This window comes from Bubalus kerabau, chromosome 1 (genome assembly GCF_029407905.1).
Source record: "Bubalus kerabau isolate K-KA32 ecotype Philippines breed swamp buffalo chromosome 1, PCC_UOA_SB_1v2, whole genome shotgun sequence".
Taxonomy (NCBI): domain Eukaryota; kingdom Metazoa; phylum Chordata; class Mammalia; order Artiodactyla; family Bovidae; genus Bubalus; species Bubalus kerabau.
The window spans coordinates 278,045,058-278,189,236 of NC_073624.1; the positions used below are offsets into that span (position 1 = coordinate 278,045,058).

The following is a 144,179-nucleotide window of genomic DNA, read 5'->3' on the forward strand; positions in this document are numbered from 1 at the left end:
GCCAACTTACGGGCGCTTCTTACTTTCCTTGCACAGACTTGGCTTGCACTAGGTCGGCCTGGCCAAACGCAAGGTCCCATGCCCTCCGGAGAGTGACCCCCTGGGACCCTGACGCTCCCAGAGCAAGGAGCGCCTTAGAGCTGGGGTCTGTGAGCCGTACTTGCTCGGGGGGAGGTCACTTGGTGGAGGTCATTAGCCAAAGGACACTGAATACCATCCTGCAGGAAGCTGGGAAGGTGGAAAGGAAACGTAAGCGGTGTGCAAAGTGAGGAAGGGCTGTTCACTATGAAAAATACCTGGGTTCTGCACGGAGTGTCCGAGAAGCTCCACGCTGTGAAATCAGGGAAGTGTTCACTGAACTAGGGCCAGTGGAAAACAATTTCCCAGGTCAACCAATAATAGATCTTTTCATCTCCACATTTTGCTTTTCTTTCATCTTTATCGGTAACATTCTCCTCTTTGGACACATCAGTGAAAAATATTTTCCTTCTCCTTCCTATAGGAGTTCTGATTGATTAAGCCTACCGTGGCCATTTCTAGGGCTGTATTTGATAGGGAAAACCCTGTCTTCATGAGAGTTAGTGCAAGGTGGTTCCTGAAAGCCAGGAGGGGGGTGGTTTGGACAGGCCATTCCTCAGGTAACGTGGCCTCCTGGGGAGCTGCCAACTGGCCTTGACCCCACCAGCTCATAGCATCTGGATCCAACAGTCAGCAATTCACACTTACGCAAGAACAATGGAGTGGATGTCTTATAATTTTTTAACCTAGAATTTCTTTTGCCACCCACCACCTAAACATGACAGACCACATCTTCTGAAGAGTTTTCAACACCCACAGCCTGGCAACTTGGAATAGGAAAAAAATCATGTACAATATACACTTTAAAAGTATTTTTAGTTTCTTCTGTGAATTGACATTTTATCTTATTCTTCTTAAAAACATTTAACTGTCAGCAATGGCTCATGTCTGCTAAACTCTGCAACTTCTCTAAACAACCTGATTAATTCTTCAAGACAATGGACAGCTTTATCGTAACTTGTTTGCCCAAGTTATAGCAGGCACAGAGCCATTTGGTGTGATTGTGAAACAGTGGAGATTTACCAAGGGGAGTGACAGGATCTGCACTCCCAAAACCAAGAAGGCCCAAGTCCTGCTCTAGAATAGGATACATTCAGATCTATCTGGCATGGTATCAGTGTCCTTGGGGAAGAAATGGCAGATACAGAGTGGATACTTTGAGCGTTTTTTGTTTTTTTTTTTAATGGACTGCTCCCAACAGTGTGGGCAGGGTGATGGGAGCCAGTAGAGACATTTGCAGGACCAGCAAGAGCAGGGAGGCACTCCTAGGCCTTAGATGGATGCAGCAGTCACAGGGCCCCAGAAGGAGCAGCTGTACAGGAAGAACTTCCTAGTCCAGACCTCACTGCCTTTCCTCCAGTGGCTCCCGTCTGCTAAACTCATCAGAAGCCAGATGACAAGGGACCCGGTTGGTTTAGCCTCCTAGATCTCAAGCTGGAGAAAGATGGACAAGAGATTCCAGGGCAAATGAAAGAAATGCAGGAAATGGGGATCAGAGAGGCAGAGGTGACCAACCAAAGGCTCTGGTTTCTCTCTGTTCACTCTCTCGTTCATCAGGCATGCATTGTTAAGCACCTTCTATCGATTCCCGAGCACCCGGCAACAATGGTGAAGAGTGATAAATACTTCCTTCTCTCAGGGAGCTCAGCTCCAAGCAGTAACATTGAAAAGAGTTAGAGGAGGGATGGTCAGCAGGGGCCCTGAGGGAAGGGTGTGGGTGGGAGGATAAGAAGGCTTTAATAGGCCTTCTCCAGTAGTCAGATGTGAGAATTGGACCAAAAAGAAGGCTGAGTGCTGAAGAACTGATGCTCTGGAATTGTGGTGTTGGAGAAAACTCTTGAGAGTCCCTTGGACTGCAAGGAGATCCAACCAGTCCATTCTAAAGGAGATCGGTCCTGGGTGTTCATTGGAAGGACTGATCCTGAAGCTAAAACTCCAATACTTTGGCCACCTGATGTGAAGAGCTGACTCCCTGGAAAAGACCCTGATGCTGGGAAAGACTGAAGGCGGGAGGAGAAGGAGATGACAGGATGAGACGGTTGGATGGCATCACCGACTCAACGGACATGGGTTTGAGCAAGCCCTGGGATATAGTGAGGGACACAGGAACCTGGTGGGCTGCAGTCCATGGGGCCGCAAAGAGTAGGACACGACTAAGTGACTGAACAACACCAGGACTTGGGCTGGGCAAGGGAGGGGGTAGTCCTGAAGCCCTCAGTCTCCACTTCAGCACCTTGGGAGTAGCATCTCAGTGAGTCCCGGGACTATGTAAAACTAAATCCATATACTGCTCATTGGATACTTGTACTGGGTCAGGCATTTTACATATAATATCTCACTGAAGGCTTATGATGGCATTGTTGAGATGGATGTTATTTTCCACACTTTATGGATGATGATAAATGAAACTCCAAGAGGTAGCGTGTCCTAAGATAACACATCTGATGCCAGAGAAGCTGGGATTCAAAGCCAAGTGTTTCTGACATCAGACTCTAAGCTGCTAACCCTAAATACTCATGACAGAAAAGGATTTGGCAATGGTGTCTGACCTGGGTTTAAACATTTCTCTTGCTAACACCCCCGGGTGTTCTCAGATGACTAGCAGCTAGAACCGCTCCCGTTTTCAGAAGCTGCTTGACTTGGAGAACAGTATGAGCTGCCTGTGTCTCTTGCACTCACACGCGGAGGCACTGTCTGTGCGGCGCCTGGTGAAAGCCCTCTGGCGCCGCGTCTCTGTGCTTGGAGCTCACGCCACGTGCTGTGCAGGTGCTGGTTCGGCCTCTCCCGTGGCTGCCTGGGCCCCTGACCAGCCGCCCTTTCCTCGCCCTGCTCCAGCCACGGTGGCGTTCCTTCTGGTCTTTGAGTCATTTATGCAATCCCTGCCATGGCTGCTGTTCTAAACGTTCCGTCTGTCTAGAATCCTTGCCCCACAAGTCCTCACAAACAAGTTTCTCTACTTACTCAGATTCAACAGAAATGTCCAAAAGTCCTTTCTGACCATGTCCTGTAACGGCCCCCAATCAATCTCTGAAACAACACCCTTCTCCTAGAGTAATGGAAATAAAAGCAAAAATAAACAAATGAGACCCAATAAACTCAAAAGCTTTTGCACAGGAAAGGAAACCATAAACAGAATGAAAAGACAACCCACAGAATGGGAGGAAATATTTGAAAATAATGCCAGCAACAAAGGATTACTCTCCAAAGTAACAAACAACTCATGTGACTCAGTATCGAATAAACAATTGAAAAATGGGCAGAAGACTTAAATAGACATTTCTCCAAAGAACAGACATATGGCCAGGGGGCACATGAAAAGATGCTCAGCATCGCTAATTATTTAGAGAAATGAAAAGAAAGTGAAATGAAATCAAACCATACCAGTCGGAATGGCCATCATCAAAAAGTTTACAAACAACAAATGCTGGAGATGGTGTGGAGAAGAGGGAGCCAGGTGACCCTCTTACGCTGTTTGTAGGAACGTAAACTGGAACAGCCGCTGTGGAGTGCAGTGCAGAAGCTCTTTAAACACTAAAGGCAGAGCTGCGGGGTGATGCGGCAACACCCCTCCCGGGCACACATCTGGAGGAAACCAAGGCTAAAAGGTACCGGCAGCCCAGTGTTCCCTGCAGCGCTGGTTACGACAGCTAAGGCACGGGCGCGTCCTAACGTCCACGGACAGAAGAGCAGGTACAGGACGTGGTGCGGACACACAGCGGAATACTACTCAGCCATTAAAAAGGATGCAACGGTGCCATTCGCAGAAACACGGATGGATCTAGAGATTATCACAACAAGTGAAGTCAGTCAGATAGAGACAAATATTTGACATCATTTATTTGCAGACTCTTTAAAAAATACAAATGAACTTATTTACAAAGCAGAAACAGACTCACAGACTTAGAAAACAAGCATATGTTTACCAAATGGGAAAGGTAAGGAGGGGGGCATAAGTTAGGAGTTTGAGATTAACATACATACACAACTACATTTAAAATAGATAACAAGGACCTACTCTATAGCACGGGGCACTTACTCAGTACTCTGTAATAACCTAAATATCTGTATCTGAAAAAGAATCTGTAAAAGAACAGACATATGTATAACTAAATCAGTTTATTGTACATCTGAAACCAACACAACATTGTTAATCAACTACGCTCCAATGTAAAATGCACGCATGCTCAGTTGCTCAGTCGTGTCTGACTCTTTGTGACTCCGTGGACTGTGGCCCAGCAGGCTCCTCTATCCATAGGATTCTCCAGGCAGGAATACTGCAGTGGGTGGCCATGCCCAACTCCAGGGAATTTTCCTGACCCAGGGATCGAACCCATGTCTCCTGCACTGTAGGCAGATTCTTTACTGCTGAGCCACCAGGGATATAAATTTTAAAAAGAAACCTCTGCAATATTTTTAAAAATTTTTTAAAATAAATAAAACTTAACCTTACCTTACATAACACTCATCAGTACACATCGTTTCCTGTCTATTTACTCTCCACCCTCATGAGGGCTACAAACTTTCGGCATCTTATGCAATGCTATTAATAAACCACCCGCACCATGGATAGCCCTGGGCACCTTAAATGTTTGCCAAATAAATCATTGAATGAATTCATGGTGATGAACCGTGACTGAGAAAGAAAAATAATCAGCATGGTGCATTTCTTTATCCTTTAACAGTCACCTATCTTTCAGGTATTATTTCTCCTTAAATTTCAAGATGAGAAGAGTAGGCTTTAGGGATGCCCAAGACTTGCCAGCCACAGAGCAGGACCACACAGAGCCCTTCTGACTCCAAGCCCACTGAGCTTTCAAACCACCACCGCTGCTTGTCTGAGTTAGGCTCCAGGTGTGAGGCCCCAGAGGGCAGTGAAAACTGGTTTTTCTCCACGTTCTTATAGAACTCAGTGTGAAGTGAAGGGGCTGGTGAAGACAAGCTGCGGAGGTGCGGAGGTGCGGTCCACCCTCGGCAGAGCTGCAGGAGAGGTGCGCCGGCAGTGGCTGCTGGGGGGTGTCCGCTCAGCTCTGGGGGAGCCCGGGAACCGAGAGGAAGAAGGGAGAGCTAGATGCAGGGGGTGATAAGCAGACTTCTGGGCCTTAGACAGATCATGGTAGACAGAGATGAGTATCATTTCCCTTTTACTTATGGAGAAACTGGGGCTTAAAGAGGTCAGAGATCACACCGTCAGCCAGCAAAAGGGCAGGACTCACAACAAGATTCCATTTTACTTCCCTCTTGGACATTTTTGTCTGCCTGTCTCTCGCCTTCTCTCTCAGTTCAGTTTAGTCACTCAGTCGTGCTTGACTCTTTGCGACCCCATGGACTGCAGCATGCCAGGCCTCCCTGTCCATCACCAACTCCTGGAGTTCACTCAAACTCATGTCCATTGCGTTGGTGATGCCATCCAGCCATCTCATCCTCTGTCATCCCCTTTTCCTTCCGCCTTCAATCTTTCCCAGCATCAGGGTCTTTTCCAGTGAGTCAGTTCTTTGCATCAGGTGGCCAAAGTATTGGAGTTTCAGCTTCAGCATCAGTCCTTCCAATGAATATTCAGGACTGATTTCCTTATTGACTGGTTGGATCTCCTTGCAGTCCAAGGGACTCTCAAGAGTCTTCTCCAACACTACAGTTCAAAAGCATCAATTCTTTGGCGCTCAGCTTTCTTTACAGTCCAACTCTCACATCCATGCATGACTACTGGAAAAACCATAGCTTTCGCTAGACAGACCTTTGCTGGCAAAGTAATGTCTCTGCTTTTTAATATGCTGTCTAGGTTGGTCATAACTTTTCTTCCAAGGAGTAAGCGTCTTTTAATATCATGGCTGCAGTCACCATCTGCAGTGATTTTAGAGCCCCCCAAAAGTAAAGTCTGTCACTATTTCTACTGTTTCTCCATCTATTTGCCATGAAGTGATGGGACCAGATACCATGACCTTAGTTTTCTGAATGTTGAGTTTGAAGCCAACTTTTTCACTCTCCTTTTTCACTTTCATCAAGAAGCTCTTTAGTTCTTCACTTTCTGCCATAAGGGTGGTGTCATCTGCATATCTGAGGTTATTGATATTTCTCCTGGCAATCTTGATTCCAGCTTGTGCTTCATCCAGTCTGGCATTTAGCATGATGTACTCTGCATATAAGTTAAATAAGCAAGGTGACAATATACAGCCTTGATGTACTTCTTTTCCTATCTGGAACCAGTCTGTTGTTCCATGTCCAGTTCTAACTGCATAGGCAGGTCAGGTGGTCTGGTATTCCCATCTCTAAGAATTTTCCACAGTTTGCTGTGATCCACACAGTCAAAGGCTTTGGCATAGTCAATAAAGCAGAAGTAGATGTTTTTCTGAAACTCTCTTGCTTTATCGATGATCCAACGGATGCTGGCAATTTGATCTTTGGTTCCTCTGCCTTTTCTACATCTAAATCTCTCTCTCACGTGAGCACACCCACACCCAGAGCTCAGTGTCCCATGCTTAAATGAGATGTGTCTGTTTTCACACTTGGAATGTCCTGCAGCTTTTGTCTCTTAGAAAGACCTCCACCAATAAGGAAGGAAGAGAGCTGAGTGGGGGCCCGGGACCCTGTGCAGACTCTGACAGCAAAGCCTGCCTTCTGGAGAAGCGGTCCCTGGGCACAGTGTGCACTGATGAGCCAAGACCCGGCTCCCAGTGGAGGGGCTGCGTGTGCACCAGGAGCTCTGTTAGAACAAGAGACAGGGGCCCTGGTTCCTGAGCAACAGTAGCAAACAGGCCACCAGCAGGCACGGGACCACACGTCCTTGTGGACTGGGGTAACCCCTGTGCACAGCTGCTGTCCTGGTGTCTACATTAAAAGCACCCCTCTCATTAATGCCCCAGTTTGGATAAATCACGGGCTTTCCTGGAGGCTTAGATGGTAAAAATCCCCCTGCAATGCAGGAGACCCAGGTTTAATCCTTGGGTCCGGAAGATCCTCTACCGGGAATCACTACCCTCTCCACTATTCTTGCCTGGAGAATCCCATGGACAGAGGAGCCTGGTGGGCTACAGTCCATGGGGTCACAAAAAGTTGGACATGACAGAGCATTAAGATTTCAGATAAATTATATAGTCACCGTACCAGTAGCCCTACTTTACCATGGGTACTCAGCTTTAGTGTCGGGGGAGAAACCACGAACAGCTAACACACAGGAGAGATACTTAATATGAGCCCTACAGTTAATGGCCATGGTTACGTCCCAATAAGAAATGGATCAACTGTTCACATTAACAGTGATTCCATGCTACTGGATAAATCCAAACAATCTACTTATAAAGGTTAATTTTATAGTTCCTTCTTAGATTAATTACTGAACAGAGTAAAAATGTCTTGGAGGATATTTTATGCTGTAGAATCGTTCATGATTGAAAGGTCTAGGAGCAGAAACATGCATAGTTACAAATTACTGAAACCACACAGGACTTTATGAAACTCTGTCTAGGAGAGGCATTCAATAAATAATCCAGGATTCATCTATTTCATGTCCATGCCCTTTGGTTTCAGTGACATTCCCATTTTTCAAAACAATATTGAGTTACATGGCACATGGAGTTGCAGAAAAGTTCTTCCCAGTTAATCAAAATTTACTCAGTTTGTAGCACAATTTTATTCCCCAGAGGCCATCATTGACACTCCATATCTATGAACCTGAACAAAAAATCCTAGCAGGAGAGTTGCAGAATGACAGTTCTCAAGGAACTCTGTGACTTGGAATCAGACAGATGTAAAGATCAAGACATAAAAGCAGCTTCTGCTTCGTGAGGTTAGAATGAAATGCAGGATATGTTCATAATCTAAGGATAACAAATAAGAGAAAGAAAACAGCAATTTAAAATGAACTCACATAAAACAGGGACCAACATTTCACAATAAATGACGCAAACAAAGCAAGTTCCCACAGGATTCAGGGAAATTAAGAACCGTGCAGATTTGGGTATAACTTCCCAACAAAACTGTACTTTAGCATACGTATTTCATTTGATTCTTGATTTTTCACAGTATCAGTGCATTGAGGATCATTTAACAAAAATGTGTTAAATGGCCTCTCTGAGGGTTCCTTACACTCATTCACATCCAAATGTTTACCTGGGGGCTTATTAGCCAGTCAGCCTTCTTGGGCTTCCTTGCCTCTCAGCTGTCAATCAGTCTGACTCCAACAGACGTCATTTATCAAGTCTTGTTAGCACACGTGACTGAGCAATTCTCACTTCTATCAACCTCCTGAAATCCTGCATCTTTCACAAGATGTACATTTTCACTTTGCAACCTATGTGGACTGTATTAACAGCACATTGTTGGATGTCCTGTATCCTGGAGTTGGAAAAACAGACATTTATATGATTGGTGGGAACCAACATTAAATGTAGCAGAGTGTTTGAATGGGGATTTTCTGGTCAGGTTCAGAGATATGGAGAGTCAGTGATGACCTCTGGGGAGTAAAACTGTTGTGCTACCAGTTGAGTAAATTTTGATTAACTGGGAAGAACTTCTCTGAAACTCCATGTTGAGCGGAGAGTGACTTTATGGCTATCAGGCCCATTAGGCAATAGTTCTCTTTTAAGCCCCCACACCCACTGGGCATCATCAGGGCCTTAGATAACGAGCTTGGGCATGGCCGGACTCCCTAGAATTTCAGGCTCAGGTCCTGAGTCCATCAGCTTGTGCTATGGTCTTGGGCAAGTCATTTTATTTCAATGACCCTCCAAGCTCAAGAAACCCAGCTCCACTTTTGGGGATCCCAGGAGTCCTGCACACATGTTCTAATGTGCATGTTCTCAGGGGGTCTGCTCAGATGTTTCCCCCAAAACAGTCAAACCATCAGTTGTGAGGTTTCTTGCATGATCTCCAAAGCTGCTTCCAGCACTCACAACCTCTGATTTCTGACTTTCTCTGGGCCAAACTATCTGTAAGGAATACAACTAAGCCAGAAGGTGGAGGTATCAAGGGGACCTGTTATCTGTAATTAGTACTGAAATGTGGGTAGCTAATCCATCTCTTCCAACCAATCTACCTCCCAGCAATGTCTGGAAAGTTGTTTTGAGAAGCTAAATATTTTCAAGTTTGCTGTTTCAGGAGAGGCAGAATGCTGTATAGATTTAATGATGCTTGTACAAGTCATCAGAGAAATGCTGGGCACTCAGCTGAGTCTATTTCTAAGGATTTGAAACATCATTAATAACTGTCTTCGTGTATTACTAATTATGACTAAAATCACTGCAAATACCAGAACCAGAAAGATAGAAAATGACACATAACATCTGATGTGGACAGAGCAAGTAAGTTTTCTGAACTGGCCTTTAATACAGTTATTCCAAGCCTTGACATCATCACAGCTAAACCTTTGTTACTTACTAAGTGCTAATTTTATTTTTAAAACTCTATAAAGATGATCTCAACATGATATTCCTGTAACAGCAAATACAAGGGGAAACCAGGAAACTGCTTTGACGACATCAGTTTCACTTTTAAAGCTCTTTACAGTCTCCTTTGCTGGACTCAAAGAATCTGTGTCTCACTTATTTATCTATTCATCAGAAATAAAAGGGACTCAGGATGGGGAAATTTGGTATGACACTCCTGAAACATTGTAAGCTTGAACTCATAAAATCTTACATGATAATACTCAACGGTGGATGGGGTAAGGCCCAGGATTGTAGGAAAACAGCTTATATATTTTTATTTAGTATCCATAAGCAAATAGAGTCTATCTCACTGTAAGAGATGGCAATGGCAACCCACTCCAGTACTCTTGCCTGGAAAATCCCACGGATGGAGGAGCCTGGTAGGCTATAGTCCAAGGAGTGGCAAAGAGTCAGACACAACTGAGCAACTTCACTTTCACTTTTTACTTTCCTGCATTGGAGAAGGAAATGGCAACCCACTCCAGTGTTCTTGCCTGGAGAATCCCAGGGATGGCAGAGCCTGGTTGGCTGCCGTCTATGGGATTGCACAGAGTTGGACACGACTGAAGCGACTTAGCAGCAGCAGCATTGTAAGAAAAATTTATGAGACACCTGAAAGAGGTTATAGGGACTGAGTCAGTTATAATGAGAGGCCAGGACACAGAAACTGTGAAATCGATTACCATCTACTTTCTCAGCCATAGAAAAATTCCCATTTTTAAAGGGCTCTGGGAAAACAAATATGTTGGTGTTCAAACCAAACCATGCTTCCTAACAGATATGAAAATACATATGAACAAAACGATTGAATGTGTACGGGGGAACAAAGCATTGCTAACTAATTCAAGTGTATGCCAGGATTTATACTCAAACTGAATAGAAATATCGGGAAACTGACAATAGGAAGGAATTATTTTTCCACCGCCAAACTGCCAAGAGCTTATTCAGATCACCGATTTTCAAACATTGCACGATGGTGAAAGTAAATCAAGAGTTTCAGAGGAGATGTGTAGGTTCTATGGCCACATGCGCATGTGGCGTGCTAAGGGGACCTTTCAGACATCCGTCTCCCTGTTACCTCCCCTTCTTCCTTGCGCTCGCCTCTCCCCACTCCAGTCTGCGCAGCTCCGCCAGGGCGCTCAGACCCCGGATCAGGCCTGGCCAGTTCCAGCACCACGTCCTTCAGGCCACAGTGATGGGAAGAGTAACAGGAATGACCAAGCTGGCTGCAGTAATATCGAACCTCGGGGCTGTGGGGAGGCTACTGAAGAGACCTCTCCTGATTCTGACAAAATACAGGAGGTGGCTGCGGTAGCAACTGTGTCAGGCACCGCCTGGAGGAGCCAGAGGGTGACACGCCCCATCCCCCCGCAGACCACAGTCTGAACCGCACGCGGCATCCAGCGATCCTGGCTCCGAGACCCTGTCTAGCCTGGATCCGTTTCTCCAGACCTCACTCTGAACCGCACACAGAATTCCGTGATCCTGTCTCTGAGACCCTGTCTAGTCTGGACCCGTTCCCCTGTCTTTCTTTGACTTTCCTGACCTTGAATCTTTGCAAGGTGACAGGTCAGCTGTCTTTGGAGGGTTCTCAACTTGGGTTTTCCTGATGTTGCCTTGTAGTTGGGTTCGCGTTGTGCGTTTTCAGTCGGGCTTATCACAGCAGTTCTTCTGAAGGCCTCTTATCAGGTGGCACAGATCGCAACTGGTCTCCTGATGGATGGTGTCTGTTCATTTTGGCCCGTGGATGAGGTGGTATCTGCCAGATGTTTCCACTGCAAAGTCACTGTTCTCCCTTCTGCAGTAAGCGTTTTATGGATAAGTACTCTGAAATTGTGTAATTATACTATTTTTAATCAAACTCTCACTTCTTTGTTTCCTGATTGATAGTTTCCAGTTTCCTTTAATGCGTTACAGTCTTTCACCAGCGTTACTTATTCTGATGCACAAATCATCCTCCATCTGCCAGTGGGAGCCACTTTTTGCATCTTTGTGACCATCAATCTCTGATCACTATCACTTCCTTTTCCGACTCAAGGTGTTTCAGGCTCATCTTGTCCTTTCCCTATCCCAGCGCTGAAATAAGCCATTTCTCCAGTAAGCCCTGGTCTCTTTTAGTGGCAGGTGGCTTTTCGAGACCAAGATCTGGGTATCAGGATCATCATTGCTTCTGGCATCTCATTGGACAAAGGCAGGCGATGTATGTGTGTATGCACGCACACATGAATGTACTGCCATCTGTATTTCTGCATCTGTGTATACGGAAAACCATGATTCCCACTGACATACCCAAACCCAATCAGCACCAGAGAGCTGATTCTACCTTTCTTCCTCTCCCCTCTTGCAACTCCCTCCCAAGGGGAAGAAAGTCTGGATATCATTGGTATATGCAGCTATCAGCCTCCCTGGATGCAAGAAACCACTGGTTTCTGCAGCACCAGGGACACCCTGCCCTCTCTTTGGGGGCTCTGCTCCGACACAGGGCTGCCCCAGCGCGGACACCCTCGTAACCCAGCTTGGCCCGGCGCTCCCGGGCAGACACCCCTCAACCTGGGCTTGGACGGCCCTCCTCTGCAGGGCCCCCTCTGCTCCTGCGGCCCCGCCCTGGGGTTTGGCGCACCTGGCTCAGCGCCGAGATGCCCCCCGCCAACTCCTGCAGCCCCCCGCCCTGGTTTGGTGTTGGGGGCCAGAGGCACTCTGCCTGTGGCAAAGGTCATGAGGAAGGAGGCTCGATATATGCAAAGGCGGGATCGAACCTCAGGAGTCCCCCTGGAAATCCTTGAGCATCTACCCCCATAACCAGAGCCTGCCTACTTTACTACTTTGTGCTCCCACCTACACCTCTGACTTTACGGGGGGCTGTCCCCCACCACCTCTTTCAGAGAAGGAGTTAACCTAGAGCTCCAGTTAATAAAAACTCCTGGGCATGACAAGAGTGTTTTAACCTACAAACTCCTCTGAAGGTTCTCTAGCCTGCCTGACAGGCTTGTCCGGCCACATGTGATTGCTCACAGCCTCCCAACCGTGAGAGGCACTAGATGCTTTAAACCTTCTAAAAACAGGTTCCTTAGAAGTTAGAAAACCATTAGTATAAGTATAGTGGGCTGATTAGAAATTGTATTGATGAAGGGTGTTTCGTGTGTTGAGCCAATGTTTGTTGCTAAGTCTCCACATCCCCTGCCCTTACACACATTAATGAATATATAGAAGAAATAAGTATTAACCTTTGATATAAATCACATTAGACCTTAGGCTAAGTAAATTCTTTCCTTAACTAAAACCCACTACACCCTCACCCTATAGGAACGTAACTTTATTTGGGTGGCGTCTGTTTTAAGAATAATCACCCCTGGAGAAATAAGTGTCCTGGTTGACTGACCACTGTCACAAGGAGAGGGTCATAAATTGTCAGCAGGCCCCCTGGCCAGAAGATGATGTAACACCCCTAAGACCTCTGTATACATTTGTATGAAGCACCTGACTTTGATAAAAGTCAGGACTGCTGACCCTGCGTGACTTTTGCATAACATCTCAGTGTATAAAAACAGACTCTGGAAAATAAAGAATTGGGATCAGTTCCTCGAAACACTGGTCTCCCATGTCTCTCTCTCTCTCAAACTCTGGCTGAGTCTCCATCTGGAGCGCGGAGCCCGCCATGCTTACTAATTATGCCTGAGCTTCTAAGATCCGACCGGGGAGGCCTCAGTGTCTCCTCTCCTTCAGGAGAACGGAAGGACACCTGCGGCCTACGTAAGTGGTGCAAGCTTCTTGTCTTGAAGTTTTATTGGTCTCCCACGTAAACCAAGCTACTCAGCCTCTTTTCTCCACTGAATTTTCCTACTGAGCTATCCTTATTCTATTACTCTTTACATCTTTAATTAATATCTAATTGAAGCTATTGTATCCTGATCCTCGCCTACGCTGTCCCCACTTCGAACTCCCTGGATCAGCCGAGGCTGGACCCCAGCAGTGTGGCACACCTGCCTGAGCTGGAAATGCCCCCCCTACTCCTGGGGGCCTCCACCCTGGGGTTTGGTGCACCGGGCTCAGCACTGAGATGCACCCCCCCACTCCTGGGGGCCCCCGCCCTGGTCTGGCACAACACGCTTAGCCGGAGATGCCCCCCACTCCTCGGACGCCACACCCACGTGGGCCTCAGGGGCCCCCACCCCGGCTCCCGGGCCTTCCTCATTCTGCACAAACTGCAGTGCAGGGAGGAAAAAGGAAGGCGGGAGCTTTTGATTTTTTAAAGGAAACTTTTTGTGCTTTAAACAATCGCTTTCATACTGAAAAGTGAACCATTCTTTTTGATTGGAAAGAAAGAAAGAGAAGGAAGTTTTGAGGGTTTCCAGTAGTGGTCTGGTCCTCTCTTAAGCTTCTCACTGAAGGTAATGGATGAAGGGATGACGCATGGCTTTAAAGAAGCAATACATACATAGAGACACAAGAGACATGACGGGTTCAGTCCCTGGGTCGGGAAGATCCCCTGGAGAAGGAAATGGCAACCCACTCCAGTATTCTTGCCTGGGAAATCCCATAGACAGAGGAGCCTGGTGGGCTACAGTCCAATAGGCAGTGAAGACTCAGACATGGCTGAGCATGCATTCTTAAAGAATCAGATCCCAGCATAAAGTGTTTTTCCCCTTAACGGGCAAGGGAGACAACAGGCCTAGGCAACGACCAGCACTGGCCCAGCCTTGGGGGAGCCTCAGCCTGGTTCTTCAATTAACTGTACCTCACAGACGAGCCTGCAGAGGGCCTCCCGGGCCAGGGCTCTGGCTTTCTTGGCTGCCCTGGCAACTGGACCCTCAAACATATTTTTCCTTTGCTACAGGAGAGATCATGGTCTGGGAGGCTTCATAATTTATCTTCAAAGCTCTGAAAATAAATTTGGGCCTTGTATTCAGCGTGCTACTTAATGGAACCCCTACTATTTAGGCTGCTGCTGCGTCGCTTCAGTCGTGTCCGACTCTGTGCAACCCCATAGACGGCAGCCCACCAGGCTCCCCCGTCCCTGGGATTCTCCAGGCAAGAACACTGGAGTGGGTTGCCATTTCCTTCTCCAATGCATGAAAGTGAAAAGTGAAAGTGAAGTCGCTCAGTCGTGTCCGACTCTTTGCGACCCCATGGACTGCAGCCCAGCAGGCTCCTCCGTCCATGGGATTTTCCAGGCAAGAGTACTGGAGTGGGGTGCCATTGCCTTCTCTGGCTGTTTAGGAGAGTGGGTTATTAGTGATTTGATTAATATTCATGAATTCTGTGAAAATCCAGGTGATCATTTTATCCTGGACAGGAATTACAGATGATTATAAAGGAAAGCATGAGTGTTTTGAATAGCTCACACACACAGGCAGTGAGGGACGCTTGCATCCACGCACTGGGGGCTGTGGTTTAGCAGGACTAGGGGCCTGCTGCCACCACGCGCTCGGCTGGACCCCAGGCTGCTCCACAAGTGGACATCATGGAGCCCACCCAAGAAACAGTGGTGAGGAGGGGTTCACGCGAGAGCCCCGAATCCCCAGGAAAGGCCTCGCTGGTCTTAGAAAACATGCTTTCTCATGTTTTACGTTCCCGGAAAAGACTGGGGCAATTCTTGCCCCTGTGGAAGACACCTTCCCATTCTGAGCTGGAACACTGGCGTGACGGGGCAGCACCTGCGGCTCTCAGCTCCTGCCCTGAGGGAAAGTCGCTCTTTGGGTGAGTCTCTGCAGGGCGAGAGCGTGCCCCTCGCCAGAGGAGCTCCTCCGGGGGCTCCCTGCGGGATGGGGGGGCAGCAGAGAACGACTGCATCCTTGGTCTGAGGCCTGGAAGCCGTGGGCTCACGACTGCGTACTTCTGGGCACGGTAGCGAAATAAGGAACACTGAGACCGCTTGGCCAGCCCTAGGGCTCCGGAGTCTCACGCTTGGCATTTTCTCGAGATCAGGAATCAAAGTAAGCTGCATCCTCAGCGGGCAGTCCTAACTTCAGAAGGCAGGCCTCGAAGCGGGGGAGAGCACACAGCAGTCCCGTGACAGGACGGCGTGTGCAGAAGGCAACGTTCCAGGGAAAAGTATCAAAGTATAGATGAAAATTTCCAAAGAAAGGTCTGGGGATGACAACACTCTGTTCACTGAGTCTTTACACACACACACACTTGCACGGCATAATTCCAGGGGATTCATTTTGCTTTAAGAGATAATACAGATCACAGAAGTCCCTGTGTGCTTTTCCTTGAGGGTTTTTGCCTAAAAAATCATTTTGCTCTAAACTTCAGTGAGTATGAGGACCACCCAGGAATTTGCTTACAATGCAAATTCCATAGCTCCGTCCCCAAAGGCTGTTGTAAATGATACAAAAAGCATACTTTAAGAAACAACAAATTAGAGACAAAAGAGCTAGGGTGTCACAGGAGACAAGGCTGCTTGCTGTGACTCAGGCATGACTCAGCCGTGACTCAGCCATGACTCAGGCTGCAGATTGCTGGGAGAAAAGGCAATGGCTGAGCCTCCCTTGGAAAGAAAGCACTTATTAAATTATATTAAAGCAACATTGCTGCAGTACATTTGGTTTTTCAAAAGGCAATAAGAAATATAATAATCCAATTACTCTAACATATTATTTATTATCACTTTATTCCCATTCTCTTTTCCGATCCAAATTTTCCTCAGGTATTACCATAAAATGCACTATAAAATAGTGTTGCCTCCTCTCCTCTCTATTTTATTTCACAGAAGTCTTATTCCATGTCTCCAGCTGGCCTCCCTAACATAAGGGCAAAGTGCTCCATCTTGGTTTATTAATCAGTTTAATGATGATTTACTTTATCATGTCCTTCTTATATTCAGCGAACATGTAGTTTGCTTCCAATTTTGCTATGTTGAATACCTTTATTCCTATAACCCTTGACATTTTGAATTAATGCCCTTCTTTCTGGGCGTCTTGATTTTTAACCTGTGAATACACCTCTCCCGTCATCTTCCCCTCAGGTCAGGGCCCAGGCACAGGTTCAGCCTGTGGGCCTTCAGAGCATAGCAGCTGAGGGCTAGGAAGCCAAGAACTTTCAAAATCTACTAAAGGACATTAAGAAGGAAGGGGGTTTCTTTCTGTGCTATTGTCCAAGTCTCTGGAATAATCATAAAAACAAAACAAAAAAATTCCAGGCATCTTGCAGGGCTCAGAGAAGAGCTTATAAGCTTTGGGAATGGAAAGGAAGGAGAAAAATGAAACATAAAGTGCAACCTGAGGAGGTGGCTCAAGATGGCAACTCAGCAAGATCCTGAACTCACCTCCTCCCACGGCCATACCGGATCTACAGCCACGCGTGGAACAATCTCCTCTGAAAAAGGTCTGAAAACTACCTGAGCAACTCCTACACGTGTGGAAAATGAGAAAAAGGCCACACTGAAGTGGGTCAGAGAGGCTGAGACAACAAACTCACCAGGAGGTGAGACATGCCAGAACGCCTGCTCTGGGGCCAGCGGGGTAAACCGCTGACCAGGAGGTGAGACGCGCCAGAACGCCTGCTCTGGGGCCAGCGGGGTAAACCGCTGACCAGGAGGCGAGACGTGCCAGAACGCCTGCCCTGGTGCCAGCGGGGTAAACCGCTGACCAGGAGGTGAGACGCGCCAGAACGCCTGCCCTGGGGCCAGCGGGGTAAACCGCTGACCAGGAGGCGAGACGCGCCAGAACGCCTGCCCTGGTGCCAGCGGGGTAAACCGCTGACCAGGAGGTGAGACGCGCCAGAACGCCTGCTCTGGGGCCAGCGGGGTAAACCGCTGACCAGGAGGCGAGACGTGCCAGAACGCCTGCTCTGGGGCCAGCGGGGTAAACCGCTGCAGCGCCACAGGACCCACATTTGCATAGTGTATTTCATACTTTCAAGTTGCCGCCTGAAGGTGTGGCATCCAATCAGCCTGAATCCAGGTGCTGTGATTCCACCTCTCGGGACCCTAACAGGGCTTGGAACACCCTCAAAAACCGAGAGCTAGTAAAAAGTAAAATAGGCTACTTGGACAATCTCAAAGTTTCAAGGGACATACAAGAGCTAGGACAAGGGTGAATAAGGTTCATCTCTGACACAAGGCCACTCCTTCATGACTGGGAAAGGTGGCGGTTTCATCTACTACATAGAAACAAACACAGCCAAGAGAAATGAGAAAACACAGGAATGTGTTCCAAAGGAAGACTAAGATAAAATCTCAGGAAAAAAAAAAAAATTAAAAGGAGACAAACAATCTGCCTGATAAAGAGTCCTAAGTCATGGTCATAAAGTTGTTCACTAAACCTGTAAGAAGAATGGATGAGCACAGTGAGAACTTCAACTGAGAGACAGAAAATATACGAAAGTACCAGACAGACATCACAGAGTGAAGAATACAATGACTGGGCTCAGAGACACAGTAGAGAGGGGTCCAACAGAAGACTAGATGGAGCAGAATAAAGGATCAGTCAACCTGAAGACAGGGCAATGGAACTCACCCAACCACAACAGCAAAGAATTTTTTTAAAGTGAAGATAACTTAAGGGATTTATGGAACAACATCAAGCAGATGCTGTTGGAACAACATCAAACATTTGCTTTATAGGACTCCCAGTAAGAGAAGAGAAAGTAGTGAAGTCGCTCAGTCATGTCCAACTCTGTGACACCATGGACTGTAGCCTACCAGGCTCCTCAGTGCATGCAATTTTCCAGGCAAGAGTACTGGAGTGGGTTGCCATTTCCTTAATCACCTGAAGAAATAGTGGCTGAAAAGCTCCCTAATCTGGGGAAGGAAACAGACATCCAGATCCAGAAAGCCTAAAGACCCAAATAAGATGAACCCAACAAGGCCCAAGATACATTATAACATGTCAAAGGTTAAAGACAAAAAGAGAACCTAAAAGCTTCAAGAGGAAAGCAACTTGTTATGCACAAGGGAACTCCCATAAGACTGTTAGCAGATTTTTCAGCAGCAACTTTGCAGGCCAGAGGCATAATATTAATATATTTAAAGGGCTAAAAGGAAAACAGTTCTAACTGAGAATATTCTGTCTCACAAAGTTAATATTCAGAACTGAAGAACAGATAAAGGGTTTCAGACAAACAAAAGTTCATCATCACTAAACTGACCTTAAAAGAAATGTTAAAGTACTTCTCTAAGCTGAGAAGAAATAAATAACAAGAAAACGTGTGAGAGTATAAATCTGACCGGAAAGAGTAAATATATACTGAAGGTAGTATATAAATCACTTATAAAGCTAGTATAAAAATTAAAAGACAAAGCAACAAAAATAACTAAAACTATGGCTTCCCTGGTGGCTCAGCAATAAAGAATCCACCTGCAATGCAGGAGCTGCAGGTTCAATCCCTGGGTCGGGAAGATGCCCTGGAGGAGGGCATGGCAACTCACTCCAGTATTTCTGCCTGGAGAATCCCATGGACAGAGGAGCCTGTTGGGGTGTAGGCCATAGGGTCACAAAGAGTTGGACACGACTGAAGTGATAGCATACATGCACACAGTAGTTATTTAAGGGATATACAAAATGATAAAAATTTGACATCAAAAATACAAAGTGGGGTAGGGGAGGAGAACAATGTAGGGCTTTAGAATATGTTCAAACTTAAGTGGTTACCAACTTAAAATATTCCGTTATAAATACAGGTTGTTATATGTAAGTCTCATGGTAACCACAAAGCAAAAATATATAGTAAATGCACAAAACCTAATGAGAAAGGAGGCTGAGCACAGCACTAAAGAGAGTCATCAAACCAAAGCGGTAGCGAGCAAGAGAAGAAGAAAGCGCCAGAGAGCAACGGCAGAACAACCAGAAAACAATTTTAAACCTGGCTAAGTGTGTATCTGTCATAAGGGTGGTGTCATCTGCATATCTGAGGTTACTGAGATTTCTCCCGGCAATCTTGATTCCAGCTTGTGCTTCTTCCAGCCCAGCGTTTCTCATGATGTACTCTGCATAGAAGTTAAATAAGCAGGGTGACAATATACAGCCTTGATGTACTCCTTTTCCTATTTGGAACCAGTCTGTTGTTCCATGTCCAGTTCTAACTGTTACTTCCTGACCCGCATATAGGTTTCTCATGAGGCAGGTTAGGTGGTCTGGTATTCCCATCTCTTTCAGAATTTTCCACAGTTTATTGTGATCCATGGGCACTGGAGGGCCTAGAGGAGCTACTCCATGTTCAAGGTCAGGAGGGGCGGCGGTGAGGAGATACCTCTCGTCCAAGGTAAGGAGCAGCGGCTGTGCTTTGCTGCAGCAGCCATGAAGAGATACCCCACATCCAAGGTAAGAGAAACCCAAGTAAGATGGTAGGTGTTGCAAGAGGGAATCAGAGGGCAGACACACTGAAACCATAATCACAGGAAACTAGTCAAACTAATCACACGGACCACAGCCTTGTCTAACTCAATGAAACTAAGCCATGCTGTGTGGGGCCACCCAAGACGGGTGGGTCATGGTGGAGAGGTCTGACAGACTGTGGTCCACTGGAGAAGGGAATGGTAAACCACTTCAGTATTCTTGCCTTGAGAACCCTATGAACAGTATGAAAAGGCACAAAGATAGGATACTGAAAGAGGAACTCCCCAGGTCAGTAGGTGCCCAACATGCTACTGGAGATCAGTGGAGAAATAACTCCAGAAAGAATGAAGGGATGGAGCCAAAGCAAAAACAATACCCAGCTGTGGATGTGACTGGTGATGGAAGCAAGGCCCAATGCTGTAAAGAGCAATACTGCATAGGAACCTGGAATGTTAGGTCCATGACTCAAGGCAAATTGGAAGTGGTCAAATAGGAGATGGCAAGAGTGAATGTCGACATTCTAGGAATCAGCGAACTAAAATGGACTGGAATGGGTAAATTTAACTCAGATGACCATTATATCTACTACTGTGGGCAGGAATCCCTCAGAAGAAATGGAGTAGCCATCATGGTCAACAAGAGTCCAAAATGCAGTACTTGGATGCAATCTCAAAAACGACAGAATGATCTCTGTTCATTTCCAAGGCAAACCATTCAATATCACAGTAATCCAAGTCTATGCCCCAACCAGCAATGCTGAAGAAGCTGAAGTTGAACGGTTCTATGAAGACCTACAAGACCTTTTAGAACTAACACCCAAAAAAGATGTCCTTTTCATTACAGGGGACTGGAATGCAAAAGTAGGAAGTCAAGAAACACCTGGAGTAACAGGCAAATTTGGCCTTGGAACACGGAATGAAGCAAGGCAAAGGCTAATAGAGTTTTGCCAAGAGAACGCACTGGTTATAGCAAACACCCTCTTCCAACAACACAAGAGAAAACTCTACACATGGACATCACCATATGGTCAACACCAAAATCAGACTGATTATATTCTTTGCAGCCAAAGATGGAGAAGCTGTATACAGTCAACAAAAACAAGACGGGAGCTGACTGTGGCTCAGATCATGAGCTCCTTATTGCCAAATTCAGACTTAAATTGAAAAAAGTAGGGAAAACCACTAGACCATACAGGTATGACCTAAATCGAATCCCTTATGATTATACAGTGGAAGTGAGAAATAGATATAGGGGTCTAGATCTGATAGACAGAGTGCCTGATGAACTATGGAATGAGGTTTGTGACATTGTACAGGAGACAGGGATCAAGACCATCCCCATAGAAAATAAATGCAAAAAAGAAAAATGGCTGTCTGGGGAGGCCTTACAAATAGCTGTGAAAAGAAGAGAAGTGAAAAGCAAAGGAGAAAAGGAAAGATTAAGCATCTGAATGCAGAGTTCCAAAGAATAGCAAGAAAAGATAAGAAAGCCTTCCTCAGCGATTGATGCAAAGAAATAGAGGAAAACAACAGAATGGGAAAGACTAGAGATCTCTTCAAGAAAATTAGAGACACCAAGGGAACATTCCATACAAAGATGACCTCGATAAAGGACAGAAATGGTATGGACCTAACAGAAGCAGAAGATATTAAGAAGAGGTGGCAAGAATACACAGAAGAACTGAACAAAAAAGATCTTCACGACCAAGATAATTACGATGGTATGATCACTCACATAGAGCCAGACATCCTGGAATGTGAAGTCAAGTGGGCCTTAGAAAGCATCACTACAAACAAAGCTAGTGGAGGTGATGGAATTCCAGTTGAGCTATTTCAAATCCTGAAAGATGATGCTGTGAAAGTGCTGCACTCAATATGCCAGCAAATTTGGAAAACTCAGCAGTGGCCACAGGACTGGAAAAGGTCAGTTTTCATTCCAATGCCAAAGAATACTCAAAGCACCACACAATTGCACTCATCTCACACGCTAGTAAAGTTCTGCTCAAAATTCTCCAGGCCAGGCTTCAGCAATACATGTACCATGAACTTCCAGATGTTCAAGTTGGTTTTAGAAAAGGCAGAGGAACCAGAGATCAAATTGCCAACATCTGCTGGATCATCAAAAAAGCAACAGAGTTCCAGAAAAACATCTATTTCTGCTTTATTGACTATGCCAAAGCCTTTGACTGTGTGGATCACAATAAACTGTGGAAAATTCTTCGAGAGATGGGAATACCAGACCACCTAACCTGCCTCATGAGAAACCTATATGCAGGTCAGGAAGCAAGAGTTAGAACTGGACATGGAACAACAGACTGGTTCCAAATAGGAAAAGGAGTACGTCAAGGCTGTATATTGTCACCCTGCTTATTTAACTTCTATGCAGAATACATCATGAGAAACGCTGGGCTGGAAGAAGCACAAGCTGGAATCAAGATTGCCGGGAGAAATCTCAGTAACCTCAGATATGCAGATGACACCACCCTTATGGCAGAAAGTGAAGCAGAACTAAAAGGCCTCTTGATGAAAGTGAAAGAGGAGAGTAAAAAGGTTGGCTTAAAGCTCAACATTCAGAAAACGAAGTTCATGGCATCTGGTCCCATCACTTCATGGGAAATAGATGGGGAAACAGTGTCAGACTTTATTTTTGGGGGGCTCCAAAATCACTGCAGATGGTGACTGCAGCCATGAAATTAAAAGATGCTTACTCCTTGGAAGAAAAGTTATGAACAACCTAGATAGCATATTGAAAAGCAGAGACATTACTTTGCCAACAAAGGTCCGTCTAGTCAAGGCTATGGTTTTTCCAGTGGTCATGTATGGATGTGAGAGTTGGACTGTGAAGAAGGCTGAGCGCCGAAGAATTGATGCTTTTGAACTGTGATGTTGGAGAAGACTCTTGAGAGTCCCTTGGACTGCAAGGAGATCCAACCAGTCCATTCTAAAGGAGATCAGCCCTGGGTATCCTTTGGAAGGAATGATGCTAAAGCTGAAACTCCAGTACTTTGGCCACCTCATGCGAAGAGTTGACTCATTGGAAAATACTCTGATGCTGGGGGGGATTAGGAGCAGGAGGAAAAGGCGACGATAGAGGATGAGATGCTTGGATGGCATCACCAACTCGACGGATGTGAGTTTGAGTGAACTCCGGGAGTTGGTGACGGGCAGGGAGGCCTGGCGTGCTGCGATTCATGGGGTCGCAAAGAGTCGGACGTGACTGAGCAACTGAATTGAACTGAACTGAAGTGTGTATCTATCAATAATTACATTTTAAAATGCATTACATTCTGCAATCAAAAGACATAGACTGGCTGCATGGATTTAAAAGATAAAACCCATCTATATGTTGCCTATAAGAGACTCATATCACACGTAAGGACATACACAGACAAAGTGAAGAGACAGAAAAAGATATTCCATGAAAATGGAAATCAACAGAAAGCTGAGTTGGCATACTTATATTTAACAAAATAGACTTTAAAACAAAGTCTGTAATCACAGACAAAGGTGGGCATTACATATTATAAAGGGGTTAAGCCAACAATGATTGACATTTGAAAATATTTATGCCTCCAACATAGGAGAGCTTAAATATATAAAGCAAATATTAATAGAGCTAAGGGAGAAATAGACAGCAATCCAATAATAGTAAGGGACTTTAATACCCCACTTACATCAATGAGTAGGTATCAGCCTTAAATGACACAGTAGACATAATAGATATATACAGAACATTTCATCCAAAAGAAGCAGAACACACAGTCTTCTCAAGTGCACAGGAGACTTTCTCCAGGACAGAGCATATGTTTGGTCACAAAACAAATCCTAATATATTTAAAGAGACTAAAATCATAACAAACATCTTTTCTGATCAAAATGATATGAAACCAGAAATCAATTACAAGACAAAACTGGAAATTCCACAAACACGTGGAGATAAAACAACATGATAGTGAGCAACTAGTGCGTCAATGGAGAAATCAAAAGAGAAACCAAAAAACACCTTCAGAAAAAGGAAAACAGAAACACAACATATCAAAATTTATGGGATGCAGCAAAAGCAGTTCCAAAAGAGTTCATACTGGTAAGTATGCACCTCAAAAATAAAAATAATCTCAAACAAACTTCACATCTCAAGTAACCAGGAAAAAGACAAAAAAGAACAAAATAGTAGAAGGAAGGAAATAACAGTGAAAATGAATGAAATAGGGACTAAAAAGAGAAGAGAAAAGATGAATTAAATTAAGAACTGGTTCTTTGAAAGATAAAAAATTTTAGCTGGACTCATAAAAAAAAAGGATTCAATAAAGTCATATATGAAACAAGAGATGTTACAACAGACACCACAGATAAACAAAGTATCACAAAGAGATATCTACAAATAATTATATGCCAACAGATTTGACAACATAGAAGAAATGGACAACTTCCCAGAAACATGTAATCTTCCAAACTGAATTATGAAAAAATGGAAAACCTAAACAGACTAATTCAGTTCAGTCGCTCAGTCGTGTCCGACTCTTGTGACCCCAGGGACTGCAGCACGCCAGGCCTCTCTGTCCATCACCAACTCCCGGAGCTTACTCAAACTCATGTCCGTCAAGTCGGTGATGCCATCCAACCATCTCATCCTCTGACATCTCCTTCTCCTCCTGCCTTCAATCTTTCCCAGCATCAGGGTCTTTTCAAATCAATCAGTTATTTGCATCAGGTGACCAAAGTATCGGAGCTTCAGGTTCAGCATCAGTACTTCCAATGAATATTCAACTGATTTCCTTTAGGATGGACTGGTTGGATGTCCTTGCAGTCCAAGGGACTCTCAACAGCCTTCTCCAACATCACAGTTCAAAAGCATCAATTCTTTGGCACTCAGCTTTCTTTATGGTCCAACTCTCACATCTATGCATGACTACTGGAAAAACCATAGCTTTGACTAGACAGACCTTTGTTGGCAAAGTAATGTCTCTGTTTTTTAATATGCTGTCTACATTGGTCATAACTTTTCTTCCAAGGAGCAAGCATCTTAATTTCATGGCTGCAGTCTGCAGTGATTGTGGAGCCCAAAGAAATAAAGTCTCTCACTGTTTCTATTGTTTCCCCATCTATTTGCCATGATGTAATCAACCAGATACCATGATCTTAGTGTTTTGAATGCTGAATTTTAAAACAGCTTTTTCACTCTCTTCTTTCACCTTCTTCAATGCCGAGGTCCAGCCCTGGCTGATCCAGGGAGTTTGAAGGGGAGACGGCTTCAGCGAGTTCACTGGATACAACAGCTTTATTTAAATATTCATCAAAGATATAAAGAGTAATAGAATGAGGATAGCTCAGTAGAAAAATTCAGCGGAGAAAAGAGGCTGAGTAGCTTGGTTTACACGGAAAATCAATATAACCTGTGACATCAGGTTAGCTCTGACCACGGAGGCCGCAGGCGCCCTGTCGAATAGCGGAAGGTGCCCCACCTTAGGCAGCTTCTTGAGTGGGTCTTAGAAGCCCAGGCAAATAAATGGTCACAGAGGACCTCCGTGGTCCAGATGGAGACTCAGCCAGAAATTGAGAAAAAGAATGACATGGGGAGACCAAGCTTCGGTGAGCAAGGCCCATAGCTTTATTTTCAACAGGGGCTTTTATACCCTAAGTTGCACATAGAGGATAACAGGGGATGTGAAATCATGCAAAGTCAGTAGTCTTTGATCCTTATCGAAACCAGGGTTTCTTTCCTGCAAATTTATCGTATACAAATGGTTTAGGTGATTTACATCATCTTCTGGCCAGAAGGCCTATGAACATTTTATGACTCTTGACAAAGGTCTGTCAACAGTAAGACTTATTTTCTCTAAGAGTAATTATTGTAAGGTCTGGCGCCATCCTCCGAAGGTGTTAGATAAAAGTTGCATTCCTATAGGGCAAAGGTGCAGTGGGTTTACAACAAAGGAAAGAATTTATTACCTTAAGGGTCTAAAGTTGTTAACACCAAGGCAACTACTTATTTTTTCTACATACCAACTATATTAATTAATACACATTCAAGGATACAATACAGGGGATGTGGAAACTTGGCAGCAAGCATTGGCTCATCAATGAAATCTTTTACTAGTTTTATTCTGACAGTTTCTAACTCTCTGAGAGGCTCTAAGCTATTTGAATATCTTAAGCTTCCTGTGCCTCTCGAGGCTGAGAGACTGTAAACAATAGTATGCATAGCTGTAGGAGTCCGGGTAAACTTGTCAGGCCAGTTAGAGAGCTATCTGAGAGGTTTGGATTTAAATACTCCTAATGCCCAGGAACTTATTAACTGGAGCTGTAAGTTAACTCTTTATCAGAGAAAGCGAGATGGTGGCGGGGTACAGCCCCCAGTAAAGTCAGAGGTGAGAGCACAAAGCAGTAAAGTAGGCAGACTCTGGTTTTTCGGGGTAGATGCTCGAGAATATCCAGAGGGACTCCTGAGGCTCGATCCCGCCTTTGCGTATGCCGAGCCTCCTTCCTCATGACCTTTGCCACGGGCGGAGCTCCTCACGCTGGCTCCTGGCACTTCAAGATCTTTAGTTCCTCTTCACTTTCTGCCATAAGGGTGGTGTCATCTGCTATCTGAGGTTATTGATATTTCTCCCTGCAATCTTGATTCCAGCTTGTGCTTCATCCAGCCCAGCGTTTCTCATGATGTACTCTGCATATAAGTTAAATAAGCAGGGTGACAATATACAACCTTGACGTACTCCTTTCCTGATTTGGAACCAGTCCAATGTTTCAAGTCTGGTTGTAACTGTTGCTTCTTGACCTGCAAACAGATTGCTCAGGAGGCAGGTCAGGTGGTCTGGTATTTCCATCTCTTGAAGAATTTTCCACAGTTTATTGTGATCCACACAGTCAAAGGCTTTAGCAAATTCAATGAAGCAGATGTTTTTCTGGAATTCCCTTGCTTTTTCTATGATCCAGTGCATGTTGGCAATTTCATCTCTAGTTCCTCTGCCTTTACTAAACCCAGCTTGAACATCTAGAAGTTCTTGGTTCACGAACTGTTGAAGCCTGACTTGGAGAATTTTGAGCATTACTTTGCTAGCGTGTGAGATGAGTGCAAGTGTGCAGTAGTTTGAACATTCTTTGGCATTGCATTTTTTTGGGGTTGGAATGAAAACTGACCTTTTCCAGTCCTGTGGCCACTGCTGAGTTTTCCATATTTGCTGGCATATTGAATGTAGCACTTTCACAGCATCTTTTTGGACTTGAAATAGTTTAGCTGGAATTCTATCACCTCCACTAGCTTTGTTTGTAGTGATGCTTCCTAAGGCCCACTTGACTTCATACTCCAGTATGTCTGGCTCTAGGTGAGAGATCACACCATCATGGTTATCTGGGTCATTAGGACCTTTTTTGTATAGTTCTTCTGTGTATTCCTTTCACTTCTTATTAGTATCTTCTGCTTCTGTTAGGTTCATACCCTTTATGTCCTTTATTGTGCCCAGTTTTGAGTTAAATGTTCCCCTGGTATCTCTAATTTTCTTGAAGAGATCGCCAGTCTTTCCCATTCTACTGTTTCCCTCTATTTCTTTGCACTGATCACTGAGGAACGCTTTCTTATCTCTCCTTGCTATTCTTTGGAACTCTGCATTCAAATAGGTATATCTCTCCTTTCCTCCTTTACCTTTCACTTCTCTTCTTTTCTCAGCTATTTGTAAGGCCTCCTAAGACAAGCATTTTAACTTTTTGAATTTCTTATTCTTGGGGATGGTTTTGATCACTGCCTCCAGTTCAATGTTACAAACCTCCATCCATAGTTCTTCAGGCACTGTATCATATCTAATCCCTTGAATCTATTTGTTACTTCCACTGTATAACCATAAGGGATTTGATTTAATGGTCTCATGGTTTTCCCTACTTTCTTCAATTTAAGTCTGAATTTGGTAATAAAGAGTTCATGATCTGAGCCACAGTCAGCTCCTGGCCTTGTTTTTGCTGACTGTGTACAGCGTCTCCATCTTTGACTGCAAAGCATATAATCAGTCTGATTTCAGTATTTACCATCTGGTGATGTCCATGTATAGAGTTCTCTTGTGCTGTTGGAAGACAGTGTTTGCTATGACCAGTGCATTCTCTTGCCAAAACTCCATTAGCCTTTGCCCTGCTTCATTCTGTACTCCAAGGCCAAATTTGCCTATTATTCCAGGTATTTGTAAGATCATGGCATCTGGTCCCATCACTTCATGACAAATAGATGGGGAAACAGTGGAAACAGTGTCAGACTTTATTTTTCTGGACTCCAAAATCACTGCAGGTGGTGATTGCAGCCATGAAATTAAAAGACACTTACTCCTTGGAAGGAAAGTTATGACCAACCTAGATAGCATATTGAAAAGCAGAGACATTACTTTGTCAACAAAGGTCCGTCTAGTCAAGGCTATGGTTTTCCCAGTGGTCATGTATGGATGTTAGAGTTGGACTATAAAGAAAGCTGAGTGCTGAAGAATTGATGCTTTTTAACTGTGATGTTGGAGAAGACTCTTGAGAGTCCCTTGGACTGCAAGGAGATCCAACCAGTCCATCCTAAAGGAAATCAGTCTTGAATATTCATTGGAAGGACTGATGCTGAAGCTGAAACTCTAATACTTTGGCCACCTGATGCGGAGAGCTGACTCATTTGAAAGACCCTGATGCTGGGAAAGATTGAGGGCAGGAGGAGAAGGGGACGACAGAGGATGAGATGGTTGGACGGCATTACTGACTCAATGGACATGGGTTTGGGTGGGCTCTGGGAGTTGGTGATGGACAAGGGAGGCCTGGTGTGCTGTAGTTCATGGGGTCACAAAGAGTCAGACACGACTGAGCGACTGAACTGAAATGAACTGAACCAGTTATTTCTTGACTTCCTACTTTTGCATTCCAGTCCCCTATGATGAAAAGGACATCTTTTTGGGGGTGTTAGTTCTAGAAGGTCTTATAGGTTTTCATAGAACCATTCAACTTCAGCTTCTTCAGCATTACTGGTATGGGCATAGACTTGGATTACCGTGATATTGAATGGTTTGCCTTGGAAACAAACAGAGATCATTCTGTTGCTTCTGAGATTGCACCTAAGTACTGCAGTTTGGACTCTTTTTTTTGACTATGATGGCTACTCTATTTCTTCTAAGGGATTCATGCCCACAGTAGTAGATATAATGGTCATTGGAGTTAAATTCACCCATTCCAGTCCATTTTACTTCACTGATTCCCAAAACATCCATGGTCACTCTTGCCATCTCCTGTTTGACCACTTCCAATGTGCCTTGATTCATGGACCTAATATTCCAGGTTCTTATTCAATATTGTTCTTTACAGCATCAGACTTTACTTCCATCAGCGGTCACATCCACAAGTGGGCATTGTTTTTGTTTTGGCTCAGCCTCTTCATCCTTTCTGTAGCTGTTTCTCCATTCTTCTTTAGTAGCATATTGGGCACCTACCGACCTGTGGAGTTCATCTTTCCGTGATGAACAAAATAATTACTAGCAACAAAATTGAATTGATAATTGAAAACTGTCCAATAAACCAAAGTGCAGAGGCTGATGGCTTCACTGGAGACTTCTACCAAACATTCATAGAATGAATACCAATCCTTCTGAAATTCTTTCAAGAAGCAGACAAACAACAACAGCAAAAAAGAAAACACTTTCAAACTCATTGAATAACACCAGCATTAGCCTGACACCAAAACCAGAAAAGAGAAAATTATTGCCAATATCACTAATGAACATAGATTAAAATATTCTCAACAAAATATTAACAAGTTAAATTCAACAATCCATTAAAAGAGTCATACACCATGATCAAATGATATTTATTCCAGGGATAGAAGGATGATGCAACATTGATAAATCAATCAACATGATAAACCATATTAACAAAATGAAGTATAAAAATCCATATCATCATCTCAGAACATGCAGAAAAAGCATGTGACAACGTTCAGTATTGACTTATGATAAAAAAAACTCAACAAAGTGGGTATAGAAGGAATGTGTCTCAACATAATAAAGGCCATAAATGACAAGTCCATAGCTAACATCATAGTCAGTGTTGAAAACCTGCAAGCTTTTCCTCTAAGATCTGAAATAAGACAAGGATGCCCTAGCCAGAGCATTTAGGCAAAAGTAAATAAATAAATAAATAAAGGCATCCAAATCAGAAAGGAAAAATTAAAACTGTCATTATTGGTAGATTACATGATAATATATATAGAAAACCCTATTAGACCTCTATATATAGAAAACCCTATTAGACCAAAAAAACTGCTTGAACTAAGTCAATGAATATAGTACAGTTGAAGGATATAAAATCAATATACAAAAATCTTCTGTGATTCTATAATCAAATAATAAACTATCAGAAAGAAAAATAGAGGAAATAATCCCATCTAGAATTGCATCAAAAAGAATAAAATACCTAGAAATAAATTTAACCATGGAGGTGAGAGGTCTGTACACTAAAAAGTATAAGACATTGATGAAAAAAATTGAAGAAGACACAAATAAATGAAAAGACATCTATGCTCATAAGAATTACAATGTTAAATGTCCATGCTACTCAAAGAAATCTAGAGATCCAATGCAACTTCTATGAATATTCCAATGACATTTTTCATAGAAGTAGAACAAACAATACTAAAATTTGTATGGAACCACAAAAGACCCTTAATAGCTAAAATAAATCTTAAGGAGAGTGAAGGAGGCAGCATATGCTCTCTAATTTCACGCCATATTACAAAGCTGTAGTAATCAAAATAGTATTTGGGGCATCCCTGGAGGCTCAGTGGTAAAGAATCTGCCTGTCTGTGCAGGAGACGTGGGTTCAATCCTGGGTTCGGGAAGATCCCACATGTGATGGAACAACTAAATGTGTGCAGCCCAACTCCCGAGCCTGTGCTCTAGAGCCCAGGGCCACGATTACTCAGCCCACGTGCTGCAGCTACTGAAGACCAGGAGCCCTAGAGCCCACGCTCCACAACCAGAGAAGCCCCTGCATTGAGGAGCTCACGCACGGCAGCTAGAGAGCAGCCCCCGCTTGCCTCAATGAGAGAAAAACCTGCAGGCAGCAACAAAGGCCCAGCACAGCCATAAGTAAATAAAACAAAATAAAAACTGTATCTGATAGGCATACAAGCACATAAATAGGTCGATGGAACAGAATAGAGCCCAGAAACAAAACCACGCGTATATGGTCAATAAATTCACGAAAGAAGAGTCAAACAGATACAGTCGGGAAAGGACAGTCTCTTCAGTGAATGGTGTTGGGAACACAGGACAGGCACACACAAAAGGGTGAAACTGGACCATCAGCTGACACCACGTATGTGTGCGTGCTAAGGCAGTTCAGTCATGTCTGACTCTGCGGGCCCATGGGCTGTAGCCTGCCAGGCTCCTCTGTCCATGGGATTCTCCAAGGCAGGACTACTGAAGTGCATTGCCATTGCCTTCTCCAGGGGATCTTTCCAACCCCGGGATCAAATCCACGCCTCTTACTTCACCTGCAATGGCAGCGGGTTCTTTACCACTAGCGCCACCTTCACTATACACAAAAATTAACTCAAAATGGGTTTAAAGACTTGAGTGTAAGAACTGAAACCATAAAACTCTTAGAAGAAACATAAGCAGTAAGCTCCTCCACTCAGTTTTAGCCATGATGTTTTTGGATCTGACTCCAAAAGTAGAAATAGACAAATGAGATTACATCAAATCCCAAATCCTCTGCACAACAAAGGAAATCATCAACAAAATAAAAAGACAATGTACTGAATGGGAGAAAATATTTGCAAACCTTAACAGTTCTCATCATAAGGAATAAACTTTGCAACTACGTATGATGATGGATGCTAACTAGACTTACAGTGGTGATCACTTTGGGACATATACCCACAGTGAGTCCTTATCTTGCATACCTGAAACTAACATGATGTTACATGTCAATTATACCTCAACGGCTAAAAAAAATGTAACCTGAAAGCTTATAAAGTGATAATCTTTAACCTTTGTTGTTGTTTTTAGTCACTCTGTATGTTCAGCTCTTTGCGACCCAAAGGGGGGACTGTAGCCCCCCAGGCTCCTCTGTGCACGGGGTTTCCCAGGCAAGGATACTGGAGTGGGTTGCTGTGCCCTCCTCCAGGGGATCTTCCCGACCCAGGGATTGAACCTGCAACTCCTGCATTGGCAGGCGGATTCTCAGAGCCATCAGGGAAGCCACTAACTAACTTAGAATGCTTACTACTGGGGGCTTTGAAAGTGTTTGAATAAATAGCACCCGTATTCCCTGATCAAATTCTAAAGAAACCGAGGAATAAGACAGAAGGGTGGCAGATAGTGGTCAAAACAGCACCTTTGTGACTAATAAAGGTAAGATGGGAGAATGGCTTTATTCTTTGAGCAAATGCGTTTCTCCAAGGCATTTCCTAAGGTGTGAAGAGCTCTGAAAATACCTTTGTTGGGCCCTTGTCTATATAAATAACTGATTAAAAAATACATTATAAAACTCAAGGGCCCGTGTGAGGTATTGTGATTCATCAATCAAGATTTAGCACCAATAATGAGAAAAGGTGGTGTACTTACGTATTTGTTTATGATCCATCAGCACCTGTGAAGGAACCATTTCTTCCCGTCCAGGTCCAGAAACCCTTTATTCATGTTCTTTACTATCATATGCAATGCTCCTGGCTAATTTCATGTTTCCCACTGTGAGGAAATGTTAGCAGCAGCGTGATTCACGACGCCACAGCTATCAGAACCGGCTTGCACTGAGGTAGCACAGGTCTTCTTGCCTCTGCAGGCTGCTCCTCCGGTTTGCTGAACGCTGGTCACAGCATCACTTCTGGCGTGGGCTGGATGCCAGCTTCCCATGGCTCCATCCAAGGTTGCTACTGTGCTTCACGGGTGACGATCACACCCGCAGGTCCTACCCAGAGTAGGCGGGAAAATGTAAACAAAAACTCATCCTCTACATATGTGAGATGTCCTGTTCTGAATTTTATGGCATAAACAGAACAGTGCATCTCCCAACGGCATCCTCTCTAGAACTCCTGAGGCTGCAATTACTTCATTCCTAGAACTGATCTCTTTCCATAGGGACCACACCCCTGCCTTCCACACACCGTCATCAGGGAGAAGGGATGGTGGTGGATGGAGGAAGCAGTTCCTTTGGTACCAGAAACTCTGACCCCCTGTCCAGCACGGTTTAAGACCAACCTGTGAGAGACCATATCACCGTGACTGGAGGCAGGAGAGGACGTGGATGCAAAGGGCCTGCGGGTGCAGTGGGGCAGGGGTCTCAGGGTCCTCAGAGAAGACGGCAAGCCACCCTGGCGATGACCCGCTAGAGCTGGCTGACCGCCATGGCTGCCAGCGGTGGGCATGGAACAGGGAAAGGACACCCGCGGGTGCTGGCTGAGGGCCACAGGCTGAGTGGCTCCAGGGACACCCGCCCACACTCGCAGCTCCACCGGCTCCGTCTGGTGTGGGTCAGAGGTGCCCCACGTTAGCGTGATTCTGGGGCCTAATCTTGTCTACTTTTCCAAAAGAAACATCCTGTCGGTCAGCAGGAGAGACTCACAGCCAAGCCATCCTCCTGGAACCAGAGCCGGGGGTAGGGCCGCAGACCGACCTGCACACGTGAGGGCCGGGATCTCCGTGCACCTCCATGGGCCCACGGTCAGGACGATCAAAGCAGCTGAGGCTGCACCCAAGGACAGACGCCGGGTCCAGGGCGCACACTGACCCGGCTCAGAGGGTCCGTCTGTCCAGCCACACGTCTCCACGGGCCCACTGTCGGGGTGGTAAGAGATGAGGACTCAACCCTGGGATACAGATGAGGCGTGGAGGTCCAGCAGGCCGCTCGCGGTCTCACAGCTGATAAATGCGTGGGTTTGAGTTTAAACTGAGTCAGTCCGGCTGATGAAGGAGAGAAGTAAAGGCGGGGAGGAGAGGAGGGAAGGAGGGAGAGATGGGGAGAAACGGCCGGTGCCTCTTACTTCTGCAGTCACCAGGATTGAGGGCATTTTTCTTCCTTTCTAATTTGGAGTGTGTAGGTGTTGCCTCAGCTTCCCAGTTCCAAGACTCAAGAAACTCTGAACAAAACAACCTTAAGTCTGTATATACAAACTTAAGGTTGAAAAGAAAAAGATGCTCTCCTTGGGTGCAGTGAAGCCTACCCTCCCTTTTGGGGACATCTTACTTTCAACAGATCACTAGAGAAGGCCATTACTCAATTTACAAGACAAAGCATTCCCTTCAAATGTGATTTTTTTAAGCCAGCAGGTTCCCTCCTTCAGGACCATGAAGCAATCACCATCTCCCAGAGATGATTAATCAGTGTTATCCTTAAAAAGCTCAAAAATTCCACCCAGTACTTTCATTTTCCTAAAGGGCCTGTTGTAAAAAGCAAGCTCTCGGAAATGCAAAAGCAGGTAAAGCTCCAGTCCGGAAGAAACGAAGTACATCTCACCTCCTGCCTGGAGCTCAAGAAACAAGTTTCCCACGAGGCCTTCCTCAGAGTTTCCAGGCAGGAACCACAGGGTAAAATGGGCCCAGGGTGAGAGGTAGAATTTTCTGCAGAGGGAGTCCAACCAGGGGAGGAGAAACGAGCTCCTTTAGGACACGAATTGCAGAGTGTCTTCCTGAACCAGAGTGGCTCAGCATTTACAGTGACCGGAGGCAGAGTACCCCAACAGCAGGGTCTGGACGCCTGGGCAAGGGGGCTTGCACAGCGCTGTGCTCACTGTGGACCAGCCCGCAGCAGACACAGGGCTGGGGGGTGGGCGCGGGCTGGGTGGGTGGAGGCGGGACGTGGCCCTGGCTGGTGGCCCTACACTGAGGGCGGAAGGGCCTTCCTGCCCTGTCCCCCGGATCCTAGATTCAGCGCCCCTCCTTCCAGCCTGCACGGCTCAGACTCAAGGTCAAGTTGGGCAAAGCCTATTTCTGACCCTTGCTGGTGGGAGACCCATGCAGTTTCAGGGGGGCCTGTGAGAGTAGGCCCTCAGGTAGGGGAGGACGAAACCAAAACAATTGTACTCGGGACACGGCCCTTTCTGAGGAACAGGGATCCCTGTTATGCACAAACATACACATGAGCATTCTTTTGTCAATGTGGTAAAATGTGTAGTTACCAAGTCCACTGCAGACAGATAACTGGCATACATCATATACATGCTGTATGGCCTTTAATTTCTCAGCTACCTTTTGAAATGTTATGAAAATGTCTCGATACTCATGACATGTATTTTAGAACTCTTCAGAAGTTTAGCGTTTGTGCTGCAAGAGCACCAAACACCTACTTAGAAATTCCTCAGGTTCTAGACCCACTGACGCTGCTTTTCTGTCCTGTCTCATTCTAGCTCCTTTCTCTGCCACTTCATTCTACCGCTTCACCCCAAGCCTTTCCTAACTCAAAATGGGCCCAGAATTGAAGAATAAACATAGGAATTCATAAGCAAAATCTTGATCTGCTTATCTGTCATTATTTCCCTACTTGGCCTGCAGGCAGCTGAGGACCCGGGCACAAAGCAGCTTTAGAGGCAAACGCGACCTATATCTGCTCTACGCTTGCTGCTGCCCTGACTCACCGGAGGATGACCCTGGGCAAGAAAGCAGAAGCAGAATCTTGGGCATGGTCAGAAAACCTCCTCTGAGGTCTTGGCTCCAGCATTCTGCTTGTATGATCATGGGCAAGCCACGGCCTCCTCCTTAGGTGACGTAATATATTTGTAATTTAATTGTTCATTTTTCATTGATCCAAGTACGAAGCAGTCTATGGATAGGAAAGGCACCTCCGGCCAAGTCGCTTGGGCAGTGCTCTCCCAGCCTCCTGTTTCTGAAGACGATGAGGCCGCGGGTATTCATTAACCGAAGGGCTGGCTATCTGGGGCAGTCACTAGTTAGAACAGAGGAGACCATGTACTCAGGGCGAGAGACAGCAGGGGCCTGACATGCAGCCCCATTCAATCACAACCCGCTTTTCACCCTGGCCTGATCAGTGTGCAAACAGCAGGCTTCCTCTGGCCACAGTATTGCTCTTGCTTACTCAGAGAGGTGGATACTGGCCAGTGGTACTGCGGGAACCACAGGGAATGACGAGAGATCGGTGGACGCACAATTCCGCCTGCAGTGGATTGGAAAGTAACATAAATGTCTGCATCTGCTGAGATATTTTTCTCAGGTTCAGTTCAGCTCAGTTGCTCAGTCGTGTCTGACTCTTTGTGACCCCATGGACTGTGGCACGCCAGGCCTCCCAGAGTTTACCCAAACTCATGTCCATTGAGTTTGTGATGCCATCCAACCATCTCATCCTCTGTCGTCCCCTTCTCCTCCTGCCTTCAATCTTTCCCAGCATCAGGGTCTTTTTAAATGAGTCAGTTCTTCCCATCAGGTGGCCAAAGGATTGGACTTTCAGCTTCTGCATCAACCCTTCCAATGAGTATTCAGGACTTACTTCCTTTAGGATGGACTGGTTGGATCTCTTTAGAACTCAGTCCAAGGGACTCTCAAGAGTCTTCTCCAACACCACAGTTCAAAAGCATCAGTTCTTCAGTGCTCAGCCTTCTTTATGGACCAACTCTCACATCCATACATGACCACTGGAAAACCATACCCTTGACTAGATGGACCTTTGTTGACAAAGTAATGTCTCTGCTTTTTAATATGCTGTCTAGGTTGGTCATAACTTTTCTTCCAAGAAGCAAGCATCTTTTAATTTCATGGCTGCAGTCATCATCTGTAGTGATTTTGGAGCCCCCCAAACTAAAGTCAGCCATTGTTTCCACTGTTTCACCATCTATTTGCCATGAAGTGACAGGACTGGATGCCATGATCTTAGTTTTCTGAATGCTGAGTTTTAAGCCAACTTTTCCCCTCTCCTCTTTCACTTTCATCAAGAGGCTTTTTAGTTCTTCCTCACTTTCTACCATAAGGGTGGTGTCATCTGCATATCTGAGGTTATTGATATTTCTCCCGGCAATCTTGATGCCTGCCAGCTTGTGCTTCATCCAGCCCAGCATTTCTCATGATGTACTCTGCATATAAGTTAAATAAGCAGGGTGACAACATACAGCCTTGATGTACTCCTTCCCCGATTTGGAACCAGTCTGTTGTTCCATGTTCAGTTCTGACTGTTGCTTCCTGACCTGCACACAGATTTCTCAAGAGGCAGGTCAGGTGGTCTGGTATGCCCATCTCTTTCAGAATTTTCCACAGTTTATTGTGATCCACACAGTCAAAGGCTTTGGCATAGTCAATAAAGCAGAAATAGATGTTTTCTAGAACTCTCTTGCTTTTTTGATGATCCAACTGATGTTGGCAATTTCATCTCTGGTTCCTCTGCCTTTTCTAAATCCAGCTTGAACATCTAGAAGTTCATGGTTCACATACTGTTGAAGTCTGGCTTGGATAATCTTGAGCATTACTTTGCTAGTGTGTGAGATGAGTGAAATTGTGCAGTAGTTTGAACATTCTTTGGCACTGCCTTTCTATGGGATTGGAATGAAAACTGACCTTTTCCAGTCCTGTGGCCACTGATGAGTTTTCCAAATTTGCTGGCATATTGAGTGCAGCACTTTCACAGCATCACCTTTCAGGATTTGAAATAGCTCAACTGGAATTCCATCACCTCCACTAGCTTTGTTCATAGTGATGCTTCCTAAGGCCCACTTGACTTTGCATTCCAGGATGTCTGGCTCTAGGTCAGTGATCACACCATTGTGATTATCTGGGTCATGAAAATATTTTTTGTATAGTTCTTCTGTGTATTCTTGCCACCTCTTCTTAATATCTTCTGCTTCTGTTAGGTCCATACCATTTCTGTCCTTTATTGAGCCCATCTTTGCATGAAATGTTCCCTTGGTATCTCTAATTTTCTTGAAGAGATCTCTAGTCTTTCCCATTCTATTGTTTTCCTCTATTTCTCTGCACTGGTCACTGAGTAAGGCTTTCTTATCTCTCCTTGCTGTTCTTTGGAACTCTGCATTCAAATGGGTCTATCTTTCCTTTTCTCCTTTGCCTTTTGCTTCTCTTCTTTTCATAGCTATTTGTAAGGCCTCCTGAGACAGCCATTTTGCTTTTTTGCATTTCTTTTTCTTGAGGGTGGTCTTGATCCTTGCCTCCTGTACAATGTCATGAACCTCTGTCCATAGTTCATCAGGCACTCTGTCTATTAGATCTAGTCCCTTAAATATATTTCCCACTTTCACTGTATAATCGTAAGGGATTTGATTTAGGTCATACCTGAGTGGTCTAGTGGTTTTCCCTACTTACTTCAAGTCTGAATTTGGCAATAAGAAATTCATGATCTGAGCCACAGTCAGCTCCTGGTCTTGTTTTTGCTGACTGTATAGAGTTTCTCCATCTTTGACTGCCAAGAATATAATCAATCTGATTTTGGTACTGACCATCTAGTGATGTTTGCTATGACTAGTGCATTCTCTTGGCAAAACTCTGTGAGGCTTTGCCCTGCTTCATTCCGTAGTCCAAGGCCAAATTTGCCTGTTACTCCAGGTGTTTCTTGACTTCCCACTTTTGCATTCTAGTCCCCTATAATGAAAAGGGCATCTTTTTTTGGGTGTTATTTCTATAAGGTCTTGTAGGTCTTCATAGAACCGTTCAACTTCAGCTTCTTCAGCATTACTGATTGGGGCGTAGACTTGGATTACTGTGATATTGAATGGTTTGCCTTGGAAACGAACAGAGATCATTCTGTCGTTTCTGTCGTTTTTGAGATTGCATCCAAGTACTGCATTTTGGACTCTTATTGACCATGATGGCTACTCCATTTCTCATAAGGGATCCCTGCCCACAGTAGTAGATATAATGGTCATCTGAGTTAAATTCACCCATTCCAGTCCATCTTAGTTCGCCGATTCCTAGAATGTCGACGTTCACTCTTGGCATCTCGTTTGACCACTTTCAATTTGCCTTGATTGATGGACCTGACATTCCAGGTTTCTATGCAATATTGCTCTTTACAGCATCCGGCCTTGCTTCCATCACCAGTCACATCCACAACTGGGTGTTGTGTTTGCTTTGGCTCCATCCCTTCATTCTTTCTGGAGTTATTTCTCCACCGATCTCCAGTAGCATATTGGGCACCTACCGACCTGGGGAGTTCCCCTTTCAGTATCCTTTCCTTTTGCCTTTTCATACTGTTCAGGGGTTCTCAAGGCAAGAACACTGACGTGGTTTGCCATCCCCTTCTCCAGTGGACGTTTTGTCAGGACTCTCCACCATGAGCCGTCCGTCTTGGGTGGCCCTAAGTGGCGTGGCTCCTAGTTTCATTGAGTTAGACAAGGCTGTGGTCCATGTGATCAGATTGGTTTGTTTTCTATGATTGTGGTTTTCAGTCTGTCTGCCCTCTGATGGAGAAGGGTAAGAGGCTTATGGAAGGTTCCTGATAGGAGAGACTGAGGGGGTAACTGGGTCTTGTTCTGGGCCATGCTCAGTAAATCTTAATCCAATATTCTGTTGATGGGCAGGTCTGTGTTCCCTCCCTGTTGTTTGACCTGAGACCAAACTAAGGTGGAGGTAATGAAGATGGTGGCGACCTCCTTCAAAAGGTCCCATGCACACACTGCTGCTCTGAGTGCCCCAGCCCTGCAGCAGGCCACCACCACCCATGTGTCTGCCAGAGGCTCCTGGACACGCATGGACAAGTCTGGGTCAGTCTCTTGTGGGGTCGCTGCTCCTTTCTCCTGGGTCCTGCTGCACACCAGGCTTTGTCTGTGCCCTCCTGGAGTCTGTTTCCCCAGCCCTGTGGAAGTTCTGGTGGCTCTGTGGTGGGGTTAATGGCAATCTCCTCCAAGAGGGCTTATGCCAGACCCATGTCTGCTGCACCCAGAGCCCCTGCCCCTGTGGCAGAACACTGCTGACCCGCATCTCCTCAGGAGACACTCAGAGACAGTTCTGTCTCTGTCTCTGTGGGGTGCACAAGGTATGTTTGAGCCCTCTGAGCATCTCTGGCAGGAATGGGGTTTGATTCTAAACATGATTTCACTTCTCCTACTGTTTTAGGTAGCAGACTATAAATCGATTTAATATGTTTAGGCTCCTCTCCTTAGCCTCTTTGGGCTTATTCTCTGTAATTATTAATAACGATAATTACCAACTTGAGTAGTTTTTTTCCTCCGAATGCTAGGTTAGGCTATTGAACTGGCAGGTTAGTCTATTCAGAGTCTAAGGGACTTTAATACCCTCCTTACATCAGCTGAAATTTACTTCCTTTATGCTCACCTTGAGTGTTAACTCGCTGACCTGTGCAGGAAGCAGCAGAACAAGGCACCGAGAAGCACTGGGCTGGAATCCCGACTCGCTCCCTCACCAGCCATGTGACCCTCAGCCGCTACTTAACCTTTCGATGCCTTTGGAGATTTAAGTCTACATCTTAACAATTTTTGGTCCTGCAGCATCGTGACCAAAACTTACACAGTATTTTGTACCCGAGGTTACTCAGCCAGCAGGAAGCCGGTGACTCAGAATTGCCTTTCTGTTCCATTTTCTAGGGAAAAACAAACTGGATGCCTATGTGTAAATGCCCCCGAGCACAGGGAGTAGAAGAAGGTAATACAACACAGCATGGGGAAAGGTGAGACAGTCATGCTTTGCTTCTATTTCAGCCAGCCCTATCTCTGGAGAAACTCTTTTCCCAGCTTCCTGGATTGTGAGATATCATGACCTTTTGGAGGCCATCGGGCATATAACCTCCTAAAAGATCTTCAACGTATAAACACAGTAACAGAGCTACAAGTCATTGGGGAATGAAAGGAGCTGCTGGGAGCTGGGCACCTTGCAGGGCTCAGCACGTGTTAAGTCTCTCTCCCTGCTTTGGTTGTTTCTCACTTGGATAATCATGGAGAAGCCCTATGAGCCAGGCACACCCCAGGCCAAGATGAACCCCTTCCCATACGGTGCATTTGGCTGCTTTGGGAAAAACACGTTGTCGAGTCTCCCCAGCACGAGACACTTGAGGCGGCCGGGGAGGCTGCGATCCTGCTCACAGCAGTGCTAGAGGAGGCACCTGGTAAACATCCATTCAACAGCCAGCAGGACAAGATACAGAGTTCATTTGTTGGATTTGATGAAATTGTTTCCACAGGTTCAGGGAGGTTGCCAGGCTATGTCTAATGTATTATTTTTATAAGGCAACTAATTTTTACTAAAACACTTAAACATCTCCTTTCAGGTGCTATTTACTCAAGTAGCTGTGGGCTGTAATCACAGTTCACTTGTGATTCACCATCCAATCTAGGCTAGAGCTTGCTTTCCAGACAAGGTGGATTTTGTAAGCTCCCCATTTCTATCCTCATCTGCCTGAAATGTGAATTTAAACTCAAATGAAAACTCTGACAGTCTTTCGTGGCTCCAAACCGAAGGCACTGCAATACCGGGAATGAAGGCTCCTTGGTCCAGACCAAGAGGTACTTGTGGAGCCCAAAGGCCAATCAGCACGATGGTACGTTGGGAGGCTCCTTATAACAGGTGTAACCTCTGAGGTCTTTTAACAAGAAAACGGGAATAAAATAGGAGAACTAGGGCACAGATTAAATACCTGGAAAGAATTTAAAATATCACTTTAGGACTAAAATCAGAAGGAAACCCTGTGTCATATGTTTGTTCCTACTGACTGCAAATGTGGGGGCAAATAAATGCCCACGGCTTCTGAGGCAAGGACTCCAGAGGCCTGGAAAGAGCAGGGCTTGTCACTTATACGCAGATGTCTGCACCAGTGAGGTTTCACTGGTTGAAGAGACAAGAAGATGCTACATACCTCGTGGGCTAGAGACAGCCTCCACAGGACAACTTAAGGATTCCTCCAAATTAGGCAAAGGGAGGAAGTTCTCATAGATTTTAACCGTGACTAAGAAACTTCACTAACTAGGACATTACGACTTTGGTCAGCAGCACCTTACTTAAGGCAAACATGTCTCTCTGTAACAATTTAGCAAAGTAATATGAAAAGGAAAAACTAACCAAGTATTTTCCAGAATTTTAAACAGGCCTCCTTCCCCATTTTGAAAACTCAGACATCATTTCAAACAACCTGGTTAAATACTCACACCGATCACACTGTTCCTACCCAGAAAGGTGGCGTGAACCACCCAGAACCCTGGGGTTTCTGCTTTGGAACCAGGACTCAATTTTTTCATTTGTGAAAGTTGTGACAACATAAACTACTCTGCAGACTCATTATGAAGATTAGCTAAAACAGAGAGCCTAAAACAATGTCTAATATTTAATACTTCATAAATTGGAACTATTCTTAGAATGTAAAAATGCACTTTTCTCAATTAATCTGAAGAATTGTTTTATAATCAAAGAAAAAGAAATCATTGTGGCTTACTGAATGTCTCTGACAGTGAAGGGCTAAAATGCAGTATTTTTCCCTGCATTAGACCTCCTCCAATATTCACTAAAGAACTGCATATGGTCATAAATTAAAAAGAAAATGGAATAAATTGCCATATCCAGGCATGTTCAGTTCAGTTCAGCCGCTCAGTCATGTCCAACTCTTTGCGACCCCAGATCTAGGCATGTAGCCTTTTAGTAAAACTGACATTAATTTTCTTTCTTTTGATTTAATAAAGTTCCCATGTCAAACTCTTTCAGCTCCTAAGAAGTGATTAAGATGCTTTTAAGATTTTTAGCTAAAATGTTCATCAATCCTAAAAGGCAGTGCTAACATCAATCAATGATAGAAAGCAACTGTACTCCCCCCTCCCTCTGCACATCAACAAAGAACATTTTTTTCAAACTTTTACCCATGCACAAACAGTAGTACTGAACCTTTAATTCAGAGTCCTTGCTTTATAGAGAAAACAGAAGCAGAGTGATTAAGTGACTTGTTAAGGTCACGTTAATTCAAGTATCATTAATTTTTGAAAGAAAAAAGGTAGATTCCAAAAATTAAAAAAAATTAGGTTGACACTGGTCACTTACCAAATTTCTAGAGAAGGTTAACAGATGGCATGTGAGCAGTTAGAAAGGAGGTAGCATGCTTTCACTAAGAGTGAAGCATTTCCAGGTAACTTCATTTGCTTTCCTGATTTAATTTACTAGCAAGATTAGGCTACTTCCATAGTGCTTGTCAACCAAACAGGACAATATTTCTTATTCTTCCAGAGTCCTTTCAGGAAACGTAGGCATCTAAGTGACTAGCAGTTGCTTCAACAACTGTACCCAAAGCACTGACTGGTGGGCCAAGGTAATCTAGAGGCTGTCTACAGTGGCGTTCTCAGGAGGGCCTGTATTTCACCGTGATTTGTCCAGTATTTATCAGTAACCTGGAGAAAGCCTCTAAACACCAAAGGCATGCTTCATCAAAATTGGGACTGACACAGGCTGGGAGAAGAATCAGGAGTTCATACAGACCTTTACAAGATAATTTTAGTAAGGATGAATGTAGTCCTTCAATTAGGTTAATGGGAAATTGTGTAAGGAATTATTAGGAACCAGCCTGGCTTACTAGCAATACCTTGAGGTTTAGCAAAAGACAATAATGTGATACATGTGCCTAAAAATGATGGTAATGATAATAATAATGTCAACATATACTAGTTGTAATGGTCATATGAGAATCACCTTGATGATGGCAATAATGCTTCTGGATCCTGCTTTAGTCAGACCACAGAACTGTGTCTAGTTCTAAGCAATGCATTATACATGAGAGACTGAAATAGTCAATGCCAGCTGGTCCAGAATAGGTATCATGCAAAATCTGAGAAAAGTATGAAGCCTGAGGGGAGACATGAAGAGGCGGCCACATAGAAGGAACAAGACCTTTCTGCCTAGCTTCACACGTGCTACCTGTAGGCGCATGTGGGCGACACTCCTGTGATGCTGAAATCCAGCCCTTGTGAGCGCGCAGAACGGCTCGCCCTCTGCAAGGCCACCAACCACTTCCGTACAGCCGAGTTCTCTTTTAGCCTCTTCCTTCTTGGATCACAGCAGAAGGACTATAAAATCACGTGCTCAGGCGCCTATTCCAGACTTCCTGTTAAGACCTGTGTTCTTTGCTATTAACACTAAATCCTCGAGGAGGTTACGTTATAGAAGTGATATGACTACACGATTAAATATTAGAAATGACCACTGAGTATATCCTGTTTATTGTTTATGATTTACACGAAAAATGATGGTCTGGGGTTGTAGAACAATAAACCAATCATTACATTTAGACCTGGGCTTTTGAAAAGCTTGCATTCCATTTTAACAGTTCACATATATTTAACAGCTTATATATAAATCCAGATCACAAATAATCTTAAAGACTTAGTTAGCTTAGAGATAAACAAGAAACACAAAAGAAAACCACATAGATTTACCTTTAAATATCAGCATTCATATTACAAGAAAGAAGAAAACGTTTAAAAAATAATAAAATTATTAGGTCACGTCACTTAACATAGAGAAATAAGAGAAACAATATTTTAATTAATACTAATACTTCTAATTTACCATCATATATTCTTTACTTATTCTAAATTTTTAAAATTTAGTTGCCTTGTCAGCCTCAGATTATATCAGCTTATTACAATGACAATTCTAAAACCTCAATTTTCTTTCTTACAGAATTTTTAAGCCAACTCTTACTGAACTTTTCTCCTTCACAGCAGATGTTTATAGATAGTAGGGAGCCAAGAATGAAGGGCGGAAACAGATGGAAAGCAAAAAGTACAACAGCTATCCTAAGTTCAGCTCTCAACACTGCTGGTTGAATTTGGAACCAAAACCTCTTAACAACTGGCAGATAATAGCTAAATCTTAATAGGCAAAGAAGAAATATTTTCTTTCTGACAGCTGCTATCTAGAAGAAAACCAAGGTCCCATTATACTGCCTAAATATAATGTGTGGCTTATTACAGAGAAAACCTGTAACAACGTCAGTTTAACCAGTAAGTGTCACAACTGATCATTATTACTTAAAGGAAACAAACAACAACAACAAAAATCACACTAACCACAAATTTCCACAATATACACATGAGAATTAACCTTAATCTGATTTGACCCCTGACACTAACTGATTATCAATGAAATATGGTATGGAAAGATCACGGAGTAGAAAACAAGCAAAGATTAGTTTATACAACAGTGACTATATACATCAGAAGGAAAACATGCTACCTAATGCAACATTAAGGCTGAATGTAAGCATTTCCAAAGTCACAGATGCCCCGAAGAACCTCTAAATTACAAAGTCACCACATTACATGCATGCAATGTTCAGTTTTGTTTTACCCATAAAAGGATACACAGTATTTTGCTGTAAATACCAGACACATTTACAATATATGCAAAAATTAGAATGCAAGTTTTGTGTTCCTTATATTTAAGCCTCAAATGTGCCAACAGTGAAAATTCATTTAAGAATGGAGAAAAGAAATGGAATATAAATACTCAGAGAAATTACACAAATAAAACGCAAACTTTGCATTTGGGAAGCCATATAAACATTCCTGTTTTAGTGTCCAAACTAAATTATCAATGTACTACTTTGATGGATGTACACTCACTATGTGCTTTACTATTTTACTTGCTCAAATGTGGCATTCTAAGACCCATCACCATTCTCCGGTCTTGGTATCTAAAGCATCCCTAAGTTAAATATCATGTCCACGTTGATATATACTTGCCTACTGGGTGGGACGACCTAAACAGAAAGCTGTGCAGTCTTAGTTTGGTTTCATAATTACAGAGATGACTCTGTGGTCAGGTTTCCCATTAAAAAAAAAAAAATGTGAGGAAAGCTGATTTCCTCTCTTGTGTAAAATCTTGTGAACAGGTCTCTTTCAGAGGTTAAATTTGAGGTCAGCATCTTTCCTTTTATGGTAAGGAAATTAACACCAGAGCTGTGTTACCTGTTCAGTTCTGTTCACACAGTTACTAGGGAATCATACAATCTATTCCTTTTTCATCTACAGCTTCATTTGACACTATTTTAATTCTGGGTGAATAGTTTTACCAAAATATATTAGTGCAGATAAACAAAGGCTGATAATGTAATATGAATAATCTCTGTCCAGCAATACTTTAAAATAATAAATTGTAACACAGGAAGGTTTAGATATGTTGTAAAAAGGTGTGGTCAAATCTGTCCTGTACTCCATCAATTTGATGCTTTATACAAGATAGTACAATTAACTTTCTAGTTTTTTTAAGGATTCAGATTTTCCTTTGGGATACAACAGAATGAGTGTTTTAAAACCCTTCATACTTTTTTTTTCAGACTTTCCAAAATATTACAGAGTGAAAATCACCTTTAACTCTATCCAGTATTTATTACACAAATGTGCCATGAGTGTTCTGGACCTTCAAGTGTAACTTTAGACAAACAGAAGGATCTCGTAAGGCCATCTAAGTAGTCTCACTGCACCAAGCACCGACCACAGGAGATCAGTACTTTTCTTTACTAACTTTACTTTACACACATCCGCCAGTTCAAATATAATAATTTTCTACCTAACCATTTCAAGGAGACTACAATTAAGATATAAACATTTTGTGATACTCTAGCTAGAAGTTTTGTTTGGCATTCTAAAAAGTCTTAATTTGAAAGAATATATACCTTCTTACAAAACCACTCAGTATTACCAACCAAGAGGTTTTGATGAAGCAAAGGGACCAAAGAAAAAGCATGCTTTATAATTCCTTTTTATTTCCAACGAAACCCAATTTTACTACTGTCGTAATCGCAATCTTCACATTTGATGCAAATAGGAAAGCTTAATTATAATCACTTAGTGGCAGTACTCCAGACAAAATCAACAACGTGTGCCACACAGATGATTATTTCTTCTGGAGAGAATTAACTGATAAGCTTGACTTTACAATTAATAACATGTTAAACTAAAGAAAATGGATGCACTACTTCAACATTCAGCTTGAAAACGTTTAGTACTTTCTGCAAACCTAAACTTAAGTTTAGAAAGGTTAATATTCTCTTTCTAAACTATGGCATAGACTATATATAGCATTTTTAATATATTTATATATAATTATTTGCACATCGGATCAAGAAGGAATCTGCAGATTTACTTTGATAAACTGATCTCGCGCGAGTGGGAAGGCTTAGGGGGCCTCCGCAGCACGGCCACCTGCAGGGGGCGCGTCACGATCAGGCTCAGCGGAAGCAGCTGCGGGCGTCTCCATCACAGCGGGCGGGAAGTGACGGCGGCACACGGGGCAGGTCCCGGACTGGAGGGAGAAAAGCGGAGGGAGAGAAGAGCAAGTTCGCAGCCAATAAACGGAAAGGTCTGAATTGCTATGACGTATCAGAACAGTAGCATTATCCTAAAAAAGCCAAATACTGTAACAACAAATGAACGTCAACCCACAAATCAGAGAAGCAGAATTCTGAGGCCATTTCCCCTCATCCCAATCAGACTCGTGATTTCTTTGAGGGAACAAGGTCTCCTCATCAGTTCTGTATGTTATAGGTCACTCATCTTTCCTTTAGTGAGTATCACTGAGCATCTACCGTCCTCTCCACTGAGCACTGGGGCTACAAGGGCGAGCTAGGAGTCGCAGGGCACGTCCTCCCCTGAAGTGAATTATTATGACTCTATGAGAAACCAGAGACCTACTTAATTCACGTATTTATTACATCAAATCACCCCCCTAGGATCTTCCACATATATAGTAAAACCTCACTCTAGTGTGGTACAGATACGTCAAAGCAGATGGACTGCAGCCCTTCTTTATAAAGCCATATACTTCCTTTTCAGAAAGTTAAGAAGAGTTAGGTGCCTTCTGAATAATAAAACAAATCAATGAGGGAAGGTGGAACAGGGAAAGCAGTTAGACTGGGAGTGCATGATTTTAGGACCAATGGCAGATTACAGAGACTACCATCTGGCAATAGATAATCCCCTCACAAATCGTCTTTTTCCCAGAGATCTCCCCGATAGAAAACAGGTTCAAGAAATCATGCTGTTGAAGGTGACAAAGATATGTATCTTGGGAACCTTCTCCCCAGAGGCAAGGCTTCACACTATGCTGCTTCCTGACAGGAGAGAGACTAAAGAAACTATGACCTTGGGTTAAGGCAAAATCATTGACAATTCAAGACTGTACAACATAAGCAATATTTACAATTCAAGAACTTAATTCAGCAAACAGGTACTGTGCACTTGCCATAGAGATGGAGCCAAAGAGCAACATCTGAGAGTCAAATAGGAGTCCAGTCTCAGCCAAGCACATTGCAGCCGTGGAACCTTGCATGAGTGACAACTACCAGGAAATGAGAGTAAGGACACCAATATGCCCCCGAGTTGTTATCAGGATGAAGTGGGGAAACGCACATGTCCCATCCAGGAGTGACACACGGCAGGCACAGAGAACACGAGACCCTTCTTGAGGCTCTGATACTATTGTGGGCGTTTAAAGAAAGAGGGTGCTAAGAATAAAAAAGGTGGAATGGAAGCTGGACCTCCCTAGAACCTCTATTTTTACAGTGAGGGCATGATCACACCAGGCTAGGCATGAGTAAAGGTATAGAGGAGTAAATCTGAAGGACAGACTAGATCCCAGAAGGCCTTGAAAGCCTAGACAGAAACTTTAGATATTATAAAGGCATAATGAACACTTCTGCACTGGATCTGACAGATATTAACTAGAATTTTGACAGAGATGAAGTGGCAGTAGAAGGGGAGCAAGAACAAAACAAAAGAAAGGAAAGAAAAGGGAGGACGGAGAGGGTGGAAGTGAGAGAGAGGAGATCAAAGGAAACGGTCATGGAAGAGACAGAGAGCCGTATCCGTAAGAAATCAAGCTGGGAGAGCAATCTGGGAGCTTCTACTGAACTGCATGTAAATATCCCTTATGCAAGAATAGAGTTCATTGAGATTTAAAGAATACTTTTTAAAGTAATTCAAATATACTTAAAAATTATTGGGTAAACATTAAAAAACAGTATATAAAAATTGCATCAGAGGTACTTGGTAGGTTATTAAATATTTATCAAACCATTTTTACTTTACCTTTTAAATATTTTATTGAAGTGCAGTTGATTCAGAATGTTGTGTTAATTTCTACTATATGGCGAAGTGATTCAGCTATCTGTGTGTTCTTTCTCATATTCCTTTCCGTTAGGGTTTATCACGGGATATTGACTGACTACAGCTGCCTGTGCTGCACAGTAAGACCTTGTTTACCCTCATTTTTAGAGATACCATCTCATGTTAGCAGAATATCTGTACAATGTTACAGTACTCTGAGTAGTCCCAAAGACTTCCTGGCTTAAGATATTTTTGAAAACAACAGATTTCAGAGATACAATCAAAGATATAACTAGTTTTATCCTAACATCATTTTCTTACATTGTTTTTTAGAAAATGTTAGTGAGTTAAAGGGATTCCCTGATGGCTCAGATAGTAAAGAATGTGCCTGCAGTGCAGGAGAACCAGGTTCAATCCCTGGGTCAGGAAGATCCCCTGGAGAAGGAAATGGCAACCCACTCCAGTATTCTTGCCTGGGAAATCCTACGGATAGAGGAGCCTGGCAGGCTACAGTCCATGAGGTTACAGAGAGATGAATACGACTAAGGGACTCACACTTTAGTAAGGTAAAATAGCTTGATATTACCATTAATCTGTAATCATTAAAGGGTAACCAATTTTAAACACTAAATTAAAAAATATTTTGAGTACGTAGCTAAGTATAACAGGCTTAAAAAACACTATTATCATCATTAACTTGTAGAAGAAACCATTAAAATATTAATTCTAAAAAAGTAAACCTGCAACTCACCTTTTGTAGCCAAATTGAGACACAAGGTTTGTGAAAGAAATGGTGACAGGGTAACTCTGTTGCTATGTCATCCTTAATATACTCACTGCAGCAGATCGGACAGCACTGCTCCTGCCCAATAGCTGCAATCAAAGCATGTGACTCATCAATCCCACAAGGTTCAATTTTAACAAAACTGAAATCCAACACAGGAACTCATAAATGATAACTACAGAAGATGAAAGAACCAGCATTTGATCAGTTAATTGGCAAATGTATTTCTGCTTAATGCATGACAATTTGGAATTTAATAAAAACTGCTTTTGTAGAAAAGTTGACTGGAGAACATGTGTCCCAACCTATCACTTGAAAAATTTCTAAGTTTCACAGAAAATCTAATGAAAATGTCTGACCATATTTTTATCTTCTATGTGCACTGGTAACATACTTGAATATGCAACGTGTCGTCTGACACGTTTATTAGAGATAAACTTTGCTCTTACCAGTGTGATCCTCAAGAACAAGGGTCTCTGGAAGACCATCAATGCTCTCCTTACTGGCTGGTGGATTGGCCACTTCAACATCAACTGCAAGAGACTCTAAGTGTGCCAGGGCAGTCTGAAAATGGAAAGTCACAACACTTTGTTAGATACGCTTTTTAAGCAGCAATGAGAGCCATGTTTAAAGGTGTCATCTAAAATCACATCCAACATTACCCCTCTTCCTGTTGGTTTCTTTTGCTTTGATTCTGCACTGAACCAAAAATATCATAAACACAGGGAAAAAACCAAACAAACCTACTTCTCACAAGTACAACAAAAATCTATTTTGTCTCAATAACCATTTACTTGACTATCGTACTTATATTTTCAAAACAGTGGTTCTCTTCTAACTTGTGAGTTTCTGCGTGAGATCAATCACATGAAAGAAAGTAATATTTTGCACAGGTTCAACTTGTGAAAGTAAAATATGGCCAAGGTTACACGATGTTCAAGGCAGGGAAGCCAATACTGCGCCCCTGAATGGCAGCATCGACCCCTGGCATCGAGTCCGTGCACCCACGTTACCAGTTCACCAGCACTGGCACAGCTCGTTTTACCGTACCTGGCAGACACGGCATTTTTTACGAACCAAAGATTTCTGGCAGCCCTGCCTCAAACAAATCTATCAGTGCCCCTTTTTCCAACAGCATTTCTCATTTCATGTCTCTGTGTCACATTTTAGTAATTCTCACATTTCAAACTTTCTATCATCATCACCTTTGTTCTGATGATCTGGGATCAGTGAACTCTGCCGTTGCTGTGACTCACTGAAGGTAAGACAGTGGTCAGTGCTCCCAGCAATGAAGCACTCTCACATTCAGGTGCGTGCACTTCTTTAGCCATGCTGCTACCATACACGTAATACAGGATACCATAAACACAGCCTTATACGCACTGAGAGACCTGACGTTCATGTGACTCACTTCACTGTGGTGCTCGTGGCCTACATCTGTAACCTCAGCGAGATATGCCCGAACTCCCAGTTACCTGGGCTCTGAACTTTATTTAGGGACTCAAATGTCTGGGAAAAGTCACTATTCTAAGAATGACAGGAAGACCAGCAGATCATACGACCATCTAGCAGGAGTCAGCCTCATACTTTTGTGGCTTGATTAGCCCTTTTGATTACAATTAAATTACAACTGCAGACAGGACCTATATTCACAAGACCTAAAAGGTAGAAATAAACCAAATATCTACTGATGAATGAATGAACAAACTGGTTAGTAAAGGTTAAGTATATGGTCAAATTCAGAACACTCTGATACTGTAATATGGCAGTATATTAACCATTTTACTGAGTATTAAGGTTAGAGGGTAAGAGTATTAAAAATAAGGACACTACAATAACTTGCTAAAGAATACTCAATATACAAAGAGAAACTGGGACATCAAAAACCTAAAAGGGGAATAAAAGGGTAGAGCTTTTTACATGCAACTGAAGTTGTTACCAGCAAAAATAAGCTATTAAGATGTCTTATGTAAACCTCACAGAAATCATAAAGCAAAAATCTACATTAGATTTTTGTGTAGATAATACATCTACATTATCTACACAAAAGATAATGAAAATCAAGTCACAAAGAAAACAACGGGAGAGGGAGAAAGGAACAAGGGAACTACAAAACAGCCAGACAATAATGGGTAAGAAAGAATTAGGAACTTCTTACCATTCTCCAATCAAAAGGATACAGTGGCAAAAGGAGAAAAAGACAACGACTCAACTCACCATATCCTACCTGTAAGAGACTCACTTCAGCTTTCAGGAAACACACAGGCTCAAAGTGAAGGGATGCAAAAAGACACTCTATTCAAGAGAAATCAAACAGCAGGGGCAGCTATACTTGTATTAGATAAAAGAAACTTTAAGCCAAAAACTGTAATAAGAGGTAAAGATGATTATTATATAAAGAATCAACTCATCAAGAGGATGTAACAATCATAAAAAATATGTACCAAATAACAGAGAACCTAAGCATAGTAAGCAAGTAAAAACAGATCTGAAGTGAGATTAGACAACAATAAGGGAGTATCAGGGGAGTTCAGTAACTCACTTTCAGCAACAGATACATTACTCAGACAAAACAAAAAGGAAACACTGGACTTGGACTCTACTTCAGGTAAAACAGACCTAACAGATAGATACAGAACATTTGGCAAAACAGCAGCAGAACACACATTCTTGGATGCACACGGGACATTCTTCAGGTTAGATCCTAGCTCAAAACAAGTCTTGACAAATTTGATAGACTGAAGTCACACCAGCTATCGTTTCTGACCAAAATGGCAAGAAATAAAAAACCAACAACAGGAAGAAACTGGAAAATTCATAACTATGTGGAAATTAAACAAAACACTTCTGAACAACCAATGGGTTGTTCACATGTTCAGTATGCCAAAACTTATAGGATGAAGCAAAACCAGATCTAAGAGGGAAGTTTATAATGAAAAAAGTCTACGTTGAAAAAAAAAGAGGAATTATTCAGGCAACCTAACTTTACACATTAAAATTTGTATAGAACCACAAAAGACCTCGATCGTGAATAGCCAAAGCAAGGAACAAAGCTGAAGGCATCACATTTCCTGATACTATTAAACTATAGTGATTAAACAGTATGGAGCTGGGATAAATACAGACACATGTTAGTGGAGCAGAATCAAGAACCAGAAACAAACCCCGGAAAACACAAGACCTGATAAAGGAGCCAGGAATACTCAGGGGGAAAGGACAGTCTCCTCAATAAATGGTACCGGGAAGACTGAAAAATCACACACAGATGGATCATCACATGCATAAAACTGAACCCCTAAGAATAACTGATGCCTCTGAACTGTGGTACTGGAGAAGACTCTTGAGAGTACTGTGGACTGCAGGGAACTCAAACTAGTCCATCCTAAGGGAAATCAACCCTGAATATTCATTGGAAGGACCGACGCTGAAGCTGAAGCTCCAGTACTCTGGCCCCTGATGTGAAGGGCCGACTCACTGGAAAAGACCCTGATGCTGGGAAAGATTGAAGGTGGGAGAAGGGGACGCCAGAGGATGAGACGGTTGGATGGCATCATCGGCTCAATGGACATGAGTTTGAACAAGCTGTGGGAGATGATAAAAGACAGGGAAGCCTGGTGCACTACAGTCCATGGGGCTGTAAAAGGTCAGACACGACTCAGTGACTGAACAACAACCACCTTACACCACTCACAGAAAGTTAACCTGACACGGAATAAAGACTTACACCTAAGACCTGAAACAGTAAACTTCCAGTTATAAGACAAGTCAGTCCTGGGGATTCACGGTAGCAAACTGATTATAGGTGACAATATTGCATTATATACCTGAAATAAGGTAAGGGAGTAAATCTTAAATGCTCTCACAAGACAGAAACGGTAGTTATGTGAGCTGACGGAGGTTAACAACTCGACTGTGATAATCACTGCACAATATATAAGTGTATCAAATCAACATTCTGTACGCCTTGTATGCTTGTGTGCCACCTCGCTTCAGTCGTGTCAGACTCGGTGTGGCCCCATGGACTGCAGCCCGCCAGGCTCCTCTGTCCATGGGATTCTCCAGGCAAGGATACTGGAGTGGGCTGCCAGGCCCTCCTCCAGGGACCATCCTGACCCAGGGACTCTACCACTAGCACCACCTGGGAAGCCCTACGGTCCACCTGAAACGTACACAATGTTACGTGTCCATTATACCCCAATAGAGCTGCAACAGTGTGGTACATACAAACAGTGGAGTACAACGGAGCCTTGAAAAATAAGGGGATCCTGACACACGCCAAAGCAAGGGTGAGCACTGAAGGCATGATGCTTGGTGAAACAGGTCAACCACAGAAGGATAAATACTGTATCCCTGATACGAGGTAGCTAAAGTAGTAAAATCCATAGGACAGACAGGAGAATGAAGGCTGCCACAGAATGAGAAGAGGGATGTGGTTACTGTTTATGTACTTAATGCCCCTTAACTATATACTTAAAAATGGTTAGAATGGTAAATTTCACATTATATGCCTGTTACCACAATACAAAATAAACTGGGCTTTCTAGGCAGAAACAGGATTCTGCCTGATGGTTCACACTGCGTCGCCTTGGATGGCAAGCACAGTCTTTTGTATACTCCTCATAACCTAGCCTAGGTACTTCAGCAACCATCTTTTCAAAAAGAATTTGAGAAGACTTACAACAGCATATAGGGCCAAACCACAGTCAGGACTGAAAAAGGAAAAAGCAAAGGAAGGTTTTTTGTAAAAGTTAATAAACACAGTTAATAACATTGAACCCCAAGTTTGACTCTGGATGTGCAGACAGACATTGCAAAAAGAAAAACAGTGTGCTGGAAATAGAATTATTGCCTCTCCGCTCCAAATTCACCTTTCATTTCCATTCTGTGAAAACAGGCCTTTTAAGTGTTCCTCCTTCGTCGTAGGCTCAGGCAATAGAGGGTGCTGGAGAGGCGGGGGGAAAGGACTGCTGCTTAGTTCCAGCGGGCTTGCCCCCGGCAGGGAGAAGACTTCCTGTTTCTACCCCTACCTCGGCCTCTGCACCACAGGGCTTCTGCCCTGGCTCCTCTAGGGAGAGGCTTCCTAGCACCTGGCTCCTGAAGCACACGCACTCTCCCCAGTGCCTCACAGCTGCAGGGGAGGTGCCTGCAGCCTCCCCTGGCACTCATCTTGGTGGTTTTATAGTAGGAGTGCTTCCCTGGGAACAGCTTCTCCAGCACTCCAAAGCCAGATTTTTGCCAAAAACCAGAGGGCAGATCTCCAGCAAGTTCTGCCAGCCTAGCTGTACAAACACTTGTCGAAGAACCACGGCTGTGTCCTTTTCAACACCATCTGGATCTTAACCCTGCAGGCAGAGTGGTAGAGTGCTTCATCTCAGCCCTAAGGCTATCCCTTAAATCTGCTATTCCTATATTCTTCAGAATTCACTTTACTCGGGCCTCCCACGTGGCACAGTGGTAAACAATCTGCCAGCCAATGGAGAAGTGGGTTCGATCCCTGGGTCAGGAAGATTCCCTGGAGAAGGGAAGGGCAACCCACTCCATTATTCTTGCCTGGGAAACTGCATGGACGGAGGAGCCTGGCGGGCTGCAGTCCATGGGGTCACACAGCGTCAGAAACAAGTACGCACACATGCAGCCTAACTGCAGTTCGTAATTCTTATCCTACTCAAATTACTGTTTTCTTTCTTGTGACTGAGCCCAGACTGACACAGAACTGGCATCAGGCGCGATCCCATGAAGGAAGAATGGGACTGGTGTGGCGGGATCTTTCTGCTTGAGCTCAGTGCTGAGAGCCTTACCAACTGGAGTGGGATGCTCTCAAGGCACAGGCTGCAGTGGCATCAGAACTAAACTATCTGGTGGCATGCAACCACATGCCAACCAAAGCACGTGTGGGGAACCCAGCTGTCCGCCCCCCCTGACCTCATGGCAGTAACAGTGACTGTAAGGACTGTGGCGTGTGACAGACCCTTCTGAGTGCCCCTGCTGACAAGGGGAAAAGGGCAACCTGAGCCCACTAGCTTTCAGAGGGAAGCACAGTATGAGAACCAGAGTGTGCCCATGACAGCCCTGGAAAAAATCTCTCATGTCTAAAAATCAAGCATACATTTTAAGTTAATTCTAAGTCTTGTCAAGTTTCTCAAAAATTATACCACTAACTGGTTAAGAAACAGGATTCTAAAACTCAGAATGAGGATATGTGGTTGAATTCAGATGTAACTGTTTTGAATCCCCATGTCACTCTTGAGTCTCCTTTACCAGCAGGAGCAACTGACCATCCACAAGCCACTTTCCTCTACTTGAACATCCTGTAGAAGGATAACTGCGTACAGGGCCCACATCTCTTAGTACTTCTATCCCCAACAGTAAAGCTACCAGAAGACCACAGCAGCCAGGAAAGGCAAGATGACTGAGGACACGAGACTCCTGAGAGCTGTAGGCGTGGGTCCCACCACCAAGTAAAGAATCCTAACCAGGCAGATCCCTGCTGAAGACAGGGAGAATAAGGGAAAAGGACACTGCAGCTGTCAATTACAGCCTATGACCAAACACAAAAACGAGGACCAGCGGCTCTGCAGGCACTCCATCTGCTTGGTGTATGTTTATGTTTATCTGCGTCTAACCATTTTTTCCATCTTTCCCATTTTTATTTTATACAGCAGTCAACTTTACAGTTTAATTTTTATGTAAAAGAACATTAGGTGTGACTGACTTAACCTGTGGAGTCATTAACATAGCCAGCAATGAATGCAATGACTCTTAGGGCTCTTTATCTGCTCATCAGGGGAAAGGGTGAAAACTTCTGTTGTATCTTGTTAGACAGAAACATAACTCTTGTGTACTGGATGGGAGTCCAAATGTTTGTTGAAAGGGGTATACAGAATCCAAGCAGTCAAAGATATATGGACTGCTCCAATGACCAATGATCATTTCTCACATCTAAATTCACTTCTTTAATAAGCTCTGTGAAAATGGATTTGGGCCATTTAAATATTTTCCCTCCTGACAGCTATCATGACGTCAAGCTTTGTTCACAGAGACTGCCGAAGAGATGCAGCGGCAGGGAAAGGACTTTGCTGCTGATCCTCGTGAGAAGCCACCCAGCTTCCGCGGCACAAACAGCCTTCTGCAGCCGCAGGCTCCTGCAGTGCACACAGCTGCTCTAGCACCCAGCTCTTGCAGGGCACGCGGCCACTAGGCTCCCCAGCCCCCACCGCAGACTCAGCGCTCCAGTCAGACATCACCCTCCAGGGCTGATCTTCCCCAAGTTCTGCCAGCCGAGGACTGCAGTGACTTCTCTGCTATTCACTGAGCCACAGCTGTGCCATCTGCACCAAGGTGTGGATCCCAGCCACGGAGCAAAGTGCCAGCTCTTCCTTAGGTGGTCCTGGGTGGTGGCTGCCCCTTGTGCGTGCTTTTTCTATATTCTGTAGAACGATCTTTGTTACTAAACACTCCCTTTTCATTCTAATCCCTTGTTACAGTGGTTTTTACATATATTGAAATTTCAGGTATTTATTAGCACTACAAACTGCAGTCATCAGAAAGGAATAATGAACCCAGTGACACAAACATGTATTAAAGCATAGTTAACCTGGAATAACCTCCCCAAATCGATCTTCCTATAAATAGAATCCCTTCTTTTCGGTTATGTGTAGCACAGATGAGCTCTCTTTATATTAAAACTTTCCCATAAAGAGATGGGGAAATGGAAAGTAAGAGCCTGTTACTTGTCCCTTCTTTCTCATGAGTAACTACAGCGGCAATCATGAATGTCCTTCAATTCCCTATGTACTTCTCAAGGTAAACTCTGTAAGAACTCATCTGTAAATTTCAATGTATGTAAAAATTATTTATTGTCTTGGCAGTTACATGTATTTAAGATGATCTGGGGTCACTTATAAGCAACAAGTGCAAGAAAGACCACTTTACAGCCACTGCTACGAAAATCCATAAAAATCTGTCTACACCTTAGTACAATATATATTCAAATGTTAGTCCAAGTGTCAGAAACGCAACTAGATGGCCTAAACAGCCTTAAAGCAGCACAATCCTTTGTCAGCACAGAATCTAGTTTCTAAAGAATAAAATAATTAAGCTTTTAAAGAATGGAGACTTATACCAAATGATTTATTATGGACTTTGAATGACTACTAATTCCAGATTAGTGATTACCACTAATTCATGATGTTAGATGATTACCACTTGGCTGGCTGATCATCTGAAGGCATCTTTGAATACAGCCATTTACTGAGAGCTTATGACGATACCAGGTACTTTGCTAAGTGCAAAACTTTGTTTTTCCCATTTTGTAGATGAGGACCTACAACTTAAAGAGGTTAAGTCAACTATCCAAGGTCACACTGACTAAAAGAGTCACTCTAACTCAAAAGTCTCTGTGTTTATCTCATCTACCACCTTTCTAAGGCCTACACCCCAGTGTATATGAAGTGCTCTGTAAATATGTGAGGATTTTCCTCAGGGCTTATGGGTATGGAGAGTCTTAAAAGACCAAATTTCCATTAACTTTCTTATGTAATCTTTCTTCAAAGGAATCTGCCTAACAATGCACCTCCAATCACAGTATCATGCTGGCTCTCCTACTCTACATTCCTTTTTTATACTCACCTTTTTTTCCACTTTATAAATAAAAGCATACTTCTTTCCCATTCAGAGGGGCAATCTGAAATACTGGGGTCAAACTGAACTATAACGACTGAATAACAAACCTTTGTGGAGGACTTCCAATTTTCCACTTTCAAAAAAAAAACTGAAGGAGGCTCTCAACAAGTTTTGGGGATTTTGGCAAATATCTCAGAAGAATTCAGTGACAATGCTATGATAAACTCCTTCCATCCCTACCAATTGATTTATCTGAATAAGGTTTCTCAACCTTCATTCATAAAGATGAAAAGCAGAAATAAAGTTCATGCTGACTTATGTCTCACTCTATAAATAAATTCATTCAATCAGGAAGGAAAAAAAAGCCTCCATGTCATTAAGAGATGCATTTCTAATGAAAGTTTACTTTATGTTTAAGTAATTATATATAAAATTTGTATGTAAGTTTGTTCTTGATCAATAGATACCACAAACAACTTTAACTCAATCTACACCAGTTTTTTTTTTTTACATTTAAATTCCTGAAGATATTTTTACTGCAAACTGGTATAATAGGTTAAATAATATTACTTAGGTTTTATGCTAAAAGTCTTTAGATGTCCATGTCAAGATGTACAAAGGAATGCTTAAATTTTGGGGACACCAAGTAAAAAGTTTTAATACCACTGTTTCAAACAGTTAAAAGTCTTAAGTATTTTGCCCTATGTCTCACTCAAATCTGAGAAAGATATGAGGCAAATGTTTATTGCCAATGTATTAACCAATAGCTACTACGCAAAAAGAAAGGTCAGTCTAGTATTGGAAAAATAACAGAAATGAAAACAACCACTGCTAAAAAGAGACAGGGTTGCTAAGAAACAAAAACAAAAGCAAAGCACTCAGTTTGCTTGTTATTCATACTTGTTTTTCACTTATTTACAAAATGTTAATGTTAAACCTAAAAGGAAAAATCCTCCATTATACATTATATCAGTTCATTTTTCAAAATGATTAAGTAAGTGCACGCTAGACCTAGGAAAGTAGAGATTTCTCGAGACTGACAGGAAGAAGGAAGTGTGCTGGTTCTCTAGGAGTGAAACATGTCTCAGTCAACTCCAAATAAAACAAAGCTGAGCACTCAATCTGAAGAAGCGGTTATGCTGTCGGGAGAAGGGAGACACTTAACGCCGTTAATCTGAATGAACCAGGAGGACGGATGGGTAAGAACAACTGAGAGTGTGCAGCCACGGGGCTTCCCTGAAAGCAGAGGGTGGCAGTGAAAGAGTCTATGCTCCCTGGGCGTGCGATGCTCTTTCCTGCCTCGTGTCTTTGCTGTGCAGCTACTGCCTTTACCCAGCACGACCCTCGTGACAAGCCTCTCTGGCTCTTCTTTCAAGATGCCAAACATCACATTTCTCATTAATAACAAATAATAAAGTTTTTAATTTTCAAAACTACTTTCTAAAGATATTACCACATTGTAGGAGATCATAAACCACTAGCATAATGGGAAAAAACTATCTAAGCACTGCAAAACCAGACTCCAATACTGATGTATTCCATGTGGTCACTTAAAATTTGTTTAACTCAACGAAGTTAGTAATCTTTACATATTCTATTTCTGATGCAGGTTATCATGCTGTGCCAGTGTTTTCGTGTCAGAATTTGGCAAGGCAAGTTATATAACCTGGGAAAAGTCCTAAGAATATATAATTCTGTCTCATGATGTTCTAACTTTTCTTCTAGTGTAGAGTATTTCCCCCCTCTTCCAGTTTTACTGCAATATAATTGATATACAGTACCATGTAAATTTGATGTATATAGCATGATGATTTGACAGAGATAACATTATGAAACCATTATCTCAACAAGTCTAGTCAACACCCATCATCTCAATAGATGAAAAATTAAAGAAACAGAAAAAAATTATTTCCTTATGAGAAATCTCAAGATTTACCCTCTTAACAATTTTCACATATAATGTCAGTATAAGCAGTGCTAACTACATTTATCATGTTGTACATCACATCTCCAGTAGTCATTTATTGTGTTGCTGCTGCTGCTGCTGCTAAGTCACTTCAGTCGTGTCCAACTCTGTGCGACCCCATAGATGGCAGCCCACCAGGCTCCCCAGTCCCTGGGATTCTCCAGGCAAGAACACTGGAGTGGGTTGCCATTTCCTTCTCCAATGCATGAAGGTGAAAAGTGAAAGTGACGTCGCTCAGTTGTGTCCGACTCTTAGCGACCCCATGGACTGCACCCCACCAGACTCCTCCGTCCACGGGATTTTCCAGGCAAGAGTACTGAAGTGGGGTGCTACTGCCTTCTCCACATTTATTGTGTAACTAGGAATTTATGGTTCTGACTGCCTTCATCCAATTCCTGCTTCCCCACAACCCCTAGCCTCTAGTAACCACAAACCTCATCTCTTTTCCTGAGTTTGTTTTCAATGTATAACTGACCTAAACAGTGTATTAGTTCATTAGTACACTACCAACATAGTGATTGGGTATTTCTATACATTTCAAAACGATCACCACGATACACAGTACTTCTCCTATAATCACTTTGAGAAAAACATACACTATAAAGAGTAACTAAGAGCAATGATCTCCGTGGAAGGTGACACACACCTCAGTGACGCCAAAGCAGAGGGAACCTGGGTGTGCACGTGCGTGTGTGTGTGCGTGCGCAGGTGAACAGGTCTGTCTCTATTCCCTACTTTACAAATCTAGTCTCATGGGGTTTCAAGATAAGATACCATTACAGTGTTCCTGAAAGTCCTCTCATTCCTTTTCGTTCTTTTACTTTTGACTCATTCGTGCTACTACCTTTCCTCCACTGGAAATCACCATGGAGACAGTGATTAAAAGACTTCTTAACAACGACATTGACTGGTGCAATGCAAGTTCCCAAACATGAAAAAGCTTGGGCTTTCAACCACAGGCAAATACAATTTTGAAGAGCTGTTTGTGTTTTGGTCAAACAAGGCAAAGAAGGCAAGACAAAGAGGCACCCAGTGTGCATGTGTGTGAACCTGTGCACGTGTGTGGGGATGAGGGGGAGTAAATTTTCCAACTGCATTAAGCAGCTAGATAGATTCAGAAGTCATACGAACCAAAAAAGGGAAGTAATTTGAAGTGTATCTTTAGATATCTTTAATTTCATTTAACAAATATACCTGTATGTGTATAAAAAATATTCAGATTCACAGACCTGTATAATTCAATAGAAGAAGTATATTTCCTAAATGTAAACAAAACAAATACTATATTCTGCAGTAGATACTGGAAAATACTGTAATTTCAGGCAAATGGGCAGGATGTCAAGTATAATTTATATACACACACTGAACCACTACTCAGTAATTGTTATTATATTGGCAAGAAAATTATTCACCTTTTCTTGAAAGCAGTTTAGTAAAATCTTTAATTTTTATCACTGTGCATCCCACCCACCATGTATGGGTACCGGAGCACTAAAATACCTCCATAGCCTGGGCTAAGCGCTCTTCCAGCGCCATGTAAGTGAGGAACTGAGGATCCACGTAAGAAATAGCTTCAGCAACTCCGAGTCCATCTGCGAAGCCATCAAACAAGCTGGGGGAAAAAAAAGTACGACCGTGATTTGGGAAATCTTTATGGTGAAGACATAATTATACACTAGCATACTGACAAGCCAATAAACACACAAGCAGAAACCTGAAAATATTTTAATATAACCTTACGGGGTGAGGGGCGAGAAGAACCCAACAGGAAATTAAATGCTAGGTGTAAGGAGTTAAGATACCATTCCCATCCCTAACAGGCTGCCACACTCACTGCACAAAGTTTGTAAGAAAATTCTCTGCTGTTTCTAGTTCTAGTTCTGGGAACCGTGTATGGCTGGGATAAAGGTAATACTTTTTATCTACTAATTCTTTCCCATGTCTTTCCCCTTTATTTTGGTTTCCAATTTGAATTTTGGTGAGAACATGTTAAGAATTACTCCATCTATTTTAATTCTATCATTGGTCAAAGCCTCTTTTCTTCTCTTACCTTGTACTGCTTAATCACTCTGGCTTAAGAATACTTTATTTTCTCAAGTTTTTCTCATTAATTTCTCTTCTATTTTTCTAAGGACTAGGGTTTCTCCCTTACCATTCAGTTTGAAAAAGATCTGAGCTCTTAACTGCTCACATCTATTACTCTGAAGGTTGTAAGCCACTTGAAGAAAATGTTATGTCTTAATCTGGTTCTCATCTGCTCCCCTCCACCTTTATATATACACAGATTCCTCCCTTTCCTCTAGTTCTTGGAAATACTAAATACTTCAAGATTCAGAAAACGTACGATATCCTCAGTCATCTTTCTAAATCTTGTTCCGCTGGAATTCCATCCCTTCGATTATCCTTTCTGCAGATAATTCCTAAGCCTCTACCTAATTCCAAACTCTCTCTTGAGTTCTTGACCTATATTTTTAGTTTTCTGTGGGGCACTTTACCTCAATGAACTCCTACCACCTCGAATTCAACATCTCCAAAACTGGGCTTATTTTGTCTAGTTAAGAAAAGCTTCTGTTGACCGCCACATTCCTATCAGAAACTGAATATCACAGTCAGTAACACCCAGTGACTTATGCTAGCTCAGAACAGTTATGATGTGCCTCCATTCAAATGACAAATCTATATCAAATATCTAAAGTATTTCTATGAAGAATGTATTAAAGCTTGGTAGTATCTAGAAATCACCAGACATCATATGGTACAAAAGGAATGGGCATTTTCATACAATCACAGATTTTAGAATTAGAATTAAAACTTAGATTACTGAATCCAACCTTCTTTGCACTATTAACTCCTTCATCTATCAGTGAGATATAGGGCAGAGAGGAAGACTCTTGGGAGTCAGACAGGAATTTAATGTCACATTTAACTGAATTATTGTTAAACAATATGAAATTTTTATTGGGTTGTTACTGTTTATCTATAAAACAAATTAGATGAGTAAATGCACACAGGTGCTATGCAGAGATGGCACCAGATTAGGCATTCAAGAAACAGCAGAACCACTTCCTCCATGCAAGAAACACACTGCTTTCTCAGCAGGTGCATGTGGTATAGGAGAACCCTCATTAGAAGTTTGAAATATATGAATTAAGTGCTCTAGTTCTGCCTGCTGAAGCAACACAAACTATGTCCCTTTTCCTCTTTCAAGTGATGAGAATCAATTATCCCCTAATAATTCTTTTCTTGTCTAAGCTAAACAAATCTAGACACTCAGGGCATAATTTGGTTGTAATCTGGTAACTGAAGAACGATCAGTGAACATTAAAAATTCCAGTATTGTTTACTTGGTAAACACCATGGTAACAACTGCCTCAGATAAGAAGCACCAAGGACATTAAAACAAGTAGTTTGAGAGGAAACAGGTTATCTTCCCACTCAATGCTTATTTAATTATAAAGGTGAAAATGGTGATGAACTCTGAGAGACAGTACCTTCACCAAGTGATCAGAATTAATGTCATGATGGGACAATTCAACACCATGTGCCTTCTGACATGCACCGAGAACAGAACCCTGCTCCTATGGTCTGCCTGCTAACGCCATGCCACTCACATCTAACCACGCCATCAGACAGAGGACAGAACCCTGCTCCTATGGTCTACCTGCTAATGCCGTGCAAACTCACACCTAACTATGTCATCAGACAAAATAAACCTAAGAGTCATTGCCGGAGTCCAGCTCCAGCAGTCAGGGAATCAGCCTGAAGGGATGAGCAGCATTGGCGAAGAATTAGCCTCTGACTCGAGGTATGGGGCTACATGTTTATTTCAAGCATCAGGTCTTCTTTTATACTTTGACAAAAGCATTAGGTCAGAGGTTTGACACTTTCAGTTCCACCTCACCCAGATTTATTGTCTGATTGTTGCCCTTCAAACCGAGTTCCTGCTTCAGCGATTCTCAGAAGGGTGTTTACTTGTGATTACATTGTAACACGTGCTTACCTCTGGGCTGCACACCACATCCCTCAGTTTATTTCTTATCTTTCTAAATCCTGCTTGCCCCTAGTATCCTAAGCTCACTATCTCCTAAAAAGGCTTCTAGCTATTCTTAATTATTCTTAAACCCTAAACTCAGCAAACTTCCTTTGCCATAAACATTCCCCTCACAAACAGGTCTCAGATAACAATCCTTCCCATGGCCTCAAGCTGCGGCCTACGTGCTCAACCTGGAACATTCTTTGTAAAGATCCTTGAACAAATGTCAATGGTTACTTTATAGATTATTTTCTGGGCACAACTGCAGAAGGCTTTGTGCTTTCTCATGCTTCTCTCAAGAACAATAAGCACCTTAACATTCTTTCCAGCCAACTTAACCTAAGAAAGGAAAAGAACAAGTCAGACTCAAAAAACCTAACTCCTACATCCCAGAACCGTGCCTGTGGGATGAGAGGGGGTTGGGTGCCTCCATTTTGTCAGTAATGCCTAACGTGGCTCCCGACAAGTCATTCTACAAAATAAGCTGCCTGTCCTTTTAAAAATACCAAATTCATAAAAAACTAGGACAGGAAATGTTTCAGATTAAAAGAAACTAAAGAAAACATGTTAACTAATATATCTTGGACTGCATCAGAAAAAAATTTCTCTAATGGCATTAGTGGGACAATTATAGATATTTAAACAGGTCTGTAGATTAGAATAGTACTTGTATCAGTGTTGATTTTCTGATTTTTATAATGTTATTGTATAAGAAAATCTTCCCATTTTAATGAAATTCATTCTAGGTGATTTATAAGTAAAGAGGCAAACATGTTTGCAACTTACTAAATGCGTCAGAAAAAATATAAATAAAGGAAAGAATGGCAACATGAACATGGTAAATGTTAATACTTACAGAATCATAGTGAAAGGTATATGGGAATTTTCTGTACTATTGTCTGCCATTTTTCTGTAAGTGTGAAATAATTTCAAGAGTTTTAAAAATTCTACTCTTAAACCATAACCATAAAGAATTAATTTCTCACAATCTAATTAGGTTAATTATTATCATCCCAATTTCTTATTAGGTTGATAATTATTAAAAAATAATAATAGTAACCCAATTTCTAACCAAGAGCAAGCTTAAATTGTTATCAAAGAATAAATAAATGGTACATTTGGGATGTGTCTAAATCTAAAATCTATGTTTTTTGCACATCAATTCCTACCACACAAATCCATGAAAACAGTCTCTGGTTATCCTATAGCATTTCTGCGACTTAATGAAAACAAACAAGCAAGCAAACTTTTGATAGAGGATTTTTTCCATTTTCCTTTAAGCTAAAATAAAAAACCAAAGACTTTAATTTTTTTTTTCCTATGCAGAGGCAAAACTCAAAAGAAAAAAAAAAGCGTTAAATTTTGGAGTTACATAAGAATTGCTGCTGTTCACCATGGCCATTCCTTTAAGACGCCAAAATGACATGCTATTTTAATGTGAAAATCAAACCATATTTTTACCTTATCAACATTTAGCTACTACCACATAAATCGAACAGAATACCACCAAAGCAAATAATGAGGTGTTGCCATATTTAGACAAAATTCAGAACAGTAACTTCAAAAATTTTGTCTTAAAAATCAAGGCTAACTTGGTTTCCATATTAGAAAAAAACAAACTACTTTGAAGCTTCATAACTTGGGGGCAATCAGTAATGTCTTCACAATCTTCATACAATAGCCATATCCTCTTAATACAACAGCCATACCCAGAACAGTCGTCAATGAATTAGAAGCTTTCAATAAGGACCTCAATCATTTCTTCAAATTTTTATAGGAAACCTTTTTTGAAGGTTATTTAGAAATATATATATCAAGATCTTAAAAAATATCACGTTAGTAATACCATCTCTTATTAATCTGTCCTAAAGAAACAATCTGATGTACAGATCAAGTTTTATTGGTGAAAAATTTACTGCACTATTTCAATAAGGAAATAATCAAGTAAATTTTCGTGCTTCTGTAGGATGGAGCATTTATACAGTATTTCTCACATGAAACCGTAAGTGTCTCCCAACATGCTCAGATGATGCTGAATAGACAATCCTGCTGAGCACTGTCAGAAATGACTGTGCATAATGTCATCAGGAAAAAAGTCAGAATGAGCAAGCTCAGTAAGAGGGAAGTGGGCAGACCTGAAGGAGAAGAGAAGCAAAGGGGGTGCTCAAGGTCAAGACGAGGACCAGGTGAGGCCACTCTTTCCATTCTGCTCGGGAAGACGGAAAACAGGTCTCACAAGAGAGCCTGTAGGATGAATTACAAACTAACTGTGTGGCTGTGAGGAAACCCACTTCTGCTCCTGTAGCAGGGTCACTGAGGTCTGCTCTGACTCTTACCCTAGGGAGGGAGAAAAGGGTCAGCAAGGAGAATCATTGAGACACTGCTTCGTGTCTGGAACAATTTAAAGAAGTACAAATAAAAACAATCAGAAAGAGAGACTGAAGACACAAAGGAGGCCTTAAAAACATATCACCAGGGGTCTGAATGAGCTTTCCTTACCTTTATTTTTCTAAATTTTCTGTAATGGAATTTTAACTGGAAAAATAAGACAAATTCTTAAAAATATATCTGTGCAGAGAAGAAAATAAGGGTAGTATCAAGCCATAATTTTTTCCAGAAAAAGTAACAAAAACAGAGTAGCTGGAACAAACATTCTCTCTACATCTCAGTCATTATTCCAGAGGGCTGTGCATACTTGAAAAAAAAAGTCTAAGTTTATAAACCAAAATAGATAAATTCTGATCATTCTATCATAAGCAGTAACAATTCTATAATCCATTTAATGTATATGTTACTTTTATTTGAAGCTCACTTTTCTTTGCAGCATGAAGTAAATTTAATCCATTCAACATCTCTGGGAAGGTACAACTGCATTTTGCAAATACAGAAGGAAAACTACAGTCTTGATTCTTCTGATTCAATCACAGGTTTCAAAATTCTTCAAGTAGTATCCATCATGGACTTTTATTTTTTACAGGGTTATATTAAGTGCTATATTAAGGGGATCAGAACACACAATATATATTTGTCATAAAAAATTTCTTAACACCAAATTTAAAAGTCAGAAACCTCAAACAAGTATGTAAATAACTAGGATACAAGGTAAGCGTCCGTGGAGCTAACGGTCACAGAAGGAAGAGGTCAGTGACTGGAGTTCACATAGGAAGCAATATCTGAAATGAGCTTGGAAGGAGAGGAAGACTGACAGATGAGGAAAATCGCAATATTTCTTAGGTATCAGAGACGCAGTTTTCATAATTTAGAATCATGAACGAATTCTACTCAGTCAACAGTGAGCACGGTAAGCACTGTGCTACATACCTCCAGTCCACATCCAAGTCTTCACTCACACTGGAGTCATCCTCAAGGTTATTGTTACCATCCAACATGAAAGCTTCTGGCTGTGCAAATTCGTTAGCGGGCTCATTCCCTTCATCACTGCTGCTTTCATTGACTTCATTATACTGTAACCAAGGAATTTCTCCCTCTTCCAGGGATGTTTGTTCCCTAATACAAACATTTTCATGGAAGAAAAAATATTATGATTTTAAAACATATCATAAATTTTTTCTTTAAAGAGCTCTCTTAGTGCAAGTAGATACTTCATTTAAATTCTAAATTCTTGGTACTTACATGATTCTAAAAAATCTGCCTTCTTTAGATGTGAATCTGTTTATTTGATATATATTATCTATACTCTCACTATTTTCTTTTTGCAGGAGAAAAGTAAGAAAAACTCACCCTAGGTAATCTGAATCGTTAAGTCCCGATCTTGAGTAGCTCCCCTCAGTTACAGTAAGGCCACGTTGCTCAGCCTGGCCTACAAACCCTGCAAAGCAGGAGCCCGCCTCTGGGCATGCCGCCCCGACCCCTTCATTGCTCTCCCGCGGCTCTCTCCCCTCCTGGAGCTGTGGGGCTCAGCCTGCCTTGCGGACACACCCTCCACGTGAAAGGCGCTTCCACCAGGCATGTGCACGGCCACTCCCCTGCCTGCTGCTCAGACCAGAGGCACTGTCGCTGCTTCAGGGGAAGCCTGCGTGACCACTCATTTTAAGCAGCTCACCAGCCACTGCTGATACAGCACTGTGCTTATTTTCCTTATAGACCTTCCTTTTACTTATCATTTTCTTGTTTACTATAAGTCATTCTTCCACTAGAAAATAAGCTAACAGAAACAGCGGTAGACAAATCAATGACACAGATAAAGAAAATAAGAAAAATGAAAGTATTTCAAAACAATAGGGGAAAAGAGCACTTGATAAATGACACTGAGACCACTGGGAACACACATGGGGGAGGGAGGGACGTTACATTTTGATGTCATTATTTAGCCTTAAATAAATTCCAGATCTATTTTATAAAAATGCATGCCTGCCTTCAATACCTCTAAAAAACACAAGTACTAGAAGAACCACAAGAGAAATTTCCACAAAAATCTTAGTATCGTTCTAAACATGATGCAAAATTTTGAAGCCAAAGATAAATTGACTGCTAAATTTCACAACATACACACTGAAGAAAATGCTCATGGAAAAGCCAAAACACCAAGAACTTGGACATGAAGACCAAACTGAGGAAAATTAATAATTATAATACATAATAAAAAACAGCACTTCAAGGCTGCAAACACTGAACAAAAGCTACTTTCAAATTTACAAATAAGACAATTATACTGTTAGAATTTTCTTATTCATTTGACAAAAAATACCTTTTAGTATACCAAAAGGAGGTTAAATAATATAGTCATAGCAAAGTTTCATTTTAGTTTGGGTTTAAGATGAGAAATGTTGTACAACAATTTATGTATCTCAACTTGAAGAACAGCTAATTAGAACTCTATTCATTGTAACGTGCAAATTTAACTTTAGGGATAAAAACATTTATGAAAGAGATGTAGACAATGCCCACATATAAGAAACAACACATTTTAAATATAAAGAAACTATCTCCTTCTATACCTAAATCCATAATGTTTAATTTCTGCTCAACTACACTTCATAATAACATGCTTATATGATTCAGTCTAATAAAACAAGAGAAATGAGCATACCAAAATATACTTATTTTGTTAAAGTTTTAATGTCTAATACATAAAGACAGTAGATGCTTTCTTGTGCATAATTTAGTTTCAGTAAAATTAAGCCTCAAACAGTTTTAAAGTACAGATCAAACTAAAAATCCCTGCACAGCAGACCTCTCTTCTCAGCTTTCTGAGAGTACCTGGCACAGTGTCCTCTAACTCTCCTGGGACTCACTTGCCTCCCCCTAGACTGGCAGCTTCTCAAGGGCATAACACGCTGTTGTGTCTCCTCATTACCCTGGAGGAGGGCATGGCAACCCACTGCAGTGTTTCTGCCTGGGGAATCCCATGGACAGGGGAGCCTGGTGGACTTCTGTCCATGGGGTCACAGTCGGACACGCCTGAGCGACTGAGCCCAGCGCACACATTAGAGCCTTACTCCCTGTAACATGTGCTTGACACTTAATAAGTTCTCTCTCTGTGTTGCAAATATAATAAACCCTTGAAAAATAAATATTTTAAAAGTCAAATAATTTAGAGATTAAGCCTAGAATAGTCCTTGGAAATGTCGGTTATTTCAATATACACCTACAAGAAATACATTTCTTTTTATTATATGGCTATCAAAATGACTGTTATGCTGTAATTCAGATATCTAACATAAAACTCAAATACATGGTTGAAAATTATTCAGTACAAGAAATATTAATTTGAGTTTTTTAAATTCAAAGAAGAAAACTAACAAATTATTCTGAATCTAAATGATAATGTCTTTAATACTCTTTCAACTTTATAAATAATCCTTGGCTACATTATTTTGTTTAAACATTTGTTTCTCTCTTTCACAACTCATTACAAAACAGCTGCAGAAAAAGAAAATAAGTGCTATGTGGCATATGCTCTCAACGTGTTACACAAAGGCCATTCACCATTTAACACAAGATCGATCAGGCTAGAAGAGTGGCACTGTGGTTGGACGGAGTTGGCCTGACAGGGTAACAAAAGGAATTTTGATCTTAAAAAAAAAAAAAAAATTTGAACAACAGGACACCAGAAGTACCCAGGTCCAGCTGTTGCCTCCCCAGAGCTACAATGGAGGAGCCTCTGATCCTAGAGGCCCTCTTCCTGAGCTCTGGATCATCTTCTCAAGAATCTCACTTACCTTTGCTCTAATCATCAGTCAGTTACTTTCTCCTTGAACATTCTATAAGCAAACAATCATGCTTCTAGGTTTTTAGGGGTGAGGACAACCCTTTTCTAGGCCCAAAATCCACATGGAATCTCCTCCTTTTTGTAAAGAACTGGGTATCTCCATTTCCTCACCTTCAATTCCCTTTATTTTTTAATTCCTTTTTTTTTCCAAATGCAAAATATATACAACCTATTTTAGTTATACAGTATATTATACTGAACAATCAGAGCCAGGCACCCAAGCCAGGAACTAGAACATCAGCACTGACTAGCACACACCTTGTGTTCTACACTTTCTCTATCCCCTTCGCCTGACACTTCAGAGCAAAGTTCAGTTCAGTTCAGTCGCTTAGGTGTGTCCGACTCTTTGTGACCCCATGAATCGCAGCACGCCAGGCCTCCCTGTCCATCACAAACTCCTGGAGTTCACTCAGACTCACGACCATCGAGTCAGTGATGCCATCCAGCCATCTCATCCTCTGTCGTCCCCTTCTCCTCCTGCCCCCAATCCCTCCCAGCATCAGAGTCTTTTCCAATGAGTCAACTCTTCACATGAGGTGGCCAAAGTACTGCAGTTTCAGCTTTAGCATCATTCCTTCCAAAGAAATCGCAGGGCTGATCTCCTTCAGAATGGACTGGTTGGATCTCCTTGCAGTCCAAGGGACTCTCAAGTCTTCTCCAACACCACAGTTCAAAAGCATCAATTCTTTGGGGCTCAGCTTTCTTCAGAGTCCAACTCTCACATCCATACATGACCACTGGAAAACCATAGCCTTGACTAGACAGACCTTTGTTGGCAAAGTAATGTCTCTGCTTTTCAATATACTGTCTAGGTTGGTCATAACTTTTCTTCCAAGGAGTAAGCGTCTTTTAATTTCATGGCTGCAGTCACCATCTGCAGTGATTTTGGAGCCCCCCAAAAAAGTCTGACACTGTTTCCACTGTTTCCCCATCTATTTCCCATGAAGTGATGGGACCAGACGCCAAAGTACCCTCATGTTAATGCTGTTTTCATTCCATTGCTTCTGAAAGATGTTTTCACTATTTTTTTATACTTAAATAAGATATTTACTACTGCCTGTTTTTAAACTTAATGAAATAGGTATGATACACATTTTCCCAGGAATGGTTATTCTCTCTCAGCATTCTATCTTTAAGGTTCATCCATGTTTCTGTATGTAACTAAGGCTCATTCATTACCTCTGCTGTGTAATACTCTATGTATGAATACACTGATTTTTCTTATTAATTAATACTTGGGTAATATCCACCTCAACAAGCAGCGTGTAGGAACTGATTCACATCCTCCAAAACACCTGACGCTGCTGACACAATAGGTGATTAAAAGAGGACACCTCCTTGTGACCCCTTTTTTGTTATTTTTTGGCTGCGCCACACAGCATGTGGGATCTTAGTTCCCCGACCAGGACTGAACCTGCACTCCCTGTATTAGAAGCACAGAGTCCTAACCACGAGATCACCAGGGAAGTCCCCCTCCTTGTGTTCTTAATGTACACTCCCTGATTGCTAATGATCTAAGCATCTTTTGATATTTTTAATTCACCGTTAATATTTCCCTTCAGTGAATTATTTGCTCAAGGTTTTGATCATTTACAGTCAGACTAAGTTTTGCTTCCTGATTTCTAGCTCACTATGCACTATGCACATTAAGACCTTATACTGTAAGTACAGTTTCCTAATTTGGTTCTCTTCTTTTCTATCTTTGTTATCTTTTATTAATCTCCCATCCTGCCATGCTAACACTTCCTCCTCATTGGCCATAGAAATGGTACACTTGTCGTACTCCTGATCTTAAGGGGGAAGTTTTTTTTAATGCTTATTTATTGAAAATTATTTCTATTTTTTTAGATAGGTTTTATAAGGAACCTATCTCATAGGAAATTCTGTTCTGATCTTAGTTTCCGAATTTTTATCATGATGAGATGCTGAACATTACAAGGTTTTATGAGGAACCTATCTCACAGGAAATTCTATTCTGATCTTAGTTTCTGAATTTTTATCATGATGAGATGCTGAACATTACAAGAGATTTTTTTTCCCCCATAGAAAAAAAAATCTACAGAATCTGTCATTTGAATTTTCTCCTGTATTTTGCTAATGTGGTGATAACATCGACAGGTATTCTACATGAAACTACTTTTACATACCTGGAATAAACTCAAATTGGTACCTGAATTTCACCTGTTAAAAAAATACACTTAACAAATTCAGATTTCCAATAATTCTGTTTAGGAGTCTGATGTATACTTAAATGAATTAAATAAGCTTATAATTTCCTTCACACACTCTTTTGGTACTAGGGTTATACTGGCCTTATTTGAACGACTTGGAGAAATAGTTCTTTTCTCATTCTCTTGAAGAGTAGTATGATATGACCTTTGAAAGTCTAGAGAGAATTTAAGAGAATTCAGCTCTAAAACCATTTGGATCAGTTGTTTTCTCCATGGAAAGATTATAAACCACTGATTACCTATCTGTAATAATTACCATATTATTTAGGGCAGTGATGAATTCTATTTTTCTAGGAATTTGTCAACTTCTAAGTTTTCAAATGCACTGATCTAAGTTCACAGTGTTCTTGGTCCATACGACCTTCACTGGTTTTGCAGCTCTGTCCCCATCTGCATGCCCACATCACTCATCTGTGTCATCTTTATTCTCCTAGTGCAATGTCTTCTTGTTTGTATCAGCTTCTGGCTTCTTTAATTCTCTCTACTGTTATTGTTTTCTAATTATGTTGACTTTTGTTCTTATCTTCTCTAACTCTGATTCTTATCTTACCTTAGTTTATTTATTCTAATAATCCTTTTCTATGCATAGCTACTCCATCTTCAGCTTTTGTTTTTTTTTCTAACATAAGTATTTATAAAGATAAATTTACCTGTAAATATCAATTTCATTATAATCCCAGTTTTTGATTGGTGGTATTTTCATTATCATTGAGTTGCATGCTTTTTAAACTTCTAGTATGATTCCTTCTTTGTCCTACTGGTTTTTCAGAAGGACGGATAATTTCAAATGCAAAGGGGGTTTTATATAACATACATGTATTATTTATTTATAAAATTAACTGCATTATGGTCAGAGAAAATGGTCTGCAGGGATACTGATTCTTCAAAATGTGTTAATTTGTGCTTTGCAGTCTATAGTACACGTTCACTTTTTGTGTGTTTTTGTATTCCACAGCATGCAGTGTTCCTTAAACCATGTTTAAATGAGTTGCTCAAATCTGCAATTAATTTTTTGTATCCATTAATTAGAAATTCAGAAAGGTATTTAAAATTTTTCTAATATGACAGACAATCTGTCAATATTCTCTAGTTTGATTAAATTTTGATTTATATCTTTTGAGTCTATTTTATTAGGTACATTCAAGTTTAAACCTGCTACATTTTACTGGAAACTTGGACTTACTACGTAGTGACCGTCACCCTCCCCAATAATGCTTTCTGTCTTTAAGTCTACTTTGCTAATGCTAGTATGATTAGTCCATTTTCTTTTAGTTAGTATTTCCCTGAAATATCATTTTCTGTCCTTTAACTTTCAATCTTTCTGTATGCTAATGCTTTAAGTGTGGGTTTTATAAACAACATTTAACTTAAAAAATCTAACTGATTTGAAGCTTTATCTTCCACAAGCAGAGAGTAAACAGTTTATATTTATTACAGAACTTTTTCTCAAGTGCTTTTTTTAATCTCTATTTTTCTTCCATGTTTTAATGCTTTTTCTTCCTTTCTTTACTGCTATTTGGATTTACTTTAAATGTTATTTTTCCATGTCTCAAGTTTCTTTTTTCCTTGTATACAGGTTTCTAACACATATACTCTGTATTTATTCTTATAATGGCTACCCTTAAAATTTTACTGGACAAATTTACCTTAGGTCAAAAGCTAACTTTCAGACCTCTCCCAAACTATACACTTCAATGCTGATCTTTTCCATCAACTGAAACACTACTGCTGTACAGCATACTAGTTCTGCTCTTCTCACCAACTGACTACTGTTTTTTAAAATCAAATTACTGCATTTTTTATTATAGGATACTGATGCAAGCACTAGATGACTTCCTATGTGTTTCTGTTTGTGCTCATGTATCTGTACATCTAACTACAATTCAGGACACTTCCCTTAAACTTATAAGCTAAACATCCACGTGTCTCCTGCCATCTACAATGCATGTCTAACTCACACTTAAAATTCCAAAAAGGGGTTCCTACTTTCCAATTCTCTCCCCAGGCTTCCTCATCTTAGTCAATGACATTAATGTCTACCTACTGCTCAAAATACCCAGTCATAATTGACTGATTTCTCCCTCATCTCACACACCAATTCATTCTAATATTTATAACTCAATAATAGTCCCAAACTTGTTTACCTTTTAAAATTCTCACTATCAGATATCCCCTCACAGCCTAAATCACTCTTACCTTCTTTTTTACTTTAGTCCCTTTCCAATTCAATCTCCACAAAGCTGTTTGATCTTTTAAAAATGTGTGTTAAATCAGTTAATTCTCCACACTTAAACTCTCATTGCTCTCTGAATAATTCCAGCTGCTGTGTGTTCTTCAGCCTGGTTCCTGCCCACTCCCTCTCATCTTGCTCTCTGCCGCTCATCTGCTTCAGCCCCGCTGTCTTCTGGCATGCCATGCCCTTTCCTTTTCAGCACATCTGCTCTCATCGTTCCTACTGCCTAGAGAGCTCTTCCTCAACTGCTAGTTCTCATCTTTTAGAACTCAGTTCAGAAGTCAATTCCTAAGAGAAGTCCTCCCTGACCATTCTATATATAAGCGCCTGTCAGTTGCTTTATTACATTTGTGTTTCATTCCCTTCACCGTAATTATCAGTTTGTGATTTACAATTATTTCCATCTTACATATTGCCTGCCACCCCCACCATCACGTAAGCTTCATGAAGGAGCTTGGCCTTGCTTACTGACACAATCCCAGGGTCCAGGACAATGCTTACTGCACGCTCAGCACATGGCATACACTGCACGCTCAGTAAATGTTTGTTGCATGATAGTTACACACCAAACATTACATATGAAATTTTTCACCAATTACATACAAAAAATTTAATACTTAGTAAACTAACTAATTGAAGGCAGGAAGAGAAGGGGACGGCAGAGGATGAGATGGTTGGATGCCATCACTGACTCAATGGACATGAGTTTGAGCAAGCTCCAAGAGCTGGTGATGGACAGGGAGGCCTGGCGTGCTGCAGTCCATGGGCTCGCAAAGAGTCCGACACGACTGAGCGAATGAAATCAACTGAACTGAAACTAACTAGTAATAATTAAAGATGATCAAACATAAAGTCAGGAAGAGGGGGAAAAAACACCACCTCAACCTGCCATTATCAAAACCAATTGTAAATTCCTTTCTTTACAAATTTTCTAATGTTTTTTATTTCTAGATTTTCTTATAGAATTAATCTCAAACTGGAAATTTATATTTTTTGAAAAGTAAAAATTTGATGTTTGTCCAAGTTGAAATAGTTTTTTCCTAAGAAAATATATTTACCAAAATAGATTTCATGAGACTAAATTAGAACCAATTATCATCATAAAGAAATTTTAATTATCAAAGAAATACTCCCTCAAAATAAAATACCAAGCTCGAAAGGTTTCACAAACAAATACCAACAGCCTTTAAAGTAATAAGAAGCTATTTAAACAGCAGGAGATACAATGTATATAAATATATATATATTTATGTACTCTTTTAGCAAAGCAAGTATCAAACTTATCAAGACCAAAAAAAACCACACAAATAGGGAAAATTCACACAGCTCTTAATATAAAAATCCTATGTAAAATGCTGACAAAAAGAATCTAGCAGCTCATTAAAACAACAATAAACCATGACTATGTGATCATGCTGGGTTAATTATAAGAAGTAAGGGTAGTTGAATATTAGGAAATCGAGTAACAGAATAACTGCTCACGATTACTAGGCCAAAAGTGAAAAATCATTATGTCATTTCCATTGGTGCTAACAAGACTTTAAAATTCAACAAACATTCTTACCAGAAACCTATAAAATACAAAATGGGGAAAGTTTCTTTAATGCGATTTAAAACAAAAAAAATTCTTTGTGTATGAGTTGTATATGTACAAAATCAATCTAAACACCAGAGTCTCTCTTAACCGGGAAATACTAGTGGAGCTAGAGCTGGTAAACAATGGCCCACAGCTTATTTCCAGCCTGCCACCTGTTTTCATAAAACAAGTTTACTGGAAGACAGCTACACCCATTCATTTACATATTACCTAAGGCTACTTTTACACTGCAACGACAGAACTGAGCAGCTCCAATAGAGACTGACACACAAAGCTGAAAATATTCACTATCTAGCCCTTCAGAGTATAAACTTGACAAGCTCTGCACTATAGCATTCCCATTAAAGTTAGGAAAACACAAAGATATTTAACATCAACCCACGAACTGGAGATCTCATCCAATGCAATCAGACAGCAACAGTAAAACTTCCCCTTTTACAACTGCCTGTGTCCCCAGGAACAACCACTGACTCCCCCGACGGCCGTCCCTTCCGCCTCGCCAGCATCTCCAGAGGAGCAGGTGGCTCTGACTCACTCATACCTGACTTAACCAAAACAATCGTTTAAATGCCCACGGTTTCTTTTAATAAAGCAAAATGGAAACACAGACTGTACTTCAAGAGAAGACACTGTAATTACCAGTATTTTCAAGTTAATTGTTCTTTGGAAAATAACCAAAAGCATAACAAAATTCAGCAGGATCTACTGGTCCTACATAGGGCTTGCAAATGTGATTAACAGCATACCCAACATTTGAATGTGACGCGTAACACTTCATGCAATACACGTAAAAATCACAAATCCTACTGGCACACACCCTTCCTGAAGAGACAGCTCCTGGCTCTCTGCTTCGGGACCACTGCTGTCGCTCTGCAGCTCAGGCTCGTTCTCATCTTTCCCTGGCAGAGTCTCCCAGCTTTCATCGCTTGAGGACTGATCTTTTTCTGTACCAGAAAATCGATGAGGCAAAGAAGCAGACCATTCTCCATCACTGCATTCTGAACTACAAGTTTAGAACAGAAAAAAACTGTCATTACAAGTGTGTTTATCATTTGGAGTGTTAACCGGGCATTATGGTCGAGAATGGACTACTGATGCTCTGTATGTTTCATCAGCAGACGATTCAATTTTAACACATTTTAAAATAGAGATAAATATTCAGCAGAATGTAACATTTTCAAATGAATATATTATATGGCAAGTTATAAAATTATCAATTTATTTTTTCTTCATTAAAGTAATTCCATGGTGCTTAGATATAGGTTCTTTATATTTTAGACATAGTCTAAACAAAATTTTAATTTATTCAGTAATCACAATTTAAATGGTATCTGGAATATATAATGAGAGTTGTTACTCACTCGACCTATCCACAACAACTTTGTAATTACCTATTCACAACTGATATCATATCCTCTATGAATAAATTTTCACTATTACCATGTTCAATGGAGAAAGATGCAAATTCATACAAAACTGCACTGACAAACCTTTACTGAAGTCCTTTGGTAGGACTAGGAACACAAAATAAACCTCAACAGAATATTTAGATAAGGAATGAAATAAGTGATAAAAAGGTTAACGAAAAAATTTCAGAAAAATAACTGTTAGTTATACGTATTTAACTGGTTAGTTTGTTTACATTCAACAACTTGCGAAGCATTAGTTGTCTTATATTTGCTGTTGTTTAGTCACTAAGTCGTGTCCAACTCTTTTGCAACCCCATGGACGTGGCCCGCCAGGCTCCTCTGTCCGTGGGTTTTCCCAGGAAAGAATATCGGAGTGGGTTGCCATTTCCTGCTCCAGGGGATCTCTCTGACCCAGGGATCGAACCTGTGTCTCCTGTATTGGTAGGCGGATTCTTGGCTTACCACCAAGCCCCCAGGGAAGCCACATCTTATATTACCAAAAGCTACAATATTACTTAACAGTGTTGAATATAAATTATAAATGCTCTTTCCAGTCATATCAATCATTCTGGTCAAGAATTCCCTTAAAGATTACCTTTTTTGCACTGACTTTTAAGAAAACAAAAAAATAACAAACTTTATGTTTTTGAAAGGAAGTGATAATTGGTATTGTCTTCTTCTATAGGCAGATGAATCCAAGAGATCAAGATGCAATTAACAAAGAGAAGCACTGATCTGAGCTCTGAGAAGTTAACAGAAGTAAATAAAATCAACTTCCAATTTTCAGAAAACAATGGGCAGCGGGTCACAAATATCCTGGGGAAGGACAGAACAAAGCCCTGGCATAGCGAATAAAGGTGGGCCTTCACTGGTATGCGCCAACACCGCTTCTATTCTGTAAAACCCTCTCTGGTCCAAAGAATATCCTAAGATCAAGTAAATCATTTTCAGACTTGTATCAGTGTCAAAATCAAACAAAGAAATAGTTTTAAAGGAGCTTACTGAACTAACTTTCCTTGACTATGAAGCTTCTCAAATTTATAGCTAAATTACCAACTCCAATTTTGGTTTAAGAAGCAGGGTAAGATTTCTACATTAGTTTGTGGCCATTTTTAACACACTTGCTTAAAAGCAAACTTCATTATTAAACATTTCTCTCAGAGTAAGGTCCTGTCCAGAAAGATAACATATGAAACTTCTGAACTTTTATCAATTAGTGAAATAACTGATGGAATACCTCTAAATTTCAGTATAAAAAGGATGTCTATGATCAACTATCAATTTATTTAAGACGCTTATGTTGAGGACTGGCAAACTATGCATCTCATTAGCCAAATCTGGCCCTGCTGCCTGTTTTACTTTTTAATGGTATGTGAGCCAAAAATGGTTTTATATATTTGATTTTGCCTCTTAGTCAGCAAAACCTAAAATAACTAATATCTGACCCTTTAAGAAAGTTTGTAGACACCTGGCCAACATCATTGTTACTCAATATATATAACACTCACCTCTAAGTAGGTAACTTTTTAAACATATATCACCAGCCCTGACCACATACTAAGCTTTCATAACCACTAACTCCCCACCAAATATTTTTTAGATTTTCACATTCCTTTTAAAAATTATGCATTTATAACAAAATTCATCTGCTATCTAAGTCCCTTTCTTGATTTTTTATCTGCTAATGGTATTATCCTGCCCTTAAGCTGGATAGATCTCTGACTCTTCACAAACTCCCCACACTTAAGTCCTCTCTTACTTCCCATTTTTTCTGTTCAATGGCTCTTATATCCTAGCTCCCTTTTCTCCATTTCCCCTAAAAATCTCTGGCTCAAGTGTTTTCTCCAAACCTAGACTTAAGACAATTATTAACTCAGTTCAGTTCAGTCACTCAGTCATGTCCGACTCTTTGCGACCCCATGAAAAGCAGCACGCCAGGCCTCCCTGTCCAAACCCAAGTCCATCGAGTCGGTGATGCCATCCAACCATCTCATCCTCTGTCGCCCCCTTCTCCCACCTTCAATCTTTCCCAGCATCAGGGTCTTTTCAAATGAGTCAGCTCTTCGCACGAGGTGGCCAAAGTATTGGAGTTTCAGCTTCAACATCAGTCCTTCCAACAAATATTCAGGACTGACTTCCATTAGGATGGACTGGTTGGATGTCCTTGCAGTCCAAGGGACTCTCAAGAGTCTTCTCCAACACCACAGTGCAAAAGCATCAATTCTTTGGCACTCAGCTTTCTCCACAGTCCAACTCTCACATCCAAACATGACCACTGGAAAAACCATAGCCTTGACTAGACGGACCTTTGTTGGCAAAGTAATGTCTCTGCTCTTTAATATGCTGTCTACGTTGGTCATAACTTTCCTTCCAAGGAGTAAGCGTCTTAATTTCATGGCTGTAGTCACCATCTGCAGTGATTTTGGAGCCCAGAAAAATAAAGTCTGATACTGTTTCCACTGTCTTCCCATCTATTTCCCATGAAGTGATGGGACCAGATGCCATGACCTTAGTTTTCTGAATGTTGAGCTTTAAGCCAACATTTTCACTCTCCTCTTTCACTTTCATCAAGAGGCTCTTTAGTTCTTCTTCACTTTCGCCATAAGGGTGGTGTCATCTGCGTATCTGAGGTTATTGATATTTCTCCCGGCAATCTGATTCCAGCTTGTGCTTCTTCCAGCCCAGTGTTTCTCATGATGTACTCTGCATATAAGTTAAATAAGCAGGGTGACAATATACAGCCTTGATGTACTCCTTTTCCTATTTGGAACCAGTCTGTTGTTCCATGTCCAGTTCTAACTGTTGCTTCCTGACCTGCATACAGGTTTCTCAAGAGGCAGGTCAGGTGGTCTGATATGCCCATCTCTTCCAGAATTTTCCACAGTTTATTGTGATCCACACAGTCAAAGGATTTGGCATAGTCAATAAAGCAGAAATAGATGTTTTTCTGGAACTCTCTTGCTTTTTCAGATGATCCAGAGGATGTTGGCAATTTGATCTCTGGTTCCTCTGCCTTTTCTAAAACCAGCTTGAACATCAGGAAGTTCACGGTTCACGTATTGCTGAAGCCTGGCTTGGAGAATTTTAAGCATTACTTTACTAGCTAGTGTCCCTAAATTTAATCCCAACTCCGTCAACTCAATTAAAAAACATATTCTGAATATTCCTAACACTTTAATTTACATCAAACAGTACATTTATAATGTTACTCCAAAAATATTATATTTTATAATAAAATATTATAAATAATAGATTTATATTAAAACAATATAGGAACTTCAACAGTTCCTCTCCACTAAGGCTTATTTCACACACATAAGCCATCTGCCTACAGCCCTCACAATTCTTGCTACAGCTGTCCAGTAACACTGTGCCTTAAGGTAATGCAGCTGAGAACACAGGTTCTGGAGTCAGTTGGCCTGGATTTGAATTCACCAGTTATTAGCTGTGGAAAAGTTATTTAACGTCTCTGTGCCTTCACTGTGTCACCTATCAGAAGAATATAGTAATAGTATCCACTATCACACTGAGTTTATTTGAGGAGTAAATGGGTTAATATACAGAAAACATTCTAACAGGGCCTGGTAAAAGTATCATCAGCAACTATTAAGAAATCATTTTTTAAACAATACTTTTTTTTGTTACCTAAATGCATTTTAGTTATCTCCTAAGCAATATTCGTAAAGTTCCAAATGTGATGTGCCAGCTTTATTTTTTTTTCTAATTCACATCAAAATAAATATATAATGATAAAATTAAGAAAACTTTGTGCCATTTAATATATTTTAGCCACTCGAAAAAATACTAGTGTGTAGAAAAAAAAAAGTTTTAACTTCGAATGGCACTGATGATTTACTACAGTCTGATCCCAGTTATGAGTATATTCTCACATCCAACACTTTCCTTCCAATACGCTCTATTCCAAATACTGTCCCTCAAATATGAATTTTCATCACAACTATTGCTCCCACCACCACGAATGTTTTCACAATCACCTCACCTTCTTTTTTCATTTCAGGGCCAGATCATTCCTTCAAGACCTTCCCCTACAACACTGCTTCTTTTGTTTTTCAACTGATCCATAGACTAGCCTTCTTATTCAGTCTGAACCACTGAAATGCAGCTGCTTCTGTAGTGCTGCATTTAAAGGCATCTTTCTTAAGTGCAAACTCAGTTTCTTTTCCCAGAAAAGCATCCAAGGAGATCTGCTTGTATTGTGAAGTATCTGTAAGCTCTTAGAAGTTAACTAAGACTGTATTATCAAGTGATTTTAAATAGTGAATTTTCAGTGATATCAGTTTATTTAAAAAGGACTAACAATCTTCTTTAGTGTATGTTCTCTAGAAATTAATACACATGGATGATATAAATGGTAAAAAGTAATATCAATAATTTCCTATTAATATTTCATTCTGAACATTATTATCTATGACAAATTTCCCAATTTAATGTCTGTTACTAATTTGTATCTCTAAAAATCCAAATTGGTTCAGAGACCTAGTCAAAGGAAATTTAACTATGATTAAGATTTTTTACTACGAAAAGCAAAAAACCTACCATAGATTATTTCTTTACTGAAGAAACAAGATACTGTATTTAACATCAGGTGAAGTTCCATCTATGATGTATGACAGCCTTTTTCACCCTGACGGTGGAATACGATGATGGCAAGAGCAAGCTTTGAAGTCTGACAGTTAGCTTAAGATCTGTTCAGTACTTATAGTACAAGCCTGGACAATGAATGAACTTCCCTGAGTTCACTTTTCCTCATCTGTAAAATGAGGATATTAATGTTTCCCTTTCAAGTCTACAGTGATGTTTAAATGAAAAACAGATAAAATGTTTTGCACAATTTTCAGAAAATGGCAAACATTTAATAAAAGTGGTAGTTACTTCTTTCGTTGTATAACCTACCTGCTTAGAAATTTCAATAGGATTTCCTGCCAGCACACCACCATTTTCCTCCTTTCTCTACCAAAGGAAATCTACTCAATACCTTCTGGTCTGTCTTACTGAATAGACAAACTGACACTATTGTCAGTCTCCTGGTCCCCTGACAGCTTTACACCAGAGCTCAGCAAATTATGCCCCAGTGCAAAAGCAGAATCTGCCCACCCGTCTGTTTTTCAGTGGCATGGAAGCTAAGGGCGTTTTTTGCATTTTAAAACGCTCATGTAAGTATCCACATAATATCCTCAATTTTGCCCTTTGGTCCACAGAGCTTAAAATATTTACTATCTGCTTAATCTTTAAAAAAAAGTTTGCAGACCCCGAAGAAGACAAAGCAAAGAAGCATCCAACATAGATCAGTGGAAGAGAAACCGTGGAGCAGAAAAGTGTGAGCAAACAGCTCACTGGCAGCACTGAAGTCACAGAAGATGTGTACAGAGTAAAAAATCAATTAGCTATGGAAACTAGAGAATATAGAAATAATAAATGGAATTAAAATTGAGGCATTTAATAAGAGTAGATAGTCAAATAAAAGAAGCAGTGGGTGTGAAACATTTATTCTGAAAACTCAGCAGTGGAAAACATAAACAGGCAAGTAATAAAAAGAGAAAGCAAGATCAATGAACGTTGCCCCCAGGATTTATAAAATTGAAGGAAAGTAGGGGTAAAGACAATAAATAAGCAAGGCATCAGGCACAACTGCTAAAGAAAAAATTTCGGAAGAAATTTAAAATAGGAACCAATACCAACATATTATGTTAGTATGCTAATATGTATTCTTACGGAGGAGCGGAAAACAAGATGGATCACATTCTACTATTTCAGTATCTCCGGGAAAGTAGAGACACAGTTAATCGACTAAGTGACATGACAATAAGTAACTAAAAGAAAAAGATCGTAAAATAATTTTTCAAGAACAAGCAACAGAACAAACACGACACAGATTCATCCTGGACTAGTGAGGACTCATTTGTTGTTGATTATAAAAGCACATGAGTTAAACACTTTAAATTTCTCAAAGTAAAAACTAAAATACCACTGTGAGTTTCACATGGTCTTTCACTAGTACTGTCTTCCATTAGCATTCAGAACTATATTCAAAAGCAGAAAACTGTAACTTACTCAAATACTACGCTCTTTACAGATTTAATTGTGAACCAAGAACCGTTTTTCATATAAATAAAATTATATGTGGTTTCCGTTGCTGCTCGTTGTTCAGTTGCTCAGTCGTGTCTGAGTCTCTGCCACCCCATGGACTGCAGCATGCCAGGTTTCCCTGTCTTTCACTACCTCCCAGAGTTTCCTCAAACTCACGTCTATTGTTGATGATGCCATCCAACCACCTCACCCTCTGTTGCCCCCTTCTCCTCCTGCCCTCAATCTTTTCCAGCATCACGGTCTTTTCCAATGAGTCAGTTCTTTGCATCAGGTGGCCAAAGTACTGGAGCTTCAGTTTCAGCATCAGTCCTTACAGTGGATACTGAGGGCTGATTTCCTTTAGGATTGACTGGTTGGATTTCCCTGCAGTCCAAGGGACTCTCAAGAGTCTTCTCTAGCACCACAGTTCGAAAACATCAATTCTTTCATGCTCAGCCTTCTTTATAGTCCAACTCTCACAGCCGTACATGATTAATGGAAAAACCACAACTTTTGACTACTATATGGACCTTCGTCAGCAAAGTAATATCTCTGCTTTTTAAAACACCACCTAGGTGTGTCGTAGCTTTTCTTCCAAGGAGCATCTTTGAATTTCATGGCTGTAGACGCTGTCCTCAGTGATTCTGGAGCCCAAGAAAATAAAGCCTCTGACACTGTTGCCACTGTTTCCCCATCTATTTGCCATGAAGTGATGGGACCAGATGTCATGATCTTAGTTTTCTGAATGCTGAGTTTTAAGTCAGCTTTTCCACTCTCGTCTTCTACCTTCATCAAGAGGCTCTATAGTTCCTCTCTGCTTTCTGCCATAAGGGTGGTGTCATCTGCATCTCTGAGCTTACTGACAATTCTCCCAGCAATCTTGATTCCAGCTTGTGCTTCATCCAGCCTGGCATCTGGCGTGATGGACTTTGCATGTATGGTTTTTCTATCATATTCAAAAAAGCTACATGCACCCCAACGTTCACGGCAGCACTGTTTACAGCAGCCAGGACACGGAAGCAACCAGTCATCCATCGAGAGGTGAATGGATAAAGAAGTTGTGCGTATATACGGTGGAATATTACTCACCCATAAAAAGGAAAAAATTTGAGTCAGCTGAATTGACGTGGATGAACCTAGAGCCTATTATGCACAGTGAAGCAAGTCAGAAAGAGAAAAGCAAATATAAAATCACAGATATATGGAATCTAGAAAAATGGTACTGATGAACCTATTTGCAGGGCTGGAACAGAGATGCAAGCATAGAGAACAGACTTGTGGACACAGTGAGGAAAGGAGAAAGTGGGACAAATTGAGAAGAGTAGCACTGAAATATACAGACACTTAGTGGGCAGGTGCTGTGTAACAAAGGGAGTTCAAGCTCAGTGCTCTGTGACCATCTAGAGGGGTGGGATGGGGGTGGTGGGGAGGAGACTCAAGAGGGAGGAGATAAATGTAGATATATGTATACTTACAAAATACTGTAATCTATGACTCTCTAGGTATGCCTGAGGAACAAAGTTATTTATCCCCGATTTATTCCTTTTAAACTATGAACTTGGAAACAAGATAAAAAGTTTTGCTAAAATATTAGAGTATGTGCTTACAGTTCTTTGCTTTGGCTGTTCATAGATATTTCACTTGTTGCGAGATAGTATGATCAGAGGAGCTTTCTTCACAGCTTTCAACTAACACATAGGAGAGGAAAGGAGCTTCATTTAGCCTCATGGTAACTATCTGTATATTCTGTCTTTCTCATAAGGCTGATGAAGATCAAGGCAACAGGGATCACTATTATTTGTATTTACAGAGTACCTAGAACAAAATGTGACCTTTAGGAGGAATTCAATAAATTCTTTTTAAATAAATCAACATCAACTATAAGTAATATTCCTTTCATTCTCCCCAAGTCATCAACAACAAAAAGTTGTCCTGACATGTTTACATTAGATAAGGTAAGGTTTCTTACCTTTTAAGCAAAGTTAAGGCCTAGGGACAGAAAAACTCTGAAAAAAAACTTAAGTACTGTAAGAAGTGGTCAGGAGATGGCACACCTCTTTTCAGAACAATTAGGCCCAAGGTTAAAATCTGCTGCCATGGGCAAAAGGCTCTTTTAAACTCAAGATCTTGTGCTCAAACAGTTATTAACATTCTCAGGGTATGTTTCAAAAAAGCCGAGTATGAACCTTAGCTCTTTGGTCTAATTCCAAGTCTGGTAATTATACACTGCCTATTAAAATTCCCCTTGCAGTTCTAATTTAATAAGGTGGTGTTCAGTTCCTGTCAAACAGCTCAGAGCAACTCTACCAGCTGCAATGCTTATCCCATAAAGTATAATGTTTCACATGTGATTAAATGATCATTTAGAATTTTTCAGGGAAGCAAACATACATTCTTTAAAATATTTTCTACTAATAAAGAATAAACTATGTATTTTTAAATGGCCAAAAAAATCCTATACCTTAAAATGTCACAGTAAATTTTAGTTTATTTTCTTGATAAAAGAGTTCTACTTGTAGCTATTATACTATTAATATGATGAGAAAACTCTTCAGGTATATCATCTTTAAGTTTTTTTTTAAAGCAGAGAAAATACAAAAACCTCGCAGACTCAAAACTATCCTTTTTCTGGTGGTTGGCAAATAGCATAAATATTTCAGCAACTTCATTAGATGACATTAGGCTTGACTACAAAATGCAAACTAAAGAGGTTTTTATTTTTGATTAATGTGTCTATAGTGGAGAAAGCATAGTCAAGCTAAATGATTTTCTTCAAAAAAGCAAAAATGTGGTAAAAAAAAGTACACCAACCTTATACTTTCAAATCATAAGATATCTAGGATTATTAAGTTGTTTTTAATAGTAATCTAAAGGTCTAACAGATGTTCACAATCCAATCCAAAAACCTTAGGGCTGAGTATGTTTCAGAATTTAGAACTTCAACCTCCCCTCCGCAAGATTTAGAAATACTACCTAACATTACCAATGGGAGTCTAAGCCAGCACCAGAAATCAAATGTTTTCATATTTCTGCAGTAAAATGTATGAATACTTGAAAAAGGGCCTAATTTTAGTTCAGATCTAGATCTGCAATCAAGACTAGTCAGGTTTTGTGGTCAATTTCTGTTTTTACAACTTTATGGATTTTGGATAAAAGACTGCACCTAAACTGAAAAAGCAGAAGTCAGTCAGGCACAAGTTCTTAACTTCAAGACAACAGTAGAAATATTTCAACTATTTCTACAAGTTACATATGCTTTATTATGGAAGCTTAATTTATACATCCCCCCCCAAAAATCAAGACAATTTTATTAATTTTATGATGTGAAAGAAAATATATAAAATGCATTCATATTCACAAGGATAAATTTCTTCCTTTGCAGAACTTTCTAGTTAAAAAAAAAAACAACTATTTTTTTAAATTGATAAAATCTTGAAATTGCACTGCAATTGAGCATTCCAAGGGTTACCACAAGCGTAAAAGAATAGATAAAAGTCTAGACTCTGGGGTACTGAAAAGTCAGCAGCTGGACAAAGAAATTCTTCATTTCTCTGTTCTTTCTGTTGTCTTACAGTATGGGAAAAAAGCAATCTATGTAAGAGGAATCAGAATGCTTCTTATAAGAAAAGTTATATGTTCTCTTCAAAACAGTAAACTACAGTGGTGAAGAACAGAGAGCCTGGAGTTAGTAAGTAGACAATCAAATTCCAGGTCCACCTTTTACTAGCTTTCTGACCTTAGAAAGTTAGTAAATACTCTTATGTCTCAGTTTCATCTACAAATGTGGAAAATAACAAATGTACCACATAAAGTTACTAATGAAAAATAAATGCCAAATAAAAATAAATAAAAAATAAACTGATAGGAACAGCAACAGGAAGAATAAACAGGTGATATTAATAAATATTGGCAAAGTTAACACAATATTATCAACCAAAATTTCCTTGATCTTAACCACATTTTAAATCCAGACTGGCTTAACATTAAGAAATTTTTAAAAATACAACAAATGTTTACCTTGCATATTATCAGTATTAACTGAAATACCACGAATTGAAATAATTAGTATCGCTATCCTTTTTTAATAATGAATAGTTATTACCTGAACTTTTAAGATCCATAAACTACTGAAACACCTCAGAGAGCGTTTCTATGAAAAACTAACCAGTATGCATGGTTAGCAATGGGTAAATAAAAATATGTGATAAGTCAAAATAGCTAATTCCATGACCATGCCAGAGAGCCCATCCACCAAACATAAATGGTCAGTCAGTTCAGTTCAGCCGCTCAGTCGTGTCTGACTCTTTGAGACCCCATGAATTGCAGCACGCCAGGCCTCCCTGTCCATCACCAACTCCCAGAGTTCACTCAGACTCATGTCCATCGAGTTGGTGATGCCATCCAGCCATCTCATCCTCTGTCGTCCCCTTCTCCTCCTGCCCCCAATCCCTGCCAGCATCAGGGTCTTTTCCAATGGTAAGTGGTACTAGAAAATAAACCACTTTGCTCACTATACAATCTCACAAAGCACTGCACAAAACTCACCTGTCTTCATCTTTGTCATACAGTTGGTAATAATCCCCACAGCCATTCCAAAACGTGCTCTCCACAGCCCCTTGCCTTGCTGGGGCTCCGCCTTCCGCTGCTAGCTGGCGATCCTCTGTGTCCCTCTGCGTGACTCTTGCGAAAGGCAGATCCAAGAACATACAGTCATGTTCTCCATCATACTCATCGCATTTTATTAAGAGGTCATCTGAGCCATTTTCCTCAACTTCCAAAGCCTCTCTCCACCTCTGAACACTTCTTTGTTTGGCCTCATGCCTATTCAAACCTGATTCTGGGTCCACCTGGCTTGAACTTATCACTTTCCTAACTTTGGGCCTCACCACCTGCTCAAGAGAATTGCCCTGGTTTTTGCCCTTATCACTGGCGTTTTGTTCACTGCAAATATGCCTGGGAGCACAGGCTGAATCTTCAGTTGAATTTTCTCTTTGTCTCTCCTGGCTAGTATTATTTTGTTGTTTCTTTCTAACCACTTCATCTTCAGAAGAGGACGTCTGAAATTCCTGATTGTTCTGATTGACAAACTCAGTATTATAAGTAGATCTTTCCACTAAAGGTGCTGAATCTACCTCTCCAAACGCATCTCTTAATTCACAGTTGAAAGAGGGAGCTGTTGGTGAGAGACCAGTGTATGCCTCTGCCTCTCCATTTTCCAGCTCAAATACCGTATCACCCAGTGCTGCCTGATAGCTGCCACCTTCCACAACGCCTGCAGAGAGCTGAAGATGGCCATTATCCTCTCCGTGTCTGCCGTCTGGGTCGTAAGAGTCAGTATGAGCCAATGTAACTCCATGCTGGACGCCTGAAGCATTACAGACTCCTGGAGTACACTCTCCCTCAGAGTGACTGTGCAGATCTGTGCTGCTCCCTAAGGGCTCCCTGCCTTCCTCGCTATGACGCACTGCAGCAAAGGATGGAGTGCTCGCAATGGTTTGGTTCAATGCTGTATCACAAATGGGAATTTCTGCTTCACTTTTTTCAAATAAAGGGTCACTGGGTACAGAAGAATGAACTTGATCCAGTGGACTGGAACCTTCACAGAACAAAAGAAAACATATTTAGAGGGGTTAATTTAGATAACATTTAATAATGACTCTTTAACTAGAAACCATACCAATTATTACCTATTTGAGAATATGAGTGAATTTCTCTGACTGGTGCTTCTACACTCCCTAACTTAACTGGGAGGGGCAGACTGGTTACCCTATGAGTTCATTTATGCCATTGTATAGCCTCTCAATATCCTCTCTCTCGGACATCTTCTGCAGGTTTTTCACCCAAATCCTAATACTTAAAACGTTCTAAACAAGATATTTAAAAGAGAAACTAATGAAAGACCTGAGAGAAGTCACAGGGTAATCAATCTACTCTTCCCGTTGTTGGAATGGGCAATTCAAACTTAAAATTATTTTATTACATGTAGATTTCTTTAAAGTGTTTAGAATAGCTATAAGAACAGCAGATCTAACAGAAATCAGACTGTGTTATATGTCAATTCAGAAGATTATATCTCAGTCACTAGATACATAATATTAAAATTTCTATCCCCAAAATGAACTGTTATAACATATCTACAATGAGTTAACTTCAGTTACATTACAGCTATGACTGAAAAACAACAAAAAAGTCAATATATTGATTCTCTTTATCATAGTTTCTAAGAACTATGAGACAAGAGTAAAATGCAATATACCCTACAAATTACTTTCAGCACAACTATCTTTTACACTAATGTATAACTAGAAAAAATAAAGACACCAAGACCTGTTGAAACAAAATTTTATAAATAAAGTTAAGTCCTGTCATATCACAAAAAGGCTTCTTTAGCAGAATGACCTTAGCTAATAATTCATATTCTTGAACATAAATGACAGAAAAAAACCAACCCTAGAATTATCAAGTTTGCTCAGGATAAAAGGAAACTGACATTCCAGTCCAAAAATGTGTAGTTATAGCACATGGATCGTTGTTATTCTTTAGTTGTTAAGTGTGACCAACTCTTTGCGACCCCGTGGACTGCAGCCTACCAGGCTCTTCTGTCCATGGGATTTCCCAGGCAAGAATACTGGAGTGGGCTGCCATTTCCTACTCCAGATCTTCCCGACCCAGAGATCGAACCCGCCTCGCCACATTGGCAGGCGGTTTCTTCACCACTGAGCCACCTGGGAAGCCACAGTACATGGATACCTGCAAAATACTTTTTGAGTAATGAATAATTAAGGCATTTTAATTAAATAACTATTACTTGACCTTTGTATTTTATATAATGATTCTAAAAATATCAAAATAACCAAGTTAAATTATTTAGAAATACAAATAAAACCAAACAACAAAAAAAGCTATTTAAACGTAATATGCAGGGGAGAATATACTCAGTGCACATTTAAAAAAACAATTTTTTTCCTTGAACATTTCCACTGGCGAAATGATACGACAATGCAATCACTGCAATGACAATGCAGTTACAGATTAACGACTGGCCATGCTCTACTTTCTTCTATGTATATACTATTAAGCTTATAGAAAATTTAAAATAGAAATTCTTGATAGGAAATGTACAGCATTTATACTCAAGACACACGTAAAATCCACTCACTATTTCAAGCATCACAAGATCAATGTTTACATTGCTATTAACAGCTTTTAAATAACCCCAGGCTGCGTACCTGAGGAACTGGCTCTTGGAACATCATCCAGCTCCAACACTTCATAGTCATCGCCAGCCCGACCTAAGCTTCTTTCATGCCTGGTCATACATGGTTTGAAACTGACATATGCATGTCTTCTGCCATATCTCCTGCCTGTGATTGTCTGATATCCACCTGCTGGTTTCGGCCAGGCAGCCTTGCTAGAGTCTTGATCCATTGCTGAAAAACAGAGTTAAAAATAAGAGGCACAGCAATGGCTTTCGTTGTGACATTTGGGGTACTGTTTCAACATATATGCATGCTATTATCTGTCAAATCATATGCTACTGAACACCAAGTGCCCCTTACGAGTAATATAAAACTAACTTGAAAAATAAGCATGAAATATTACTTTCTGAGTTACGTGACCCCCTTCATCCCTCCCCCAAATATCTTTTCTTGATTCCTTTAAGGTATTGCAGCTTTTTATAACATAACCTACTCCAAATTTTTTCCACATGCCAAATTACTATACTGTAAAAGCTGCTAAAGGATTGGCGAATGATCCTTCAAATAGTATCTAAGTACCTTATGTATAACTGCTCAATACAAATTCGTTGAGTGAATTACTTGCATATAATATAATGGTTTCAATGACATTAAAAGTGAATAAATTCCAGTCAAATTGCTGTTCAGTTGTTTAGTCATGTCTGATTCTTTGTGACCCCATGGACTGCAGCACACCAGGATTCCCTGTCCTTCACTATTTCCCAGAGTTTGCTCAGACTCATGTCCATCGAGTCGGTGATGCCATCCAGCCATCTCATCCTCTATCGTCTTCTCCTCCCGCCTTCAATCGTTCCCAGTATCAGGGTCTTTTCTAATGGCTCTTCATATCAACTGGTCAGAGTACTGGAGCTTCAGCTTCAACATGAGTCCTTCCAATGAACACCCAGGGCTGATCTCCTTTAGGATGGACTGGTTGGATCTCCTTGCAGTCCAAGGGACTCTCAAGAGTCTTCTCCAACATGACAGTTCAAAAGCAACATGAATTCTTTGGCGCTCAGCCTTCTTTATAGTCCAACTCACATCCACACATGATTACTGGAAAAACCACAGCTTTGGCTATACGGACCTTTGTCAGCAAAGTAATGTCTCTGCTTTTTAATATGCTGTCTAGGTTTCTCACAAGTAATTTCTTTAATGCTATCTGTACTATTACAAAGAACCAACTGGACCACAATAAAATATATCCCAAAGATTAGGGTCAAGTAAAACTCTCCAAAAGAAAACAGTGGTGAACCAAGTCAAACTTTTCAAAACTACCAATGTTATACGCATGGTAAGAAAAGTCAAAAACATCTGAACAACTCAAGTACTAAGTTCTGATGCCTAAGGGATATATAACAGCAAAGATTAGCATCTTTTACTAAGTAGAACATTATCTCACATCTACACATAGAATAAATTTGCTTAGTCACCTGGATTTTACCTATATTATGCAGGAACTAATAAACAAAATATTTCCTCACAGTATATGGAATAATCAGTAAATTAAAGTTACATATTTCTGTTTTAGGGTATTAAAATAAAAAATATAATTGCTTCTAAGCACAAATACCAATTCCAAAGAAAGGCAATGCCAAAGAATGCTCAAACTACCACACAACTGCACTCATCTCACACACTAGTAAAGTAATGCTCAAAATTCTCCAAGCCAGGCTTCAGCAATACATGAATCGTGAACTTCCAGATGGTCAAGCTGGATTTAGAAAAGGCAGAGGAACCAGAGATCAAATTGTTAACATCCGCTTGATCATAGAAAAAGCAAGCGAGTTCCAGAAAAACATCTACTTCTGCTTAACTGACTATGCCAAAGCCTTGGACTGTGTGGATCACAATAAACTGTGGAAAATTCTGAAAGAGATGGGAATACCAGACCACCTGACCTGCTTGCTTAAGAAATCTGTATGCAGGTCAGGAAGCAACAGTTAGAACTGGACATGCAACAACAGACTGGTTCCAAATCAGGAAAGAAGTATGTCAAGGCTGTATACTGTCATACTTATATGCAGAGTACATCATGAGAAACGCTGGGCTGGAGGAAGCACAAGCTGGAATCAAGATTGCCAGGAGAAATATCAATAACCTCAGATATGCAGAGGACACCACCCTTATGGCAGAAAGTAAAGAACAACTAAAGAGCCTCTTGATGAAAGTGAAAGAGGAGAGTGAAAAAGTTGGCTTAAAGCTCAACATTCAGAAAACTAAGATCATGGCATCCAGTCTCATCACTTCATGGCGAATAGATGGGGAAACAGTGGAAACAGTGGCTGACTTTATTTTTCTGGGCTCCAAAATCACTGCGGATGATGACTGCAGCCATGAAATTAAAAGACACTCTCCTTGGAAGAAAAGCTATGACCAACCTAGACAGCATGTTAAAAAGTAGAGACATTACTTTGCCAACAAAGGCCCATCTAGTCAAGGCTATGGTTTTACCAGTAGTCATGTATGGATGTGAGAGTTGGACTATAAAGAAAGCTGAGCGCCGAAGAACTGATGCTTCTGAACTGTGATGTTGGAGATGACTCTAGAGTCCCTTGGACTGCAAGGAGATCCAACCAGTTCATCCTAAAGGAAATCAGTCTTGAGTGTTCATTGGAAGGACTGATGCTGAAGCTGAAACTCCCATACTTTGGCCACCTGATGCAAGAGCTGACTCATTTGAAAAGACCCTGATGCTGGGAAAGATGGAAGGAAGGAAGAGAAGGGGACAACAGAGGATGGGATGGTTGGATGGCATCACTGACTCAACGGACGAGTCTGGGTGAACTCCAGGAGTTGGTGATGAACAGGGAGGCCTGGCATGCTGCAGTCCATGGGGTCACAAAGAGTTGGACACGACTGAGCGAGTGAACTAAACTGATGACTGCAGAACCAGTATCTTTAACAACACCTCCAAATAAATAGTCTCCAAAGTATAAACCACAATAGATGCCAAGGGGGTAGGAAAAGAAAATATTAACAATTTCTATTTATACTCATTTCTGTGTGTGCTGTGATTCATGGGGTCGCAGAGTCGGACACGACTGAGCACCTGATCTGATCTGATCTGACTGTATAAAACATTAGAAATTAAGCTTTATAAATATTCAGTACATGGATTGAAACTGGCCTTAAATAAGACCAAGATTAAACATCATATACAGTACACAAGGAATCCAGAGGGGAAAATACGAAGTCCTCAGTCTAGAGTAACCAACACAGACTTTGCTTACCTGCTGGCTCTTTTTCAATGTACTGTGACATATATGGCAGTTTCCGTGTGCCCAGTTCAGTGGAATTATGGATGTGATTTAGTTTTTACTCACACAATGGATAAGCTGCAGAAGATTCCTACAAAGAAACCACAGATTAAACACAACATTAATAAAACAGAAGCACAAAACAAAATGCCAAAACTAACACTTCTAGTGAAGTTCTTAACTTGCCCATAACAACACAATAATATACAGTGGATTTGATAAGGCAATAAAAAAAATCTCCAAACTATGAAAACGGCTATTTGAAAACATTTAGTATCCTCTCGGAAAACCTTGCCTTAAGTACATATCATCCTTAAGAAAGACAATGATGATAATACACGAATAATTTATAAGTACATAAGCAAATATATTGGAGAAGGCAATGGCACCCCACTCCAGTACTCTTGCCTGGAAAATCCCATGGACGGAGGAGCCTGGTGGGCTGCAGTCCATGGGGTCGCTAGGAGACAGACATGACTAAGCGACTTCACTTTGACTTTTCACTTTCATGCATTGGAGGAGGAAATGGCAACCCACTCCGGTGTTCTTGCCTGGAGAATCCCACGGACAGAGGAGTCTGGTGGGCTGCTGTCTCTGGGGTCGCACAGAGTTGGACACGACTGAAGCGACTTAGCAGCAGCAGCAGCAAACAAATATATTAGGAGAAGTGTGGATTGGGATATGTGACCAAACTTATGTTATATAGTACTTTGGGCATCTACTACAAACTATGCTATCTTTGCTTCTCCATCAAACACTAAAGTTCCCTTAGCTCTGCCACTGTTAAAAGAAGTCAACCCTAAGAACACAAACTTCATTTAAAAATGTATAATGGCTTATGACAATAAGTGTAAAAAATAATAAACTGACTATTAGAATAGTCAACTGACCAGATATTTTAATCCCAAAGAAGAAACTATTCTAAATCAGGAAAACAAAATTTACCATGTAACATATAAAAACTTCATGTTTTGAAATTAATCCATTTATTTAGTATTTTAAAAGTTACAACCTGTGCTTTTTTTTAAAGTTTGGCAAGAGCTTCATTTTTTATTTCAACACCTTAACACCTGAGCTACTGCTAACTGCCCACCACCAACTTAAAGTTATCAGAAGACGACAGCTCTGAAAATTAGTCTCGATCTATATGCTGTCTGTCTAGCCACACAGCTAGCCACAAATGAACACATAAAAATATACATACACGTTCTCCATATAAATTATAAACCCAGCAATAGGCTGTGTACTGCTCTAATATTGCTGAATCAAGTCAGACTGTTAACAATAGCTAAAAGGGAAAGGAATATCAAAAAAATAATCCTGCCATACTGGCAAAAATACAAACTGATTAATACTGTTTTAATAATAAGAAAAATAATCTGCAATAACTTGCATCTTCACAGATTCACACTACAATACATAGCAGACTTAAGGGATGGCCATGGATTTAAGTTCATGGATATTTTATCCAAAGCCTTTTCTTTGAAATAAGGCAATATTCCAGGCACTATTTTCAGCGCTGAAGATATAAAAATGACCAAAATAGACAAATACTCCTGCCATCTTAAGCCCTCCTAAAATTGTAGTACGGGTACAGATACTAAACAAAACAAACAAGAAATAAATGTTAGACAGTACACGTGTGTGTGCGCGCTCAGGCGCTCAGTGGTGTCAGTCTTCTTGCGACCCCATGGACTTGGAACCCACCAGGCTCCTCTGTCCATGGGACTTTTCCAGGCAAGAACACTGGAGTAGGCCACCATTTCCTCGTCCAGGGAGATCTTTCCCATCCAGGGATTGAACCTGTGTCTCCTGCATTAGCAGGCGGATTCTTTACCACTGAGCCACTTGGGAAGCCCACAGACAACATCTATGGAGCAAAACAGAGCAGGGACTTGAGAGCTGCTACGAGTATGCGGTTTAAAACAGCATAGTTAGGGAAGGCTTCACCAAGAAGGGATCATTGGGCAAATACCCGTGAGAGAGGGAGCCCCATGTGCGGTAAAGAACATCCTCAGCAGTATAAAAGGAGACTCTGAGGTGAAGATTCCCAGAAGTGACCATGGCAAGAAGGTCTGGGGTGGAATGAGCAAGAAAGTAACAAATGAGGTCAGAAAGTAAATTATGGATGGGGGAGTGAAATGGAACTGATCACATAAGTCTTTACAAGGTAAGACCAGAAAGTCAAAGTGAAAGTCACTCAGTCATGTCTGACGCTTTGCAACCCCATGGACTGTCCATGGAATTCTCCAGGCCAGTATACTGGAGTGGATAGCCTTTCCCTTCTCCAGGGGATCTTCCCAACCCAGGGATCGAACCCAGGTCTCCCGCATTGCAGGCCGATTCTTTACCAGCTGAGCCACCAGGGAAACCCAAGAATCCTGGAGTGGGTAGCCTATCCCTTCTCTAGAGGATCTTCCTGACCCAGGAATTGAACTGGAGTCTCCTGCATTGCAGGCAGATTCTTTACCAGCTGAGCTACCAGGGAAGCCCAATATAAGAAATGTAGGTGTTATTCTTAGTGAGATGGAAAACCACCAAATAGTTCTCAGAGGAGACATTACCTAACTTGTTTTAAAAGGAACACTCTGGCTACTGTGTTTAGACTGAAGGGGAACATGGTCAAAGGTAGGGAGACTGGTTAGAAAGCTATGAAAATACTGACAAGAGATCACAGTGGTTTGGACCAGGGTAAAAATAGAGGCAGTGCGAATTTACCAGATTGTGGATATATTTTGAAAGCAGAGGCAACAAAATTTTCTGATATAGGTTATGAAGGAAGGTCAGAATCTGAGGTTGATTCTTGTTTTACAGCCCAGGCAACTAGAAAAACAGACAGGTCATTACCTGATGTAGGAAATTTGTGGAAGAAGCAGGTTTGGAGAAAGTATACCTAGTTTACTTCTGGATGTGTCAAATCTGAGGTATCTACTAGATATCCAAGTAGAAATGTTAAATAAAAGGCTGGAGTTGACTGCAGAATTCTGAACTGCCAGTATAATTTGGGAGTTATCAGGATATAGATTAATATTCAAAAAGGGTTTGTTAGAGATGGCCCCTAAAATTAAGAAGTCAGGGGAAAAGAAGTACCCGGAAAACTAACCAACCAGTGAGAGAGGCAGGTGAGAGAACGAAAAAACTCTAGGAGTGTGGATGCCAATGAAGAAAGCACTTCAGACCAGAGAACTGATCCACTGGGCCAAACTGCTGCTACAAGAAAAGCATGGCGAGGATCTGTAACTGACCCCAGACCAAGCAACAGGGAAGGTCACTGGAGCTCTTGACAACGTTGTCTTTGGTAGAACGCTGAACACAGAAGCCGCATCAGAGCATGCCGTTGAGAGAGAGAGGTGCTAAGAGTACAGAAATCATTAAAAGCTCCCTGTTTCTTAATCATACTTTTTTTCAACATAAATCCATTTCTTTCTAAAAGATTCATTTTGGAGCCCTCCAACTTCCTGATAAAAACTAAGGCTACTTGCTTTCAAGATCCGACTACTTCTGGGCTATCTTCTGGTTGTGTTTGAGTTAGGTCCCCTGATTTGAAACCCATGTTCTCCCCTCTTTACCTTGTTTCAGGAACAGGGGTGTGTTCCTTTTGTCTTTATTAGTAGATTCTCAAGTAATTGTTTTAGCAGTTTTATGTAAGTAGGTAAAAGTTGAGTCTTTACACATCAAAATATTTCCTCTTTCCATCACACTCTTGACTTCTGTTCAAAACAAAATCATTTTTCCAACTTCTAAAGGGCACTGCTTTCTAACAGGCCCATGTTGCTGTTAAGAAACTGTCCTGTCAGTTTATTTCTCATTCTTTTGTAAGTAAAACAATTTTTATTTATGGAATAACTAGGATTTTCTCTCAAGAAATGGTATTCTATATTTCACAAGGACCTTCTTTGGCCATTTAAAAAATTTCTATCACATAGCACTAGTAGGGTTGCTTTAAAGACTCACATAAAATTTTCTCATTCTTTTTTCTTTCCTTATTTTCTCTGTATTTGGCCCACGGAGTTTAATTCTTTGTCTCTAAACTTTTCTTTCTCATTTTCAATGTACAAAATGATAGATTTCATGTACTTTTGTATTTCTGGCTTTCTAATATTCTCTACAATAATTTTTCAGATTTCTTGTGTTTCTTGTTCCCTGCTTCTTCAATCATCATTGTCATTTTCAATAGTGGTTCTTGTCTTACGAATAAAACGTAAACTTGAATCTCTCTGTGGATATCAATTATCTCTATTTTATCTAGGCCAGCTGTTTAGATAAGTCCTGCTGCTGCTGCTAAGTCGCTTCAGTCGTGTCCGACTCTGTGCGACCCCACAGACAGCAGCCCACCAGGCTCCCCCGTCCCTGGGATTCTCCAGGCAAGAACACTGGAGTGGGTTGCCATTTCCTTCTCCAATGTGTGAAAGTGAAAAGTGAAAGGGAAGTCGCTCAGTCATGTCCGACTCACCAACCCCATGAACTGAAGCCTACCAGGCTCCTCCATCTATGGGATTTTCCAGGCAAGAGTACTGGAGTGGGTTGCCATTTCCTTCTCCAATGCATGAAAGTGAAAAGTGAAAGGGAAGTCGCTCAGTCGTGACCCCATGGACTGCAGCCCACCAGGCTCCTCCATCCATGGGATTTTCTAGGCAAGAGTACTGGAGTGGGTTGCCATTGCCTTCTCCCATAGGTAAGTCCTACAACAGGGCTACTCATTCCTATCTCTGAAGTAAAAAAGAGAAAAGAAAACAGAACAGAAGATGAACAATAAAAACCATAGTTATATGTCAAGATTAAAACAATTAATTCATCAGTGGCAGATTTGTACGTAAAGTTTATTGGGAACATTTGGTCTCTCGAGTTTTCTCTCAAGAAATGTTTCCTTTGCTAGTACTATTCATCTAATAATAACATATGATTCCTCTCTACTTGTGACAATCATTCATTTCCAATTCTTAAGAGTGTTCACATACTTCTTCCTAATTGCAAAAACAAAACAAAAAAACTATACAAATGTGCTATTGTCTAAGAATTAAAGGAATTAATCAGGGAAGTATTAATTCTAGATCTTCCAATTATTGACTTAGGTGTCATCATTTTACCCCTTAACTAGCATAATATGCCAGCAGTTCTAGATAGGTAATGGGAACAATCTTCAAGAGAATACAAGGAAAAGCCTGAATATGGGCTCTACCCTCCCACGGCAGAGCTGAAAGAGTGAATTTAAAGACAAAGGCCTTGCTTTAAGTGTGTTATGTCTATTAAATAAACTGTGTTGGTATACTAACATAATGATGCATATTTAAACAGCTGTCAATGAAGGGATGAATGAATGCATGACAATCCCCTTTCTCTGATGGAAATACGGAAATATAGTTAAAAGAGACTAAGACTTGGGAATACTTAAGATTCAAGTTCCAACTCACACACATTAAATGAAAGCTAGTAGTAGAAGTAATTCAGAAAACTAAAAATCTAGAATAGTAATAAAGCAAAAGACTTAAGCAAACAGAATAATGAGCGCTCATACCTAAATGAACACAATATACACTGAAGTAGAATACACACATACCAAGCTACACCTTGAACTGCCTTCAGAATCAGTTCTCCTACACATGGCAACTCTGTCCAGAATCCCATGGACAGAGAAGCCTGAAAGGCTATAGTCCATGGGGTCAGAAAGAGCCGGACACAAATGAAGTGACTTAGCATGCATGCATGCACGCACACACCACTGAGTAGTCAACTAATACTCCGGCCTGTATAATATTCAAAGTTCACATTTATTACTATTATTTTTGTAATGTAGGCTACTCATTTGTGCAATATCACCATACCTGTTAGAATAATGTAGTGGTTTTACAGCATGTCCACAAATCCTCTGATAGTTCTTAAAAAAGCAGAACCTAATTTGTTCCCATTAAGTGTGGGCTATACTCAGTAACATGTTTCTAATGAAGACAAAGTGATAGAAGTGACTATGCGATGTTCAAGACTCAGGCCCAAGATACTGTGGCTTCCTCCTCACTCTCTCGGCTCACACTCTCTCAGAGAAGCTGGCTGCTGTACCGTAAGATCACTCAGTAGTCCTACAGAATGGCCCATGTGATGAGGAACTGGCAGTTTCTGCCAAAAGGCAGAAGAAACCAAGGTCTTCTGGAAATAGCCATGAGAATAAACCATCTAGGAAGCAGATTCTTCAGCCTCATTCAAGGCTTTTTATGGCTGCAGTTCCATCTTGATTGTAACCCTCATGAGGCCTTGAGCCAAAACCATCCAGTCAGGCTGTTCCTGAACATCTGACCCACAGAAACTATGATATAATACACATCCTGAGCTGTCAGGTCTATTACTGCACAAAACTATCCTGTATTAGACAATAAATCAACCGATATAAATTACCTGTGTTTAGATTCTGAAGTTATGCGTCCATCTGCCACCATAAAGATTCTCTAATACCAGCTCACAAAAGTGCATTTTCTCCCTGTAAGAGACCTACTTATTCTCAACCTGGGAGGCACCATATTGGGGATGACAGTGTAAAATGAACTACATGCGTCATTCGCTTGTTGACGTCTGCACTGCTGCTTAGCACCTACACTCTGCATTTTTTCATGTGTCTGATAGCCATCTATATGTCTTCTTTGGAAAAACATCTACTTATTATTTGCTATTGAGTTGCATGAATTATTTATACATTTTGAATATTAACCCCTTATCGAATACATGATTTGCAAATATTTTCTCCTATTCAATAGATTGCCTAGAAATAATCTACTTTAAAAGTGTCCTTTTAGAAACAAAAAAGTTAATTAAGGGGGTGGGCAAAATGGGTGAAGGGGGTCACGTACATGGTAATGAATGGTAACTAGACTTTTGGTCATGATCACTTTGAGAAATGACTCTCTGCGACCCCATGAACCAAAGCCCACCAGGCTCCTCTGTCCATGGCATTCTCCAGACAATACTGGAGTGGGTTGCCATGCCCTCCTCCAGGAGATCTTCCCAACCTAGGGATCGAATCCAGGTCTCCCTCATTACAGGCAGATTCTTCACCGTCTGAACCACCAGGGAAGCCCATTCATTAGACTGCCTAGAAATAATCTACTTTTAAATGTCCTTTTAGAAACAGAAAAGCTAATTAAGGGGCTAGGCACAAGGGGTGAAAGGGGTCAAGTAAATGATGATGAATGGTAACCAGACTTCTGGTGATGATCACTTTGTAATGAACATAAATGTTGAATCACAATGTTGAACACCTAAAGCTCAGATAACATTATATATTAAAAAAAAAAAAAAAAAAAGAACAAAACAATAGTTCAGAAACAAATACAGCTTGATCCAACTATTTTAAGGGGGGGAAGTCTTACTCTTCCAAGCTCACTGAAATATTTATTTTGTATTCTCCCATATTTACATATATCAAAGTGCCCTAGAAATGGTTTTTAAAATTTCTCTTAAAACAAACTTTTATAATTACCTAGCCCATATTTCCTTTCAGTAAAATAATTTTTTAGTCACACAAAGCTTTGTAATTATTACCACACTTAAGCTATAAATTCAAAAATAAAAACTCCATGACAAAATAGTTTATGACAAATGCTGACAAATGCCACCAGAAAGCAGCTTCATATATGCTGGAACCAATTACATTTAAACCTAGCTTCCTAACATTACCTCATCCTTCCACTTTCAGTGGCTAAGGCAAAGTAAATACCCCAAGAGATTACTAAAGAATCCACTATTAGCAACTTAAGCTTATACTTTAATTATGTCTGACACTTATATATTATTTTTTTCTTTTTTTTTTAATTTAATTTTATTTTTAAACCTGAAACACTGTATTAGTTTTGCCAAACATCAAAACGAATCTGCCACAGGTATACATACGCTCCCCATCCTGAACCCTCCTCCCTCCTCCCTCCCCACACCATCCCTCTGGGTCTGTATCTCTAGATTTTTCATGTTTTCTATCAACAAGCACAAATGATTGCTTATATGTATTTACAACTGCAAAATATTCAGTACATCTAACTAGTATACACACAATAAATGAGGACTAAAGTGATATTAATTCCATATATCACTAAGCAACTGGACATATTACTACAACTAATTGTAGTAAATCAAGCAACCAACCACAGACTTAAAGCTACAGGCTGCTACACAAGAGATCAAATTACCAACATATGCTGGATCATAGAAAAAGCAAGGAATTCCACAAAAAGATGTACTTCTGCTTCGTTGATTATGCTAAAGGTTTTAACTGTGTGGATCACAACAAATTGTGGAAAATTCTTAATGAGATGGGAATACCAGACCACATTACCTGCCTCCTAAGAAACCTGTATGCAGGACAAGAAGCAACAGTCAGAACTGAACAAGAACAATGAACTGGTTCAAAATTCGCAAAGAAGTATATCAAAGCTGTATACTGTCACTCTGCTCATTTAACATATTTGCAGAGTACATCGTGTGAAATGCCCGGCTAGATGAAGCACAAACTGGAATCAAGACTGTGGGAAGAAATGTCAATAACCTCAGATGACACCACCCTTATGGCAGAAAGCAAAGAGGAACTAAAGAGCCTCTTGATGAAGGTGAAAAAAGAGAGTGAAAAAGCTGGCTTAAAACTCAACATTCAGAAAACTACGATCTTGGCATCCGGTCCCATCACTTCACGGCAAATAGATGGGGAAAACGTAGAAACAGTCTCAGATTTCATTTTCTTGATCTCCAAAGTCACTGCAGATGGTGACTGCAGCCACCAAATTAAAAGACACTTGCTTTTTGGAAGAAAAGTTATGACAAACCTAGACAGTGTATTAAAAAGCAGAGACGTCACTTTGCTGACAAAGGTCTGTATAGTTAAAGCTATGGTTTTTCTAGTAGTCATGTATGGATGTGAGACTTGGACCATAAAGAAGGCTGAGCACCATAGAATTTACGCTTTTGAACTGTGGTGCTGGAGAAGACTCTTGAGAGTAGCTTGGACAACAGGGAGATCAAACCAGTCAATTCTAAAGGAAATCAACCCTGACTATTCATTGGAAGGAATGGTGCTGAAGTTGAAGCTCCAATACTTTGGCCACCTGATGAGAAAAGCTGACTCACTGGGAAAGACCCTGATGCTGGCAAAGACTGAGGCTAAGAGGAGAAGGGATGAAGGATGAAATGGACAGAGTTTGACTTGATGGACCTGAGTTTGAGCAAACTCAGGGAGATAGTGAAGGACAGGGAAGCTTGGCATGCTACAGTCCATGGGCTCGCAAAAGTCAGACATGACTAAGTGAATGACCACCACCACCACAAGAAAACTTCCAAGGTATGACTAGCAAACTCTGCAAATGAACAACTTTAGAAACAATAATAATACCTAAATCAGAGAGAAATTTTAAGGGACAGCTGTTAAAACTTCTGAGATGAAATGGGTTTGTTATCCCTAGTAACAGGAGATAAGACAGAAGGCTATACTTGATTATCTACTACTCTTCCCTTACCTATTACTCTTCTCTTAACTACTACTCTTCTCTGAAGATAAGTTTTGCAAACTATTGTAAAAAAGGAACAATAAGTTCAGCACTGGTACAGTGAAAATTACATTACAAAATGTAACTCAAACATAAAACATACATAATCAGAAACAAATAATCTAAAAATTTCATAGACAAAAAACTGTATTTTCAAATTCTGTTCTGGTAAAGCTTATATCTCACCAAGTTTGTATAAACTTCTCATTCTGTTAAAGAAAAATCTTGTAAAAAAAGATTTTTTAAGACTATCAATAGCAATCTTTGAGGAAAGAAGTGGAATACAACTCTCAACACACTTGAACAATAATTTCTGTGGTTTACCTTAAAGTATAATTGGCTAAGGCAGGAAAAGATTAGCGTCAAAGAAAAGTGAGATGAAAGAATAAAATATTAAATTCATTTAAAAGAGATGAAGAATATTCCTCAAATTTACCTCTCATTTAGATAGGAAGATCTCTGATTCAAGTGTCACAAATAACAAGAATGCTGCTCAACCGACCCTCCTTCGAGATACACAAATTAATCAGCTTTAAGCAGAAAAGTTGGGAAGAACTAACATAACATTGTAAATCAACTACACCTCAATTAAAAAAAAAAAAAAAGCTGTCAAGATTTATTTTCATGTCAATAAACCAGAAAAAGAAAAAACCAGGGTACAGGAAACAAAGAAAATAAAAAATTCAATGTTATGCATACCAAAAGGTAACAAATGTCATTTGATGCTAAAAAACACAATATATGCTCAGAATAATGTATCTGTGATAGATCCTGAGATGTGTGCACTATCAAAAAAAAAAAAAAAAAAGAGAAACGTGAGTGAAGGTTGAGGAGATACAAAAAACTAGCAAGGCAAAATGCTGAAGCAAGATGGTATGTACATGGGGGTTCCTTGTACTCTACAGACATGTTTGGAAATTTCCATGATGAAAACTTTGACATTATTTCCCTTTTATTTGCCATCATTTATTGAAGAATTGTTCACATACAAAACTCTTAAGCATACATTACAATCCAAATAATTTTTACATATATTTCTAGCTACTCACCTAAATAAAAATTATTTATCATCACTTCAGAGGGTTTTCTCTCATCCCTGCTAAGACACTGACTCCTCTCAACCCAAAGGCAACCACTCTCCTGACTTCCATTACCCCAGTTAAGTTTTTCAGATTTTAAACTTCCTGGATGTGGAATCATGCATCATAAACTCTTCTGTGTCTATTTACTTTTGCTTGACACAATGTTTCTGAGATTCATTCATGCTGTTATAGACATCTTTGTATGGACTTTTTTTTTCAACTTTTCTTGAGTATCCATGACCTGGAATTACTGGGTAACAGTACAGAGGTACGTTTGGCTATAACAGATCCTGACGGCTTGGTAAAACGGCTGAAACGACTTACATTCCCACCAGCAATATGTAAGAGTGTTGTTTCATATCCTTGGCAACACTTGATATTGATTCATATCCTTGGCAACACCTGATATTGTCAGTCTCTAATTTCAGCCATTTGGTGGGGGTGTGATGGGATGGTGCCTCATTGTGACATTCCCTGATGAGTAATAATGTAGAGTACCTTTACCTATGCACAGTGACCTTTTGGATATCTTCTGTGAAGAACCTGCCTGCTTTCTTGCAGATTTTAAAAAGTGTGTTGCTTGCCTTTTTCTTTTTGATTTTTACGAGTTATACTTTCTGGATACAAGTCTTTCACCAGATTTACTTAATGTGAGTATATTCTTGAAGTCTGTGGCTTGCCTGTTCTCTTTAATGACATCTTCATGAACAGAAACTCATAATTTAGTGTAGTCTAATTTACCAACTTTGTTTTATTTAAGAAATTTTTGTCTAATCCAAGGTGATGAAGACGTTCTAGGTTTGCTTCTAGAACCTTGATAATTCTAGCTTATACAGATCCAACTCATATGAATACAGTATCAGGTAGAAATCAAGGTTCATTTTTCCCCCAAATATTCAATATCCAATTTACCTAACACAATTCATTAAACATGTTTCTTAACTTCAGTGGAGCTTTCGTCATGATCCCAGATACTACGTATGTGAAGGTTCCACTTCCAGACACTCACAGTCCTCCATTGGTCTTTCTGTCCATCTTGTTCAAATATAATACTATTTTAATTACTCTAACCTTATATCAAGTCTTGAGACATTTACATTTTGATATAAATTTTGCAATCCATTTCATCATAATTTTTAAATTCTGGGATTTTAAGTGAAATCATATTGAACCTATAGCTCAACTTGGAGGAAACTGACATTTTAACAATAGTGAGTTCCTATTATATAAAGATGAAGTATTTCTCCACATACTTAGGTATTTTAAAATGTCTCCTAGCACTGTTTTATAATTTCCAGTGTAGAAGTTTTGCCAAAGTTTTTATTAGATTTATTCTTAGGTATCTTACATATTCTGATGCTTTTCTAAAAGTACTTTTCTAATTTTATTTTATACTTTTTGGTTGCTAGTACACAACTTACATTTTTGCAAGTTGTCTTTGTACCCTTATATCTTTTTAAATTCACATATTCTAAAACATTACTGGCAAACACTTTTAAAATTTTTTTCCATTTTTTTAAATTAACCTTTTCTAACCTGAGGGCACTGGTTAGGATTCCAATGTAGTTAAATAGAGAAAAAGATAGGGGACATGAAACAAGGTTTTTCACTGAGTATTGTATCAGTTGTAACATTTGTTGTTGCTGATACTATACAGAAAATTAACACTGTTTTCTTCTATTCCTAAATTGATAAGGATATGCTACCTGTATCAGTAAGAAAATGCTACTGGACAAGTAGCACTAATGAATTCCTCAATCTGTAAAGAAACACAGTATCCATGAAGTGCAATGAAGCAGAACACAATAAAGCCTGAAGTATGCCTGTATACAGAGTGCTCTCAGAGCACTGCTTCAGTTGCACTCAACAAGCTCGATGTAATCTTTTTGTTATTTTTCAGATAAAAAGTTTTCTAATTTTCATCATGACTTCATTTTGATTCATGGGCTTGATTCATGTCTTGGTTAATTTTCAAACATTTGGAGCCTGCTGCTGCTGCTAAGTTGCTTCAGTCGTGTCCGACCCTGTGCGACCTCATAGATGGCAGCCCGCCAGGCTCCTCCGTCCCTGGGATTCTCCAGGCAAGAACACTGGAGTGGGTTGCCATTTCCTTCTCCAATGCATGCATGCATGCTAAGTCACTTCAGTTGTGCCCAACTCTATGCAACCCCATGGACCTAGCTAGTTATTTTTATGTTGCTGTTGCTGTTCAGCCGCTTTTTACTTTTGTATTATGTGCGTCTTTAAAGTGTTCAATTGCTAAGTCATGTCCAACTCCTTTGCAACTCCATGGACTGTATGTAGCCTGCCAGGCTCCTCTGTCTAAGGGATTTCCCAGGCAAGACTGAATTGTAGTTAATTCCACAGGGTTCAAAGAACATGTACTATATAATTTCCATCCTGTGAAATTTGATGATACTTTTTAAGGACCACAATATTTTGACAAATGTCCCATATGTGCTTGAAAAGAAAAGCATAGCCTTCAGTTGTTAGATAAAATGTTCTATTAATGTCAATTATATTATGATGATTAATCATGTCATTCAAATTTCCTATTTCCTTACTGACATTTTCATATATTTGTTCTATCAGTTATACCAAATGTATATTTAAAATCTCCAGTTATGAATGCATACCTATCTTTACTAATTATATTAACTTCTATATTCAGAGGCTATGTTATCAGATACACATACACTTAGGATTATTATACTGTCTTGATGAATTGACCTACTTATTATGGTATTTTCCTGTTTATTTCTTGTAATATTTCTTCCTTTATGTCTATTTTGAATAATATTACAACTAATGCAGGCATATCAGTTTACTTTTGGTGAGTACTTGCAAACAATAGTTCAGTTCAGTTGCTCAGTCGTGTCCGACTCTTTGCGACACCATGAATCACAGCACGCCAGGCCTCCCTGTCCATCACCAACTCCCGGAGCTCACTCAGACTCATGTCCATCGAGTCAGTGATGCCATCCAGCCATCTCATCCTCTGTCGTCCCCTTCTCCTCCTGCCCCCAATCCCTCCCAGCATCAGAGTCTTTCCCAATGAGTCAACTCTTCGCATGAGGTGGCCAAAGTACTGGATACTTACTCAATCTTTTTATCTTCATATTATGGGTGTCTTCAAAGTGTTTTTTTAAATAAATGCCTTTGAAAGTTTTTAAATCATGCAATCACTAACCAAAAGAAAGATAGAATAGCACTATCAATATCAGAAAAATAGTCTGCAGAAGAACTATTACCAGAGATAAACAAGGATACTACATAATGATAAAGGGGTCAATTCACCAAGAAGATATAACACTCCTAAACAAATATGTACCTAACAAGAGATTCAAAATACATGAAGTAAAAACAGTTGGAAGATGAAGCAGAAATAGACAAATCCACAACTATACTTAAAGGCTTCAACTCTTCTTGCAATGACCAACAAAACGAGTAGACAAAACCTCAGTAAGGAAACAGAAAACCTAACAAGCATCACAAGTCAACTTGACCTAACAAGTACAGAATATTTAATACAAATGATTAATTTAGTATTTAATGGAATGCTGACTTTACAGAATATCCTGCCCCAAAGCAGCATGACATACATTATTTTGAATTGCACAGACATTTACCAAGACTGACCATATTCTGATTTATAAAACTTCAAAGAAGTCAAACAAAATTATACAAAGTATGTTTTCCATCTACAATAAAATTAAGCATAGAAATCAGTTACAGAAAGAGATGGGCAAAAATCACCAAATAATTGGGAATTAAACAATATACATCTAAATAACCCATGGGTCAATGTGAAAGTCACAAAAGAACTCAGAAAATATCAACATAAAAATATGTGAGACCATGTGATGTAGTACTTAGAAGGAAAAGAAGAAAGGTCTCAAATCAACAGCCTTTTAAGCTTACGCCTGAAAAAACGGAGTGGATTTAAATCCAAAGCACTTAAGCAACAGTAAAGAGTTAAAATCAGTGTAACTCAAAACTTTTTTTAAAGTAATAAAATAATAACCTGGAAATGAACTAATAAAGACACAAGAGAGGTCACACTGACAACATCTGGAATAAAAGAAAAGACATCACTACGACTGCCATAGCTATTAAAGAACAATAAGAAACAACTTCATGGCAATTAATAAAGAGACAAATTCCCTGAAATGCACAGACTACTAAAACTCATATATTAGGTGACTCACATAGGCAAAGACTGACAATGTTTTTAAGACAAAATTAGGATAGCCTTACCATCCTATACCTATTAAGGTAACTAAATCCATCTCTGTTCAACAAAGAAACCTAGGCCCAGATAAATTAGCTTGCAAACTCTGATTAACATTTATGAAAGAAATAGTAATCCTATCCAAAATTCTTCAGGAAATACAGAGGAAGAAACACTTAAGTCTATGAGACCAGCATTATCCTGGTACAAAAATATTACACAAAAAGGTATCTTTCATGGACACTGATACAAAAAAATACTCAACAAATATTAGCAAATCTAACCTACTAACTTATGAAAACGATAATACATCATAACCAAGTGAGGCATATCTAGAGAATGCAAGGTTGACTCAAAATTTGAAAATAAATCAATGTAATTCATCTTATTAACACACCAAGGAAGATAAATCAGAAGATCACCTAAACAAATAACAGTTAAAACATCTGAGCACACTCAATGTCCAATCATGATTAAAAAATTCTCATCTAAGAACAGAATGGGGACATCCTTAACTTGATTAAAGGATTATTTTACTTAACTATAACATGTAGTACATAATAAAACCTGATAAAAGGCCTTAGTGGCCTTACTAATGAAAGACTGAAAGATTTCTTTCCCTAGGATTACGAATAAGACAAAGATACCTGTTTTCACCACTCCTATTCAACATCATACTGGAGGTCCTAGTCAGGGCAATAAGGGGAAAAAAGGTACAGTGGAGGTGGCTACATACAAATTGAAAACAAAAGAAACAAAAATGCTCTGTATTCACAAATGATGCTAACTTTCTACATGAGAAAATCCGAAAGAATCCACAAAGGAAAAAAAGTTATTAGAATAGGTGAGTTTAGCAAGGCTGCAAGGTTCAAGATCAGTATACAAAATCAACTGCATTTCTACATACTGTCAGTGAACAACTGGACATGGAAACTTTGGAAAATTATCATTTACAATATTATCAGAAGTGATGAAATACCTGGATATAAATCTGACAAGAGCAACAACTTCTGTATCTTGCAACCATAAAATATTAATGAAGGAATATGAAGACCTTTGATTAAAACCAGAGACAGCTCATGTGCTTACATGATTATTCAATATTAAGATGTTAATTCTTATCAAATTGATCAATGTATTCAATGTAATATCCCCTGAGTATTTTTTGTAGAACCCAACAAGTTACTTCTAAAAAATTTTACAGAAAAGCAAAAGGAACTAAAATATCCAGAATGATTTTGGAAAATAAAGTTGAAGAACTTACACTATCTGATTTTAAAACTTATTATAAAGCAACAATAATCATGAATGACAAAGTGGCACTGGCAAAACGAAAGATAACAGAGATCAAGGGGATAGTCCAGAAACACACTCACATACATTGTCAAACTGACTTGACTAAGTGGTGCTGGAACTGGGAGCGTAAACTTGATCCTGATTTCACACCATATACAAAAATAACTCAAAACAGATTGCTACCCCTCGACATAAAAACAGTAACATTTGAAAAAGAAAATGTAAGGGGAAATATGCCTGACTTTGTACTGAGCAAACTTAGAACACAGAAACACAAATTATAAAAGGAAAAATTGATGAAATGAATTTAATCAAAATTAAAAGCTCCTCTGGGACAACTGAGAGGTAAGCTTCAGACTGCACTGAGTGTGTATGCATCTGTCCGAGTCAAAGGACTTCTACAGAAAACTGTATAAAGAATTCCTCCAACTCAATAAGACAAGCAACTCAATGTTTAAAAACAGCAAAATATCTGAACACATACTTTACAAAGGAAGACATACAAATGATCCATAATAAATGATAAATTCTCAGCATCATTAGACATCACATAAATACAAATTTAAAATAGTGTCATATTACTACATATCCACTAGAAGGGCTAACATTAACTAAGTTTGATGAGAACATAGAGCAATTGGAACTGTAAAATGGGGGACAGTTTGACAGGTTCTTACAATTAAACATTCATTTACAATACAACTCAACAAATCCATTTATAACTATTTAACCAAGAGAAATGAAAATATATGTTCACACATTCATGAATGAATGTTCGTAGAGCTTTATTAATAAGAATCCCAAACTGGAGACAATCCAAATACCTATACATAGGTGAAATGGTCAATTATTGTGGTAAATCTATACACCATAAACTACTACTCAGCAACAAAAGCCGTGAACCAGCTAAACATACAAACACATGGATTATCCTCAAAAACAACAGTGAAAGAAAAAAACATGGACACAGAAGAATATACATTACATAATTTATTTATATAAAATTCTAGAACAAATGAAACCCATCTAGAGTGAGAAAAAGAGGACAAACTGTTTCCTAGAGCCAAGGGTAAAAGAGTGACTTACTGAAAAAGGGTAGAAGGGAACTTCTGGGGATGAGAGAAATATTCAATATCGTGACTGTAGTAATGAAAATATTCTACTCTTGATTGTGGTAGTGGTGACATGACTGTATATACATCTGTCAAAACACACGGAGCTACACATTTTAAATCTATGTATTTTATTGTAAGTAAATTATCCTCAATAAAATTGATTCTGTAAAAAACAGCTCTTTTGGGAAAATACTAACCAGGGAATACTGGTAATGCCCTATACAAATACTCAAAAGGTATCAAAAACATCAATAAAATTCAATACCCATTTATGATTTTTTAAAATATCATCAGAAGTTAAAAACAACAATAAAATCACTTGGAAAGTTAAGAATACAAGAAAATATTTTAACCTATTATACTCTCTATTTATCAGAAAGCTTCAGTAAAATCATAACTGATGCTAAAACATCAGATCCCCTTAAAGTCTAAAACACCACCAAGTTGTGAACTATCACTGCTATTATTTAACATTGTATAAAAATGTTACTAGCCAAAGTAATGAGAAAGAAATATGTATACTAGCCAAAGTAATGAGAAAGAAAAGTGAAAAGCGTTAAGTCACTCAGTCCAGTCAGACTCTGTGACCCCAAGGACTGCAGCCCACCAGGCTCCCTTGTCCTTGGGGATTCTCCAAGCAAGAATACTGGAGTGGGTTGCCAGTCCCTTCTCCAGGGGATTGTCCCAACCCTGGGAACAAACTCGGTTCTCCTGCATTGCAAGCAGATTCTTTATGAGCTGAGCCACCAGGGATGTCCTAATATAATGAGGAAAACACAAAATTATAAAATTTAAAAGCCACAAAACTGTGAATATTTTCAGATAATCAGTTAAGCGGTTAGATACATGATAAGCAGAAAAAAAATTCAAAAGCTTTGGTATAACTGGGGGGTGAGAAATAAATATTACTTAAAGTTTCTATCCACCAGAGCTACCAAGATGGAATGCCATAGAGTTTTATGGAATAAAATTATAAAACTTTCCTTAAGCAAGATGTGAATTAAGAGACATGCTATACATATCTATCAGAGGGGAGAGATTCAGTATCACAAAGTACAATTTGCTCCATATTAATCTAAAATTTCAATATAACCTCACTCAAAACACCTAAAGGATCTTCTATCTAATTTGCAAGTTGAGTCTAAAGTTCATTTGTAGAATGCATAAGATTAACTTGGAAAAGAGTACTAAGTAGGGAGAAATTTAATAGGTTATCAAAACTTAAATGCATACTGTTTTTAATCTAGCAATTCAATTTCTAGGAATACATGCTCCAGAAATAATCACATAAAGAGGAAGTTTACTGAACAGCTGACTCTGAGAATGAAGGTAGAACTAGAAGGGGAAGTGGGAGGTGCACTTTTTACCTTAGTCTTTCCATGCTGTTTGAAGTTTTAAAATTTAAGAAAATTTAAAGGATATTAATAAAAACAAGTAACTGTAAAACTTGGCTTCAAATAAAGCATTATTTGTGATTAGAAAAAGAAACTAACTTAAATGTCTTTTTGTAAGGGAACAGTTAAGTAAATTACAGCCCATTGAAATTATTTAAATATTATTTAGCTTTTAAAAAGTACCAAGGGGACTTACAATTTCCAAGGGAAGATGGTCAAGATACATAATTTGGCGAAAAGAGCAAGTGATGTATCAACGTGTTTAGTGTATTCCCACCAAAGTCTCCCAACTTTACATGTATGCATATGTGTTTAAAAGTGTACGTTAGAAGACGTACAGTATTGTTAACTCTAGACACAGGAACGAGACTGGAGGATAAAAAGCAATGTTCACATTGTAGTTAATGATTCATTTTCTGTATTGCTGAAATTTTACATCTAGTTTGCATGTTTGTAACTGAATTTTAAAAAATTAAAATTATTTCATAAAAAATAATAAATTCCAGAAGACATGGGGGAGAAGAGTCCAAACGTTCGTTAAAAATCTTTTAAATGTTTATCTTCGTGTTTATTTACACACTCTGCAAATGATCTATGCTGCTGCTAAGTCGGTCCAGTCGTGTCCGACTCTGTGCGACCCTGTAGACGGCAGCCCACCAGCTCCCCCGTCCCTGGGATTCTCCAGGCAATAACACTGGAGTGGGTTGCCACTTCCTTCTCCAATGCATGCAAGTGAAAAGTGAAAGGGAAGTCGCTCAGTCGTGTCCGACTCTTAGCGACCCCATGGACTGCAGCCTACCAGGCTCCTCCATCCATGGGATTTTCCAGGCACGAGTACTGGAGAGCGGTGCCACTGCCTTGGGGCTGCCAATGTAAATAAATTTAACTTACCAAACAGGTCATGATAAAAAATAAGACTATATTAGGCCTTTAAAAAAAAACTTTCCCGGAAGCAGCCGACTCAACGCAGTGCCTTATGCGTCTGTTAGAAAAAAAAAAAAAGAGGAAAAAAAAAAGGCCCGGAGAGAGGAGTCTTCTCAACAGCTCTTCCTCGCAGGGAAGAAGGCTGCCCCTCTCCCGTTCGCCTCGGTCCGAGCGGCGCTCAGCCCCTGGACGCGCGCGGAGCCACCGACGAGCCTTCGCCGCCGGGCCGGGCGCTGACGGGGGCGCGGGGCTGCTTTCGGGGCGCGTGACGGCCGCGGCCTGGGCGGGGGTCTGCGCGCCCGAGCCTCGGGGACGACCGCGGGGCAGGGGACGACGGCCACGGCGGCTTTCGGGGGCGCGGGGCTGCCGCAGGCCCGCGGCGTCCGACGGCTCGGCTCTAACGGGGTGCCTGACCGGGGGCGGGGGGTCTCCAGAGGGGTGAGCGTGAGGGGTCTCCCCAGGGGTGGATGAGCGGGCGGCTCCACACGCGGTGACTGAACGGGGGTCACGGGGGTCTCCACATGGGGTGACGGAGTGGGGTGAGCGGGGGTCACGGGGGTCTCCCCACGGGGTGGGTGAGCGGGGGTCTCCACACGGGGTGGGGGGGTCTCCACACGCGGTGAATGAATGGGGGACTGTGTGGGATGAGCGGGGGTCTCCACACGGGGTGACTGAATGGCGTAAGCGGGGGTAACAGGGGTCTCCACGCGGGTTGGGTGAGCGGGGGTGACGGGGGTCTCCACACGGGGTGCCGGGGGCGCGGGGGGCGGTGAGCGCGCCGGGGGAGACGCTCTCCTCACACAGCCGCGCTGACGGAGAAAGGCAGCGTTCGCGGGCCCAGCCGCCAAGGGCAGCGAGGGGGAGCGGCCTGCGGAGGCCCCGCAGCCACCGCTGGAGGAACGGGCCCAGGCGGCGAAGACGGCCTCTCCCAGCCAGCGACCCCACCCACCATGGCCGGCGCGGCGGGCCGGGACGGAGAGACGCCGGCGGCGGAGGCGGCAGCTTCCCGGCCGTGACCCTCGCACGCCAGATACCGGGACCAGCCTCATTTAAAGGAAAGGAAAGCAATCCCCTCACCGAGCTGAGAAGCGGCTCCGGAGCGAGGACGGCGCTCGGTCCTCCACCCGCCGCCGCCGCCGCCTTCTTCTCCGCCTCCGACTCCTCCCCCGCCCAACGCGCAGCAGCCGACGGCGGCGGAAACACGGTCGGCGGCGGCCCGCCCCGCCCCTTGCGCCGCGGCGCAGGCGAGGGCGGGGAGCGCGCAAGCCCCGCCCCCAAAGCGGACTCAACCAATAGGCTTACAGACCGCTGCGGGGGGTAAGCCTCCTGCCCAATCGGAACCTGAGGAGTGGGCGCGCGTCAGTAGTTGGGACGTGGCGGAGAAGGGGAAAACACTTGTCCTGTCTTTGCGCCCCGCTCCCCTGTTTCGGCAATGGGGAGCCTCGCCGATTGGCCCTAGAGCGGAAGGACAAACCCCACCCCCGCCAGGCCCCGCCCCCTTTCCCTGCAGCACTGCGACGTTTGAGGGGGCGGGGCGCCGGGCCGGGCCGGGCCCGCAAGGCCTTCAGTGGGTTGAGCAGGGAGACAAGGGCGGGGTCTCAGGGGAAGGGACGGCGTGCGGAGATCTGGAGGACTGGCGCAGTTAGGCTTTGAGAAATGAAGGCGCAGCACGCGAGATGGAGGTGTCAAAATCAATCCTCACTCAGTCCAGTCGCTCAGTCGTGTCCGACTCTTTGCGACCCCCTGGACTGCAGCACGCCAGGCTTCCCTGTACGTCACCAACACCCTGAGCTTGCTAGTCGGTGATGCCATCCAACCATCTCATCCTCTTGTCGTCCCCTTCTCCCGCCTTCAATCTTTCCCAACATCAGGGTCTTTTCCAATGAGTCGGTTGTTCGCATCAGGTGGCCAAAGTATTGGAGTTTCAGCTTCAGCGTCAGTCCTTCCAGTGAATATTCAGGACTGATGTCCTTTAGGATGGACTGGTGGGATCTCCTTGCAGTCCAAGGGACTCTCAAGAGTCTTCTCCAGCACCACAGTCCAAAATCAATCCTAATTTGACTGTAGACCTAACTAACAAGATGAAGGTCTCCCGGCGTCATGGGTAGGCCGAGAGAAGATAGCAGGAGGAAGGGCAGCTCCCCTTCCCTGCCCACCTTGGCCTTCTCCCCTCCCACCCCGCAGTCCAGCAGGCAGTTGTCTGTCCCCTCATTTCTGATTCTCTTGGGGTGGGGGCGGGTCATATGGGGATGCCTGCGATTCCTCTGTATAGCCATGGCCTGACCAGAGGCTTCCAGTTTGCACCTTGGGGCTGATGGGTTGTCAAGCTGGGAAGTATCAGCTCCCATCACTTGAAACCAAAATAAATACAACAGCTGTAGTCCTTGGACACCTTGCTTAATTTAAACATTGGAAACAGTTTAGTCAGTTGCGTCCCTGATGCTGAATTGTTTCTTCGCCCTGCACGTTTCCTCTTTCATGCTGAACCTGTCTGCTTCTGTAATTACAGGCCCACTCTCCTCCCATCTTACCACAAGCCCCTTCACCCCCACCACACACATGCCCAATGCCCAGGATACATGTATCTTATCACCTGCACCAAGAGTTAGAGCCCCACTTCTCGTGCTGTCCCTGGCAACTGCAAAGTCTCTTGCCATTGAACCCAGACTAAATTTTTTGCTGTTGATGAAAACAAAATTATCCCAAATTTACCATAAAAGTTAGACTGTGAGAATTGGCTAGGCAGTTTGTGGAACAAAACTCTCAGCCCACTGATGTAGTACATTTCTTACCAAGAAACCATTTCCTGCTTGATATTTCTCTGCTTCACAGGTGTTGCTCTTTCTCCATCCAAGACTCTTCCTCTTTGAAGAACTGATACTTTAGTCACATTTCCCTTGTCTCCTTTTAGGATGTTGTATACTGATCCAATTGGATACCCTAACCTGTTTGTTAGGGCAGGGTTTTCCAAATTTTAATCTCTTCCATATTGTATCTGTGTATACATTCACAGTAGTATTTATTTTCTTTAAATAAATCTGTTTTTCCTTCAATTTCTTTAAAAGGGAGACTTCGTAAATTACTGTAAATTGAAACCCTGTATCACCTCTCCCAAGTTGAAAGCAACTGAAGGAGAAGTGAACATAAAGCAACATTTTTAAAATCTGGGAATTAAAGAGCATTTTTTCTTCTAAAGTCTCTAAGCCTAAAGCCTACTGCCTGTAAAACACGGAAGGTTACCAAGCACTAGAAACATTTTAAAAGCAAGCAGGGAAATGGCATTTTTATCATGATGTAATCAAAGGAGAGAAAAATAGAACCAAAATAGGAATCACTCTCCCACTATGTGAGTCTTTTTTTTAAATCCTGCATGCATGTCCCAAGGCATCAGAATTGATCTATGTTACCCTTTGAGAAACACCCCATGTATTCTAGGATCAAAAGGCTGCCTCACTATATACTGCCCCTGTGGGACTGCCATGTGCCTCTGGGTTTGGCACTTAGCTTGTTGATGTGTTACAATGAGCATACATTGAGGATTAAGGTCTAGTCGAAATTGACGTATCTGACATCTTTGACCCATTTGGTTATAATCTATTTATGTTGTGTCCTTGGGCTATATTATTCTTTTTTTTTCCCCCTGGGGGGAAAGTTCCCCATTGCCACAAATTATGCAGTCGAGTTTCCCACATTTAGGGAAATTGCAGGGGTCAGCACATCTGGAGTGCAATGGATGAGCCTCACTTTGGAAAAACTACCTTTGTGATCATTGTATCTCCCCTGTCAGGTAAATATGGGCTGTGTCATTTTTTCAAAGGTTGTGCCATGTCCCCTTCCCCTGTTTCAATACCTAGCATGTAGTAAGTACTAAATACTTATGTATTGTATTATATATATAGATATATATATAGGTATATCAGTTCAGTTCAGTCACTTAGTGGTGTCTGACTCTTTGTGACCCCATGGACGGCAGCACACCAGGCCGCCCTGTCCATGACCAACTCCTGGAGCTTGCTCAAACTCATGTCCATCGAGTTGGTGATGCCATCCAACCATCTCATCCTCTGTCGTCCCCTTCTCCTCCTGCCTTCAATCTTTCCCAGCATCAGGGTCTTTTCAAATCACGTGGCCAAAGTATTGGAGTTTCAGCTTCAGCCCCAGTCCTTCCAGTGAATATTCAGGACTGATTTCCTTTAGGATGGACTGGTGGGATCTCCTTGCAGTCCAAGGGACTCTCAAGAGTCTTCTTGAACACCTCAGTTCAGATATGTATTAATGATTTATATGTATTATTGTTGACTTCAGAGGGGGGAAGCACTGCCTATGGCAATAAAATGAAGGCACCACTTTTCATTTCCACAGGATGTAATGCAGTAGTTCTTGAAGTGTGATCCCCAAAGCACCAGAATCAGCATTAATGTTTTTAAAATGCAAATTCTCAGGTAGGTCCAACTTCAGACCTGACTTGGAAACTCTAGGTGTGGAGTCCAGCAATCCGTATTTTAGCAAGCCCTTGAGGTGATTCTGATGCATGTAAAGTTTGAGAACCACAGATATAATAGGTGGAGGATTGGTCAATGAGGGAGAGGACTTGAATTCGAACTATATCCTTAGAGTGACATCCCAAAAATGGAGATGCAAGCACCTCTGAAAATTATTTTCTCCATAAAAGTGATGAGAAAGCTGGGAAAATTGTCAGAGTCAACTTTTTCAGAACTCTGGAAACCAACCAAGGGCTTGCAGCAACCCAGGAAGCATTTATTCAAGAAAACAGCTTATTCTAATCCAATCTCCTCAACTCCAGCTCCACTGTTGCACTGAAAAATAATAGCTGACAATTATGGTGAAAAGGAGCATCATGGCAGATACCAGACAAGGTAGAATGAGGCTGTAACTCCTTCAGACCCTATTTCCAAGAGAAGAGTCATCATTTGACCTATCCGCTGGTTCCCCAGAAAAATCTCACTTGCAAGCCTGGGAAAGCTTTTTCCCCAGAAGCGTTTGTCAAAAAACAAGCAAACCAACAAACACTGAGAGGGAACTAATTAATTCTGTCACACTTTAGGCAGTGGAAACAGTTTGGAGCAGCAAAATTGGTTAAACAGATAGCTTAAAAGGAAAAGCTGGAGAATGTCTGTAGGAGCTTTGTAAGCTCCAACACATTCATAAGAATCCAGAAACCAACACACATGCCAAAGATTATGCTAAGCAGTGCATAAACTTGGCAAAGACTTGAGAAGGCCCTAAACATTCACTCTTGAGAGTACTTGGGACTGCAGGGAGATCAAACCAGTCAATCCTAAAGGAAATCAACCCTGAATACTCATTGGAAGGACAGATGCTGAAGCTGAAGCTCCAATACTTTGGTCACCTGAGGCGAGGAGCCGACTCATTGGGAAAGACCCTGATGCTGGGAAAGACTGAAGACGGGAGGAGAAGGGGATGACAGAGGATGAGATGGTTGGATGGCATCACCGACTCAATGGACATGAGTTTGTGCGAGCTCCGGCAGATGGTGACGGACAGGGAAGCATGGTATGCTGCAGTCCATGGGTTCACAAAGAGTCGGGCATGACTGAGCAACTGAACAACAGCAAAGGCTGATTTTGAGGCTCTGCATAAGTAAGAAATGAAGACTAAGGGGAAACTGTCAACTGCCTGGCTTGGTGTTGAACCATGACCCAAACACATACACCAGATACTCAACAAACCTTGGGAGACATACTGATTGCAGGCATTTAAGGAAATCTCTGTCTAATCATTAGATAAGCACTAAGCTAACCAAACAGAATTTCAGTGGCCACACACCACTGTTGATAAAAATCTCATCTATTTTTAATTGATAAAAAAAGCTCTGAGAAGTATTCTGCCCATTTGAATTCAAGGCACAGTAATATAAGTTTTTTGAGGCAGAGGGATATGCATTAAATAGCATACTATTGACAGTTTACATAATCCATATCTAAGCATCATCATGGTCCCTTACAAGTCTAGAAGCACTGTTATCTTTTAAGGAGCTGTCTTACTGATGCCAGGAAAATGTTGCTGTTTATGGCTGAGCAGGTATTTCTGATGGGGGAGGTTTGGTCTATGTGTAATGTGCAGTAGAGGGGAGAGAGGAAACCAAACGGTAAAGAAAAAACTTTTTATATTTAAATGTTTGTTGTCTTGTCATAAAATATGAATTTTATTTCACAGTTTCCCCCTTTTGATCATTCATCATTTGATAGAAAGCAGTAAGTGAGCAGATATTTTCTAGGGTAGTTGCTTTCCTGCCCTGGGTCTGTTGTATCCCTTGATACCAAGTCCTAATACGTTGGTTCTCTGTCTTTATGGGGTTATTTATACCAGCAGAATGTTTGGCAAGGACTGACAGCCAATTCTAGGTTGACCAATAAGACTTAAACCGATTTTTCTCACATGTGCATTGTGTATGCCTATTATTTTATAGAGAACTATTGGCATAATGTGTATTTTCATTTGATTGAAAATATAAATATACTATCTTAGTATAAGCAAGTGACACATAGCATAAAAGAAACTATTACCTTATAAGTTCCACAAAGTATAACTAAAATCGCCTGTAGTATCAACAATATCATTAGCAAAAACTTAAGCCAAGATCCTTCTAAACCAAAGCATTTTCCTGGTGCTTCCTCTAAACTGGGAAGAGAACCATTCAGAGCAGAAATATGACCCTTCACATGGGTTATAAGGTTAGTTACATTTGAAGACTCATCAGGTGTAAAGACACAGCATTCAGTACATGTTACAGCACAAATTCCCCATTCAGTTCAGTCGCTCAGTTATGTCCAACTCTTTGCGACCCCATGGACGGCAGCATGCCAAATTCCCCCTTGGGAAGCAGCTAAAATACTGAGGGCCACGAAATTCTGTGAGACTGCTTTTCTCATCATGGAGACTTCCAAACTGAGAACCTAATGGGTTAATTACTATCATTCAAAGCTTGCTGAGTGAATTTTGTTAAAGCCTCTACATGAATAATACCTTCTGTTCCAAGTGAAGGAACAAATACTGTGATCAAATGATCATACTTTTGGAAAACTGCTTGAGCCCAGTGTGCCTGTATTAAATGCAGATTGGCTGGGGCTGTTTCCAAGGTTACCTGTAGGTGACCTTGAGCCCAAGGGAAACCAATTACATATCTTCCTGAACAACCTGGGGAGAGTCAATGTCATAAACTTGTTGCAAAAATCCACTGGGGCCTGTTAGGAGCTACCCAAAATATAACACCTAATGAAAAGGAGTATGTATGGCCAGGTTGAGAATAGGCGTTATTAATTGCCTGGATCAGAAAGTCTCCGTTATCCTGGTGATAACATTAGCTTGTGGGGTGCTCGAGTTTCTTTTCTTTAAACATTTCCAAGAGCCATCCAGTTAGGGCCCTGGAGAGGAAAAATCCAACAAGGAGATCGAGGAGTAATGAACATAGGTATTTGGCCATAAACAGCAATTTGATTTATTTTTGAAACTTGCCTAAGATTGAGCACAAAGACAAAATACATTTGGTTCATAAGCACAAGTGTGAGCAACTGCCAAGGTCAGCATACAGGCCTAGTCCCGCATCTTGAGTTGTCTGTCTGTTTCAGATGCCGCCATCTGCTCACCCTGGTGTGGTCGCACCTATCTGAGTTGTAATCAGGCGTCAAAAACAGGAGTTGCAGTTCATCTGGGAGAGGCCTGGCATGGTCTCCAAGGTGGCTATAAAGAGTCTTTTGCCTGATATCTTTTCCAGGATGCATCATCTCCCAGTTGCAGGTCATGGTGAATCAGATCTTCATCCAAAGTTAGATTACTTTGATAAACTTCAGAAACAAACTTAGAGTGTCTGTTTAAAAACTAAACGTCACTAGTAACTGTCTAGAAAGTGAGTCTTAGCCAGTAAATACAGACCTCCATGGATAAAGCTAGAATTTAATATTCACTAAAACATCTTTTTTCTCTTTAAAATTACCCTTGCTTCTGCCATATATGGCCAAATTAAGACTAATCTGTTTGTGAAATAAGTCTGTGGTAAATTGATCACATAGGCTTTTTAATTGGTTGTGTTGAAGCTTTTCAGAAGCAATCAGATTGAACTTAAAAAAAAACACACACACAAAAAAAACCTTTCAGGGCCAGGAAAGTCACAACAGGGATGTGTTACAGGTTTCACCTGTGATATCTATGAATTTGGATGATAGATTCAAGTGACTTCTTCTCATCTGGAGGTCCTGAAATACCTTGAGATTGTGGCACCTGTTGGAAGTTGACCTTCCTTGCACCTGAGAAAGGGCCTCCCAGGTGGCGCTACTGGTGAAGAACGTGCCTGCCAGTGCAGGGGTGTAAGAGAGATGGGTTCCATCCCTAGGTCGGGAAGATCCCTGGAGAAGGGCATGGCAACCCTCTCCAGTATTCTTGCCTGGAGAATCCCACAGACAGAGGAGCCTGGTGGGATGCAGTCCACAGGGTCCCAAAGAGCTGGACATGGCTAAAGAGACTTAGCGTATACACGCGTATCTGAGAAAGCTTCTGGGAGCCTAAGAGTTTCCAAATTCTGGAGAGATCAGGTAGCGAGAAAAGATAGTTTCAATTCTATTTGTAGGGGTGCAGTTTAAAGCCTTCCTTATATCTGGAAAACACAGGTAAAAAAACAGTAATATTTCAGACAAAACTGAAAATAAAATTATAACCATACTTATAGGTTCACTCAATCCTATTTAACTAATCCCTGATCTTAATCTTCTGTTAATAGTTTTATGAAGCCATCGGATTTTCCATTAGAATTCTTTAATTTCTTATCCAATTCAATAGTATGATCTGGGAGTTCTCAGAAACCTGCACTTGTCACAAAGTCCTTTCCATGAGTCTTCTTGAAGATAAAGAATTTTGCAAAAGCATCAGAGTATAACAATAAACAGCAAAAGGCTTTTTAAAAAGTCAAGCTTAAAGATCTAATTACAGTGCAGCTGGAAAGAAGCTTGGTTACCAGTATGACATATAGCATGCGTGCATGCTCAGTCACTTGCATCCAACTCTTTGCTACCCTACGGACTGTAGTCCGCCAGGCTCATTTGTCCACGGGGATTCTCCATGCAAGAATACTAGAGTGGGTTGCCATGGTTTCCTTCAGCAGATCTTCTGGACCCAGTGATGGAACCCATGTCTCTTATGTCTCCTGCATTGGCAGGAGGGTTACAATTTAAGATAATTACTAGAAATACGACTAACAACATTTTACCAGCCTAGATGCTTTTGAACTGTGGTGTTGGAGAAGACTCTTGAGAGTTCCTTGGACTGCAAGGAGATCCAGCCAGTCCATTCTGAAGGAGATCAGCCCTGGGATTTCTTTGGAAGGAATGATGCTAAAGCTGAAGCTCCAGTACTTTGGCCACCTCATGCGAAGAGTTGACTCATTGGAAAAGACTCTGATGCTGGGAGGGATTGGGGGCAGGAGGAGAAGGGAAAGACAGAGGATGAGATGGCTGGATGGCATCACTGACTCGATGGACGTGAGTCTCAGTGAACTCCGGGAATTGGTGTTGGACAGGGAGGCCTGGCGTGCTGCGATTCATGGGGTCGCAACGAGTCGGACATGACTGAGTGACTGAACTGAACAGAATTTTAGGAGTTCTATATGATTTCTATATTGATAATATTTTTATTTCAAGGATTATACTTTCTCCAAATAGGAAAACTAAAAAGTTTGAAATTTTTACCAAAATTTAATACAATACTTGGCTCTTCACAACAGTCACAAGGTTTTTAGCTCTGAACACTCAGGTTACACAACAACTTTGTTGCATTGATTCAACCAGAACCTTCATACTTTCTCAGTAAAGAACAGGGTCAATTTTTTTCAAGAGGCCTTGCATTCCAACTCCAGAGTTGAGAAACTCCTGTTACAGGACAGAATGAACCAAGCTGAGATCAGGCTGCAATCAACCTGCTTTCCGCCCTGATGCTCACAGGGCTCTGGTCCAATTCTCCCCCAATCCTGGGTCTATCATGGTCCATTCAAAGTCTGCTTTTGCCAACAGTGAACTCCAGGATATTCTACTCAACAAGATTATGATTTAGAATTGAAGAAGTGACAATGAATTTCTCAGAATGAAAGGAGTTCATCAATACTAAACCTACCCTAAAAGATATAGAGAGTCTTCTCTAAGTGGAAAAAAAATGGCTACAACAAGAAGAATCTACAGGAAATAAAAAAATCCCACTAGTAGAGTAAATGTATACCCAAGGCTACGAATCAACCACTTAAATAAATTAGTACAATGATTAAAAGACCAAAAATTAAGATCAACAATAACTACCATAAACAGAGAAGGGATAAACATGAAGATGCGAAGTATGACATCAAAAAACACACAATGTAGGGGAGAGGGGTAAAAAATATAGATATAATAGATGTTTTCAAGTCTTTTTGACCCTAAATGGCCACCAGTTTAAAACAAGCAGATATTGTTCTAGGTCAACATATTTGAATCCTTTGGTAACCACAAAACAGAAACTTATAATAGATACACAAAAACCATAGAAAAAGGACCAAGCACACCACTAGAGAAAAACATCAAACCACAAGGAAAGAAGCAAAAAGAAATGAACAGGGAACTATAAACATAACCAGGAAACAAGTGAAAAATGGCATATTTACCTATCGACAGCCGCTGAGTGCTTTCGGTGCTTGTTCGGCTGTGTCAGGTCTTAGATACAGGCCACGGGCTGCCTTTCTCTGGTGCGGCGTCGGCTGGGTACTCTCCCAGCAGGTGGCATCTTAGTTCCCCAACCAGCCACCAAACCCATGTCCCCTGTGTTGGAAGGTAGATTCTTTTTTTTCTATGCAAGTTTAATTTTATTTCTTTAAAAAATGAAACAAAGATGAATATTTTTAATGATATAGGCTACAGTTCACAAAGAAGATAGACAGCATGAACCATTGGACACCTTGAAAAAAGCAAAGATACATAAAGCAAAAATCAGAAGACACATAAGGGAAAAGTAAAAATATACTATCATAGTGAGACATATTAACATTTCTCTGAGAATACTTTATCAAGTGCAGAAAAAATAAGCATAGGAGCACCTTGAATGATATCATTAATAATTTAAATATAATAGATTTATATTTAATTTATATTAATCATATCCTATACAAGTATATTCAAAATTTTGTATATGTTATTATCCATAGGACATATAGAAAACCTGGCAAAAGGATAAACATTACTAAATTTCAAAAAGTTATTTTTTGTGTGTGTGATTCAGTCATACATAAACATACATAATATTTTCAAAATTATTTTTCATTATAAGTTATTACAAGATATTGACTATAGTTCCCTATGCTACATAGTAAACCATTGTTGCCTGTTATATGTCTATTTTTTATAATTAAAAATCTAGCATTCTATTCATACTAAGTCAAACAGGTGGAATCAAAATGTCATAACTTTTTTGGTTAGGCAAAAATTCATATGTTTTCTAAAATATATATATTATACATATTATTTATATATATGTATATAAAAGTTTTTCTACTATCTTGATAAAGGCTTGACGAAAAAAATTTTAAAAAAGAGATGGAGAAATTGGAAAACATAAACTAAATGAAACAGGAACACTGAATATGAAATAGAAAAAGTGAAACAAACCAGATAAAATTAAAATATCCTCATATGGTCCAGCTGTTTCTAAACATGGCTGCTCATTAGAAACATCTGGAGCTCTAGAAAAAAAAAAAGCACTGGGTATTTGTATTTTTCAAAAAATTCTGAAATAATTCTGGTATGCATATGGATTTTAAAAACTGATGACAGGTTTTTCTTTTAAATGGTAGTTTTGGTGATATAGAGTTCTATAATTTTTCTCTTGACCAAACATGATACAGTGGTACCAAGTAATAGTTACATAATTACAATAGTAAAAGATGTTTATCAGTTTTCACAATCAATAGAAAGGATAAAAATAAAAGATAATTACAATTGGAGTCCATAATGGGAACATGATTAACTTAACAATATAAAATAATTACATACACTTTGGGGGGTCAAGCAGAATTTGTGGTAAGGCCTACATGCACATGTTTTCTTCTGCCCAGATAGTCTATGTCTTTTGGTGGTGTATTTAATACATTAACATTTAAGAATCATCCATATGTATGATTCTCTTACTGTTTTCTTAATAGCTTGGGTTTATTTTCTGAAGGTCTTTTCTTTCTCTTGTGTTTCCTGCCTAGAGAACTTTCTTTAGCACTTGTTGTAAGGCTGGTTTGGTGGTGCTGAATTCTCTTAACATTACCTTTTCTGGAAAGCTTTTGATTTCTCCAACAAATCTGAAGGAGAGTCTTGCTGGGTAGAGTATTCTTGGTTGTAGGTTCTTCTCTTCAGTCAGTTCAGTCGCTCAGTCATGTTCAACTCTTTGCAACCCTATGGACTGCAGCATGCCAGGCCTCCCTGTCCATCATCAGCTCCTGGGGCTTACTCAAACTCATGTCCATTGAGTTGACGATGCCGTCCGACCATCTTATCCTCTGTCGTCCCCTTCTCCTCCTGCCTTCAATCTTTCCCAGCATCAGGATCTTTTCAAATGAGTTAATTTTTCACATCAGGTGGTCAAAGTACTGGAGTTTCAGCTTCAGCATCAGTCCTTCCAATGAATATTCAGGACTGATTTCCTTTAGGATAGACTGGTTGGATCTCCTTGCAGTCCAAGGGACTCTCAAGAGTCTTCTCCAACAATTCAAAAGCATCAGTTCTTCGGTGCTCAGCTTTCTTTATAGTCCAACTCTCACAAACATACTTGACTACGGGAAAAACCATAGCCTTAACTAGATGGACCTTTGTTGGCAAAGTAATGTCTCTGCTTTTTAATATGCTGTCCGTGTTGGTCATAACTTTCCTTCCAAGGAGCAAATGTCTTTTAATTTCATGGCTGCAGTTACCATCTGCACTGATTTTGGAGTCCAAGAAAATAAAGTTTGTCACTTTTCCACTCTTTCCCCATTTATTTCCCATGAAGTGATGAGACTGGATGCCTGGATCTTATTTTTCTGAATGTTGAGCTTTAAGCCAACTTTTTCACTCTCCTCTTTCACTTTCATAAAGAGGCTTTTTAGTTCCTCTTTGCTTTCTGCCATAAGGGTGGTGTCATCTGCATATCTGAGGTTATTGATATTTCTCCCAGCAATCTTGATTCCAACTTGTGCTTCCTCCAGTCCAGCGTTTCTCATGATGTATTCTGCATAGAAGTTAAATAAGCAGGGTGACAATATATAGCCTTGACGTACTCCTTTCCCAATTTGGAACCAATCTATTGTTCCATGTCCAGTTCTAACTGTTGCTTTCTGACCTGCATATAGGTTTCTCTAAAGGCAGGTCAGGTGGTCTGGTATTCCCATCTCTTTAAGAATTTCCACAGTTTGTTGTGATCCACACAGTCAAAGGCTTTGGCATGGTCAATAAAGCAGAAATAGATGTTTTTTCTGGAATTCTCTTGCTTTTTCAATGATCCAATGGCTGTTGGCAGTTTTATCTCTGGTTCCTCTGCCTTTTCTAAATCCAGCTTGAACATCTGGAAATTCACAGTTCACATATTGTTGAAGCCTGGCTTGGAGAATTTTGAGCATTACTTTACTAGCATGTGAGATGAGTACAATTGTGCAGTAGTTTGAACATTCTTTAAATTGCCTTTCTTTGGGATTGGAATGAAAACTGACTTTTTCCAGTCCTGTGGCCACTGCTGAGTTTTCCAAATTTGCTGGCATATTGAGTGCAGCACTTTCATAGCATCATCTTTTAGGATTTGAACTAGCTAAACTGGAATTCCATCACTTCCACTAGCTTTATTTGTAGTGATGCTTTCTAAGGCCCACTTGACTTCACATTCCAGGATGTCTGGCTCTAGGTCAGTGATCACACCATCATGATTATCTGGGTCGTGAAGATCTTTTTTGTACAGTTCTTCTGTGCATTCTTGCCACCTCTTCTTAATGTCTTCTGCTTCTGTTAGGTCCATACTATTTCTCTCCTTTATTGAGCCCATCTTTGTGTGAAATGTTCCCTTGGTATCTCTAATTTTCTTGAAGAGATCTCTAGTCTTTTCCATTTTATTGTTTTCCTCTATGGCTTTGCTCTGATCATGGAGGAAGGCTTTCTTATCTCTCCTTGCTATTCTTTGGAACTCTGTGTTCAAATGGGTTTATCTTCCTTACATCAGTATATCATGCCATTCCCTTCTGGCTTGTAGAGTTTCTGTTGAGAAATCAGCTGGTATCTTGATGGGAGTTCCCTTGTATGTTATTTGTCCTTTTCCCCTTGTTACTTTTAATATTTTATCTCTGTCTTTAATTTTTGTCAGTTTGATTACTCTGTGTTTTGATGTGTTCCTCCTTGGGTTTATCCTGCCTGGGACTCTCTGTGCTTCTTGGATTTGGTTGATTATTTCCTTTCCTATGTTAGGGAATTTTTCAGCTCTTATCTCTTCAAATATTTTCTCAGGGCCCTTCTCTCTTTCTTATCCTTCTGTTACCCTTATAATGAGAATGCGGGTGTGTTTACTGTTGTTCCAGAGGCCTCTTAAGCTGTCTTCATTTATTTTCATTCTTTTTTCTTATTCAGTTTTGTGGCATTGATTTCCAACATTCTATCCAGCAGGTCATTTTTCCGTGCTTCTGCCTTAGTTTTTGTGCCATGGATTCCTTATAGTGTATTATTCATCTCTATTTATTTGTTCTTTAGTTCTCATAGGTCTTTAGTAAACATTTCTTATATCTTCTCAATCCAGGCCTCCATTCTTTTTCCAAGATCCTGAATCATATTCATTATCATTATTCTGAATTCTTTTTCGGAATGGTTGCCTAGCTTCACTTTATTTAGTTGTTTTTCTGGGGGTTTATCTTGTTCCTTTATCTGGGATGTAACTACCTGCTTTTTCATCGTGATGAAATGTAATGTGGTTTTGTTTCAGTCACTGTGGGATTGTGGTTCTCCTTGCTTCTTCTGTCTGCCCTCTGATAGAGGAGGCTAAGAGGCTTGTGTAAGCTTCCTGATAGGAGGGACTGATGGTGGTGGGAAAAACTGGTTCTTACTCTGGCGGGCAGGTCTTTGCTCAGAAAAGCTTTAATCCAATAATCTGCTGATGGGTGGAGTTGACATAGGTGGTAGATTTTGGCCTGAGGCAACCTAGCCCTTGGGTCTACAGGCTCTATGGTAGGTTACTTCAAAGGGGACCTTCCCAGACAGCTGCTGTTAGTCCCCCTATCCCTGTGGTGAGCCCCTGGTTACCCACGCCTCCACAGCAGACCCTCCAACATTAGCAGGTAGGTTTGGTTCAGTTTCCCATGGAGTCATTGCTCCTTTCCTCTGGGTCTTGGTGCATGCAAAGTTTTGTTTGTACCATCCAAGACTGGAGTTTCTGTTTCTTCCCCCAGTCCTGTGGGAAGTCTTGTACACAAATCCCACTGACCTTCATGGTCAGATTTCCTGGGGATTTCCAGTCCTTTTGTTGGGTCCCCAGGCTGGGAAGCCTGACATGAGGTTCTAAACCTTCACAACAGTTCAGTTCAGTTGCTCATTCATGTCCAACTCTGCGACCCCATGGACTGCAGCACACCAGGCCTCCCTGTCCATCACCAGCTCCTGGAGTTTACTCAAACTCATGTCCATTGAGTCGGTGATGCCATCCAACCATCTCATCCTCTGTTGTCCCCTTCTCCTCCTGCCTTCAATCCTTCCCAGCATTAGGGTCTTTTAATATGAGTCAGCTCTTCACATCAGGGGGCCAAAGCATTGGTGTTTCAGCTTCAACATCAGTTTTTATTCAGACTGATCTCCTTTAGGATGGAGTGGTTGGATCTCCTGTCGTCCAAGGGACTCTCAAGAGTCTTCTCCATCACCACACTTCAAAAGCATCAATTCTTTGGCCCTCAGCTTTCTTTATAGTCCAACTCTCACATCCATACATGACCATTGGAAAAACCATAGCCTTGGGAGAACTTTTTCATATTGTTGTCCTCCCCTTTGTGGGTCACCCACCCGGCAGGTGTGGGATTTTATTTTATCATGATTGTGCCCTTCCTAGCATCTCGCTGTGGCTTCTTCTTTGTCTTTGGACGAGAGGTATCTTTTTTTGGTAGGTTCTGGCATCCTCCTGTAGATGGCTGTTCAACAGCTAGGTATGATTTTGGTGCTCTCGTAGTAGCAGATGAGCACATGGCCACCTACTTCGCCATCTTGAACCAGAAGCCTGGAATGTGGATTCTTAATCACGGACTACAGAGAAGTCCCCAATAATCACTTTAAATATCAAAGTTGTAAATGCTCCAAACAAAGGGCATATGGTGACTGAGTAAAAAAGAAAAAAAAGAAAAAAAAAAAAACCTCACCTATATGTTGCTTTTAAGATATTCAATTCTGAGCTAAAAGCATACAGAGACTGAAAATGAGGAGATGGAAAAATGTATTTCATGCAAACATATGACAAGAAAGTGGCTGTAGCAATACTCATATAAGATAAAATAGAATCAAAACCAAAGTCTATTAAAAAATACAAAGAAGGGTATTATATCATGGCAAATAGATCAGTATAAGAAGAGAATTTTTAATTTATTAACACATATGTAACAGATACAGAAGCAATTAAATACATAAAGCAAATATTAATGGACATAAAGGGGGAAATCACCAATAATATGATAATAATACTACTAGAGGTGTGCTTAATCATGTCTGAGTCTCTATGACCCCATGGACTGTAGCCCATCAGGTTCCTCTGTCCATAGGATTCTCCAGGCAAGAATACTGGAGTGGGGTTCCATTTCTTTGTCCAAGGAATCTTCACAACCCAAGGATCAAACCCACATCTCTTCCGTCTCCTGCATTGGCAGGCGGGTTCTTTACCACTGCTGCCATCTGGGAAGCCTACTATGACAATAGTAAGGTACTTCAACACCCCACTTACATCAAAGGAGAAGTCATTCAGACACAAAATCATTAAGGCAACAGTGGTCTTAATTTATACAAAAGATCAGTTGGACTTGATATCTACATGACATTCCATCCCCACACAGCAGAATACACTTTTTTTTTCCAAGTATGTGGGAAATGTTCTCAAAGATAGATCACATTCTAGGGCACAAAACAAGTCTCAATGAATTTAAGAGGTTAAAAATTATATCAAGCATGTTCTCTGACCACAACCTTATGAAACTAGAATTCAATGACTGGGAGAAAAATGGGGAAAACACAAACATGTGAAGATTAAACAGCAGGTTGCTGCTGCTACTGCTGCTAAGTCGCTTCAGTCGTGTTTTTTGTGCAACCACATAGAGGGCAGCCCACCAGGCTCCCCTGTCCCTGGGATTCTCCAGGCAAGAACACTGGAGTGGGTTGCCATTTCCTTCTCCAATGCATGAAAGTGAAAAGTGAAAGTGAAGTTGCTCAGTTGTATCCGACTCTTAGTGACCCCATGGACTGCAGCCTACCAGGCTCCTCCGTCCATGGGATATTCCAGGCAAGAGTACTGGAGTGGGGTGCCATTGCCTTCTCTGAAATAGCAGGTTACTAAGAAACAAATGGGTCAATGAAGAAACCAATGAGGAAATCAATATACCTTGAGAAAAATGAATATGAAATCATAGCATTCCAAAGTCTAAGAGAAATAGCAAAATCAATTTTAAGAGAGAAATTTATAGTAATACAAGTGCACCTCAAGATATAAGAAAAGTTTCAAATAAACAAATTAACCTATCATCTGAAAGATTTAGGAAAAGAACAAACAAGGCTCAAAATCATCTGTAGAAAGGAAATAATAAAAATTAGAAAAATAAATAAAATAGATTCCAAAAGCAACAGAAATACCAATGAAAACAACTGCTGTTTTTTTTGAATAGATTAACAAAGTGATAAACCTTTATCTAAGCTTATCAAGAAGAAAAGAGGACCTAAACAGAAGAGAAATAACCAATATCACAGAGATCCAAAAATAATAATATGAGAATACTATGAACAGTTATATGCTAACAATTGGACAAAATAGAAGACATATATTTCTAGAAACATACAATATTCCAAGACTGAATCAGGAAGAAATAGACAATCTGAATAAAACAATCACTGGTAGTAAAACAGAATTTGTGATTTAAAAAACTCCAAGCAAACACAGGTCCAAGACTGAACATCTTCACAGAAGAATTGTACCAAACACATAAATAAGAGCTAATACTATCTTTCTCAAATGATTCGAAAAACTTGAAAAGGATGACAGACTTCCAATTCATACTATGAGGCCACAATTACTTTGATACTGTAAACAAAGACATCACAGAAAATTATAGGCTAATACCTCTGATGAATATACATGCAGAAATCCTCAACAAATTACTATTGAACTGAATTCAACAATATATAAAAACGATCATACACTGTGATCAAGTGAGGTTTACTCCAGGGAAGCATGTATGCTTCAGTACCTGCAAATCAATCAGTGTGATATGCCACATTAACAAACTGAAGAATAAAAACTATATGATCATCTCAATAAGTGGAAAAATTTTTTGATAAAATTTTTTTTTATTCATGATAAAAATGCATCAAAGTCGGTATAGAGGGAACATATCTGAACATAATAAAAGCCATATATGAAAAACCCATAGCTCAGTTCAGTTCAGTTGCTCAGTTGTGTCCGACTCTTTGAGACCCCATGGACTGCAGCATGCCAGGCCTCCCTGTTGATCACCAACTCCTGGAGTTTACTCAAACTCATGTCCATTGAGTTGGTGATACCGTCCTACCATCTCATTCTCTGTTGTCCCCTTTTCCTGCCACCTTCAATCTTTCTCAGCATCAGGGTCTTTTCCAATGAGTCAGTTCTTCCCATCAGGTGGCCAAAGTATTGGAGTTTCGGCTTCAACATCAGTCCTTCCAATGAATATTCAGGACTGATTTCCTTTAGGATGGACTGGTTGGATCTCCTTGCAGTCCAAGGGATTCTCAAGAGCCTTCTCCAACACCACAGTTCAAAAGCATCAATTCTTTGGCACTCAGCTTTCTTTATAGTCCAACTCTCACATCCATACGTTTCCATTGGAAAAACCATAGACTTGACTGCATGGACCTTTGTTGGCAAAGTAATGTCTCTGCTTTTGAATATGCTATCTAGGTTGGTTGCTGGGAGCCGGCATATTGCATATTGAGTGAGGATCTGGAATAGCTCAACTGGAATTCTATCACTGCCGGGAGCCAGCGTGAGGAATTCCGCCCATGACAAAGGTCATGAGGAAGGAGGCTCGGCATACGCAAAGGCGGGATCGAGCCTCAGGAGTCCCCCTGGAAATTCTCGAGCATCTACCCCCAAAACCAGAGTCTGCCTACTTTCTGCTTTGTGCTTTCACCTACACCTCTGACTTTACGGGGGGCTGTCTCCCACTACCTCTCTCTGGAAAAAGAGTTAGCTTACAGCTCCAGTTAATAATTCCTGGGTGTGACAGTGTTTAACCTACAAACTCCTTTGGAAATCCTCTAGCCTGCCTGAATAGGTTTTTCTGGCCACGTGTGATTGTTCAGAGCCTCCCAACTGTGAGAGGCAGGAGATGTTCTAAACTGCCTAAACACAGATTCCTTTGAGTAGTTAAAAGATTGATTAGAAAATGTATTGGTGAAGGGTTTTTCACTTGTTGGGCCAGTGTTTGCTGCTAAGTCTCCATACTCCTTACCTACTGTGTCCTTGGCAGTGTATTGATTGATATAATGGGTGTATAGAAATGTAAAATGCCGCTTTGTCCAATGCTTTTTGGAAGGCTGGCGCCTGACTTTGGAATAATCACCTTTAGAGAAAGATAAGTTTCTTAAAATGTTAACAGGCCTCCGGGCCAGAAGATGATGTCAATCACCTGAACTTTTGCATATGATAAGTTTGCAGGAAGAAAGCCTGGCTTGCTGCATGACTCTACCCCTTCCCGCATTATCCTCTATGCATACCTTAAGGTATAAAAACTACTTTGGAAAATAAAGTGCGGGCCTTGTTCACTGAAACTTGGTCTCCCCATGTCACTCTCTCTCCCAAATTCCAGCTGAGCGTCCATCTGGAGCGCGGATGTCCTCTGCGACCATTTATTTGCCTGGGCTTCTAAGACCCACTCGAGAAGGTGTCTAAGGTGGGGCACCTTCCGCTATTCGAGAGGGCGCCTGCGGCCTCCGTGGTCAGAGCTAACCTGGTGTCACGGGTTATATTGATTTTCTGCGTAAACCAAGCCACTCAGCTTCTTTTCTCCACTGAATTTTCCTACTGAGCTATCCTTATTTCAGCCGCTTTTCTCCACTGAATTTCCTCACTGAGCTATCCTTATTCTATTACTCTTTGTATCCTTAATTAAAGTGTAATTAAGCAGTTATTCCCTGACCCTCGCCTAGCCGTCTCTCCTTCGAATACCCTGGATCAGCCGGGGCTGGTCCCCGGCAGTTGGTCATAACTTTTCTTCCAAGGAGCAAATGTCTTTTAATTTCATGGCTGCAATCACCATCTGCAGTGATTTTGGAGCCCCCCAAAATAAAATCTGTCACTGTTTCCACTGTTTCCCAATCTATTTGCATGAAGTGATGGGACCGGATGCCAAGATCTTAGTTTTCTGAATGTTGAGCTTTAGGCCAACTTTTTCATTCTCCTCTTTCACTTTCATAAAGAGGCTCTTTAGTTCCTCTTTGCTTTCTGCCATAAGGGTGGTGTCATCTGCATATCTGAGGTTATTGATATTTCTCCTGGCAATCTTGATTCCAGCTTGTGCTTCATCCAGCCCAGCGTTTCTCATGATGTATTTTGCATAGAAGTTAAATAAGCAGGGTGACAACATATAGCCTTGACGTACTCCTTTTCCTATTTGGAGACAGTCTATTGTTCCACATCCAGTTCTAACTATTGCTTTCTGACTTGCATACAGATTTCTCAAGAGGTAGGTCAGGTGGTCTGGTATTCCCATCTCTTTCAGAATTCTCCAGTTTGTGGTGATCCACACAAAGTCCTTGGCATAGTCAATAAAGCAGAAATAGATGTTTTTCTGGAACTCTCTTGCTTTTTAAATAATCCAATGGATGTTGGCAATTTGATCTCTGGTTCCTCTGCCTTTTCTAAAACCAGCTTGAACATCAGGAAGTTCACAGTTCACATATTGCTGAAGCCTGGCTTGGAGAATTTTGAGCATTACTAGTGTGTGAGATGAGTGCAATTGTGTGGTAGCTTGAGCATTCTTTGGCATTGCCTTTCTTTGGGATTGGAATGAAAATTGACCTTTTCCAGTCCTGTGGCCACTGCTGAGTTTTCCAAATTTGCTGGCATATTGAGTGCAGCACTTTCACAACATCATCTTTCAGGATTTGAAATAGCTCAACTGGGATTCCATCATCTCCACTAGCTTTGTTTGTAGTGATGCTTTCTAAGGCCCACTTGACTTCACATTCCAGGATATCTGGCTCTAGGTCAGTGATCACACCATTGTGTTTATCTGGGTCATGAAGATCTTTTTTGTACAGTTCTTCTGTGTATTCTTGCCACCTCTTCTTAATATCTTCTGCTTCTGTTAGGTCCATACCATTTCTGTCCTTTACTGAGCCCATCTTTGCATGAAATGTTCCCTTGGTATCTTTAATTTTCTTGAAGAGATCTCTAGTCTTTCCCATTCTGTTGTTTTCCTCTATTTCTTTGCATTGATCGCTGAGGAAGGCTTTCTTATCTCTTCTTGCTATTCTTTGGAACTCTGCATTCAGGTGGATATATCTTTCCTTTTCTCCTTTGCTTTTCACTTCTCTTCTTTTCACAGCTATTTGTAAGGCCTCCTCAGACAGCCATTTTGCTTTTTTGCATTTCTTTTTCTTGGGAATGGTCTTGATCCCTGTCTCCTGTACAATGTCTCGAACCTCCGTCCATAGTTCATCAGGCACTCTGTCTATCAGATCTAGTCCCTTCTTGTTTTTGCTGACTGTATAGCTTCTCCATCTTTGGCTGTAAAGATATAATCAATCTGATTTTTGTTGACCATCTGGTGATGTCCATGTGTAGAGTCTTCTCTTGTGTTGTTGGAAGAGGGTGTTTGCTATGACCAGTGTGTTCTCTTGGCAAAACTCTATTAGCCTTTGCTCTGCTTCATCCCGTATTCCAAGGCCAAATTTGCCTGTTACTCCAGGTGTTTCTTGACTTCCTACTTTTATGACTTCCCTGGTGGCTCAGACGGTAAAGTGTCTGTCTACAATGCGGGAGACCCGGGTTTGATCCCTGGGTTGGGAAGATCCCCTGGAGAAGGAAATGGCAGTCCACTCCAGGACTATTGCCTGGAAAATCCCATGGACAGAGGAGCCTGGTAGGCTACAGTCCATGGGGTCGCAAAGAGTCGGACACGACTGAGCGACTTCACTATAGCCCTGTCCTCACTGCTGCTGCTGCTGCTGCTAAGTCGCTTCAGTCGTGTCCAACTTTGTGCGACCCCATAGACGGCCTCCTCCCAGGCTCCTCTGTCCCTGGGATTCTCCAGGCAAGAACACTGGAGTGGGTTGCCATTTCCTTCTCCAGTGCATGAAAGTGAAAAGTGAAGTCGCTCAGTCGTGTCCGACTCTTAGTGACCTCATGGACTGCAGCCTACCAGGCTCCTCCATCCATGGGATTCTCCAGGCAAGAGTACCAGAGTGGGGTGCCATCTGTCCTCACTATAGGCCCTATAATAAAAAGGACATCTTTTTTGCGTGTTAGTTCTAAAAGGTCTTGTAGGTCTTCATAGAACCGTTCAACTTCAGCTTCTTCAGCATTACTGGTTGGGGCATAGACTTGGATTAGTGTGATATTGAATGGTTTGCCTTGGAAATGAACAGAGATCATCCTGTCGTTTTTGAGATTGCATCCAAGTACTGCATTTTGGAGTCTTTTGTTGACCATGATGGCTACTCCATTTCTCATAAGGGATTCCTGCCCACAGTAGTAGACATAAAGGTCATCTGAGTTAAATTCATCCATTCAGTCCATTTTAGTTCGCTGATTCCTAGAATGTCGACGTTCACTCTTGCCATCTCCTGTTTGACCACTTGCAATTTGCCTTGATTCATGGACCTGACATTCCAGGTTCCTATGCAATATTGCTCTTTACAGCATCAGACCTTGCTTCTATCACCAGTCACATCCACAGCTGGGTATTGTTTTTGCTTTGGCTCCATCCCTTCATTCTTTCTGGAGTTAGTTCTCCACTGATCTCCAGTAGCATGTTGGGCACCTACTGACCCGGGGAGTTCCTCTTTCAGTGTCCTATCATTTTGCTTTTTCATACTGTTCATGGGGTTCTCAAGGCAAGAATACTGAAGTGGTTTGCCATTCCCTTCTCCAGTGGACCACATTCTGTCAGACCTCTCCACCTTGACTCGCCCTTCTTGGGTGGTGCCACAGGGCATGGCTTAGTTTCACTGAGTTAGACAAGGCAGTGGTCCGTGTGATTAGATTGACTAGTTTTCTGTGATTATGGTTTCAGTGTGTCTGCCCTCTGATGCCCTCTTGCAACACCTACCGTCTTACTTGGGTTTCTCTTACCTTGGAGTGGGGCATCTTTTCATGGCTGTTCCAGCAAAGCGCAGCCACTGCTCCTTACATTGGAGAGGGGTATCTCCTGAGGGCCACCCCTCCTGACCTTGAACATGGAGTAGTTCTTCTTGGCCCTCCTGCGCTCTGCAGCCACTGCTCCTTGGACCATGGGGTAGCTCCTCCCGGCCGCTGCCCCTGGCCTCTGGCGTGAGGTACCTCCTCCAGGCCATGGCCCCTGACCTCGGTGCGGGGTAGCTCCCCTGGCCACTGCTCCTGGTTTCGGGCATGGGGTAGCTCCTGTCGGCTGATCCTGCACCATCGCAGCCCAGCACTCGGTTGCCGCCCCTGGCCTCGGGCCTGGGGTAGCTCCTCTTGGCCGCTCCTGGGCCATTGCAGCCTAGCGCTCTCGGTCGCCGCCCCTGACCTCCGGCGAGTGGTAGCTCCTCTCGGCCCTCCTGTGCCCGCACAGCAGCCGCTCCTTGAACGTGGGGTAGCTCCTCCTGGCCGCTGCCCCTCGCTTCAGGCATGGGGTAGTTCCTCCCGGCTGTTGCCCCTGGCCTCGGGCGAGTGCTAGCTCCTCTCGGCCATGCTTCCACGTGGTCCGTCGCAGCTGGCGCGCTTTTGCGTGGTCACACCAAACCACAGCCACCTGTAGAGGAGGCACATACCGTGACAGTGTACGCCAGACACATGAACTAACTTATGTGACTGGATCCACAAATATACGCTCATATCTTTGAAAGTTCACAACTTGAAGGTTCATGTGTAGGGGACTTATTATACTGGAAGTCATAGCCATAGCAATTAGACAAGAAAAAGAAATATGAGGCATCCAAATTTGAAAGGTAGAATAAAACTGTCACTCTTTACAGATGACATGGTAATATATATGGAAAACCCTAACGTCTCCACCAAAAAACTGAAAACTAATAAATGAATTCAGTAAAGTTTTAGGATATAAGACTAATAGAGAGAAATCTGTGATTTTCTATACACTAATAAACTATCATAGAGAATTTTTTTTAAATCCCATTTATAATTGCATCAAAAATAATAAAATATAAGAACAAATTTAACCAAGGAGGCAAAAGATTTATATGCTGTAAGCTATAAGACATTGATGAAGGAAATTGAAGACTATACAAATAAGTGGAAATATAACTTATGTTCATGTTCATGGATTGGAAAAATTAATATTGTTAAAAGGCACTACTACCCAAAGCAATCTACAGATTTAATGCAACCCTTATCAAAATATCCATGACATTTTTCACAGAATTAGGCCAAATAATCCTAAAGTTTATATTGAACCACAAAAGACCCTGAATAACCAAAGTAATCTTGAGAAAAAAGAACAAAGCTGGAAAAACCATACTTCTTGACTTCAGACTATACTACAAAGCGATAGTAATCAAAACACCATGGTGCTGGCATCAAACAGACATACAGACAAATAAAATAGAATAGAGAGCCCAGAAATAAGCCCACACACCTATTCTATTAGTCTATGACAAAGGAGGTAAGTATTACAGTAGAGAAAAAACAGTTCATTTACTAAATGGTGCTGGGCAAACTGGACAGCTACATGTAAAAGAATGAGATTGCAACATCTTCTCAAACCATATAGAAAAATAAACTCAGTATGGATTAAAGATATAAATATGAGTATAAATCATAAAATCCCTAGAAGAAAACATAGGCAGAACATTCTTTGGCATAGTATAGTATAGTATAGTGTAGTCACTCAGTCGTGTCAGACTCTTTGCAACCCCATGGACTCTAGCCTGCCAGGCTCCTCTGTCCATGGGATTTTCCAGGCAATAGTCCTGGAGTGGACTGCCATTTCCTTCTCCAGGGGATCTTCCCAACCCAGAGATCAAACCCGGGTCTCCTGCATTGCAGACAGGCGCTTTACCATCTGAGCCACCAGGGAAGTCCTGCGTCTTTGGGAAAAATCATAGCAATTTTTTGGATAAGTCTAAGGCAAAGGAAACAAAGGCAAAATTAAACAAGCAAGACTTAATTAAACTTAAGAACTTTAGCACAGGAAAGGAAACCATTGGCAAAATGGAAAGCCAACCTACTATAAGGGAAAAATATTTGCAAATGATATGACCAATAAAGAGTTACTATCCAAATATATAAATAGCTTATATAACTCAATATCAAAAAAGCCTGAAACAACCCAGTCGAAAAATGGGCAGAAGACAAGAAAAGACATTATTCCAAAGAAGACATACAGATGGCCAACAGGCACATGAAAAGATGCTCACCATTACTAATCATCAGAGAAATGCAAATCAAAGCCAGTTGCAATACCAATTCATGCCTGTTATTTGTTACAAATAACAAATGTTGGGGAGGAAGTAACCCTAGTCACTGCGTTTGTGGGAATGTAAACTGGTGTGGTCACTGTGGTAAACAGTACAGAGGTTTCTCAAAAGAACTAAAAATACGTGTGTGTGGGCGGTGCTAAGTCGCTCAGTCGTGTCCAACTCTTGGCAACCCCATGGACTGTAGCCCGCCAGGCTCCTCTGTCCATGGGATTTCCCAGGCAAGAATCCTGGAGTGGGTTGCCATGCCCTCCTCCAGGAGATCTTCCCAATCCAGGGATCAAACCTGCATCCCTTATGTCTCCTGCATTGGCAGATGGGTTCCTTACAGTGGTGCCACCTGGGAAGCCCCAAAATACCATGTGCTGACTCTTTTCGACCCCATAGACTGCAGCCTGCCAGGTTCCTCTGTCTATAGGGATTCTCCATGCAAGAATACTAGAGTGGGTTGCCATTCCTTTCTCCAGGGGATCTTCCTGACCCAGGAATTGAACCCAGGTCTCCTGTACTGGAGGCAGATTCTTTACCATCTGAGCCACCAGAGATTTTCTCAAAATACCATATGATTTAGCAAATCCACTGCTGGGTATATATCCAAAGAGAGTAAAAACACAAATTCCAAAAAATACATGCAACCCAACGTTCAGATCTGCATTATTCACAATAGCCAAGATGTGGAAGCAACTTACGTGTCCACCAAGAAATGAATGGATACAGAGGATGTGCTGTGGATATGTGCCGCCCCACCGAGCACTGGGTCATACAGCCTGCACTACTGCTGCGTTCTGCTCTTGGCGGCTCTGCACTGGGGACTGATTGCCCTTGTCGCCAAAAGAGCGCTTCCGTGACTATGCTGTAGTCACCGGCTCCCGCGCCAACGCCCCGAAGGGGGCATGTGACTGCCAGAGCCTAAGCATGTGCCACTAGAGTACGAAGGCAGGCGTCTGGCATTTTCTGCGGCTATAATGGCAAGTGTTGCCTCCACTTAGGGTTTGTATAGTAAGACATTCCTCAAACAGCAAAGAGGTTTGCATTCTAGGTAGCCAAAAGACAGAATACATGGCCACCTCCAAGCACATAGCTGATACTCAGAACCAACATTCAGCATGACGTTTAGAAATGTGAATGCTTAAATGAGTTTAGAAAATAGATTTTTCTAATTACAGTAACAGCAAAATGCAGAGATAAATAGGCTGTGAGATCTACAATACTATATCAAATGATTTCTGAAAGATAAAAAATGAAGGATTTAGAAGAAAGAGTTGATATCAATGGTTCAGCTTCTTAGACATTGCAGAAATCTTTCCCCATGATCCATTTCAATACTTGTAGGATTTGAGGAGCTCATTGAATAGGGTTTCACTCCAACTCGGACATGTTAATAGTGTAATGTTAGACGTTTCCTCTTTATATAGGATGAACTTTCTCTCTTACAACATCTACTCATGAATCCTAGATCTGATGACTCTAGTTATTCAGAATAGAGTGAAGTACAAGTTCATTTTAACTACTGGACTCAGACCAATATTTGATTCCTGACTTTGTTTCTTTCTAGCTGGGTGACTGCTCTAATTCTTGTTTTCTACAACTGAAAAATGAGGATTATAACAGTATCTATCCTGGAGAGTTACTGTGAGATATAATGCAATAATTTAGTGCGTAGATCAGTAACCAACAGCGTGAACATTCAACAAATGTTAGTGATGACAATGATTGACTGACTGATCAACCAATCACTGATGATGATGGTAACAGCCTTTCTGAAGTTAAAAGTCAGCTGCACGGAAATACAGAATGAAACTGAAGAGAGAACATTGAACTTTGTGAGATTCCAGTCATAAACCTTATTCTACCACTGGCCAATTTCATAGTCTAAAAGAAGTTACTGTATCATTTTTTTCCTGCAAAATGAAATATTTGGATTAAATTATCTTGGGCTTCCTTGGTAGCTCAGTCGGTAAAGAATCCAACTGTGATGCAGGAAATCAGGGGTTCCTCCCTGGGTTGGGAAGATCCCCTGGAGAAGGAAATGGTAACCCACTCCAGGATTCTTGCTTGGGAAACCCCATGGACAGAGGAGACTGGAAGGCATGGGGTCGCAAGAGTCGGACATGACTTAGCAACTAAACCAGCACCATCCTAATAAAATCCCTTTCAGTTCTAAATTTCTGAGATTTACACATGCCAACTGTTTTCCATACTGAACATTACCAGTTCCCTCAGCTGTGCCTTGTATAAGCTAACAGACTCAGCATGGCCTTGGTTCCCTCTCCTCAGCAATGCTTGCCAGTACTCAGACTATTATTTTATTAGTAGACTTGTTTCTTCAGATAACTGAGATTCTTCATCATATTTCAGAAATTGAAAAGAGAGCATAAGGATATATATGTATAACGTCAACTCTTTGTGACCCCCCATGGACTGTACCATGCCGGGCCTCCCTGTCTCTGACCATCTCCTGGAGTTTGTCCAAGTTAATGTTCATTGCATTGGTGATGCCGTCCAGCCATCTCATCCTCTGACACCCTCTTCTCCTTCTGCCCTCAATTTTTCCCAGCATCAGGGACTTTTCCAATGAGTCGCCTGTTTGCCTCACGTGACCAAAATACTGGAGCTTCAGCTTCAGCATCAGTCCTTCCAGTGAATATTCAGGGTGGATCTCCCTTAAGATTGACTGGCTTGGTCTCCTCACTATCCAAGGGACTCTCAGGAGTCTTCTTCAGCACCACAAGTCAAAGGCATCAATTCTTTGGCATTCTGCCTTCTTTATAGTCCAGCTCTAACAACTGTACGTGACCACTGGGAAGACCATAGTCTCAACTATACAGACCTTTGTTGGCAAAGTAATGTGTCTGCTTTTCAACACACTGCCCAGGTTTGTCATACCTTTCTTGCCAAGAAGCAATCGTCTTCTGATTTCATGGCTGCAGTCACCATCTGCACTGATTTTGGAGCTTATGTGTATATATATATATATATATATGTGTATATATATATATATATATAAACAATATAAAGCTATGAACCATATGGCTTGCATTAGCTCTTTATGAAAAGAAAGTAATCTTACATAAACAGAATTTGATTACCTGTGTTTTAAACCAGAGTACGCAATGGCACCCCACTCCAGTACTCTTGCCTGGAAAATCCCATGGATGGAGGAGCCTGGTGGGCTGCAGTCCATGGGGTCGTGAAGAGTTGGACTCTACTGAGTGACTTCACTTTCACTTTTCACTTTCATGCATTGGAGAAGGCAATGGCAACCCACTCCAGTCTTCTTGCCTGGAGAATCCCAGGGACGGGGGAGCCTGGTGGGCTGCTGTCTATGGGGTCGCACAGAGTCAGACATGACTGGAGCGACGTAGCAGCAGCAGCAGCAGCTCTTACGTGCTTAGACTATGTGTTCTACAGATAGTCTGTATGTTTGATCACGCTCATCTGTAAACTCTGTGAAGGCAAGTATACGTCTTTTTTTTCTCCACTGTATCCTGGCATTTAGCAAAGACTATATAAACGTACACACGCAGAGACAGGCATACATGATAAACTGAAAACCTGCAACATTTGTGCAACCCTAAATCTTATCTCAAAGCAAAGACAGACATTGTTCTCTTCAGGTGCTGACTTTGCTTTTGAGGAATGGTGTTATGAAGTTTTGAATGGCACCTCAAAAAACATGGTGCTATAATATTTTTCTAAATTAATTTAATCTAGGCTTTTCAGCCATTACCAAGCCTTTGAAAAGTCAGTGCTGCCTGGAGTCTGTATTGCCAAAAGTTTGGAAATGTTGACTTAGAGGTGGGAAGAAGTAGCCAGAAATTGCTTTTGTAGAATACCCCCTAATTTTGTTTTGAAGAAAGACTAAGTGTAGATGAGGACACTGAGAAAGAGAGATATTTTGGACTGCAAGGCCATCATTATGTAGATAATATTCAGCTTTATTCAGCCATACATCTCTCTTTCCTCCAGCCCAGATGGTGAGATGACTCATCTATTCCACTGGCCAGCAAAACAAGGGAGACAGAAGAGGAGTGGTTATAATCCAGATAAAAATGGATGATATTTCAGAAGCAAGGGGAAAATATTTCTAGGCAATGATGATGGTACATTGCTAGTACTTGTTAATACTTTACATTCCTTTTCAGATTCACAGCTTGAGTCTCATATTGCTTTCAGGATTCCTGACGAGTAGTAGTTCTGACCAGGAATCCTTTTTATCTTTGTCATGGATGTAAGTTGCAAGTATTTTTGAGCATCATTTTACTTTAGTGATTTCTCTTT

At 41.1% G+C, this 144,179-nt stretch overlaps 1 protein-coding gene and 1 pseudogene across 1 annotated transcript; both read right to left on the minus strand.

Annotated features, from left to right (window-relative positions):
- Window positions 1–43,857: 43,857 nt before the first annotated feature.
- PJA2 (praja ring finger ubiquitin ligase 2) lies at window positions 43,858–115,218 on the minus strand. Its single transcript, XM_055565879.1, has 10 exons — window positions 115,093–115,218; window positions 94,432–94,549; window positions 91,190–91,390; window positions 88,506–89,556; window positions 77,282–77,467; window positions 67,493–67,678; window positions 61,639–61,750; window positions 50,000–50,114; window positions 49,518–49,639; window positions 43,858–46,964 (listed from the first exon to the last, which is right to left on the minus strand). Exons 2-10 carry the CDS (start codon window positions 94,460–94,462, stop codon window positions 46,839–46,841), a joined length of 2,130 nt encoding a protein of 709 aa, XP_055421854.1. The 5' UTR covers window positions 94,463–94,549; window positions 115,093–115,218; the 3' UTR covers window positions 43,858–46,838.
- Window positions 115,219–117,658: 2,440 nt separating this feature from the next.
- LOC129642414 (uncharacterized) lies at window positions 117,659–117,810 on the minus strand (annotated as a pseudogene).
- Window positions 117,811–144,179: the final 26,369 nt, after the last annotated feature.

Bases quoted from the DNA above. Each gene is read 5' to 3' on its own strand.
- PJA2 (XM_055565879.1), bottom strand. From the start codon at position 94,462: ATGTCACAGTACATTGAAAAAGAGCCAGCAG. The intron at 77,468-88,505 runs GTGAGTTTTGTG...CTAAACTTGTAG, and splicing joins TATGACAAAGATGAAGACAG to TTCAGAATGCAGTGATGGAG. The intron at 49,640-49,999 runs GTAAGAGCAAAG...CTTTGATTGCAG, and splicing joins TGTTCTTGAGGATCACACTG to CTATTGGGCAGGAGCAGTGC.